The sequence below is a fragment of the Prionailurus viverrinus genome, chromosome X (assembly GCF_022837055.1).
Source record: "Prionailurus viverrinus isolate Anna chromosome X, UM_Priviv_1.0, whole genome shotgun sequence".
In the NCBI taxonomy this organism is placed as follows: Eukaryota; Metazoa; Chordata; class Mammalia; order Carnivora; family Felidae; genus Prionailurus; species Prionailurus viverrinus.
In genome coordinates, this window is record NC_062579.1 from 16,803,429 (window position 1) to 16,941,108 (window position 137,680).

At 41.4% G+C, this 137,680-nt stretch overlaps 2 protein-coding genes across 3 annotated transcripts; one reads left to right on the forward strand and one right to left on the reverse strand.

Moving 5' to 3' along the window:
- Window positions 1-15,734: 15,734 nt before the first annotated feature.
- On the reverse strand, window positions 15,735-72,970 carry APOO (apolipoprotein O). The gene is made up of 9 exons (XM_047844964.1): window positions 72,752-72,970; window positions 50,661-50,768; window positions 49,142-49,261; window positions 46,109-46,163; window positions 43,064-43,159; window positions 35,898-35,989; window positions 31,624-31,704; window positions 20,471-20,537; window positions 15,735-15,993 (listed from the first exon to the last, which is right to left on the reverse strand). Exons 1-8 carry the CDS (start codon window positions 72,758-72,760, stop codon window positions 20,502-20,504), a joined length of 597 nt encoding a protein of 198 aa, XP_047700920.1. The 5' UTR covers window positions 72,761-72,970; the 3' UTR covers window positions 15,735-15,993; window positions 20,471-20,501.
- Window positions 72,971-72,997: 27 nt separating this feature from the next.
- Window positions 72,998-98,667, forward strand: CXHXorf58 (chromosome X CXorf58 homolog). 2 transcript variants are annotated; one of them, XM_047844961.1, is made up of 9 exons: window positions 73,000-73,278; window positions 76,158-76,299; window positions 77,564-77,663; window positions 79,697-79,791; window positions 80,152-80,263; window positions 86,398-86,529; window positions 94,937-95,166; window positions 97,342-97,504; window positions 98,057-98,667. In XM_047844961.1, exons 2-9 carry the CDS (start codon window positions 76,175-76,177, stop codon window positions 98,228-98,230), a joined length of 1,131 nt encoding a protein of 376 aa, XP_047700917.1. In that variant the 5' UTR covers window positions 73,000-73,278; window positions 76,158-76,174; the 3' UTR covers window positions 98,231-98,667. The 2 variants fall into 2 exon arrangements, with proteins under 2 accessions (XP_047700919.1, XP_047700917.1); XM_047844963.1 differs by lacking the exon at window positions 77,564-77,663 and having other exon boundaries at window positions 72,998-73,278.
- The last annotated feature ends 39,013 nt before the right edge of the window (window positions 98,668-137,680 follow it).

Below are 137,680 nucleotides of genomic sequence, written 5' to 3' on the forward strand. Positions count from 1 at the left end.
GAACACATGGCCCTGTTCTCCAAGACAGCTCAGAGCTGACCCAGGATGCAGACACGAGTAGCTTTCACATAACATGCTGAATCTTATGTCAAAATAGGTGATGCAGATGAATTCTCCCTAGGAGGTGTCAGAATGACACAAAGGTTGACCATTTTTAAAAAGCGATTATATTTATTTTTGAGAGACAGAGTGTGCACAAGCAGGGGAGGGGCAGGGAACGAGGGGGACAGAGGATCTGAAGCAGGCTCCGTGCTGACAGCAGCGAGCCCGATGGGGGCTCAAACCCACAAACAGTGAGATCATGACCCAAGCTGAAGTCAGACGCTCAACTGACTGAGCCACCAGGTGCCCCCACAAAGGTTGACCTTTGACAAAGCCTTTAAAAGCAATGAAGACAGGGGTATCTGGGCTGGTGACCTCAACGGCAGGGCGAAAACTCTCACAGGTGCGGGTATTCCAGTTGTGACGGCTCCACAACGAACGATCCCAAAAGTCGGTGGCATAAAAAAAAAAAAAAAAAAAAAGCATTTATTACGCTCGTGTATTCAGTGAATCGTCACTTCCAGCATGGCACAACAGGGACAGGTCATCGTGTGACTCGGGAGACCCGAAGGCTGGCTCGGTCACGTCTGACATTTGATGCTGGCCGCTTGCCCAGGCCGCAGCTGGAACTGTCAGAGGAACACCTACTTGTGGCCTCTCCGGACAACCTGGGCTTCCTCGCAGCAGGGTGACTGGGTCCTGAGGGCCAGAGCGCAGCAGGGCAACCAGGTGGAAGGAAGCCACATCACATTTTATGACCTGACCTCACAAGTCAAGCAGCCTTGCCTCTACTGCATCCACTTCGACAGGAGGAAGTCACTGAGGGCAGCCCACATTCAAAGGGAGGAGAATTACACCCCACCTTTTGGAGGAGGGATGGAGGTTCCACAAGAACACGTGGGACCAGAAATACTGCCGTGGCCCTATTTGATCGAAGCAGGTTTGGCAGTACATGCCTGACGCCGGAGCCGCCTTGGTGCGTGGGGACTCCCTCTGGGACGATGGCTGGGTCTGGGAGTATAAACAGCTGCTATAGGAGTGTAAAGAGTGGTAACCTTGGTAACCACTCCAGCGCTTGCAATGACGAATCTCTGTAGTGATCAGGTGATAAGAACCACACAGCTATCTTTCACTCAGAACTGATCAATTCAGACCTAAAGCCCTGGGGTTCAAACACTTGGGGTTCTTGAAAACAACGATGAGGAGGGGAAGAAAGAGAGAGAGGGACAGGAGCACACAGTACTGGATTGCCTACTAATTTGGATATGTAAGTGTTTGAGCAATTAACTTGATTACAGGGAAGTGACAAAGAGGCCATACCTAATACAACTTCCATATGCTAATTTGTGGGCCTGTCTGCCCCTCCACCAGATTGGAAGCCCTCTCGAGGGCAGAACTCTTTTTTTTTTTAAATATATTTTTTTTAATGTTTATTTATTTTTGAGAGACAGACAGACAGAGGCAGCATGAGAGGGGAGGACAGACAGAGAGGAAGACAGAGAATCCGAAGCAGGCTCCAGGCTCTGAGCTGTCAGCACAGAGCCCGACGTGGGGCTCGAACCCACAAACCGCGAGATCATGACCTGAGCCGAAGTCGGACACTCAACCGACCGAGCCACCCAGGTGCCCAAGGACAGGACTCTTCTTATCTGGTCTCACCAAAAGACTCAACAAGAAGCTTGGCCTTTGGAATCGCACCTTTGATTTAAATCTCAACTCGGCCACTTCCTAGTTGTGTGGCCTAAAATGTTATTTGATTGTGCGGGACTTGAGTGTCCTCATCTCAGAATTGTTAAAAGGATTAAATAAGATTACTTTGCCCTGCACCTAGAAGGCATTCAATACACTTCCTTTCTTTTCCACTAAAAATGGTGAATGGCCAGGTACACTGGGACACCCCCCACCCCCGCCCCGCCCCGCCTGCCCGCCCTTCCCCATTCAGCTTTTTAAGTTTCCAGAAGTCCTTCCTCTCTACCCACTCCTCCGATGCCAAAGGTTCCAGGGACTTTCCCTGAGCCCTGCAGGTCTGCTTTTCCCAGGGGCCACCCCCAGGAGTTTCACTCCTTGCCTGTTCCCACCACAGTAGGAGGAGTTGGGGAGGCAGGAAGGGGTCAGAGACTTCAGGACAAAGACAGAAAGAGGAGTTGGCATGCCCTGGGGGGCAGGGAGGAGGCCCAGTTACCAGAGCAAATTAAATCCTTTTCAGTCTTTGATGAAATAAATACTGGCTGCATCTCACTAGGACCCACAACTTATGTGAGACGCTGGGGCCAGAGCAGTGAGGAGGAAGGAGGTCTCTAATCTTTGCAGACTTCAAGAATTTGTATTAGTCATTAGTATATTGCACCTGGTGGGCGGGGGGGGGGGGGGGCGGGGGGGGGAAGATGGTGCAGACAAAAGACAGACAAACAAAACATAATCTAGTGAGAATGTAACAAACAAAAGAAAACTACGCTGGCAGATCAAAACCCACCCAAGCAAAGATGGATTTCCATCGAGACCCGGGTGACAAGGAGCTAGCCTTGCAAAGGCCCAAGGTTGCTTGCCTCCAGCACTACTGGATCATTCTCTGTGTGTGGGGGGGGGGGTGGGGTGGGGGTGGGGGGGCTGTTCTGTGCTTTGGAGGAAGTTTAGCAGCATTACTGGCCTCTCCCCAGAAGATGCCTCCAGCACTCATGCTCCCAAGTTGAGACAACCAAAAATGCCTCCCGACTTCATCGCTAAGTGTTGCCTGGGGGCAGAACCGCCTGATTTGAGAACCTCTGGGCTAAGGCCTGGGCCTTCCTGGCAGAAGCAACAAGGCCCCCAGGCTGCCTGCCTTTGCCAGTTCCAGCTGTCCCTCCCCCTGGGGAGTCCGTCAACTGCAACAAGAAGCAGTAGATCTCAGAGGGGAAAGAGATAAACCAAGAAGCGAGGATGCTTTCCGGTCCAACACTTGGGCCGTTGGCTGCTCGCTTCCCCACTCACAGCCCGAACAGTCCAGACAGCCCCAGAATTCAGTTGGGTGGGCACCACTCCACTTCCCTGAAGACCACCCTGCTGTGCACCAAACTTAGAGAAGAGCCAGGCAGCCACATTCCTATCATTCAAGACCTGATTTTCAGTTGCTTTTAGTTGTTGCAGTTAATGAGAAAAAATACATGTGAACAGTTCTACCTCAAATTTTTATCCTCTAAACTCACCATCTCTAAATATCATCAGCTTCCTAGAACTAGGTTAATGAGATTAAAATCAGCCACAAAGAGGGGTACATGGGTGGCTTGGTCAGTCGAGCATCTGACTCTTGACTTTGGCTCAGGTCGTGATCTCACGGGTTCGTGGGTTCGAGCCCCGCGTCGGGCTCCACCCTGACAGTGTGAAGCCTGGTTGGGAGTCTCTCTCTGCCCTCATCTCTCTCTCTCTCTCTCTCAAAATAAACTTAAAATAAGCCACAAAGAGAAACAACTGTGCCAATATCACGTGAACTCCCTAAGTATATTTTAAAGGCATTTTGAGAAATTCCCTCATCTTTGCAGAGACCATACAGCCCTGTATGGGACAGAACAGGACGTCAGGGCAGACAGAGTTGAGGTAATGGGTGCTGCTCTGCAACACAGGACACAAAGTCTTCTTTTTCCCCAATTTTTAAATTATGACAAATAACATGTAAAATTTACCCTCTTAACCATTTCCAACTGTACAGTTCAGTAGTGTTAAATATATTTACATTGCTACGCAAGAGATCTCCAGGACTTTTTCATTTTGCAAATCTGAAACTATACCCATGAAACAAGAACTCCCTTCCCTCCAGCTCCTGCCAACCATGCTTTCTATTTCGATGAATTTGACTACTTTACATAACCTGGTATCCATGGAAGCACACAGCACTTGTCTTTTCGTGACTGGCTTATTTCCCTGAGCATAATGTCCTCAAGGGGTTCATCCACGTTGCAGCGTGTGATGGGTTTCCTAATTTTTTTTTTTTTAAGTTTTGTTTGTTTTGGGTTTCCTTCCTTTCTCGAGCTGAGTAATCCACTGTATGGAGATCTCACATTTAGTTTACCCTTTCATCTGTCAATGGACGTTTGGGTTGCTTCTACTTCCTGGCTGCTACGAAGATGGATGTTCCAGTACACATACAGTATTTATACCCTATTTGTTATACTAACATCCTCATTGAGATATAATTCACAAACCAATTCACCCATTGAAAGCATGTAATTCAATTGTTTTCCCTATATTCACAGAGCTGTGCAACCATCACAACTTTAGAACATTTTCATCAGCCCAAGGAGAAAACCATTAGCAGTCACACTCCCTCCAGGCTCGGCCCCCCGACGGCCGGTGTTATGTATCAACTTGGTTCTGCTGCGAAGATATTTCGTAGATGTGATTCAAGTCCATAATCAGCTGACTTTGATCGAAGTGGGCTCGGTCCAATTCGTTGAAAGGGGTGAGAGCAGAACTGAGGCTTCCCCTAAGAAATTCCACGTGTGGGCTGTGGCTCCAGCTCATGCCCGAGTCCCACCACCATGCCCTTCCTGATGACTCACCCTATGGATTTGGGACTTGTCTAGCTAACTCCGACAATCCCCTAAGCCAGTTCCTCGCAGGAAACTTTTTAGTATCTATCTCCTACGTGTTCTGCTTCCCTAGGTGAACCCTGATGGATACACTCCACTCCACTCCACTCCTACCCTCCAGAATGCTCAGCAACCACTAATCTACTTGCTCTATGTATTCACCTTTTCTGGACATTTCAAATGTATGGAATCATACAATTTGCGGTCTTACCATACAGTCTGTGACTGGCTTCTTCCACTTCGCATCATGTTTTCAGATGTAGCATATACTAGTACTTCATACCTTTTTATGGCTGAGTAATATTCCACTGTATGAAAATACATTTTGTTTATCCATTCATCTCTTGATAAGACGTTTAGTTGTTTCTCCTGTTGGGCAGATATAAATAATGATGCTATGAACATTTGTGTACAAGTTTTTATGTGGACCGTATTTTCATTTCTCTTGGGTATATACCGAGGAATGGAATTTCTGAGTCATAGGAGAACTTTATGTTTAACATCGTGAAGAACCGCGGGACCATTTCCTCCACATCCTCATCAACACTTGTTATTGTCTTTCCTATTATCGCCATCCCAGTAGACGTGAAGTGGTATCTCATTGTGGTTTTCGTTTGTACTGCTGTAATGCTAATGACATTGGAAATCTTTTCACGTTCTTTTATTGGCCACTTGCACATCTTCTTTGGGAATATGTCTGTTCAAATCCTTTGCCCACTTTTAATTGGGTTGGCTTTGCATTGTTGAGTTGTAAAGGTTCTTTCTATATATGTCTGGGTAGAGTCTCTTATCAGATATATGACTTGCAATTATTTCCTGCACTCAAAGGGTTGTCTCTTAATTTTCTTGATATTACTATTTATATATAGCACAAGAGTTTTTAAATTTTGAGGTAGTCTAATTGATCTGTTCTGCCCCTTTGTGCTTTTGGTGTTGTAACTAACAAACCATTGCCAAACCCAACGTCACGATTTACTCTTTTACTGAGATTTGCTGCTCTGTCGTCTTCTGAGAGTTCCAGTTTTAGTTCTTACATTTAGGTCCATGATCCCACACAGTTTCCTAAAAGTCTTACCTATTTGGTCGTGCTTTCCCAGGAAAATATTTATGGCACCGTCAAAAGACAATTACACTGTTGTGTTTAAAACCAAATGTGCAATGTGTACTCCTCAGCATTCTAATCTAGGCTGAGAACAATATTTGAGATGAGCCAGTACTCTCTCTGTAGGACAAAGAAATGCTTTCATAAGTACGTCACTTTTCAATGGAGTGCAGTTTATGACCTATTTACTTATGAACCAGCCCAAACAGCCTGCCTCCATAGCGTGAGCGAAGGAAGAAAGACTCTATTGTAAGAATCAGAAAAAATCCAATCACTAATTTGGTCTAAACAAGGGAGCTTAGAGCTTTCTGTGGCTTTCAAAAGCTACTTTCTCTTTGCTTGAAAAAGATGAATAAAAACTGTTTTTTAATGTCTTGTGACCTGGAAATATTTAATATAAATATAATAGTCCTTTTATTTATATTTTTCCTCTAAAGCTGAGGGGAAGATAGCATAACAGAGATGAAACAAATACCATCTCAACATGCTGTTTCAGGGGGTACCCAAGATTACCTTTGGAGGTAATCACTACATTTGGAGTATGTACAAATTACTACATTTGGAGGTTCACTAAAATGACTCACAGGACTCAGCATATAGTTGTGATTAGGCTTACGTTTATTACAGCAAAGAGTACACAACAAGACCAGCAAGGGAAAAAGACACAGGCAGAGGTGGAGGACATCCATGCACAGGCTTCACGGGCTCTCTCCTTCCCTGCCTGGGAGGGGATACACTGAACATGTTCCTTTTCCCAGCAGAAAAAATGCAGCCACACCTGTGTAAGTAATGCTTCTACCTAAGGAAGCCCATTAGACTCAGCACCCAACCTTTTTATTGGGGGCTGGTCATATAGACAGTCCTGGCCCAGCAACTACCAAAATTCCCAATTCCTAGAAGGATATCAGGTATTTGTCATAAATCACATCATTTGCACAAACAATATATGTGTCAGGTCTGGTGCCCAGCTTTTTACCAGACTTGGGAACTTATGAGAAACTGAGTTTCCTAAGTGCCAAGCATGTAAGCAGGCCTTTCTAAAGATGGCAGTCTTGTGCTTGCTATGTTAACTCTCTTCTTCACAGAGCCGGGGCACTCATTCAAGCTCTAATTTAAAGTTTACTTAAGGAAACATTCGAATTGGTGTCTACTAATATTCAGGATTTATTATCATTTCAGTGAGTTGAAGTTTATCCTAAACATGAATTTTATTAAAAAAATTTTTTTTAATGTTTATTTATTTTTTGAGAGAGAGAGAGAGGCAGACTGTAAGTGGGGGAGGGGCAGAGAGAGAGGGAGAGAGAGAATCGGAAGCAGGCTCCAGGCTTTAAGCTGTCAGCACAGAGTCCGACACGGGGCTCGAACTCACGAACTGTGAGATTTTGACCTGAGCCGAAGTCGGACGCTCAACTGACTGAGCCACCCAGGTGCTCCCTTTTTTTTTTTTTTTAATTTTTTTATCTTATCCATGAATTAAAAAAAAAAAAGTAAGTATATGACTATAGTAAATACTGTATAGCGGCATATTTAAGCTACTAACAGATTTTTAAAGGTCAGTAGCACACCTTATTATGCAGATAGGTATTAATTTTAAATAAAACATATCTATTCATTAAAGCAGGGCCTGAAGGATCTCATCTGGTACTACTCTAAGGCAGATGTTTAAATTCCTATTTGTACTTTAAAGTAATAGGATATTAAATCTGCAAAAACATTAAGAATGAGCTGGGGAGAGGGTGCCTGGGTGGCTCAGGCCATGATCTCACGGTTCACATACTTCTGCATGGAGCCTGCTTGGGATTCTCTCTCTCTCTCTCTCTCTCTCTCTCTCTCTCTCTCTCTCTGCTTCCTGCCCTCTGTCAAAATAAATAAACTTAAAAAAAAATAAAAGTAAAACCATCCATCCAAAACCAATGTCCCGTTTTAAGAAGCTTGTTTCCTCTGATTACTCTTCTTCCTTCTCTAAAAATGTTTGTGTACACAAAAAATGTAAAACCACTGCCTAGGTACAGTATGTTCACATTTTAGACAAATATCCTTGGGTACTTTTTTGCATAAGATCAATATACGGAATTACTATCAGATAGTTAATCTGTACTTTTTTTTTTAATTTTTTTTTAACATTTATTTATTTTTGAGACAGAGAGGGACAGAGCATGAACGGGGGAGGGTCAGAGAGAGGGAGACACAGAATCTGAAACAGGCTCCAGGCTCTGAGCTTTCAGCACAGAGCCCGACGCGGGGCTCGAACCCACGGACCGTGAGATCATGACCTGAGCCGAAGCCGGCCGCCTAACCGACTGAGCCACCCAGGTACCCCAGTTAATCTGTACTTTAAAATGAGGCTGCCCTGGGGCGCCTGGGTGGCTCAGTCGGTTGAGCGTCTGATTTTGGCTCTGGTCATGATCTCGCAGTTTGTGAGGGTTTGTGAGTTTGAGCCCCGTGTCGGGCTCTGTGCTGATAGCTCGGAGCCTGGAGCCTGCTTCGGATTCTGTGTCTCCTTCTCTCTCTGCCCCTCCTCCGCTTGTGCTGTCTCTCAAAAATGAATAATTGTAAAAAAAAAAATTTTTTTTTAATGAGGCTGCCCTATAATTATTCTGATTTGTTTAGTGTGCTTGTTTTGTCTTCGTAAACTGTATTACTTCTCCCTGCACACTATAACACAATACCTAGACCATGCACTCAATGGCTGCTTAATTTATCCAAAGGGGAAGAGTCACAGAGACTGAAGCCTTTAGAGAGTACAGAGCTCAACTTCCTCTGTTTTTAGATCTGGAAGTCAGAAACAGAGGGACACACACTCTCGGACAAATCCAGTGCTTATGGGTTCCCTCAAAGGCTTGAATAAAACCAAATCATAATGCAATTTTGAACTTTAAAGAATACACTCAGCACACATTTTGCTATGATATGTCAGTACCTTAGGTCAGCACTGTGGGAACATGAAGAAAAGATACTTGTCTTGACCTCAGGGAGAGCAGTCTACTAGAGATCTAGTAGAACTGGTGTGAACTAACAAGGGCACAACATGCATGAGGACATATGAAATCTAGAAGGCGATCTGGGAGTTCAGAGAGAAAAGGTTTTCATGTCTGGAAATTTAGTTCTTTAGAAATGTAAGAGTGACGGTGAATTCAATAGGAGTAGAAACAACTTCAAAAGGTTTTGTCAATCTCAGAGCCTGCCTAGAAAGGAGTAACAAAAACAGAAGGTGTCCCAAAGGAAACACAGCAATCACACAAAGCCATCTATTACTAGTAGGTTAAGCATCTTTAGGTCAGTGGGGTCCACAGAGAGCCAGGAACACAAAGTGAGGAGCAGACATCACATTTGCCTGATAGGATAGAAAGGGGATGTAGAACGGAGGACACATCCGTCACCACCCTCACCAACATGAGGCAAGCGGGGTACACAAAACAGGGAAGGCCCCGGGGGCACTATGACCACCTCTGGTTCGAAAGAGCAGCAGGAAGTCTCACAGTACACTAAGTAGTCTGCTTTTCTTCACGGAAACAACATGACTTTGAATCCCAGGGAACATGTCCCCAAACATTCTTGAGTAGTGTTGTAATGGAGGGTTGCATGCCTGAAGAAGGATTCAGAAAATAAATCAGAGAGATATGACCCACAAAATGCCATAGATAAAAGTGACACCATAACCTTCTAAAAATTTTGAAAATGGAGAGAAGTGTATCATACTGCGTTCATTACAGGAAGGGCCCCACTGAACACGCAGAACCAAAGTTTACAAAGTAAATATGAGATCCTAATGTTAACTTCCTTGCTTTTCTTGGAATTCTTTTTAAAATATTTTTGTTGGGGTGCCTGGATGGCTCAGTTGGTTAAGCGTCCGACTTCAGCTCAGGTCATGATCTCGCAGTTTGTGAGTTCAAGCCCCACATCGGGCTCTGTGCTGACAGCTCAGAGCCTGGAGCCTGCTTCGGAATCTGCGACTCCCTCTCTCTCTGCCCCTCTCCTGCTCATGCTCATGCTCTGTCTCTCAAAAAACATATAAACGTCAAAAAATTTTTAAAAAAATATTTGTTACTTCTATTTGGGTCAATATTATACGGGCACAGAGTTTCAGGAGTCAAACGGTTCCACTAAGCATGTTGCAAAAACCAGGAGTCCCATTGTCTCTCTCTCCCTATCCTTTCGCTGTGTGCTAATGCCAACTTATAAATCCCTCTGTTCCAGCGAATAAAAATTAAAAATAAAATAAAATCCCTCTCTTACTGTCTTTCTGGGGTCTCAGGAGAAAGTCACATGTGGATTCAGACACTCATTAACTGAGGGCCATTTTCTCCAAATTTAGAAGAGATAGGGAAAATAAACCAGACAGCTGATACTGAAAAGCTGGTATTTTCCCTGTAGCGAACAAGGTGTTTAAAATCCGAGCGTTGCATCATCTAAACATTTGAAGGACTCGCTACGACTTCCCTTTCCAGTGTGGAGAGCCATCTCTGGATCCTATCTGTTTCTCCATCTCTGCCTTTACTCTGTTGTCCACCTGTCCTCTACACTCCCAAGACAAGCCAGTGCTGAAGGGAGAGTCTTCCAACGTGTACCTGAGAAGAGAGAGCTCCCAGCTCCGCAGATGCTGAGTCTGCAGACTATTTCACAGGTTGGGGGCTGCCAGGAGAAGAGTCACTTCCTTAGCTCTTCTTTTGCTTTCCAGAGTCAGAGCTAAAGTGTAACAACAAAGCTCTAGAATTGATTAACAAGACAAAGGCCCTTAAATGTGAACTACAGGTCACTCATTCAGCGCTGCCAAAAGAACAAAACGTAAACCAGTGAAACACTTGCTCCACAGAGAAATTTCTTTAAAAAAATTTTTTTTTAACATTTATTTTTGAGAGACAGAGAAGAAGTGGGAGAGGGGCAGAGAGAGAGGGAGACGCAGAATCCAAGGCAGGTTCCAGGCTCTGGGCTGTCAGCACAGAGACCGACATGAGGCTTGAACTCAGGAACTGTGAGATCAAGACCTGAGCTGAAGTCAGCCACTTAACTGACTGAGCCACCCAGGTGCCCCCACCCAGAAATTTCTTTGGCTATCATTTGCTAAACATAAATAAGGCTGACCTTTGGTCATGTCTAGAGTCTGCCCTAACTGTACCTTTAGAACTATGTGCTTAGCCAATTGTGGACTTGAAATCTGAACCTATCAAAAGGGAAACAAAACATCAGACAGGAGGTGTCCAAGGTGAAAACCAAAACTGCAAGCAAGTTACTTTCAGCTGGTGGTGAATGAAACCATTATTTCTTTTTTTAAAAATCATTTTATATTTTTTCCATCATGATAGGTGTATTCTTTAATCTCCATCTTGTTTCACCCATCCCTCCACACCCCCTCCCCTCTGGTAACTATCAGTTTGTTCTCTAGAGTTAAGAGTCTGTTTCTTGGTTTGTCTCTTTTTTCTGGCTCGATTGTTTTGTTTCTTAAATTCCACATGTGAGTGAAATCATATGGTATTTGTCTTTCTTTCTCTGACTGACTTATTTCGCTTACCATAATACTCTTTAGCTCCATCCATGTTGTTGCAAATGGCAAGATTTCATTCTTTTTTGTGGCTGAATAATATTCCACTGAATATATATACCACATATTCTTTATTCGTTCATCTACTGATGGACACTTGGGCTGCTTCCATACTGTGGCTATTGTAAATAATGCTGCTATAAACACAGGGGTGCATGTATCCCTCTGAATTAGTGTTTTTGTATTTTTGGGATATACCCAGCAGTGTGATTACTGGATTGTAGGGTAGTTCTATTTTTATTTTTTTTGAAGACACTCCATACTGTTTTCCACAGTAGGTGCACCAGTTTGCATTCCCCCCAACAGTGCATGAGGGTTCCCCTTTCTCAACATCCTCACCAAGACTTGTTGTTTCTTGTGTTGTTGTTGGTTTTAGCCATCCTGACAGGTATGAGGTGATATCTCACTGTGGTTTTGATTTGTATTCCCCTGATGATGAACATCTTTTCAGGTGTCTGTTAGCCATCTCTATGTTTCTTTGGGAAAATGTCTGTTCATTTCTTCTGCCTATTTTTAAACTGGATTATTTCTTTTTGGGGTGTTGAGTTGTATCAGTTCTTTATATATTTTGGATACTGACCCTTTATAGGGTATGTCATTTGCAAATATCTTCTCCCATTCTGTATGTTGCCTTTTAGTTTTGTTGATTGCTTCCTTTGCTGTGCAGAAGCTTTTTATTCTTTTTTTAAAATATTTTTTAATCTTTACTTATTTTTGAGAGAGAAAGACAGAGAGAGAGCGAGCAGGGGAGGAACAGAGAGAGAGGGAGACACAGAATCCGAAGTAGGCTCCAGGCTCCGAGCTGTCAGCACAGAGCTGGACATGGGGCCCAAACTCAGGAATGGCAAGATCATGACCTAGGCCAAAGACAGACGCTTAACTGACTGAGCCACCCAGGCGCCCCTTGTTTTTCTTTTTCAAGACTGCTTTGGCCATTTGGGGTCTTTTGTGGCTCCATACAAATTTTAGGATTATTTGTTCTAACTGTGAAAAATGCTGTTGGTATTTTGGTAGAGATTGCATTAAATGTGCAGATAGCTTGGGGTAGTGTAGACATGTTAACAATGTTTGTTCTTCTAACGCATGAGCATGGAATGTCTTTCCATTTCCTTGTGTCATCTTGAGTTTCTTTGATCGGTGTTTTATAGTTTTCAGAGTATAGGTCTTTGACCTGTTTTAAGTTTATTCCTAGACATTTTATTGTTTTTGGTGCAACTGTAAATGTTTTCTTAATTTCACTTTCTGCTGCTTCATTATTAGTGTGCAGGAATGCAACAGATTTCTGTACGCTGATTTTGTACCTTGCGACTTTACCGAATTCATTTATCAGTTCTAGTAGTTTTTGGGTGGAGCCTTAAAGGTTTTCTATATATAGTATCATGTCTTCTGCAAAGAGTGAGAGTTTTACTTCTTCCTTACCAGTTTAGATTCCTCTTATTTCAAATATTTACCTTTAATTAAAATTAAGCTTTGGATGAGAATTTAGTCCCACAAATATATTGCTGGTCCCTCTGACAGAGGTTTTTGCATTAGACTGGATGGGTGCATTGGATTAAAAAGTGAAAACTTTTACACTCACATTAAATCATTCAGCTTATATAATAAGCATGAATACTGTTGGTCACAAGGAAAAGCGTTTCTCTACACATCAAACCTTTCCCAGAAAATGAGTGCAAAGTGCATTAATGTAGGACAAGGAGGAAAACATAATCTGTCTCTTTTGGGCTGAAATTAAGGATTCTGAACTTTATCTTTAAACGAATAAAAATCAGTAGTACTCACTACATGGCCTAATTTTAACTGTTGGTTTGCTATTTAACCACAAGCAAGTCACACTATTCCATCTGTATATGTGAACACAAACATTTTACCTACAGTTTGAATTTCCTTTAGGCCATATGAATATAATGTCAATGATCAATTAGGCAAGTACTTCACATTACACAGGCCCCCTCTGGGCTGGGATCTGGCAGTGCACTTAACAATGAAAGCTGTTAACCCAGTGGCCCAGGCACCTGCTACTGCACTGCCAAGGTGGGAGGTCCCTCAGCTGGCCTTGGTTCTTCCATCTACTACTGTTTTGATTTTGTCCAAAGGGGTACCACAGGTGGTAAGACCGATGAAGGCATTCTTTACCACCTCTGCTCCCTTTCCCCCCATTGAAACAATTGCTTTGCAATCTTGATTTACGACAAAGCAATCTCTGTTAGGACTCCAGCTACCACATCCTCACAGAACAGACCACACCACATTTGTCTCTTCAGGGGAACTTAAATCACTCTGTATGGGAGAGAACATTCCCTCTAAAGTCTCTAACGCTATTCAAATAGAATTGTGCCGATTAAGTTGCAGCTAAACTGGATTGAGATTCATAGTGTTTTTTAAAAAATTTGTTTATTTATTTTGAGAGAGAGAGACAGACAGCGTGAGTCAGAGAAGGGCAGAGAGAGAGGGAGACGAGAGAATACCAAGCAGGCTCCACACTGTCAGCCTGGAGCCCTATGTGGGGCTCGACCTCAAGAAAACGTGAGACCATGACCTGAGCCGAGACCGATGTAGCCACCCAGGCGCCCCTTGAGATTCATAGTTTTAGCATAAGGGGAACCAGTCATAAGAAACAGAATAAAAAGTGTAAATGCAAGTAGAAAGCATTACCTCAGGACAGAGAAAAACAGAGTATAAACGTACTGAGATCAGGAATAAGCCAAGAAGACACAAACACACACTTTGAAAAGTATAAAGAGCTAGAGAAATGCAAGATCTTACAATACACAAATTGTTTCTTCCCTACAGTTCAGGGTTCGTGGAAGGCATGAAAATATAAAAGGCAGATAACACTGGATACAAATCACCCTGGAAGGAAAAGATCATAGCATAAAGGGCAACTGAGTTACCCTGGTTGGAAAGTCATGAGCTTGCTGTCGTAAATGCAGGCTACAAACTACTCGGAGCCGGCGCTGTGACCCCCCACGTCCATCTCCCATCTTGCAAGAGTTAAGAGGTTTCAAAGCAGTGTTTCAATATCAACTGAAGTGTTCAAAATCGGAAGTAATACCTTACAGTTAGGAGGCACTCAAATACCTTTTGATTAATGATCTGTAGAGCATGCTGTGTTGTGAGCCATTTCTTCATCTTCTCTAGATCAAGCAATCCTAAGAATGAGGAAACTTGTGGAGTCTCTGCTTTCTGGGGGTGATATAAGAAGCCAAGCCAATGGGAAAAGCCTGAAATAATAATGGTATATTTATGAGTTATTAAATTTAGGCACAGCTTTAATATATTTGGATGGCTGGCACAGTAACACAAAAGTATTTCGGCAAAAAAAGGAAATAAAGATTTCTGGGTCACTACAGGGATTATTCTAGGGACAAATATGCTTCAGCTCATTAGTCCGGTAACAATGCTGGCAACATTCTTGCCATTTTGGCTCCATCAAATGTATTTAATATTAACATGAGCACGTTTTGTTTCTGTAGTGCTATCTTACCAAATGCTGTCAAATTTGGACGGTCACCAATTAGGAATTAAATTGACACTACAAGAATACAAAGACAACTTTTCATTTCCAATCTGACTGAAATTTGGAAATTGTCAATTCTCTTTCACATGCTCTTCCCCTGCTGTCCCATCAGCACTGAAAATAGAGTTCAGTGAGCTGCGCAGGCAGGGGCTCCAAAAGTGAGTACAAGGCCTATATACACAGAACCCACACACGCAACCACATACCATTCCTCCACCGACAGAGGACAGAGCCCACTTCGTCACGCCTCTTGCGCTGACATTCAAGAAGTGGAAGATCTGGATAAGCTGGGAGGCAAAGGAACACAACAAGGGGTCACGGTTACTGTTTCCTTTGTATGTGTTCTAATTACTGTCATGCCAACTATTACTTACAGGTTTTGTTCTCATACTGGCCATCGGAGCATCGTCTCTCAGCTCTAGAGCCACCCTGCTCGACTCGACAGTTGTGGGGCTTGGACCGTGAAGATTGCCAGCTGGTACTGCTCTGAGAGGAATTAATGGTTTCCTTTTTTTTTTTTTAATTAAAAAAAATTTTTTTAATGTTTATTTTTGAGAGAGAGAGAGAGAGAGAGAGAGAGAAAGAGAAAGAGAGAGAGAGAGTGAGTGTATGAGTTGGGGAGGGACTGAGAGACAGGGAGACACAGAATCTGAAGCAGGCTCCAGGCTCTGAACTGTCAGGACAGGGCCCGATGCAGGGCTTGAACTCAGGAACGGTGAGATCATGACCTAGGCCAAAGTCAGACCCTTAACTGACTGAGCCACTCAGGCACCCAAGTTAATGGTTTTCTTAAACACACACACACACACACACACACACACACACAGACCCCCATGTGCACACACACGTATACTCAGAGAGACACGACACAACATGCATATACACCAATATACACCATGCATACCACACACATGGGCACCAGATACGCTTGAACTGTCAATCAATAATATAAAAAAAAACGCAGAACAATTTTTTTAACTTGGAATTTTAATTATGTATATAAATAGCAACATGAGAGTGACGAGCTCTAAGGCTGGACATTATCTCTAGGTGAAAAGATTTCCAATTAGTCCACTTGGAGTATGGTATCACCCAAGATAACAAAGAAGTCTCGTTTAGTTTTTCCTGAAGAAGAAAGCCAATTTACTACATTCAGTACTGACTTCTCTGCCATTTTTTCTGTAGAAATACTGGTTTACCGCATGGAGTTTCCAATGTTTACCTATAACTAAAAGAAAAAGAAAACCATAAGTAAACTGCTAAAAAAAAGAGAGAGAAACTCTAAAACTTTGCTTTTTGAAAATTCATTAGATTTAAATTGAGAAACTATATCAAATATTTACATTACTCATTACCATCATATGACCGCGAGGATCATAATGAGCCAAAGAAAACTATAATTATTTCCATTTTACAGATGCATAAGCTACAAATCAGAAAGGTTTTGTGTTTCTTCCAAACTACATTCAGATTCTCCACTGGCTGTGTACCTGAGCACAATGAAACAGATGGATGGATAAATGAATAAAGATTAAATGCCTAAGTGGTACAGCACACACATCTCTCCCCTTCTGAAAAACCAAACGATTACATTTCCGCCCACGTGATGAAGGAGAGCATGATTCTATCACTGTTGGTCTGACGTATACCTTTCTTTACATCACCCCATTGTTCTCTTCTGGAGTGGAAGATACATCCTCCAAAGACACACCAAAGACCAAGCCAATTCTTCTCCAGATTGCTTCTTTTCCTAATATGTAATGAATCTACTTAGCAATTTTGGGTTTATAAATATTTTAGAGATATAAATATATCTTTTAGATATAAATATATCTTTTAATATAAAACCAAAAATTCTTAAGTTAAACATGTAACCCTCTAGCTTACCTTTTCTATCTCAGTTTATTCATGTGTTTTGGACTTGTGTAAGAATTCAATACATTTACTGCACTGTCAGAACTACAAACTGAGGTGCCTGGATGCCTCAGTCGGTTAAGCATCCGACTTCGACTCAGGTCATGATCTCAGTTTGTGAATCTGAGAGCCCTGTGTCAGGCTCGGACTCTGGAGTAGGCTTTGGATTCTGTGTCTCCCTCTCTCAGCCCCTCCCCTGCTCGTGCTCTGTCTCTCTCTGTCTCTCTGTCTCTCTGTCTGTCTCTCTCTCTCAAAATTAGATAAACATTTTAAAAAATTAAAAAAAAAAAGAACTACAAACTGGAAACAACCTATATTGATAAGGATTCAATAGGCCATGGTAGTCCATACTAGGAAATTAGTAAGCAGCTAAGAGGAATGAGAAAGAAAGATCTCTAAGTACTAAGAAAAATATGTACATAATATATTAAGTGAAACAAGGCAAGTTATCTCATTTGTTCAACACAGCTAAACACAGCACTGTCTATGAAGTATTCTTACCAAAAGTCAATGTAAATCTGATTAAGCCTTCAGATCTATCGTTTTATGGGAAATGCAGAGAAGAGCAGAACCAACAGATAAACAGAACGACACTAAATGGATGCACTCAGCCACAGCCAGGATGTGGGATTCTCTAAAGGATAAATAGGTCTGTTTCTCAAAAAATGAATGGCAAGGGGAAAATGAAGGAGAAGGAACTATTATAGTTTAAAGGGGACTTCAGGGACCTATCAGTCAAATGTAACGGGGAAATGTTGTTTGGATCCTGATTCAAACCAAACAAATGCAAAAAGATAATCGGAGAGATCTGCATACTACCTGAATATGAGATGATATTAACAAATTAGTGTTAATTTCTTTAGGTGTGATGATAAAATTGTGATGTGTTCCCTCATGGAGGTTTCAGTGTACTCGCAAAACAGTACAAGGAATATAAGCGCATTGTGTCAAAAAACCAAAAGCAGGTATGGATGTGCACACATCTACACACAGAGAAAAAAGTCTGGAACGGTATGCCAAACTATTAACAGAAATTATCTCTGGGAAAGGAACAGAGGTCAAGACAAAGTTTAAAAATATTTATCTAATATCTTTACAGCAAATCTGCACCACTTTAATAATTGAAAACACCATCTCCAATAGAGATGTAAAAAAATAAAGAATGAAATCAAGGTTGTATGTGCAGTAAGCTGAACTATGGCCCAGAATATTTGGGAAAGATGAAATTGATATTTAGGTAGTTTCCTGGTATTTCAAGTCTCATTGTCCCTGCAGAGAAACATAATTGTATTCAATGTAAAGTCTCTGGAGGGCATAGGTGGCTTCCTGGCCATTCACACTCCAGTCTCTCTTCCAACGGCAGGTCCATCCGATGCACCTTCAGGGCCGCTCCTCAGAGAGGCTGATTCTAGGGTGGGGTGGGGCCTAGGCCTCTGCCTTTTAACAAGCTCCTGCAGTCATTTGTTCGTATAACAAAATTTGAGAAGTACGGCTTGGGGTTACTATATGAAGGACTGAGATGTGAAAGAGGATCTGGGTTTGTTCTTTGTGACCCCTAAGGCAGAATCAGGACCATTGCATAAGAGTTACAAAAGGACATATTTTTGCTTAGTATAACAAACAGCTTCCTAAAAATCAGAACTGTCCAAAGATGGCTGCCCTGAGGGATGAGCTGCCTATCAGTGGAGATGAAAAGTTAGAACACGCAGGGCTACAGGGTATTTATGCTTGAGGCTGGCTGGGGGGCCAGATGACTTCTCTCAAATTCTAAGATCTTATGACTCTCTGTGTCTCCAAAACTATGCAGACAGCTTGAGAAAGACAAACCTCAGGCTGAGGGCTTTTGTGGATTGTAAATAGCAGCCATGATTTATAATCAATGTAGCAGTGATTTTTAAAAAAAAGATATAAAAGAAAATTCATATTCACTGCAGCCAGTTTTAAAATACAGAAAGTTAGGGGCACCTGGATGGCTCAGTCGGTTAAGTGCTGACTTTGGCTCAGGTCATAATCTCACGGTTTGTGGGTCCTCGCCCAGCGTTGGGCTCTGTGCTGACAGCTCAGCACAGATTCTGCTTCAGATTCTGTGTCTCCCTCTCTGCTCCTCCCCAGCTTGTGCTCTGTCTCTCCCTCTCAAAAATAAATAAAAACATTAAAAAATTTTTTAAATATAGAAAGTTATATAGAAGAAAATCTACAGGGGCGCCTGGGTGGCTCAGTCAGTTGAGAGTCCAATTCTTTTTTTTTTTTCAACGTTTATTTATTTTTGAGACAGAGAGAGACAGAGCATGAACGGGGGAGGGTCAGAGAGAGGGAGACACAGAATCTGAAACAGGCTCCAGGCTCTGAGCTGTCAACACAGAGCCCGACATGGGGCTCGAACTCACAGACCGCGAGATCATGACCTGAGCCGAAGTCGGCCGCTTAACCGACTGAGCCACCCAGGTGCCCCAAGAGTCCAATTCTTGATACTGGCTCAGGTTGTGATCACTGATCTAGCAGTTGTGACATGAAGCCCTGCCTTGGGCACCTTACTGAGCGTGGAGCCTGCTTGGGATTCTCTATTTCCCCCTCTCTCTCTGCCCCTTTCCTGCTCACACGCTCTGTCTCAAAATAAATAAACTTAAAAAAAAAAGAAGAAAAGGTATAAAAAACATCCACAATTCTACTATCCCAAGATATATACTTAATTTTTTTGTTGTATTTCCTGGTCTTTATCCTTTCTAAAAGTGTATTATGCTATTTTTTTCCATTTAACAAGTTTCCATGCAATTAAATATTACTGAAACGTAACAACATTCCTCTTTATGGATATACCAGAATGAAGTCCCTTTTGTTTTTTAAAAAAATTTTTTTAACGTTTATTTATTTTTGAGAGAGAGAGAGACAGAGCGTGAGCAGGGGAGGGGCAGAGAGAGAGAGAGACACAGAATCTAAAGCAGGCTCCAGGCTCTGAGCTGTCAGCACAGAGCCCAACACGGGGCTTGAACTCACAAACTGCGAGATCATGACCTGAGCCGAAGTCGGATGGTTAACTGACTGAGCCACCCAGGCATCCCTGAAGTCACTTTTTATAGCTGAGTATTTAGACTATCTGCAAACTCAGTATGATCTTATCAGGAGATTGCAAGTGCTATCATATAATTTTTAATACATAAAAAAGTAATATTAATATAACTAATGTTCTGTACTTAGCTGGTACTCATGAGTAAATGTTGACCAAATGAATGAAAATAAACAGCGAATTGAGTATAAGACCAGAAGAAATCACACTGATTTTTCTGGCTTCACTTGGCATCCTAATTTTCTCCAGCTTCAGGTTACTCAATCTTTAAAGAAAAAATAATTATACCTATGATTTCCCAATGGCACTTATAATATCTCTATATAATCTTGAGTTTCTCTACAACCGTCATGCATTCAACAAATGTTTATTTAATGACTATTATAATGAATACAAGGGTGCCTACCATAGTAAAGTGTTATTTGAGAAAACATAAAGCTAAGAAATAATGGCACTTTTCAACTGTTTGAAATAGTTTTGTAGTTTTGTAGCCAAATACCAACTGTCAAGTTCTAGCTTGCCCAAAAACCCAGATACTTCTCAGGAATGAACACATAAGTGAAGGCACCAAAGCCCACAATTAAAGACAGAAGAAAACAACACCCTGACCTTTATGTACCTATATGAAGTTGAAACCGCTATAATTGATTACATTAAATTATGGACAAGTCATTTCAGCTGGTGCTAACAATGCTGAAAAGAACTACAGAGTTCCCTTGTTCTTTACCTGATTAAAATGGGCAGAGCCATGGAGCAGTCTACTTATTCCCAGGTGAATTCTTCACATTTCCTGGCTTATGAAACAAAAAATAAGAATATTAATACAGTTTAAAAAGAAACAATGAAACATTTAAAACAAGAGTGGAATGTCTCAAAGTGCTCATCTTCAGTATCTGGCTGAATACAACATGAAATATTATTATAAGGCAACATGACCCATTTCTGAGTTAACTGAAGGAATTGCTAGGGCTCCCTGAGGGCCCTGCTGTAATAAATCGCTATTAATCCTCAGCACAGAGAGTCAGCCAAACGGCTGATTCTATAAAATATCAAATCAAGAGTGAAACGAGTTCTTTACTACTTCATGCCACCATCATTGTTAAAGAATAAAATAAAATAAAATAAAATAAAATAAAATAAAATAAAATAAAGAATAAAGCTATTCTTCTCTGTGTATCATCCACCATAGGGGTCAAATCACACAACATGTTTACTGAGAAAGAGGTTATAATTGGACCACACCCATTCTGCCTGGCCACCATCTGGGAACGTATAATTAGGTCACGTCAACCACCAGAAGTGATGGAGGAAAGTTTCTAGTAGGAAATGTTCATGTGCTAAATGTTTAAGGCTTTCCTTTCTTTCCTATATGTTTTCAACACTCTAACTGTGAAAACATGTTAATAAGAACTGATGTCCATCAAGGAGCAGAGCTCTCTTGAGATGGCAACCTGAAGACAGCAGGCTACAGGTGAGGAGGTGATGGGGCTGGGGTTCTGTGGTCTAGACTTGGTGCAGATTCTGATGGTAGCCTTCTTGTAGTTAGCCAGGAGAAAGGAGGAACACAGACCTAACCCCGTCATTTCAGAGCATGGCTTCTAGGCAACTCCAGGCTTACTGGAGTGGTTGAAAACTGGTCTCTAAGCACGGTGATCATACATCCTGGCTTGCCCAAGTCATACTAGTTTATACCCACTGTCCCAGCATTAATTAACGGTACCCCCTTTCACTCTCAAGTGTATGATCCTGACTTGGATGATAAATTATACAGTTACCCTATATACAAATCACATCCACTTGACAATGGAGTTGTGGGAAACAAGGCCCTATGTATTGCTTGGTGGATCATCATACAAAAACCATGTCTACTTGTTGCTCCAAACAGAGCTCTATAGGACTCAGTACTGTGTACCTTACTCTATTCCTCAAGAGGCACGCTAACACACACACACACACACACACACACACACACACACACACAGGCCTTCTTGCTGTTGCTCTCCCAATCTGCCAAGCTCTTTCCCAGGATGAGAACTTCATAAATGTATCCCTTGACCTAGACTGGTCTATCCCAATTTCTGCCTGGCTAAATGCTATTCATCCTTCAGATCAAGGCTTTCCCTTGTCACCTACCCTTCCATTTAGATGAGAACCTTTTATTCACATTCATAGCACCCATGTGCTTCCTAATTTGTACAATTCTTTCATTCATGTTTGAATCATTCACTAATATATAAGCTTCGTGGGGTCACAATATCCCTAGGACCTCCTAGCACACAGTATTCAAACATTTGTTGAATAAACAAATGAAATGCAGTAGAACCTAGCGATCTGATGAGGGTAAAAAAAAAAGTTTGGGTATGTAATTAATGAAGAACAAAAAGAGACTTAAAAAAAAGGGGCTTATGAAGCTAAGTACGATAACCATGTCCAGCAATTGGGTCTGTCATAAAAACCAAAGAGTTCTCTACCTAGTTAAATATATTTTAGGTCTGAATTACCTTAACCTAATGCTCGCCAAGTACTTGTAGTGATAGTCTTATACATTCTACTATCTATATTCACCAACATCTCAATCTCAAAAATCTAAGATGCTAAATACATAAGCTTTTTTATCTTTTGGACATTAAGAAAAGGAGCACAGGGGCGCCTGGGTGGCGCAGTCGGTTAAGCGTCCGACTTCAGCCAGGTCACGATCTCGCAGTCCGGGAGTTCAAGCCCCGCGTCAGGCTCTGGGCTGATGGCTCGGAGCCTGGAGCCTGTTTCCAATTCTGTGTCTCCCTCTCTCTCTGCCCCTCCCCTGTTCAAGCTCTGTCTCTCTCTGTCTCAAAAATAAATAAACGTTGAAAAAAAAAGAAAAGGAGCACATAAAATATTCTTCTAGTTGAGGAAAACAACTCTGTTGCTAGGAAATTTTTCTTGTTTGGTTACGTATCACTTAACAGTGTAACAAAACATGACTAAAGAAATATTGAGGCCTTCCACCCTATCACAAATCAGACCTCTCTTGGCAGTAACTGCCATGATCTCAGAAAAAAACAACATGCTGACTTCAAAAGACAGATTGTGATTTAGCACAAGCCAGAAATTAAATTTGTTTTTGCATTTTCAGACAGCTGTATTTGAAATATTTTATAACTCATTCTCCTTATGAGTTAATTTTAATACCTATCAATTTTCAATATTTTTTAAAGTAATTAATACATTTTATTTAAGACAACATATCTAAAATACTATCATTTCATCATATAATCAACACAAAAATGAGATAGTTTACGATCTTTTTATTTGTACCATGTCTTCTAAATTTGTACCATGTCTTCTATTCACAGCACATGCCTCAATTCACACCAGCTATATTTCAAGTACTCAATAGCTAGTGGCTGCCATATTGGACAATATAGGGCTAGAGGAATAAACTAAATAGCACTGTGATGGTTAGTTTTATGTGTCAACTTGGCTAGGCTACAGAAGAAAATTTTCTTACCACATCCATGAACATGGATGTTAATTTCTATTAGCAAAATCAAAACATTTATTTTAATCAAAACATGCATTGCTAATTAGTATGCACTGCCATGTGAAAAGAGATTTCCAGATAAACCTCGAGGGTACAGCAGCCCACTGAAATGTCTGAGCCCCTCGTCAGTTGATTATTTTGATCAATTACTTAACTTCCCCAAATGCAGTTTCCTCATTTGTAAAATGGGGATAATAACAGAACCTGCCTCACAGACTCTTTGTGCACAAAGAGTTTAGTACCCAGGGCCAAGCTCACAGCAAGTGCTCAATAATCATTACCTACCCTATGTAAAAGGTCACTTAGAGGAAATAAAAGGTAAGGATAAATGACCTGTTAAAGACTCCAGTGACATTCCAGTTCACTGGATATGGTACAGGCAAAATCATGCCTCCCCCAAACATATCTGCATCCTAATCCTAGAAACTATGACTGCTACTTTCCACAGCAAAGGAGAATTAACATGGCATTGGGATTCAGGCTGCTAATCAGCTGACCTTTCAACGGGGAGATTATTTTGGATTATCACATGGGTTCCTGTAGTCAAAGAAGGAGGCAGGAGACAGGGTCAGAGAAATGGAACGTGAAAAGGACTCAACTTGCAGTTGGTTGGCTTTGAAAATGGAGGAGGAGGGCTGTGAGCCACAGAAAGCTGCAGCCTCTAGAAGCTAGGAACAGCCCTCAGTTGGCAGCCAGCAAAACAGATCTTGATCCTACATCCCCAAGGAACTGAAGTGAATTCTGTCAACAATCTGAATGAAGGAGGAGATGGATTCTCCCCTGGAGCCGCCAGACTTCTGACCTATGGAGTCTAAGATAATGTAAATTTGTATTACTTTGAGCCAATTTGTGGTCATTGGTTGTGGCAGGAATAGGAAACCAAAACACTGGTGGGGGGGGGGTCTCTTGGCTAATGCACATAAGCCCAATGGTTCCATTTTCCATCAAGAGATACTATCTTCTCAAGCAGAAGCAAAAATGTGCAGTGTCACATGACATCTATCATGGCTAGCATGTGCTAGAGTTATTTGATGGGTTTCTGACATGGATAAATTCATTTAGTCCTCAAAATGGCACCATGAAATACTACTCCCATTTCCCAGAGTGCCGCAGCTATTTCCCAAGGTTCCAAGGGAACCTTGTAAGAGGAAGGGCGGGGCGGGGCGGAGCCTGGAGCGCCCACTCCAGAGTCCACTCTCTTGGCCATCAGGCTATGCTGCATTCTGCCTTGTCCACCTTTCTGATACCAAAGTGTCATGCCTTTCAATAAAAGGAAATGCTCCCCACCACCCAGTATTTCCATCTTTTTATTTTGCTAAGTAATGAAGCTTAAAAAAAAAAAAAGAAAAATCAGTGCCTGGTACTTTTGTTTCTTAGAATTTCTAATAGCAAAAGCTAAAGAAGGCACAAAATCAGAACAAATTTAGCTTTATGGAAAACCCACCATATTGCCCTTATTTTTATTTGTATTTTATTGTGTTGAGGACACTTAACATGAGATTTACTCTCCTGACAAATTTTTAAGTGTCTGATACGGTACTGTTGACTATAAGCACTATGTTGTAGAGCAGATCCCTAGAACATATTCATCGTGGGTGACTGAGACGTTATAGCCGTTGAAGAGTAACCCCCCCATTTCCCTTCCCCCCCGGCCCCTGGCAACCACCATTCTGCTCTCTGGTCCTATGAGTCTATTTTAGATATTTCATATAAGTTGAATCATGCAGTATTTCTCCATTAGTGATAGAAATATCCAAGAGGATCATTTTGAAACCACGTAACTTACTCAGAGCAAGACTTGAGTGTGCTTAGCAAGCTGAGGAATTTGGAATGGAGGAAGAGAAAGCAGGGCATATTTACTCAGGGTGGTGGCTGCTGCTTCCCTTTCATTTTCCTGCTGAGCCAGCAGGGGACTGAACACAACTATTAAAAGCCCAGCTTCAGAAGTTCTGCTCAGTTTTCACATTAGTAACAGGTTTATATTTCTTCATGTATTTTCCTGCCCTTTAACGAATTATGAAGATTTTACTTTTTAGTTATTGTTGGCCTTTAACAGTCATTCTACAATTCCTTCATAGTAACTTGTTACATCTTTTTAGAAACCTAGTGAAAACTAAACATGCCATTTGCCGAGACACACTGCTGTGTTTGACTAGTTAGAGAAGAACTCCAAAAGGGCCATCTGTGGGCCTGGGGCCTTGCACCCACGACTGGCTTCCATCTCGGACACTCAGACGTTGGGCTGATACTAATCTGAAAGGGTTTCATATTAGCAATGGACAATCAGTAAATAGTTGCAGGCTTTTATTAAGCTCCTAGATTCGAAGAGTGAAAACCACAATGGAAAAAAAGTCAATAAAACCAACTATATTGGGGCGCCTGGGTGGCGCAGTCGGTTAAGCGTCCGACTTCAGCCAGGTCACGATCTCGCGGTCCGTGAGTTCGAGCCCCACATCGGGCTCTGGGCTGATGGCTCAGAGCCTGGAGCCTGTTTCTGATTCTGTGTCTCCCTCTCTCTCTGCCCCTCCCCCGTTCATGCTCTGTCTCTCTCTGTCCCAAAAATAAATAAAAACGTTGAAAAAAAAAATTAAAAAAAAAAACAAAAAACAAAAAACAAAAAAAAAAACCAACTATATTAAGAACTTCTGATGCTCAAAAGACACCTGAACTGAAAAGACAAGCCTCAAACTAGGAGAAGACAGCTGCAAACATGTGACCAAAAACATTAGCATCTAGGAAAAAAATAAAGAACCCTTATAAATCATTAAGAAAGGAACAAATCAGTCATACAATAAATGGCCAAAAGACATGAGTAGGTGTTTCAAGAAGAAGAAACCGATAAACGTGAAAAGATGCTCAACCTCATTAGTGATCAAGGAAATGTACATTAAAACTACAATCAGAAATTCTGAGGAGTGCCTGGGTGGCTCAGTCAGCTAAGCGTCTGACTCCTGATTTCAGGTCAAGTCATGATCTCACAGTTTGGTTCATGAGTTCTAGCCTTGCGCCAGGTGCTGTGCTGACAGTGCAGCCTGTTTGGGATTCTCGGTCTCACGGTCTCTCTGCCCCTCCTGCACTCACTCTCTCTCAAAAATAAACAAACAATGGGCTAAATGGGAGATGGGTATCAAGAAGGGCACTTGTTGGGATGAGCACTGGGTGTTATATGTAAGTAATGAATCACTAAATTCTATCCCTGAAATCATTATTATGCTATACGTTAACGAACTTGGATTTAAATTTAAAAAAGGAAAAAAGAAATAAAATAAACAAACATTAAAAAAAAAGAAATTCTGAGATGATTTTGACATGCCAGATATCAAGGAAACCATCACAGACTACTTGGGGCTCATGTCATGTCAAAAGCGTTCAAAGCCAACTTACTAGCCAGAGGGACGATTTGAATTTTAATAAGGAATAAGAATTACAAAACATTCAAATCGAAAATGTATAAAGCAATAAATTTATGATGATATTAAAAAAATTAACTGGTCACTGTATGTTAGCCAACTTGACAATAAATTATATTAAAAAAAAACCCAACTAACTGGTGACCTTCTGAGGATGAGTGGGAACCAATTCATTATTTTGAAAATTGGAAACATAACAAAAAATGTTATGGAAGACAGGAAGCATTTGTCCTGTCTTTCCTATAACTGGGTAACTAAATGGCAGATGAGGGAAGTGGTTCTTTATTTAAATATTCCAGCTAATATGTGAAAAATGACATGGCAGAGGTAGAATATAGCCATTTTCTAACCCCCGGTGAATCAAAGGGTCTCGGCATTGCTAACACCAAAAGAGCAAAGCAAAAACTAGACTTATGTGCCTACGTAGACCTACAGCCTTGCCAACAGGTTCAAACACGAACCTCATCAAGCAATCATCTGGATCCAGCTACCAATCTGCAGGAAATGCAGAGAAGACAGGAACATGGTCAACTGCACCTTATGTGTGACATCAGCAAAGCTTAAACCAATGGAAACTCTCTAGGTCCAATATGCCAAGTTATTTTAAGTTTACTTATTTTAGACAGAGAGAGAGAGAGAGAGCAAGTGGGGGAGGGACACAGAGAGAGAGGGAGAGAGAATCCCAAGCAGGCTCTCAACTGTTAACGCAGCAGAGCGCGATGTGGGGCTCAAACCCATGAACCGTGAGATCAGGACCTAAGCCAAAGTCATATGCTTAACCAACTAAGCCACTCAGGCACCCCCTGCCAGGTTCTTTTAATAGATACGTTGTAAGGAAAATAAAAAGGTGGAAGGGGAACCTGTAGATTTAAAGTGATTTAAAAAGAGGGGGGGAAAAGACTTAAAAGGGTTTATATAAAGTCAGAAACACTAACAGGCAAAACTAAAGTGACAAGGTGATAAAACCACAAAGGAAGATAAGGAAGTTATTACTCTAAAAGGGTACTAGGTAATTTTGGATGGAGGGAGAGGACTGTAACTGGAGTGGGCTACATGGAGGGGGTTCTGGGGTGGTTGGTAAAGTTCTTTTTTTGTTGTTTTGTTTTTACATGATGGTCACAAGGGTGTTTGCCTTATACTAACTCACTAAGCTGTAAGAAATGAATTGAGCACCTTGAATCTGGCGCTTTAGACCACTTGGCCATCCTGACACCCTATAAGAAATGAACTGAAAAGTTGTTGCAAGAACACACATTATTGGGGCAACCAGGGAAACCTGAATATGGACTGCATAACTAGGTAGTATTTATGTAAATATTTATGTACCTTTCCTCAGTGAGATAATGATATTGTGATTATATTAGTGAATGCTCATGTTATTTGGAAATACATGCTGAATTAGGTATGAGTGGCAAGTGCAATGATACCTACAACCAACTCTCAAATAGTTCAGAAAAAGAAAATACAGGCATGTGTGAGTGCCTACACACATGCAAAGTAAGAGGCAAAGCAAATGTAGCAAAATGCTAATTGCTAAATGTAAACCAAGGGCAGAGTCATTGTATACTATTTCTGCAAGTGTTCTGTAGTTTTGAAATTTTTTTAAATAAAATTGGAGAATAAAGCAACACACACACACACACACACACACACACACACACACACACACCCACCCCAGAGTGAAGAACTATTTTAAAGCTACCACAGTGACAACCGCTTTGTAAGACTACTTGGTATCATCTAGTAAAATGGATGTGCAGACCCTATGAACCAAGAAAGCTCTGAATAAACTGTGACACATGTACAAAAATGTTCAGAGCTGTGTGTGCAACAATATACTGAAAATCACCAAACTAGTCATCAACATAGGTATTTTCCCCCAAAGGAATATTCTACAGCAGTGAAAATGAATAAACTATAGCTATATATGGCCCGTATTAAGGGGACAAAACAAGTTACAAAAGAATACATACAGTTAAGACTCCATCTAGATATACTCTTTATATTTATTTGTATGTATATTTGATATCTTTATATTTTAAAGGCAAAAAACAGACAAGTTCAACTACAGTGTCTTATGAAAAACAGGGAATGAAAAACAAAATTCTGGAGAATAGTTCCCTCTGGGGAGGCAGGGCAGGACATGGAGGGCATGGAGAACGTGGAAGACATGGGCAATTTCCTATCTTTTAAAAGGTAGATGGATGGTTGGTATATATGTGGTCATTATACTGTTGGATTTTAAACTCTGTGTGCATGTCTGTAAACAGAGTTTATTTATTTTTCCAAAGATTTTTTTTTAAGGTAATCTCTATACCCAATGTGGTGCTCGAACTCACCACCCCGAGATCAAGAGTTGCATGCTCAAATGAGCCAGCCAGGTGTCCCTGTAAAGAGAGTTTAAAATCCAACAGATACTGTCTATCTCAAAAAAAAAAAACCACAAAAAAAACCCCAAAAACAAAAAACAACACCCTAGACCACACTAGGATGATATTATTATTTCTGGACACACCCGTCGTTTCTGCACAGTTCTGACAAAGAGTTTACCACAGACTTATTTAGGGCCTTTGAAGGTAAGACAGCTCCATGGCAAATAATATAATGGAGAACTGGGCCATCCATCATTAATACCACTGAAGATTGCAGGGCCCTGTTTGAAACACAATGTCCACAAATTTCTTTGACTAGTTGAGTATCACAAGCACATCAGATTCTGTCTCTATCTCTCTCTGACACTCCCCTGCTCTCACTGTGTCTCTCTCTCTCAAAAATAAAATAAAAACATAAAAAAAAAACAAAAAGAATCACAAGCACGTACATTTGTGAGATCACTACAGGGATAACTAAGTACAACCATGCATAAGACTACATCTAATTGAGACTGCTAATTTCAAGCCTGACTTGAAAACCAATTTCCAAATAAGCTAAGGAATAAACAAACAAAAAACTCAATCATAAAGTGTGCCCCAGGTCCCTTCAAAGAGACAGTCCCTGAGCCCCAAAGGATTCCTCTTCCAGAGTAGCTTAAATCTTTGCTCTCAGCAATAAAACAAAAACGACCAAAAGCCACAAAATCCAAGAAGGAAGGTGAAGAGCAATCAATGAAAAACAATGGCATTTCACTATCAAACAGTTCCTGAAATCTAAGTATATCAAATTTTGATTAGAGCCTTCTGTTCTTCATCTATAACTGGTGTTAAATGTTGAGTCAACATCAATTTTATTACCTTCTACTGAGAACAGACAACCATCAGGAAAATTAGGCTTTCAGAGTAAACAAATGCAAGAACATTACATTCTCAAGGACTCTGGAGAGGGCAAGGGCACAGAAGACCAGAGGTAAAAAGGCAGACCAGCCATGAGCTAATTACACATCTTTACTATATCACTCCCCCAAGACTCGCATATAAATGTGAGTAGTGTTAACATCTAACGTTTTCAAATTACCATAAAATGCTGGCCTGTTTAACTTGCATTCCAGCCACAGTCCCGTTGTTTCTGCCCTGGGCTGGATTCTAGAGCAGAAAAAGCTCTTTCCAAGCTAGCGGCTCTGTGGGGATCCCCTCCTCGGCTTTCATATGCAGTGAGTCTGGGCTGCCAACGGGCACCTCAAGTGAGCACTCGGAGGCTCCTAGGAGACACGCCCCACCCCCACCCCCCGCAAATGGCTTCAGTTCACGTGTATCTGCGCTAACACCACAGTGACCATTTGGAACGGAGGATGAGTTTCATTTTCCACCTTTCTTTCTAGGGCTGTGTATAGCTTACCTGACATTCTATTTCCTTTCCCACATAAAACTCAGTGTGGACTTCAGGAATTCTTTAAACAGGAAAGCAAGCTTCCAAAAAAAATATCAGAGGAATGAAAACAAAACTAAGAGTGTTTATTCTTTAAAGGGAATTGCCAAACGGCACTTGATATTAATACAAAACTTCCTCGCCAAAGCTAGCTTGAACAGGCTCAATAGAGACTAATTCCTTTAGACACCACTAATACAAAAATAAGTCTTAATATTTCATTGGAAGATGATTTATGTAAACAACGAGGAGGGCTTATAATTTATTCTATAATGTTACATCCAAGTTCCAGTTCAAAATTCTGGATTTCAATTTGGAGATAATTCTTCATATTTTCAAAGAGTTTTTTTATTTGAGATGAGAGAAGTCAAAAAGAACATTCTTCAATCTATAATGTAGAAGGTATATTAACGTAAGAACCCTAGTTCTTCCTTTTTGCGCAATGCCTCCAAGTGCTTGGAGGAAACACCATGCCTTGTTCTATACCCGTTCTTCATTATCAGAGTAGAGTGTTCCAGCAAACATGGGCAACATTCAGTCAGCTATGTAGCTGCAAGAAGAGACGAAAGACGACACCTTACAATTACACAACCTCCTTCCTCTTCCTCTTATCCACCCATGAGTCAGCACAGAGAATTTGGTCTGTAGCTGGAGGCTGATCCCCACTACGCCACAGCTCATGCCCTGAACTGGGCCAAGAAGGCTAGGGGATGAAGGGATACAGTCCTGCTCAGGGAAAGGAGGGGGCCTATAACAAGTGAAATAGTAAGAGGAGGAGCCTTGTTTGGTTAGTTGTTTTTGCCTGGGAGCACAGTATGTTCCCTTTGAATGCAGTTTTGATAAAACTTTCAGATAATACGCTACACTTTGAGCACATTATAAATATGATAGAGTGGAAATTATGATCTAAGACTGCAGGGGAATGCATTTTATGGTCACCACTTATTCAGCCCTGCTGATAATAGCCGGATGCACGGAGATTTTTATTGCTCTCCGACAGAGGCCACCAAAAGAGAATCTGAGCTAGAAGCAAAATGAAAACAAACAGTAGAAGCAAGAGCAGGCACCAAGGTTATCAAGAATTTTACAAAACCCTAGAAAACCATGTATTTACACCAAAAGGAAGATAATGAAAAAGATCTTTCTCACCTTTTGAAAGTTCTCCTTCCACAAATCTTCTACAACTATGTATCCTCGTAAACCCCAGTCATATAATTTCTCCCCACTGACCTTGAAACAAAACATAAAAGATCCATTGCTATTCCATACATGACTGGTTAGAACCAGAATCTTCCATTTTCCTTTTTACTCTTTTCAAAACAGCTGTATTTAAGCATATGATGACCCCAGAAGTCTTTGGACATACACATTAAAACTGTGCAACATAAGCAAATAAAACGAGTAAGAATTGTAGCATAAGAAGAAAACATAGTTTGGTTGTGCAGTTATTGTTTAAAATAATTTGCCATAAATTACAGGTGTATAAGGACAAAAATGTAGGAGGTCAGCTGCTGGTATATGAAATTCCTGAAAGTGAGACACAGAAAGAAGGCTTCTGCCTATCTCATCTAGTGCATCATGGCCAACCAAGTCACATTGGCCCAGCTGAAAATCACTCATTCATTGTAGGGGCTGAGGTAAAAAATAGGTGAGCCCAATGAAGATGTTCGTAGTTCTTCCAGGTCGCCTAAAACAAAAGGCTTCAAGTTTCTATAGGGATTTTGCCTCTTGATCCAAGATCCCTTCTACAACATCCTGAGAGGTAGGTCCCAGGGTCAGAAAATACTTTGGGGCCAAGGAACTCACTACTTAATATGATATTGTAATAGCATGGCACCACACTATCAGCGTGGAGTTCGACGTGGGGTTTGAACTCATGAACTGTGAGATCATGACCTGGGCCGAAACCGAGAGTCAGACACTCAAATGACTGAGACACTCAGATGCCCCTAGTATTGAGTTTTCTTTTTTGTTTTTAAAGGTTTTTATTTATTTTTGAGAGACAGAGAGAGACAGAGCATGAGCAGGGGAGGGGCAGAGAGAGAGAGAGGGAGACACAGAATCCGAAGCAGGCTCCAGGCTCTGAGCTGTCAGCACAGAGCCCGATGCGGGGCTCAAACCCACAAACCATGAGATTATGACCTGAGCCTAAGTCAGAGGCTTAACCAACTGAGCCACCCAGGCACCCCTAGTATTGAGTTTTCTTTAAAAAATGCTTCTAGTGGGGCACCTGGCTGGCTCAGTCAGTAGAAGGTATGAAATTTCTTCAAATTTCTGAAAGCAGTTATTATTCTCTAATTGTTATAATCATTGATCTACATATAGCATTTTAGTTTACAAGGTACTTTCACATGAATTATCTCTATTCTTTTTTTTTTTTTTCAACGTTTATTTATTTTTGGGACAGAGAGAGACAGAGCATGAACGGGGGAGGGGCAGAGAGAGAGGGAGACACAGAGTCGGAAACAGGCTCCAGGCTCTGAGCCATCAGCCCAGAGCCCGACGCAGGGCTCGAACTCACAGACGGCGAGATCGTGACCTGGCTGAAGTCGGACGCTCAACCGACTGCGCCACCCAGGCGCCCCAAATTATCTCTATTCTAAATAATAACCCTGTGCAGTAAATAGGCAAAGATTTTAAGGAAATATTCAGAGGTCAAGTGACTTGTCTAACTAAGGTCACAGTGTTAGTAAATCCAGTGGTTTTACTAGCTGGTTTCTTATAACTTAGAGTCTTCTAGTTCTTCTAATTGTTCTTAAAATATATGACAATCTCAGACCCATCGAGCATTTACCATGTATATAACACAATTCTTGGTGTTTTAAATTTCTGAGAGGAAAACAAGATTTGCCATTTAAAAAGGGTTTTATTACAGTACTTCTACCCAAATGCTACTGAACAAAAAACATGAGCAATTAAGTGGCTGGTCCAAGGTCAGGGTATTCATACACAAACTTTAAACTGTGAAAGCGGAATTAAATGACATTAAAACAGTTACAGAAGATCTCTTTCAATCACTGGTGTCTCTTTTTGTTTTATTATAGCCAAATATAAGTACAATTTACCATTTTAACCATTAAAAACCATCACCATTATCCATTTCCAGAACTTTCTCATCACCTCAAACAGATCACTAATGTTTTATATCTAGTGAAAATAAAGTCAATGGTTTTGTTCTGGCTTACTCTAAGCACAAAATAAAAGACAAAACTCCTTCCCACTGACTTTAAAAATAAATTAGAATACAACTCATATTTTCATTCCACTATCTTGGCTGTGAATACAAAAGATCTTTTGCAACATATGCTGTGGCACCTAAGATAAAAAAGGCCTCTACTCAGGGGGAAGCCACATATGCTTCTCAACCAGCAGCCAAGCCTACTGTCCAGACCCTATCCATTTACTGTTGAAACCACAAGAGACTAAGATGATGTATGATTGTTTTTGTGACACAGGGCAGGCAGACATAATTCACTGTTCCTGAGCTGGAGCTGAAGCAGGCAGAGGGATGTTAACTGTCTGCCTCCAGGACTGCTATAAACAATGTCAAGCCCATGCTGTAACGATCTTACTGGGGGCACTTGGGTGGCGCAGGTCATGATCTCACAGTTCATGAGTTCAAGCCCTACATCGAGCTTGTTGCTGTCAGCACAGAGCCTGCTTTGGATCCTCTGTACCCCTCTCTCTGCCCCTCCCCGGCATGCACTCTCTCAAAAATAAAAACATTAAAAAAAAGAGAGATCTTATTGGCATCTGCTCCTAAAGCCACCAATTTCTCATAGCCGGAGGCACTGGCCTCCCACCTACAACTGCAGCACAATCCAGAAATCCAGACTCAGTCCTGTCATGAAGACTACTCCAGGACCTCAACGTCAGATCAGTCTGGCTCAGAGCCCCAAGAGCCCAAATGTAATGACCGTACTGCTGCTCCTCCTGGGACTAAGTCTCCACGTGATAGGGCACCTCTAGCAACTGGGTTCCCGTCTCCATATGCTGTCGAGGAGTTGAAAACCTACAGCCTGTCTTGTTCTTTCCAGTTTTCCAAGAGACTCTATGTCTAGAGTTCCACTAAGTCCAGACACTACCACCCTGAGGAAGTCCAGTCTACATCGGTGGTTCTCAAACATCTCGGACATTCAAATCCCCTGGAGGGCTTGCTAAGACACAGGTTTCTGGCCCTAACACTCAGAGTGTCTGAGTCAGTCTGTCAGGGTTGGGGCCAAGAATGTACATTTCTTTTTTTTTAAGTTTATTTTGGAGAGAGAGAGAGAGCAAGTGTGGAAGGTGCAGAGAGAGAGGGAGACTGAGGATCCGAAGCAGGCACCATGCTGATAGCACAGAGCCTGATGCAGGGCCTGAACTCACAAACCATGAGATCATGACCTGACCCAAAGATGGACATTTAACCGACTGGGCCACCCAGGTGCCCTGGGAATGTGTATTTCTAACGAGCCAGGTGATCCTGATGCTGATGGTCTAGGAATCACACTTTGCGAGTGGCTAGTCTAGCTGTTATAGACTGAACTGTGTCCCTGAAAATTCATGCTGAAGTCCTAACCCACAATGTGACTGTATGTGGAGACAGGGCCTGTAATTAAGGTTAAATGAGGTAATAAGAGTAGGGCTCTAATCCAATATGGATGGTGTTATTATAAGATACATTATAAGACACACTGTGAAATGGTGGCCATCTGCAAGCCAAGGAGAGAGGATCTAGGAGAAGCCAATCCTACCAACACCTTGATCTTGGACTTCCAGCCTCCAGAACAGTGAGAAAATAAATTTCTGTTGTTCAAGCCCCTCAGTCTATGGTATGTTGTTACGGGACCTTGAGAAGACTAAAACGTAGCTTTACCCATCTCGCCTGCCACTCTGTTCTCCTACTTGACAGGATGCCACCAAGCTGAGGCCTGAAGGGAAAGAAAGAAGCAGCCAACTGAGAGCCCCGGGAAGGGCACTCCCAGCAGAAGGGACTGCCTTGCTTGAAGCCTCCAGCAAGGCAAGGGAGGCTGGCACCAGGACCAGGAAGAGGGTGCGGGGGGCCAGAGCACAGGCTTATGCCTGCAGCTCCAAGGAGGATAGGCTGTGACCAGACACATCCAAATGGAGAATGACCCATAACTATCAGCTTTGGAGTCTGAGTCTTTAGACTTCCATGTAACTATGCCAAGAAAAGTTATCCTCATTTTCTTTAACTAATATTCAAATGAGAGTGCATTCTCTGAACACTGACGTGATTGGAAGGAGGGCCAGAACTGAGGCATGTAGTGGAGAAAAACATTTAAATTGGTGGTAGTTCATCTATGTGTGCAAAGAAATTTTAGCCTACTGCTATAAAAGCTGCAAAATAAGAAAATTAAGCAATAAACCCAAACAGACATAAGCAAGAATAAAGCACACCCCAGCTTACTGGGCCTACTTACCTGGACAAACACGATGGCTTGTTGTGGATAATAAAGAGAGGCAGCTAATCCCATGAACCCAGGGGGATACACCAACTTCTTTATTTTTGAACCTATTAAATAAAAAGTTGTAGATACCATCAGATGAGTCATTATCCTTACCATCACAATTTGTCCTGGATATCTAACACTGAATATGACTTCTTTTCTTTGGTCCTACATTAACAGAGAATGTGCCCCAAAATGTCATATGCACTGGAGAGAACCACACATTTTCATAGCTCTACTGAGACATAATTCACACAACTCACCCATTTAAAGTGTATATTCAATGGCTTCTGATGTATTCACAGAGGTGTGCAGCCCATCACTACAATCAATTCTAGAATATTTTCATCACCCCCAAAATAAACCCCATATCCATTAGCAGTCACTCTCCACATTCCCCCATTATCCCCATCCCTAGGGAAGCACTAATGTACTTTCTGTCTCTACATGTTTGCTTACTCTGGACGTTTCACATAAATGCAGCTATAATATGTGGTCCTCTGTGAATGGCTTCCTTCATCTGCACAATGTTTTCAAGAAAACCACCGCTTCTAAGGAAGCAGAAACAAAGACTGATCTGAAAAGCAGCACACAGCACTTTGGTTTCTAAGGTTTATGTTCTTTTACAGTAAACTGGCTTCCTATTAAGTACCGAACACAAGTACTGCCTTCCTCTTCTTTCTAATGCTCCATGAAAATAACAGTAAAAGAATAAAATACAGATAATAAATCCACAACAAAAAGGAAATGTGTGGAGGGGCCACTGGGAGATAAGAAGTGTCATCTAATTTTCCAGAAATGGTGGGCGAACAGAAGCAAGAGGACACACGGCTGTGAAGTCCTGAGGAGGCGCTGCAGTGAAGGGAGCAGAGTGTCCCCTGCAGCCCAGACATGGCAGGTCCTGTGAAGGATGGAGAAGGCAGCCAAGCATCAAGATGCGGGGGTGGGGGGTCGGGAGAGATGGGGCAGGGAGATGGGGGGATTTCGGACGGACACAAAGGCGAGTCCTGTGCACAGCCTAGGTGACTCTCTCCTTCCTCCGTGCCATCTTAGTGCAAAAGTGCCTGTGGCCAGTCTAACCAGGCAGACTTTCACAAAGGTGGAGAAGTATCTCTAAAGGAATGCCACGAGTTTCCTGCTGAGAACCAAGATAGCTCGTGTGCGTGCACACGACAGTTTGTGCCCAAGAGTAGAGCCCTCCTCATTTGGGCCCTGGGTGGAGGCACCCTCCATAGAGAGGCAATTCCCTTCCAGCTCACGCTGAGGTAGAACTTGCTGGCCAGCAAGCCTCATCTATACACTAAAAGTTCTTGTTTTTATTTTTTACATTTTTAAAAATTTATTTTTGAGAGAGAGAGCGAGCAAGTGAGCACAAGTTGGAGAGGGGCAGAGAGAGAGGAAGACACAGAATCCAAAGCAGGCTCCAGGCTCCGAGCTGTCAGCACAGAGCCCGATGTGGGGCTTGTACTCACAAACCGCGAGATCATGACTTGAGCTGAAGTTGGACACTTAACCAACTGAGCCACCCAGGTACCCCTACACTAAAAGTTCTTAATAGCATTTCAATCACCTTGCTCTTAAACATGACTGTACAACCAAGGACCACCAGTCATTTGAGGAAAGCCTGCAACATAAAAGAGGAGATCAAGACAAGCAATAAGGGGGAAAAAATGACCTGGTAGGAAACAAAAGAACTTAAAAACCAAGTTAAACGTGTTATTAAGTATCACTGAATGAATTTGATAAATTCAACAAGCTACTCCATTAAAAGAAAAAAGAGTTCTATGAAAAAGGAACATTCAGAGAACAAGAAAGAGGTACTTGGAAATGACAAAAGTAAAAAAAAAAAAATCAAAAGTTGTAAAATAAAATAATAAGATAATAAAAGAGATATTTAGGGTTGTTTAAACAGCTCCACTGCTAATTAATGAGTTCAGGGAGGAAAAAGAATAAGAGTAAAGAGAAACTAATTTTCAGACTTGCAAGGATTTGGAAAGTTTCCCTCCAACAAGGGCTTTTTTGAAAGTGACTTGACCATGTAGTTCAACAACATGGCAAAGAAAACCAAGGAGAAGATGACATGGAACCCAAAAAAAGGGGGTCAAATCCAAGAAAGCAGGAAGCCACGTCCCAAGACCACAGCTGTGTTGAGCTTCAGTCCAGACTGCAAGAGGATGTATGAGAGAGGTCTTCAACTACCTCCATTTTGACCTCAGTCTGCACTTGCCGTTTTTTTTAAGATTTTGCTTTAAAGTTATCTCTACACCCAACTTGGGGCTTGAACTACAACCCTGAGATTAAGAGTCACATGCTCTACCAATGGAGCCAGCCAGGTGACCCTCAGCCTGCACTTTCTAATTGATTAAATTCCTCTTTCCAGCTTATCTCTTAATTCAGGCAAAAGACTCTGAGCAAAGCATCCTCTGATGGGAATATGGAAGCTACCCCCTTAAGCAATACGGACCCCCCTGAGCCAGCAAGACCCCATGTGACTGACCGCAAGACACCACCTTGACCCTTACTGACTACCTGCACTTATCCACCGACCTTTGCTCCACATTTCCCTTACGTAAACCTGGAAGCATTTTCAGCATTTTGGAGACAGTCTCTGAGACACTAGTCTGCTATCTTTCCGGTGTCAGCCTCACTTAAATAAATTCCTTTGTTTCACCACCGCTCATCTCTCTGCCTATGGATTTTGTCAGTGGAGAGTAACTGAACCTGGTGTGTTTATGACCCCTGAAGACAGGCACTCTTGCACCCTTGCGTCCTGGCTACGCATAGAGCCCTGGGAAAAGGGGAACGGGAAGAATAGAAGCAGCATGCAGAACCAGGAGAAACCTGAGAATGAGGTTAAGAAAACTAGTGGAGAGTGAAACAGGAGAATTCTCTAGAAATGAACTTGGACCTAGAAAGTCTCTGCTGAGAGGCACAGGGTTTTTGACATGGGCCACGGATAGATGCAAGCACAATGTATGTTACTGACACTTATGCAGTAAGAATAACCTAAGTGTTGCTTATTGGTTTGAAACTTTAATTTTTTTTTACGTTTATTTATTACTGAGAGAGAGACACAGAGCATGAGCAGGGGAGGGACAGAGAGAGGGGGGAGACACAGAATCCAAAGCAGGCTCCAGGCTCTGAGCTGTCAGCACAGAGCCCCCAACGCGGGGCTCGAACTCACAAACTGCCAGATCGTAACCTGAGCAGGTTACGCAACCTGAGCAGTTGCCCAACCAACTAAGCCACCCAGGCGCCCCTATTGGTTTGAAACTTTAAAAAGACATGTCTCCAAAGATGGAACTAGGGTCACAGGAGACAAATGTTATTAATATAGACTCTTCTTGGATTGAAAGGACATAGTAACTCTAGAAGAGAAAATGCTGTTATATCCCTGGTGTCCCACCTGTAAGCTCGAAACTTTAAGTTCCTGAGCAGCTCACACAAATGGGGACCAGGTGAAGGGCAGCAAACCCGACATCCAGCCATTTTTCGGTCATCTAGGGAAAACTGGCACGTGGCAGCTCTTGAACCTCTAGCTCCTGATGGGAACCCACAATGAGCTGAGGGCCCCAGAAGTTCATGAAGGAAGCACGATCCCCTGCCTCCACCCTCGTCTCCGTGCCCAGAGCTCCCAGGAGGCCAGTGGTGTGGGCTGTAACTATCAGCGCTGCCAGGGGAAAATCAATGGCTGCCAAAGCTGAGGGTGCAGGGAGGAGCCACAGAAGGCAATGACAGTGGGCAATGACTGCCTGCCACCTGTGAGTGACCAGGCCAAGTCCACTTCCTCTGAATGATCAACCACTCACCTCTCTTCCGAGAGAGGTGCCTCTTGTCGCCGCCAGCCACGGCCATCCTCATCAGCTGAGGAGGACTACCTTAGCAGTTATGCTCAAGAAACCCTATGATATGACCCAGCAGTCCCTCTTCTGGGTATACACCTGAAGGAAATGAAATCAGGAGCCCAAAGAGGTATCTGGGCTCCCATGTTCACTGCAGCATTAGTCACAACAGCCAAGATGTGGAAACAATGTGTCAATGGAGGAGTAGGTAAAGAAACTGTGGTAACCATACGAATGGAATATTATTCAGCTTTAAAAAAAGAGACTCTGTCATTTGCAACAACATGGATGAACCTGGATGACATTATACTATGTGAAATAAACCAAAAAGAGAAAGAACAAAAACTGCATGATTTCACTGATATATGGAATCTTAAAATGTCAAATGCAGGGGCACCTGGGTGGCTCAGTTGGTTGAGAGTCCGACATCAGCTCAGGTCATGATCTCACAGTTTGTGAGCTCGAGCCCCACATGGGGCTTGCCGCTGTCAGCAAAAAGCCTGCTTCAGATCCTACGTTCCCCTCTCTCCTTGTCCCTCCCCGGTTCACACCCTTACTCTCAAAAATACATAAAATATTAAAAAAAATTTTTTTAAGTCAAATGCATCGAAGCAGACAGCAGAAGGGCGGTTACTAGGAGCAGAAAGGTGGAGGAAATGGGGAGATGTTGGTCACAGGGTACAAAGTTGCAGTTACGTAGAAAGAATAAGTCTAAAGAGTAATGTACAGCATAATGACTATAGTTAATAATATTGAACCTTGGAAATTAACTAACAGAGATTACAGGTGCTTTCATCTCAAGAAAAGGTAATTATGACAGAAGATATATTAATTAGCCTGAATGGAGTAATCATTTCACCATGTAAATTTATCAAAATGTCATGTTGTACACCTTGAACGTATATAATTTTTACTAAAAAATAAAATTTTTAAAGAGACAAAAAAAGAAAAGAAAAGAAAAGAAATCCCACCAGGAGGGCTCTTCTGGGCCCACCCTGCTGCTGCCAGAATAGGGGACCATCTACCCGAGGGGCCCCAAACCACCGACCATCCACTAAACATACCTACCATCCCGCTCATCTTACTGAGTGACCACCTGATGCTGCTCACGTCAGGCCCTTCTACCCCAGCACCCTGAGGAAAAGGCCCATTGTTGAGTACATGTGTGGGAATGTATACATGCACATGTACTTTTCTGAAAAAGAATTAGGGTGTTACATTATGTTAAACCTATTGAGCCCTCCCAGGAGAAGGAAAAGGAGAGAAGAACAAATAAACCAGCAAGCAAAAACAAAGGAATAGAACCCGCAGCAGTGGGTGCCCTTATGCTGCTGTTGTGACCAGGAGAGTGTAGTCCGCAGTTCTCCTCGGGATGGTCATCCCAGTGGATGTGCAGGGGGATAAACGCTAGGGAGCACAGCAACACGACCGGCGGAGGAGGCTTTATTTAGGGCCATGCTCTAACCATGTGGGGGGCGGGGGGCTAATCTCACTTGATTCCACATTCCTGACTCCCTAACAGTAGCCAAGATTCCAGAACCCTGGCCTTGGGATCTTCATAATTTCCAAACACTGTCTAAATAAGACAGGAATGCTTTTTTGGACAGCTTTACAAAAAGGAGGGGAAAGAAGTTTGGGGGAAAAAAATTGGTTCAACTCTTTTTCAAGTCGATTAGTAAAAATGAACTCTAACTTTAGTTCTTACATATTCTGCACAAGATGGGAGGAAGGCATGGAAACTACAACAGGACTTCATTCCACAGGTTGTCTCTAGATTCTAAAATAACAGTCAAGGCATGTACAGAAAAACTTTTTAAATGGTTCTTTTTTCTTTAAGTGAGCTCCATGTCCAGCGCAGACCCAACATGGGGCTTGAACTCAGGACCGTGAGATCAAGACCTGAGCTGAGATCAAGATTTGGACACTTAACCGACTGAGCCGCCCAGACACCCCCAGAAAATCTTTTTAAAATAGGAGGAATGGGTACCAAAGCAGTCACTGTAGTTAATCTTTTATGAGGGTCTGATCATAGGGTTCATAAACTCCCTATTTTGGAAATTCTGTAAAGTCTGAATTTTATAGTCAGTGAAACTTCAGTAGTTTATAACACATTCATCTCATTATAGTGAAGTACCTTATCATCCTTTATTTCCTATAAATGTTTTGCAATCCAGCAGTATGGTGTAGTGATATATTTCAGTTGACATTTGTTAGCTTTTAAATGTTTTTAAAGTTTTAAAACTTTTTAATTTTTTTTTTCAGTGTTTATTTTTATTTTTGGGACAGAGAGAGACAGAGCATGAACGGGGGAGGGGCAGAGAGAGAGGGAGACACAGAATCGGAAACAGGCTCCAGGCTCTGAGCCATCAGCCCAGAGCCTGATGCGGGGCTCGAACTCATGGACCGCGAGATCGTGACCTGGCTGAAGTCGGACGCTTAACCGACTGCGCCACCCAGGCGCCCCTTTTTTTAAATTTTTTAAATTTTAAAAATTTTTTTTTAAAGTTTTAAAACTTTTAATAGCATCACTGATAACCAAAACTATGATACATCAAGAAATTAACAAAATCACTGTTATATTTATACTGTGATTAATACCCATACCCAATAGTGAAATAAACAGAAACAGTTTCTCAGGTGTGACAGACTTCGGTTAACAAAAATTCACTCTTTGTGTAGCAAAGAAAGTAATCTGATCAAGAAAATGTGCCTATAGGGGCGCCTGGGCGGCTCAGTCAGTTGAGCAGCTGACTTTGGCTCAGGTCATAATCTCACAGTTCGTGGGTTCCAGCCCCGGGTTGGGCTCTGTGCTGACAGCTCAGAACCTGGAGCCTGCTTCAGATTCTGTGTCTCCCTCTCTCTCTGCCCCTCTCCTGCTCACATTCTCTCTCTCTCTCTCTCGCTCTCTCTCTCTCTCAAAATTAAACATTAAAAAAAATAAAAAGAATAAAAAGAAAATGTGCCTATAAAGGATAATGATATTCTTTTTTTAACCAAGAGTATATAATTTCTTCCATTTCATATTTTTATAATTTCCATATATGCTTAAAATCAAATATACTGGAGAAAATAACCATATCAATTTTATATATATATATATTCAGGAACCAACTGAATTTTAAATTTACATATATATATATATATATATATATATATATATACATATATATATATATACACACATTTCAGGAACCAACTCATTACTCTGACAACTGGCAAATGAAAAGAAAGAACCAAATACCTCTTATCTATCCCTTATGAGCTGTTTAAAAAACACACACACAAAATTGCACCTACCTCTAGCCAAAAGAAGTCCAAGAATGCCAGCAAAACCAATAACACCAAGTCTTGGAAAAAATCCAGGAGGTGCATTTTGGAGATATTCATAGCTGTCTACAATAGAATCAGACCAGGAAACAGTTCCATAAATTGCCCATTAAAAAACAAAAAAATCTTACATATAACTAGTATATATAGTATCAAATGCTTCTCAAATAATGTGTTCTTTGCTTAATTTTAATATGCTTTTTTTTCAACACATTCTTTTTATGTGATATATAAACGTGATTTACTATTCACATGGCAAGTATTCAATTTTCAAACACTTCTGGTCTGATGACCTACTGACAATAAAGAAATGTCCAATTACCTTCATATCCCTGGATGTAACAGATTTGAATCAACTATTCACAAGGGAAGAAATACTAATACAGGGATTCCTTGTTGTCCAAACACAGAAACAGAATAGACTTGGACAGATCTGTCGCTATCTTGAAACTTTGCTTCAAGTTCTCTAAAAGTCAGGAACCAAACACATGAGACTCTCAGGGACTAATGTCTCCTTTGCTATGTGAATTCATTATCTGAACTCAAGTATAGAATACATTTGGACAATAAAGGAAACTTGTAGTGCAAGTATACGTGGGAAATAGTCAATGGTGATAGAAGAAACGAACACAAATAAATGCAATATGTGAGCCTGTGTGTCAGGCCTCAACACGCCTTATGGCTTCATTTGAAATGATGCTTCCTCTCCTGTCCATTGAGCCAGTCTCACCAAATAAGAGCCATCTGTATTCCTAACCTCCTCAGAAAAGCCTTTCCTATTATACTTATCAGACCACGCCTCTCTCTCTCCTCTGATATCCCATCATAGTTTTTCTCTGTACCATCATCATTTGGTACATAATCCTACGGCACCTTGTGTTTAATTATTCAGGGGTGTGTTTTAGGTCTCCTCAAGGAGAACGTATGCTCCTGAATGGTGGATCACTTAGACTTCTATGTTATATTCCCTCAGTGCTAATAGTGGATGTTCATCCCAGAGATATTTACTAAAAGCACTGCTAGGTGTTGATGGATACTGAATGAATTAGCAAATGGGTTTCAGAGAGGCTGTAACTTAAAAAGCCTTCATGTCTCTCTCTCAACCCCATCTAGAGCATTCCCTATCTGCTTCCAGTTTCCGGGACATGGAACACTGAGTCACTCCTCCAAGCCTTGATCATGCTGTGCCCTCTGTGCGGAATGCTACCCAAGTTCCACCCGCACATCTTGGTGTGGCTAACTCTATTCCAAGATTCATCTCAGAAATTCTTCCCTGACTCTTCCCATCCCTCCAGTCTCTACCAAACTAGTCTCCTTCCTCTGCCCCTTCAACAGTGATCTGTGATTGTCTCTGTATTTGTGCCAGTGGTGAGTAATTGATGATATGTGCCTCAGTGGCTGTGACCACTGTCTTAATTGGCCGTGATCTTCAATGCCTGCTGTGATGGTGACTTAGTAAATGTACATGGAACTGAACTAACCAGAATACTTGGTAATTTTCTCCCCCGAAAAAGAGCAGATACATGCCAGTTTTCCATTTCCTAGGTTATTTGGGAAATGCAGTGATCATTTTAAATACTACTCTACGGCTTGTGCTATTTGTATAGATTCCTGTCTGGCCTTTTATTTATTTTGCCTTTAACCTAGTTTTCACTTTCCATCTTTTTGTCTGGGTCATCTAAAGCAATGTTCTACTCCCCCTCCCTTTTTTTTTTTTTTTTGCCTACCAGCACGGAGTTTTCAATTTGAGATGTGCACACGGAGCAGTTGATAGAAGGGCACCCAAATGGCCTTGGTGAGCTGAGGTGAAGTGGGTAAATCACAAAGAAATGGAAAAGGAGATAAGCTAAGAGACTGCAGTGAAGCCACAGCCCAGCTTCTGGTAACATGTCTTGGCTGCGACTGCCGGGAAATGGACAGATCGCCTTGGCAGACGACAACACAACTCATAATGGAATGTTTCTTCTGAAGAGCTTTTGTAGTAACCAGTCCAAGAGAAGGAAAACAAGACTTACACTGCCAATAATGCCTACTGCTATGAGTCACTGGGAAGTGACAGGTAACAATGGAAAGATCTCCTCAAGCACAGGAGTTCTTTAGTTTCTTCAGATTAAAAATGAAGATAAGAAAAGCACACAACTGTTAGGGTTATGAGGATTATACATTAATATTTTAAAGCACTTAGACTAGTTCCTGGCAATGTAATAAAAACTAAATAAGTGTTTATAAAATTAACAAAATTAAGATGTCACTCATACATGATATTATTCATGGATGTTAGTAATCACGTATCAGCACATCAACACTCTACAATGATCCTCTCAAGGAAATAAACCATATTCGTGCTTGTTTTATTCAGTCATACAAACAAACACTTGTAAAAACATGAGTTTTTCTTTGCTGAGATGCCCAGTAAGGAGAATGAAATAAGATCAATGTCTATTAATTCACTGGTTTCTGATGGACACTAGTCAGAATATAGACTATAAACCTAGTTTATAAGTGTATGGCATAAGCTGATGTGAAAAACAATCAAGGACAATAAAAACCCAATGAAAAAATATAAGAACACTACTTATGCAATAAGGCCTTCCCTAGGCACACCAGTCTAGTTCCTTCTTGCCTCTAAAGTTCTGTAACATGTATTGACAGCCATACACATGAGCTAACCTGATTCTGAAAACCTACTGATGAGTCAGTGTGGGTTAGTGTGAGTTAGGGCATTGCACTTGGAAACAGATGTAAAGAAAAAGTAAAATCCAGTGTATCTGAACTTGTTAGCCCAACAATCCTTGAAGAGATCCTGAAGAGACTTCCCAAATGTTTACGGGACACTAGTTCTCTGAAATCTGATGAAAACAATAGATCTTCTTTCCAGAAAAATCCACATATCTCTAATATTCTGCATACAACTTTAAGGAATTCCAGATCTCTTGGAGCCCATCCATGGGATCCCAGTTAAAAAGTCCAATGTTAATGAAGAAACTGATTACGCCTAATTAAAAATCAACTTACCTAACCCCCACTGAACCAAGCTCTGCATCTTGGGTTTAGTTTGTGAGTACATTTCCTAAAGAGGTGAAAAGAAAATGAGTGAGAAGGATATGCTGATTACAGAGAAGCAACAAATATAATCATCTTTACTGAATAAATTCTCATGTTAATAACACTTTTTTTTTAAAGAGAAGCTTTCTTTTTTTAAAAAAAAAAAGTTATTTATTTATTTTGAGAGAGAAAGAGAGAGAGTGAGCACAAGTAGGGGAAGAACAGAGAAAGAGGGTGAGAAAGAGAATCCCAAGCAGACTCTGCACTGTCAACATAGAGCCTGATGTGGGGCTTGAACCTACAAACTGCAAGATCATGACCTGAGCTGAAATCAAGAGTCAGACACTTATCTGACTGAGCCACCCTGCTGCCCCAATAACACTTTTTGAACAAAGGGATATAGTGTCCATCTGGGTATTTTTATGTTCTTTTTTTCTTTTGTAATTTCCCCTTCACCACAAATTGTTCAGAACAGTTTATTATTACCACAGGAAGGAGATTTCACGTAGAGTGATTTCAACAAACCCAGCCTTTTTATTCTTCTATTACATTCTGAGAGAACAGGCAAAAATCAATCCCCTTGATAATTGAAGTGGCAATTTTTTCCTGTGAGATTAAATTTGTCTTTCATAGTAAGTCCATTTCCTGATACACTATGATTTTAGAGTCTGTATGTGAAAACTGCCCATCTGGAGCAGGAATGACCAGTTTGAACGGGACAAGGGAGTCTGTATCCATGTTTTGAGAGACACCCCAATCCTGGAGTAAATGAAGTATTAACATTCTCTTAATAACAATGACAACAGCAACAACAACAACAACAACAACAACATGGCTTTGTACATGAACATCATATATCCTAAAGAAAACAAGGGACTAGCTAGAAGGTACCCCACCTTTAAGAAGTCTACAATAAAGACAGGAAAAGAGACACAGGGGTATCAGAAGGTATCAGAACCAGCTGCCACCTGGAAAAGGATTTGGTTTATTTAATTTGGTCCAAGTCAGAACAAGTTAACCTAATACTATTAAATGCCCTTAAACAGTAAGTGATGAACCACTGAATTCTACTCCTGAAACCAATATTGCACTGTATATTAACTAGCTGGAATTTAAATAAAAATTTGAAGAAAAATAAATAAAATAGACTTACAGATTAGTAGGAAAATTAACAAAAAACAATAAATACTGAATTCAGAGGAAGACATAAAGAACATGAAAAAGTTGAATACTGCTTCACTAAAATCAATTATTGGTATTTTATGCCCATAAAAAGAAAGAACAGCTATAGATACATATCCAGAGTGATGAACTATTTCTTTTGTTGACATAATCTTTTCACCATTAAGGAAAATTAAATTCGTTCTTAAATAAAGGGACTAGAAATTGTTGGGCTGAAAAAGGAACCGGGAATTAGAAATATATTTATTGAATAAGGCTTCATTCTGTATAAAAATAAAGCTACTGTAATCACAAAACAGTCTTTTTATATAGAAGTCATGCAAACAAACATGTTGATAACTATTCTATCATCTAGAGAGGTATTTTGCTGCACTGAGCATCATGCACAGGTGAAAAAGTAAAAAACAAAAGGCAATCTTAAGTTGAAAGGTTAAGAGACAAAGTACTTTTATAACCAAAAAAAAAAAAAAAAAGAGCATGAAATAAGAGTAGTCCTGTGGGGCGCCTGGGTGGCTCAGTCAGTTGAGCGTCCAACCTCGGCTCAGGTCATGATCTCACAGTGTGAGTTCGAGCCCCGCATCGGGCTCTGTGCTGACAGCTCAGAGCCTGGAGCCTGCTTCGGATTCTGTGTCTCCCTCTTTCCCTGCCTCTCCCCTGTTCACGTTCTGTCTCTTCCTCTCTCTCTCTCTCTCTCTCTCTCTCTGTCAAAAATAAACATTTAAAAAAAAGCTTTAAAAAAAGAGTAGTCATGTCTACATGATACAAAAATATTTGCACAAATTTGCTGACCTTATCTTAACCAGATGGTTTAAAAATCTTCTAGAACAAGAGAATAAAGTCTAAGCTTTTTACAACATGTTATGTAAAAGTCTTCAGATATTCATAACTCAATAATATGGTTATGATACTTAAGTATACTGGCTTAATTTATATTGGTGATAGAGTCTATGCTTACTATTTTCTTCTAAATTGGTGAAAAGAATTCAGCACTGGCACAGACAGTGGAATTACAAATTTTAAAACATGTTCTAGATGAAACTTCAGTTTGTAAATCTCAAGCAAAGTAAACCTAGACCATGTCACACACATCTAACACACTTTTTACTAATCTATTATCATTTTGAAATCCAGATCACGTATGACAAGTACTTTAAGTATCAAAGCCCACAAAAGTGTTCTGTAGAGTGTAAACTTCCATTTCAGATGTTAAAAACTTCAAAAGTGCTTCCACAAACATAATAACAAGGGCCTGATCTAAAACCTGAGCAGTGACGGAAGCCAATCTGCATATGTAGCTCTTCGGTGGCTGGGGCAAACAGTTCAGTACTCAAATATGTAATCCCACACATTTTTGGTTACCTACCCTCTGATTATAGCATTCAAGATGCTGTGTAACCATTCCTGTTAAAATGGTACTCATTTGTAGAATCTCGAGGGGGAGAAAAACTTTCTAATTCTGATATAAATGTTGACACTATATCCTTTTCCTTCTACTCGAGTTCCAGCCCCCAATCTCCCTCTGGGAGACAATGATGTTTTCATAGCTGCGACCAAGAAGATAGTTACCAGCCCACTCTCTAGCCAAGGTGCTACACCCTGCCCGGTAGGAGGGAAATCCTCTCTGCAGCTATGGCAACAGCTGCCACCAGGAAGCTAGGGCTCTCTGTCCCCCTCAGAGATGGCACTGGTGAACGCTGTCAGTGAGGCATCCTAAGTTAGAGTCCTCTATTGTGCCTTTTTCCGAAAACACGCAGACAATATAGAGATTTCACTACTGACTCTAAACAATAAAGCGTCACTCCACTTTCAGAACAGCTGTACCTGACACCAACTTGTGTATGGCTCGCAATAGTGTCGGATATGTGAGATGCTTTCTTCAAGTTGGGTCCTTGGCTCATCCACATATTTAGATGGACTCTCGGGAACGGAGTAGAGTGAAAGCTGCATATATTAAAAAACAAAACAAATAGAAACAAAAAGGTATATATAGCCATGAGAGAATGTAATCAGTTGGCAAATCGGTAACCATCATATTCCTTTTTTTCTTTTTAAAAAAATTTTTTCTTAAGTTTATTTATTTTGAGAGAGAGAGAGAGAGAGAGAGAGAGAGAGAGAGAGAGAATGAGCACAAGTGGGGTAGAAGCAGAGGAGAGACAGAGAATCTCAAGCAGACTCTTCACTGTCAGCACAGAACCCAATGTGGGGCTTGAACCCACAAACCTTGAGATCATGACCTGAGCTGAAATCAAGAGTCAGACACTTAACCAAATGAGCCACCCAGGTGCCCTAGTAAACATCATGTTTCTAATAATTCACAGACTGCAGTGGCTCTAAGGGTTACATGCGCCCTGAAACTTCCTTCAGAGGATCTTCGCACTTATGCGTAAGGACAAGGCCAAGAAGACAGGACTATGAGGTATCCCTACCTTCCTCCCATTCTAGCGGTAGCAGACAAAGCAACCCCCTTCATCCATTTTACATACTGGCATTTGGGATTTCACCTTAGGTTCAGTTTGGAAAAACAATTCTATTACTCTAACGTGGCGGGGGGGGGGCGCTTAAAAATTGAGTTCAAGTGATCAGTCTGGTGCTAATCTAAGCAGGACAGTAAGTTTCTTCCCCACCCAGGAAAGAAACTGTACACAGTCACTAATGGTTGCCTTCTTCACCCTCAAAAAATGCCAATGTTGCCAATGTCCCAAGGTCTGAGAAGAAGAGTGTAAAGGGCAAAAGATAAACTAATTAGCTTTAGGTAAATACCATTCAAGTAACCTGGCCCATGATTAAAGGTATATCTTTATGTGACTATACACTAAGTCAACAGAAACCAAATACCCAAAATAATCAGTGGGAAGTAAAGACAAAAAAGAATATAAACAATGGAGAGAAGATTTCTTGTTTTATTTATCCAATATTTATTAAGCATTTATTTATGAGCCACTAATCTGGCCAAGAAGAAGAATGAACGCAGGTCTTTAATTTGTTAAAAGGGAAAAATGCAAATGTTTTCTTGGCTTGCAAAGCAGTCTAGGATGAGGCAGATCACTTAGAGCCGAGTTGTGCTTACAATCTACTGGGACATAGCAGATTCCCCATACACACACAAAAAAATTAGGCAATATTCTTTAATTATGCCCTTAGCTAAGTACCATGAATTAAAGTTTATTTTTTGAAAAAGCTATACTTTAGTAGCTTCCCATGAAGAAAAGCTGTAAGGAAATATATTTCCTCCTTTTACATGTCCTCTGAACTGTCATATCTCCTGACAGACCATTTGCATACTTCCTGTGGTAACTAAAGCAGATGTTCAAAATATATCACAACACGAATGGCATGTTACCTCATTAACCTTCACGGAAGTTTTGTGAGGTGAATCCTTTTTAGGTGATGCATAGACTTTGAAGGTGAGCAGACTCAGGCTGGCTGGCCCCACAGACCTCTGAATTACCTGAAACACAGAAGCAGTCTTAAGCCTTCTATCAATGCAACAAACTGAATGTGCATAACATGAGCATTTTTGTAAACTCAGCAACTTCTGCCCCTGGAAGGCTTATTGAGCTTTATGAGAAATAGACATATTCCTGAAGTTTGATGGAAGTCAGAAACTAAAAATGCGCACTCAAGGACTTCAAATTTTAGCTCACCTTTACCTTAATTTCCAAGACAGTAGTTCCTAAGTTTTTCTACTTAGCCTGTCAAGTAAAATAAAAGACACACACACACACACACACACACACACACACACACACACGTGTGCACTTTAAAAAATAACAGAGAGGGGCGCCTGGGTAGCTTAGCCAATTAAGTGTCCGACTTTAGCTCAGGTCATGGCTCACGGTTTGTGGGTTCAAGCCCCACATCAGGCTCTGTGCTGACAGCTTGGAGCCTGGAGCCTGCTTTGGATTCTGTGTCCCCCTCTCTCTCTGCCCCTCCCCCCCCAAAAAAAGAAACATAAAACATAAAAAAAATAACAGAGAAATGCTATGGAATGAATTTAAAATTATAAAATAGTCTCTCTCTCTCTATTTCTCTCACATACACGTACCCTCCACCAACAACAATGGAAGAGGTTTCTAGATTTCTTTATTTGAGAGACAGAGAGAGAGAGAGAGAGAGAGAGAGAGAGAGAGAGAGAGAGAGAGAAGAGAGCGAGCTGGGGGAGAGGGGCAGAGGGAGAGAGACAGAATCCCAAGCAGGTTCCATGCTCTGCATACAGCCAGACGTGGGGCTCCATCCCATGACCCTAGGGTCATGGCCTGAACTGAAATCAAGAGTTGGACACTCAACTGAGTGAGACACCCAGGCGTCTCAACAATGGAAGAGGTTTCTAATGATCTTACCTAGTGATTCATTGAGCACAGCAAAGATTATTTCTGTAATTCTAATAAGTAAACTTGACAAGCTTTCCCTTTCCATTCCCATTCAGATTCTCCCCTGATCTCAGGTCCCCAACTCAGTATCTTTTTGCACCTTGCTCTCCCTCACTGGGTCACTCACACCCGGGGCTTCAACGTGAAGCCACTGACTCCCAGATTTGCAGTCCCAGCCCAGAGCTCCTTCCTGAGCTCCCAACCAGTTTATCCGATTATTACTGGACGTTTCTACTTTTTCACAAGCAGGTCCAAAATGGACTCGTCAGGATCTTGTCTGTGTCTCCAACTCCACACTTGGCCTGACGGGTGTCTGCTGTGGAATGAAGTCAGAAGGCTTTTTTCCCCCAGTAATAAACCCCTACATTTACACAGCACTTGACTAGCTAGCATCTTTACCCCAGACTTCCCCCTTCTTCCCCTACTTCCTCTCAGGCATGGTGTCACCACCTAACCCGACCACCCGATTGGAAACTATGAGGTCATCTTCACTACCACCAGCCCATCCAATTGGTCATTAAGTCCTGTTCATTCTGACTATTAAATGATCTCAATTCACTCTCTCCACTTTATCCCCTCCGGTACAATCTTCCCTTGGGCCCTCATTTTTTTTCTTGGATGGTTTTAGCTGCATTCTAACTACTCACCTGGCCCTCTGACGACTCAAACCACTACAATACACAAGGATGATCTTTGTAAACTACAAACTGATTATCTTCTACTCTTATTTGAGATCCTTTGTTATTTATTATCTAGGACTTCTATGGGGCCAAACCAGGCCCATTATGATCCGATCCTAACGACCTTCTGTCACTTCATCTCTCTGCCACTCTGCCTTCTCCCGCAGCATACAAACTCCCTAGATTTCTCCCATGCTGTTGCCCAGCTTCCTGGGTTTAAACACGCTGGTTGCTCTACCTGGAATGTCTTATATTTGCTTTGTCTTTCTGCACAACTGCCTAACAGCAGGGAGATACATTGCTTTTTTTCTTTCTTTTCCCCTTATTTATCCATCTATTTATGTCTACCAAGTTCTCCCTACTAGATTAGAAGCCCTTTCACTGTGGTGCTGTGTCTTACTCTGTCTCCCTAGTGCCCGTGACTGTGCCTAGGACATAAGAAATGCTCAGTAACTGTTTACTGCCTGCTTGAAAAGATGGAAGAGAGGTGGGAAAAAAAAGAGTGATTGACTTGTTCTCACTACATAGGCATGATTTAGCCACATGGAAATCATATTACTGAGATTTGCAGTGCCTGCAATGTGAAAGACTAGGCTATTCCATAATATTCACAAAACATATGATGCTAAAAAAATAACAAAAATGTCTGTTGAAATGTATGCCTGCAGTTATACACAAAAAGGGAAATTCTCATATTTCAGAAGCAAATAAAGAGCTAAGCGCTATTGAAAAGAGTGACTATGGGGCTACTGAGTGGCTCAGTTGGTCGAGCACCCTACTCTTGATTTCGGCTGAGGTCATGACCCCAGGGTGGTGGGATCAAGCCCTGTGTCCGTGCTGAGTGTGGGGCCTGCTTGAGATTCATTCTCTGTCTCTCTCTCTCCCCCTCTGCCCCCTCCCCTGCTCACACTCTCACTCTCTCCAAAATGAAATTTTAAAAAAATAATAAAAAAAGAATGGTTATGACTTTAACTGGTTTAAAAATAGTTAACATACCCTGAAGTAGTTAAGTATTCACCTTGAAAGGGCTTGATTTCAAGGCAATATTGCCACAAATTTCTTTTGCTTCCAGGGTAAAAGTCAGTGTGGTTGCTCCTGGCACCCCAGGAGAGTGCCTATTAGGCTGCTGATATCTGGAGGTGCCAACTCAGTGCTCTCTGCCCCCTGGGTCTGGCAATGCTACTTTGAACTGGGGACTTTCCACTGAGCCAGCCAGCCCCACCCCGGACTTTGATTCCCTTCCTATCGGCAAGAGCTGGTGCCTCGCCCTTTCCCACTGCCCATCCAGCACTGGGGCCTCCAAGCATTTGGGGTTCATACTGTCCTCTACCTTCATCTTTGTTTGATGTAATGCCTCACGTTGACCTTTTTAATTCTAAATTCCAGCTTTCAGTCCTTAATCCTATCTACCTCTCACATATTTCATTTTTCACCCCATGGCCTTCTGTTGTTTTAATTCAGGTCTCTACCTTTACGTTCTTAGTGATTATTATCACTCCCTTTCATCTTTTCAATCTCATCATGTTTACTTTTTAACATTTTATTGGACTCTTGATTACTCTGACTTTATTTTTCTCTCTCATCCACTTTTCTAGTTTTAATATTAAGCAAAGACTGGCTCTTTATTGCTCAAGTTGCTTTCTTCCCCTTCTCCCATCAGTCTTCCGCCCCCTCCATAACCACCTTCACTCCCACCCATCCCACAGCAAGAACTGTGGACACAAGGGTGGAGCAACCAAACAAGACCCCTCCAGCAGCTGCTCTTTCAGTTTCCCCGAGGGTCTCAACAAATAAAACAACAAAAAAAACCACAAACCTCACCCCAGGAGACTTGGGAGATCTACAGATTAACACTCCCTAGGGCCACAATTCTCTTAGCAGAGAGCACATAATTTACTTCAGGGTTTCTCAATCTCAGCATTATTAACACTGGGGGCTAAATCATTCTTTGATGTGAGGGCTGTCCTGTGCACTATGGACTTCTCAACATCCCTGGCCTTTACCTACTGGATGCCAATAGCACCCCTCCCAGTCATGACTCAAAAATGTCTCCAGACACTGCGAGAGACACCTGGGGGGCATCCCACCTCGCACCCCCCACCACCACATTGAGAAGCACTGATTTGCTGGAACAAATATTATTTTCTGACATCTCTAACCATCCAGACTTCAAGAAAATCCGTGTGTTAAAAATCCAGGGCCTTGGGGGCACCTGGGTGACTCAGTCAGTTAAGCGTCTGACTTTGACTCAGGTCATGATCTCATGGTTTGTGGGTTCAAGCCTCCGTCGGGCTCTGTGCTCTCAGCTCAGAGCCTGTAGCCTGCTTCGGATTTCTGTGTCTCCCTCTCTCTGCCCCTCCCCCACTCACACTCTCTCAAAAATAAATAAACATTAAAAAAACATTTTTTAAAGCAAGGCCTCAGATATAATACACAGTGATAGATATCAGAATAGTCTTGCCTGGGAGACGAAGCATGGGGAGGGGATGGACTTACTGCAAAGGGGTACAAAGGAACATTCTGGGATGACAGAAATGATCCATACCTTGACTGGGGTTTGGGTCACAAAAGGTATATATACATTTGTTAAAACTCAAATTACTGTAAGATCCGTACAACTTAACATCTGTGCATCTCACTATATGTAAACTATATCTCAAAAAACCCACGTGCACCCAAACCGCACCACGTTTGTGCCAAAATGAGTGGGAACTGTGGGCCAAGAGCGATTCCTAAGGAAATCTGACCATGTTAAGGAACCAGGTGCTAGTGACCTTTGTGACACAAACCCACCTAGGGAGCCTTGATAACAGGTGCAGAGGCAGACAAGCCTGATGCTCCTGTTAGTGAGAGACTACCCCATCTTGCCTTGTCCAGACCAGATGTTATCACAAATGGGGATTCTGGAGGGGGGGCTGCCAGGTGGCTATCATAACTTGTTAGAGCTCATATTGAGTATTCAGGCCAACCCATTTGATGTAAGAATTTGAGAAGGGAAAGGCTGTTTCAGTGGGCAGAGATCACTCCAGGAAAGTATAAGAGTGAAAGAGGAGTCACAGAAGAATCTTCTGTTCCCCAAGGGAGAAAAAGAACACTAATCTGGAAGTTAGGTGTCTTGAAGAAAGGTGCAATCAACTTCCAAGGTCTGGGTCATAATCACTAAAGCTCTGACTTTATCACCTTTTCTCCCACAGACACTACTGTTGGGTTGCCTCGTGTGAGACAGGAACACAAACGTATTCTCTCTCCATGACGGGTCTGGACCCATTATGGTACAACCAGACTGAAAATACCTCCTGAGAAGTGAGATCTTCCATGGATCTTTTCTGACGAGGAGCTGGAACCTCTAGGCTGTGCCTACACCTGGCCTAAGCACCACTGTCCCAAGTGAGAGTCCTCGAGAATTTTGTTTGCAAGGTTCACTCTCTACTCAGGGCAGATAGCTTAGCTCAGAAAGTGGGTACATATGCCCCTTCCAAGAGATCAGACATGCTCTAATTCAGATTAGATGACTTTGGCTTGATAGACTGAAGTCAAGCCCACTCTGTTAAGAGCTGCTTCTTCAATGAGTACTAAGTAGAGCTACAGACTCACTAGATGCAATAGCTTCACTGCTTTAGATCCAACTTATCCTGTTAGATGGGGGTCTCAAAGTAAGGACTGCAATGTGTTGGCTTGTCTGAGGTTCTGAATACAGCTGTAAGAGACCCTCAGTCTTAGAGAAAACTAAAATTTGACTCAGATAAAGGTGAGCTAGTGACCCCCTAGCTTTGCAAACCTCAGGGGGGTTTGGAGTTCCCCGGCTCGTGCGGCTAAACCTTCTTTCTTTCTGATTCTATTCCCCAGCAAGATATCTTTTTAAATTTTATTTATTTATTTATTTATTTATTTATTTTTAAAGTTTATTTATTTATTTTGAGAGAGGGAGAGCACATGAGGTAGGGAAAGGGAGAGGGGGTAGGGAGAGAATCCCAAGCAGGCTCCGCACTGTCAGCACAAAGCCCCGATGGAGGACTCAAACCCACAAACTGCCGACTGTCAAGAGTCGGACACTGAGCCACCCAGGTGCCCCTCCCCAGGAAGAGACCTTAAACTCTCCCTCATTAAGGTATATTCTCCAACTTAGACATTTGCGTTGTCTTTCAACATTTGGTTTTCCATAGCCCAGAGAGGGTTACTCATCAATGTAAACTGACCACTAGGATTGGCAGTTGGTTGGATGGGGCCCTAACAAAGAAGTGTTGTAAATGGGGTAAGGCCACCATTGCCTTACAGCCTCTCTGCTTCTTACTCTTTCCACTGAAGGTCATCAAAAACAGAGGAGAGCAAAACAAACCTGGTTGTGGAAGCAGGGGTACATGAGCTCTAACGATTAGAGGAGCTCAACGACGATCTTATTTCAAAAACAAGTATTTATTGCATACCTACTCCATGTAGGCACAGTGCTAAATATGCCACAACACTTAAGCAGTCACGGTCCTTGCCTTACGGAGTTTCCGGGAAGGTAATGAGTTTACTCAAAAAGACTAGGGTCACAATTTTAAAAATAAATTACAAAACAAAAAAAAAACCCCTCAGGCCTAAGATTGAGTTTATCCTTCAGCTACAGCAGCAAAGGAGATTCTTGGACACAGTCAACCAAAATATGAAACTGGTGAGGTCATAAACACTCAGCTCATAATGGGTACCCAGAAAGCTAAACTGTCCTTGTTTTGCAAATAAAGGTGGACTACCCTGGACTCTGTAGCTCCAGGACCACTTTCTGATTGTGTCCCAGTAAAACTACCTTAAATTATTTTTTAACATTTTTAAATTTATTATTATTTTTTTTTTAATTTTTTTTTTTTCAACGTTTATTTATTTTTGGGACAGAGAGAGACAGAGCATGAACGGGGGAGGGGCAGAGAGAGAGGGAGACACAGAATCGGAAACAGGCTCCAGGCTCTGAGCCATCAGCCCAGAGCCTGACGCGGGGCTCGAACTCCCGGACCGCGAGATCGTGACCTGGCTGAAGTCGGACGCTTAGCCGACTGCGCCACCCAGGCGCCCCTAAATTTATTATTTTTGAGAAACAGAGAGAGACAGAGTGTGAGCGGGGAAGGGGAGAGAGAGAGGGAGACACAGAACCTGAAGTAGGCTCCAGGCTCTGAGCTGTCAGCACAGAGTCTGACGCGGGACTTGAACCCACAAACTGTGAGATCATGACCTGAGCCGAAGTCAGACACTTAACCGACCGAGCCACCCAGACGCCCCTAAAACTGCTTTAAAGACAAATAAAAACCTCAAGCTAAATAAGCCACTTTGAGAATTACTCAAGCATGCTCATGAATGGTAGGGCTCACACCCTGACAACTTACTTTCTTTTTAAACTTTATGGAGAATCCAGTATATAGTCTCTCCCATTTTTGAGAAGTGTGATCCTTTATTCTTCCCAAATTACAGATCTATCATTTTATTAGGCTCTTCATTTACAATATATACCAGTTTCCTTTTTTGATAAAATGTAAGCCTCGCTTTGCAGGCCTGTGTACACAAGAGACTTCAGAATCACTTGGGGAGTCTTTTTTTAGGAGTATAGATTCCAACACATTCCCTCCCTGCCCTGCCCCCCACCCAGTGTCTGATTCAGTAAACCTCTGGGGGGCTGAAGAATCTATTCCCACAATCAGCCAAGTTTAGGAAATCAGTATTTCACAAGCAGATGCTTGGGGAACAGTTATTAAACTTAAGTTTGTATAAACACTCAAACATACTTACCTTTAAAAACATTTGAAAGAATTAAATGAAAACTGTCCTAAACATAAAAAGAAACAGTGACTGGCCACCTACTGGAGAAGTTATGGAATTTATTTACATTGAAGAAAATGTTTCCCATCTTAAACACCACACAACCAATACCCTCCACCCCTAATTCTCATTCTACCACCCATCCTTCTCTTTCTTCATTGACAAATTTACTTTAAAAACAGTCTATGGTTAGGAAGCAAAATAGTGGATACCACTGGGGTGCCTGGTTGGCCCAGTCAGAAGGGCATGCGACTCGATCTCAGGGTCATGAGTTCGAGCCCCATGTTGGATACAGAGATTACTTAAATAAATAACTATTTTCAAAAAAAGAACAGTGGATACCCATAGCAAGATGGGGAGTGACCAGAAGGGCCACGAGGGCTTCTAGAGTACTAGGTATGCTAGTATGGTCAATTTGTAGAAATTCACTTGTGATCTGTGCACTTTTCTGTATGTAAGATTTCATTACAAAGTTAGAAAAACAGACTCTTACTTGCTTCCTCTACTCCATTCCCTCCTCCCTTTACTAGTCAAGGTACCTGAAATTGTCCTTCCCAAGCCCACCAGTGGCCTCCCAGTTATGAAACTCCAATGGACATCTGGCATCCTGGATGCACCCCGAAACTGGTGACCCCTCCATCATCTTCATACTCTGTTCCTTCAGTTGCCAGGATTCGAATGTAGCTCCATTGTACATGCTTTGTAGGGCACTCCTTCCCTCTCCTTTTGGACCTTCTCTTCCTCTGCCCATTTCAAGGTTGGTCAGTCAGAGTAAAACCTTAACCCTCTCTCCTTCTCGCTCTAGAGCAATTTCATTTAAATCTAAGTATTTAACTTCCACCCTACAGCTACTGATGCCCAAATCTGTATTCCCAATCCCAGCCCCTCACTAAGCCTCAGGCATGTGTGGGACTCCCCAAGAACATCTTCAGCAAGTGTTTCATTGCTACCTCATAATGAACTTCTTTTCTCCAAAACCCTGTTTTTCTCCGAGTTTCCCCACCTCATTTAATGGTCCTACAAGCCACACGAAGGATAACATCAAAGTAACTCTTTAATGAAACAATGAAAACAGACTTCAAAGACGGTAAGATGTGGTTGCTGCCTCCACAATCTAAAACAGTGGACAAATAATTATACCACTTGTGATGAGCATACTAACCGACAAAGGACAGGAGGAACACAGAGAAAAGAATAATGTACCACAACTGGAAATTCTGGAAAACCACTGCAGAGAGAAGGCAGCCTAAATAATCAGAAAGTTTACACATTTCTTTCCTTCAGCAGCCACCCAACAGACTTAAGAGTTACTGTGATTAGGACCAGCCTCTGTAAAAAGTAGTAACAAAAGAAATCAAAAGTTTGGAATCTGCGGATGATTTGACACACCACTATCTTTCCAGCTATACACATGAGTAGATATGATCTCTAAACAGAGCAAATACAGAACCATAAACCATGGCTGCTGCTTTAATAATATAAAAAATGTTCTATATCAAGAAGTTCCCTTTTAATATCAAAGTCAGATGTGGTTTTGATAACATACTCAAAATAATTTGGCATCAAAAACTGCATAAATAGGGGTGACTGGAGTTCAGTCAGGTAAGCATCTGACTCTTGGTTTCGGCTCAGGTCATGATCTCACGGTTTGGGAGTTGGAGCCCCATGTCGGGCTCTGCGCTGGTGGCACAGAGCCTGCTTGGGATTCTCTCTCCTTCCCTCTCTGCCCCTCCCCTGCTCATGCTCTTTCTCTCTCTCAAAAATAAGTAGACTTTTAAAAACTGCATAAATAAACCCAGTGTTTTAATTATTACATTTTAGCTATTATATAACTCAGGGGTCATCTAACCTGTACACCAAAATGTGCAGCTGCTTTCAAAGTTATTACACAAGACCATTTTTATACCAGTCACTGTGGAAAATAAGTGCACGTGGGGACATTTTTACAGTAAATGTCATTTAAAATTAGATATTCTCCTATTTATAGGAAATGAGGCATAATTATGTATTTTTCCTCCAAATGTTACACCAGCTCTTTGATCTTCGATCAACCTTTTCTGCAAGAATTTCCATCTGAAAACATTTTTCATTAAAAACAAAATGCTTTTAATCTGATTCTTTTCAGTTGTTTCAGAGATAAAAATCTGAAGTGGATTTTTTAAAAAAGGCCTATGAAAACTAACAATACTTTTGAGGAAATTCTTGTTTCAAAAAAAAAAGAACATAAAATGAAAAATAAACTATGTGAAAGAATTTAGGGTAAAACAAAATGATGAAAACAATCAACAATTTTGCCCAAATCAGGCTACATTGCTGCCCTTAATGTGTTGTAAACTGAATTACAAATAAAGAGAAATTAAATGAGTCTTTATTCGTGAAATAAAAAAAAAAAATGCCTTCTTGCCGTAATGAGCATTCTATAGTACCTGCTTTTATATAGCAATCCTTTCTCATCTGAAAGGCCACACACAAACTGATAATAGAGGCTTTCTTTCTCTGAGAAGGGGGTTAGAAGAATACAGACAATGGGATCCTGAAATTTATCTTTACTGTTTTGACTTGAAAAGGAACAGTTGGGGCGCCTGGATGGCTCAGTCCAGTTGAGTGTCCGACTCTCAATTTCAGCTCAGGTCATGATCTCACGGGTTTGTGGTATGGATCCCTGTTTGCGCTCTGCACTGACAGCACGGAGCCTGCTTGGGATTCTCACTATTCCTCTCTTTCTGCCCCTCCTCTGCTCATGCTCTCTCTCTCTCAAAAATAAATAAATAAACTTTAGAAAACTGTATAAATAAACCTGATGTTTTAATTATTACATTTTTAGCTATTATAAGTTAGCAGTCATATAACCTATCCATTAAAATGTGCAACTGCTTCCAAAGTTATTACACAAGACCATTTTTATACCTGTCACCGTGGAAAATAAATGCATGTGGGGACATTTCCCATGCTGTCTCTCAAAATAAATAAACATCTTATTTAAAAAAAATTTTTATTTTGAGAAACAGAGCGTGCACACACAGGGTAGGCACAGAGAGAGAGAGACAGAGACAGAGAGAGACTTCCAAGCAGGCTCCTCACTGACACAGTGCAGAGCCAGATGTGGTGCTCGAACTCACGAACAGTGAGATCATGACCTGAGCCAAAATCAAGCGTCAGATGCTTAAACAACTGAGGCACCCAGGCACTCCTAAATAAACATTTAAAAAAATAAATAAAAGGAACAGTTATTCAGTATTAACTTATACACTATTTTTAAAAAATAGGTATTTTCTCACCCCCTATCCCTTAGGATGGCCACTATCAAAAAACAAGAAAGCAGCAAATGTTGGCAAGGATATAGAGTCAATGGATCCCTTGTGCACTCTGGGCGTGACTGTAAAATGGTACAACCACTCAGGAAAACAGTGTGGAGGTTCCTCACAAAAATTAAAAATAGAGTTACCATATGATCCAGCAATTCCATGTCTGGATATTTAACCCAAAAAAGTGAAAGCAGGGTCTCGAGGGTATATTTGCACACTCGGCGTTCACAGCAGCATTATTCACAATAGCCAAAAAGTAGAAGCAACCCAACTGTCAAGGACATTATGCTAGATAAAATAAACCTGTCACCAAAGACAAATATTGTATGATTTCATTTATAGAGGTATCTAAAGTAGTCAAATTCACAGAAACAAAAAGTAAAATGATGGTTACCAGGGGCTCGGGGAAGAGGAAATGGGGAATGGTTTAATGGATATAGACTTTCAGTTTCCTAAGATAAAAAAGTTCCGGAGATTATTATGTATCCATGTGAATATATTTAGCACTGCTGAACTGTACAGTTAAAAATGGTTAGGATGGTAGGGTTTTTGTTATGTGTGGGGTTTCTTTTTTACCACAATACCAAAAAATGAAAATAAAAAAACTGGTTAAGATGGTAAAAAAAAGAAATAAATAAAAATATAAATAAATAAATAAATAAATACATACATACATACATACATACATACATAAATAAATCAGAAGCGCCTGGGTGGCTCAGTTTGGTTAAGGGTCCAACTTCGGCTCAGGTCATGACCTCACAGTTTGTAAGTTCGAGCCCTGCGTCAGGCTCTGTGCTGACAGTTCAGAGCCTGGAGCCTGCTTCAGATTCTGTGCCTCCCTCTCTCACTACCCCTCCCCCATTCTCTCTCTCTCTCTCTCTCTCTCTCTTTCAAAAATAAATACACATTAAATTTTTTTTTAATTACAGAAAATCAACGCAGCCAGAAAGAAAAATAAACAGTATGCCTCCTCAAAAATGTTTTCTCTTCAAAGTAGTAACTCTGACAGGTCAAATAGTGAGTGAGAATTTAGTGCAACTATTTATATAAGAAATTAATAAAGGGAATTTACTTTTGATATATGATCATACGGCTTATACTTCTAAATGCTTTCAGATCAAAATTTGAGCCTGAAGGAAAAGCAGCCTCTGTATATTTGAAATAAAAGCAAGAGAAGGAGATTAGAAAATGGCACTGTTTAAAGGGGAAGAGGGATTTGTCAGTTTTTTGAAAATATGAAACTGAGGGAATGTGTAAGTATGCCCAGAAACAGATCTGAAAAGATGTGAATAGTGGTTAGCTGTACAAGTGGTGGGATTAAGGGTGATTCTTCAGTATTTTCTGTATTTCCTATAGTTTTCACAACATACATTGATTTATTTGGTATTATGCAAAGAACAAAAGTGGCTGTTCCTGAGTATATTCTAAAGAATTTGCCACAAAGGATGAAGGTAACTCCAAATGAAGAGGGACAAAAATATTTTGATCCTTGAAGACATTTTTTTAATAAACCTATCGATCAGTGATGCCACGTTTTGGAAGAAATATATTGACAGGATAAATGAATCTGTCCTTCCAAAACGGCCACGTGGATGGGCCTTTATTTGCATGTATAAATTTGGGAGCGTTTACACTTTCCCAACAACAGAAACCGCAATCATTTCAGTATGTTTCATAGTAAACAGGTTAGGAAGCTAGTATTTTAAGAGTTCAGACTTGAACCTACAAAGAGAAAAACGGTTTTCCAACCATGACAAACACAGAACTATTTTATGAGAAACTCATTTCTGTAATTCTGTAGTAGAGTAACTGGTATCTCCCAGTTCTTCCTCATCCACTATAAACAAACTGTGATCTGAGGAGATAAGGCTGTCGTCTTCAAGATTAACATTATCTTGGCCTAACATAAAACCAACTTCTATTTTATCTCTGGAGGGTAGAATTCACCACAAAATTAGGTCAGCAAAGCAACTATGTTTCATTGGCAACTGTTTCATATTCTACTCTTTAAAAATAGTTATCGGTTTTTGTTAAATTCATGCAAAAATAATAAACTTGTCTGATAAATAGGAAGGAAACCTCAAGGCCAATGAGTGAGATCACTGTTCCTTCAGGCAGGTTTTGAGTCATCTGGTTGGGCTGTACTGGTTTCACAGACTTAGAACACACATGACATGTAATCTACCACGTTTCAAATTTATCTTGAACTTCCTCATTCAGACAGAAATGTACCACTGCTTACCTAAACCCCCATAGATATTTTCTCCCTCTCCCTCTCTCTCTCTCTCTCTCTCTCTCTCTCTCTCGGAAGGCACCCCAAGATGAATCTTTTCAATCCCGAGTTAAAGGGATACAGGTAAGAAAAAAATCAGAGGGAACAATTTATTTCAAGAATTGTCTTTCAAACGCTTCTATGTTTTAAAGTAACTAAAAAAAAAAAATCTACACTTTCTAAGAGGAAGGGCTATTCTGTCAAAGCAAAGTCTATCTAAACCCAGGTTTCATTTCCTCAGAAACCACTGTGCGCACGGGGGACACCGGAACCCACTGACGACAACTGCTTTCAACCTCATCTCATTTATTCACGGCATTTTTCGTCCTTAAGGGAAAAACTGCAAAACTGTTTTATGGGGAAAAAAAAAAAAAGCTGCTGTGTTAGGCTCTATTCAGCTGATGACAATCCGGATTCATAATGAAAATCTCTGCAAAAACACGGAACAAAAACAAGAAAAGTCAATATTTGGACTATACACAGCAACTTCTAACAGTGCTCCCCAACGAGGCAAGTCCACAAACAGACTCAGGGTCAATATTTGCCAAGTGAGGTAAGCCATCAACAGAGGATTCAGGAAGCTTGTTGGAGTCCTCGTATCATTTGGTGCTTACTTACTTGCCAGTTTAACCCGTGTCATAATACAACACGTGAATCAGCACCTCTAAGGGGAGAGAAGATTCATTTCAGCAAGCACAAAGAAAAACATTCTGTTATTTCACAAGGACTGACGTCTGTGGGATGGGGGAGAAAAGAAAAAGAAACCTTTACTATTTTCATTTATCCTATTTAAAAAGACTGCTAAATGAATGAACAGACATATCTGAAAAAAGAAACCGATGGATATCCCTTCCCAACCAGAGCTATTAATACACACTTGTGAATCTATCTCTGGCTCCTCATTGTCACCCAACCAAACAAAGACATCCTTAAGTCGGAGCCAGTGTGGGCTTTGAATAAAACACACGGAGTTGCTTCAAAGAGTCAGAAAGAAGTAGGAAGACAAAGGGTGACTATTTAAAGTGCCTGTAAAACAATATTCAAAATACAACTGTATTATAATGCTATTATCATAAAAACTCAGCTTAATATTCAAAGTTAGAGTCTCTTAGCATGTCAAAAACTCTCCAACCCTTGCTCTAAATTCTTGCTTCTACAACTATTTTAGTATACAACGAACACAAGTTTTAAAACCCGCTACGTTAATAAGTTGGCACTGTTTTCTAATAGAACTGGCATGAAGCCACGCACAAATTAGGAAAAACTCAAAGTAAAAAAACAAGTAACTTCCAAATTCTAAGACTGAACTTCAGACTGAAATGTCTTTCCCCGAAAATATCTACATAAACCTTCATGTTGCATGCACAAACCATAAAATTCCACTTAAGCATTATTGGGGAAAATCAACTCTTTAATTCTTTCATTTCAAAAATCTTTTGGCACTTTCCTGTCATATTATAAGTCAAGTGCCAAGTTTTGGAAACAGATACGTTTCTTTGCTATAGAGATGTCTTATGCATCTAATTACTCGCAGTAATTTTAAACGTACCATATAAACAAATATCAAAGTTCATTTCTTAGCTTCTAAAAAGTTCCAGTGTAGCCTAGAAAAGACATAGGTCTTGAGCAGGTATACATAGAGATCCTCGAATCATAAATGTCTACAAATATGCATAGGCCTCACGGGGTAATAAATTCATTTACCATAAATGTCTAGTCCATTATCTACTGTTCTCTCTCTGCTCCCCATTCTTTTAAGGTACAATTCATCTACTTCTTCCTTCTCCTCTTCCAGTGTTAGCTGCACACAGGGGGCCATTAGCATTTTAGAAGGAAGAGTGTTATAGTGTCCTGAGCAGAATTCAGTTCTAAATGAGAAGTGAATTTATCCAAGTTTCATCTACTTGTGACAGTCCTAAGTTCAGGATGCTAATCTGAAACTCTAGATCACTTCAGTAGACAGATGTGATACAGGAGGGGCTGAAAACAGCTTATGTTCATACAGCGCTTCATTTACCATTCTTGTCACATGTGATCTTATTTGAACCCCCAACAATCATGTGCAAAATGGAGGGGCATATTACTGTCCCTACAGTACCATGATAAGGGGACTCAGAAACTAAGAAACCTCATTCAAGTTGATTAGCCAGAAACCAGAAACAACGATAAATTAGAACCTGGGCCCGTGCTTTCTGACTGCATCAAGGGCTGGGTAGTTTTTCTTCTTTGTGATCTACCATGCGACATCTTTGAAGGGTAACAAATGGGAAAGAATCCAATTAATCTTGCACATAAATATGTATTTACGTGAGTAAATATGTATGCATTATATATATATATATGTACACAGTAAATATATATGTGTGTATGTATAAATATATGTATTCACTATAATTTCTCAAGAAGACCTTTAGAGATGTTTAAATTGTAGGAGGGAATCTTTATTATCTTTCAAAATATGTGCCATTTAAAATAATATTCAAGTAAAATAAAGTTGCAGCATTTCTTTTATAATCTACAGGTGATTTTCCTTTTCCATTTAGTAGTAGTATTCTCCCCTCAGTTTTTTTTTAATTTATTTATTTTTGAGAGAGTGGGGAGAGGGGCAGTGAGAGAAAGAGGGAAAGAATCCCAAGCAGACTCCGCACTGTGAGTGCAAAGCCCACTGTGTGGGCTGGGGCTCGATCTCACAAAACATGAGATCCTGACCTGAGTGGAAATCAAGTCAGACGCTTAACCGAATGAACCACCCAGGTGCCCACTCCCCTCATTTTGTACTACTGATATACTATTCATGATAAGAAAACTAATTTCAGAAAATAAGATGGGCAATAGAGGCATTACATCAAGACCAAACAGCCACAAAGAGTATGTGAGGTAATAATGCCCTACAACTAAGGACACAGTCACCTCAGGCTGTTCTAAGCAGGGAGCTCTGAGGGCAGGTCACATTTTTGCCCTTCGGGAAGAAACTGCCACAGTTTTCAGGAGGTCAAATTCTCTCCCTCAAGGCGTTCCATCTCCAACCCTCGTCTCTCAACCAATGTCCATACCCTTGGATTCCATGTCAACTGGTCACTGCATAATAATGTCCACAGACACTTCAACGAGTCCAATCTCTTCAAAATCAAATGATCATCTCTCTCCCCCAAATCCACATCAGCCTTCTTCTACGTTCCCATCTCCCTGAATAGTTCTAACAGCCACTCAATTTTCCAAGCTAAAAGCCTGGGCAGCACCCTCAGATTCTCCTTTTCCCTCCTGTGCCACATCTAATCAACAACCAAAATTTGAAATTAAAAAATACTTTTGGAAAGCCCCAAGACTGTGCACCACCATAACACTACTGCAGCAGCCTCCTACAAGAAGCCAACTAAAAGTAACAGCTCACATTTATCAAGCCCTTACTTTAGGCCAAGCACTGTGCTTGGGTCTGAGTTAACTTAATCCACACAAAAATGTGAGGCTGGTGCTAGTCTTAGCCTTGTTTTTTACAGATGAGGAGACAGCTACAGAGAACTTGAGTATCTTTCTTGCCCATAGTTAACACGGGGAAACCTGTCTTAACACAATGCGGAACTTTTACTTCTGTGTCCTTGGTTTTCTGCTCTGCTGGGAAGGCCCTTCCAGTTGCGTCCCTCTGCCCAGCTCCAGAGGTCAGAACAAGCATGTACTCCTCTACAAAGTCTCCTGATGCCCCCTGCTGGTGCTCATTCCTCTAAGTTAGTAGCTGTCAAGGTTGGCTACTCACCCTACAAAGTAGGTGACGACATCCCAGTCCTAGAGATCCTGATGGCATTAGTCTGGCTGCAGCCCAGGCAGCAGGACTTGCCCTCTAGATGATTCTAATGTGTAGCCAAAGTTGTGATCTACTGCTGTATATCTCCCCCAACCCTTTTACATCAGAGCACTTACTACACGACATCAGAATGGGCAGTTTCTGAGCCACTAACCTTAGTTTCACTCACCTGGTGGGGTTGGGGTGGGGATGGAGCTTTTTCAATCAGAGGTTCCAGGACCTCACTTAAAAAGTAAATCAGACCTTTGGCGCGCCTGGGTGGCTCAGTCAGTTAAGTGTCCGACTTCGGCTCAGGTCATGATCTCCCAGTTCTTGGGTTCAAGCGCTGCATCAGGGTCTGTGCTGACAGCTCAGATCCTGGAGCCTGCTTCTGATTCTGTGTCTCCCCTTTTCTCTGCCCCTCTCCCGCTCGCATGCTCTCTCTCAAAAGTAAATAAACATTAAAAATTTTTTTTAAAAAAAGGTAAATCAGACCCATGGACACAGGGCCCTGTAAAATGTCTCTCAAATAATTCTTGTGTGCAGCCAAATCTGCAAATTGTCTCCTAGGTAAGAACTGGGAGTTTTCATTTGTACCCACCAGGGTGTAGCACGGTGCTCACCATAGCTGGACTATGATAAACATTTGGGTAATGAATGAAATCTAGTAACACAAATCTGGGGATGGGGTGTATATATTCAATTCCAGCAGCAGCACCCAGAAAAACTGCTTCCTCGAATAGAACTGGGCAGCTTTTCAAATGTGTTTTTTAATCCACCAGTGCCCCCTACTGACCTGAAGATGGATAACTAAATCAAAACAATGGTTACAGTTCAAATATTTTAATTGTATGTGCGCATAACTAGTCTCTCACAAACACACGCGCACGCGCGCACGCACACACACACACACACACACACACACACACACACACACACAGTACTTTTTCCACCAACACCTATACTATCAATCCCTATTCCCTTCAGTCCTGGCTGACCCAAGCTGATAACTCTCAAACCCAGATCAATCCTGCCAGTTGCTAGTCTCCACTTCCAGGAAGCAATCATGATAGAGCTCACGAAAGCAGCTCTCAGCAGAGCAATCAAAGCCTCTTACTGATCTTTTTTGTTCCTTGGTCACTGCCTCTTCCAAATCCCACCATATTCATAAAACCACTCACCTTTGGAAAACACAAGAAACCATTCATCTACCAATCTGCCTCACTTTATGCTATTCAAAGTATGATGGGGGAGCAGCAGCATCTATACCATCCAGAAGTGTGTTAAAAAAGGGAGACTCTGAGGCCCCACTCCAGATCTACCAAATCAGAGTTGCACGTACAAATTTTGAGAGGCACTGGTTCTCACCTTCCTCAACTACTAAACCTGACATCGCCATTTTATGACAACTATTTTTCTAAGTGACTGCTTTGCTATCTTGAAATAAAATTCATCACCCACTACACGCATAAGTCGAAAAAAAGAGAGGCCAGTATCCTGATTTGATGGTAACATAATGGAGAACAAAAGGAAAAGATTTATAATAGGAATTATATTTCAGTATATAAATGCTCAACACAACTAAATTAAACATGTGCAGCACAATCCGAGTTCCCAAAATGTATCCCAATTGGGTGGTACTGTCCAGCTGAGAACCACTGGTCCACCATCACTCCCACCCTTTTCCTTCTACCTCATAGGAAGAAGGCAACATCTTTCCTCCTTTTTGAAGCTGAGGGATTCTCTCTTAGAAAAGCCTCCTCCCTGGGGCACCTGGGTGGCTCAGTCAGTTAAGCAGTTAAGCGTCCAACTTCGGCTCAGGTCATGATCTTGCAGTTCGTGAATTCAAGCCCCCGTGTCAGGCTCTGTGCTGACAGCTCAGAGTCTGGAGCCCACTTCAGATTTTGTGTCTCCCTCTCTCTCTGTCCTTCCCCCGCTCATGCTCTCTCTCTCTCTCTCTCTCTCAAAAATAAACACTAAAAAATTTTTTTTAGTTTCTATATATATATATATAAAAAAAGAAGAGGCTCCTCCCTACATTCCTCCCTAAGGGCATAAACACTGTCAAATCTTGAATAGTGGAACAACCACAAAAACAACTCTATAATCTTGACCTAACAGGCCTCTCCAGTTACCTACCATATTCCTCTCTCCTTCCCTTAAAGGAGAAAATCAAACTTATCAACCCCACCACCAATGTGTCCATTTACTCATGTCTCAGTAACCAGCCCACGTTAATATAGCTTTCACTTCTATCAGTAAACCCACATGTATAAAGGTCATGGAAGCTTTCCAAATTGTCCAAATTAATGAGCACTTCTCCAAATTCATCTAACTTATCTCTCTGTAATGGACATTGTTGACTGCACATCTGAATTCCATTCCCCGCTGTGTTCATAAATTCATTTTTCTCCCCGGTGATTGAGATAAATTGACCCCATCCCCAGTTGATTTTGTTAGTCTCGGCCAATCAGAGCATGGCATTGCCCTGGCAATGGTTATCAGCTGAGGGGCAGACATGTGACTGAAGTTGGTCCAATCAGAATGAAGGAAGAGGGTAATCCATGCGTGGGAGTTCTGTCCTCTCCCTTGCTCTAGTGAATGAGAAAACGTGTTACTACTGCCTGTTATGCTGCAACCATAAGGGAAATCAATCTTACTATGAAAAGCCAAGAAAAGGACCAGGTCCTTGATGACATTGTTGACCCACTGGAGTCCACCCATCCTCTAGACTTTGTGAGAGAATTCTCCTTACTATTTAAGCAAGTGGGTTTTCCCAACTGAAAGCATCCTAACATAGTCTGTCCATGAAACTTTTTTCCCTTGATTTTCTAAACGTCACCCTTTTGTACACCTACTTACCAGATTTCTAGCCTCCCCTCTTCCTCTGCCTATTCCTTACACTTAGGTGTCTGCCAAGGTTTGTTGTGACCTTTTCTACTCAAACTACATGTTTGACTAATTTAACCTGAGATATACTAGTACTTCCTACTTGGCTTTCAAACCTAAATGTAAATGTCTCTTCTGTGAAGCTTCCCCTGAAGTCCCCAGGGGTTCTATGCCCTTTTGTTGTGCCATACATCTCCTTGGCAGTCTGGTGAGCCCTATGGACCCCTACTCAAAATAATGCTTCTAACTGTATAAAATGCCAACTATACTTCAATAGTTAGAAAAACATTTTTAAAACTCAAAATCAGATATAGGAATATAGGCTTATTAGCTCATTAAATAAAAAGACTTAACAGTGAGTCTTATAACTACTGTAATATTGAAGTCGTGATGATCACAAATGATTGATACCTTGATATCTGCAATAACTGTGCTACGAAAATGTCTATGATATGTATTGGTCCTATGACTTCCACTGATGATGAGTATTGCTAATACTAGTGTGCTTTATTGCTGTACTAGCTTATTAAATTAATCACTCCTAATGAACCACATCTCCTCATAGCCAGAATCTTGAGTAATGTCCCCATATTGACTCTGGGCTTGGCCATGTGACTTGTTTTGACATCAGCACATGTGATGCAAGCAGGTAAGTGTTTGCACAATCAGACTTGCCCTCTTAGGACCTAGTGACCATGTGAGGAAGCCCAAGGTAGGCACAATGGAGGCACCAAGCCCTCACACATGACAATAAGGCCACCTTACAGTCTAGCCACCAGCCGAATTCAGCCAATGGGGGATGCCAGCAGAACTGCCCAGGCAGACCCACTGACTGTGAGACATAACAAATCATTATACTTTTAAGGCACTGGTTTGCATTGGCTTGTTACCTAACAAAAGCTAACTGATACAGTTAGGTACACTTGTAACTGAAGGAAATGCTACATTTCAGTTGGCAATTGGTGAAAATGAAGTTTTTTCACATCAGGGTTTAAGGACTTCCCTGAATTCTATCTACAGACCCTCGAAGGGGCTGAAGACCACAGGTTAAGAACACTTGGTGCAGAGGGGAACCCCCGAGGCAAAGGAGATCCTGCTCTCCTTTCTACTACCGCAGTACATTGTTGATACCCATATAAACGGATCACAGCACATCTTTTGTTGTTACAACACTAAAACTGAGCTGAACTCCTTGCACACAATAGGTGTTCAACACAAATTTATCAAATGAATGTAAACTGCTTATGGGATCTGTCCCTTAACTAAACTGTGAGCTGCCTGAAAACAAACTAAAAGCAAACACTTAGATGGCACTTCTATATGCCAAAGGCTCTTCCAAGTGCTTTAAACATACTTATTTACTCCTTATAACAACCCTATGAAGTATATGCTATTCCCCCAACTTTACAGACAGGAAAACAGGCACAGAAAGGTTAAGGGATGTGCCCAAGGTCACCCAGCTGGAAAGTGGCAATGCCAAGACTGGAAGGCTGAATCCATGTTCTGATTTTATAGCGTGTCCTAATGTGCCCTAAGCACATTGCAGGAGCACAATAAAACTTCTAAATGAGTAGTACAATTTTGAGATTTCATTAGCACTATTTTACAGGTGCTGTGCTTCTTGAAGACTCAATGTTGTACACTAACTTCTGGGAGCTTATGATTTGTTTTCACGATAGAAAACATTTATTTTTTTTAAAATAGAATGATGGCTTCAAGTTTAAAACGCAGATTTTTGAAACAAAGTCTTCACTCTGAAAGGCGATCTCTTTCAAAGGAAATGAACTCGTAAAATGTAAAACAATGGGGTCGACTTGTCTGTACCAAATAATGTTCACTTGAGAGGGCAACAAAGTTGCAGCTTACCACCCTTCCAGCCATTCCCACATTGCCATACCAACTTCCCCAAATCCTGCAGCAGCTTCTCCGAAGGTGACCCTCCCCCATTCACACCTCAGGTTCTGAAACCTGATCCTGCCAGGCAACCAAAGCCGAACCCTGCAGTGCCCTGAGCTGGCCTCTCCTTACACACGAACCCGAGGGCACCATCGGGGGTGTGTGTGATTATTTTGGGGGGGACTTTAACTTTTCAAAGTGTTTTATTCACGAGAGCAAGACCCACAGGGCCCACCCACCCATCCCGGGATCTCACGCCTCCGCCCAGCAACCTTTCGCTCCTAGGTGACCGGTGAAAGAACAGCTGGGTCGGGACGCAGCTGGCCCAGAGGCGAGAAAAGCCTCAGGGCGAGCCGGGCCTGACCCCCGGAGAGGCCCACGAGAGCGCGGGCAGGGCTCCACAAGGCCGGGAGGGGGCGGTGACAGTTGTGACCCGGCTCCACGCTCTCACCTTGAACATGTTGCTGGCAGAGGTGGCTCCCGCGGGGTCACCCCGGCCTCGGCCCCGCCCACTATAGAGAGGTTGCTACGGCGGCCGGGTAGGGCCCTGATTCCTCTGACCGCAAGCGGGCCGCTGTTCGGGTGACTGCCGTACAGCCAATTCGATCCCGCGAAGGCTTAGTTCGGAAGCCTGGTCTGGTAGCGGCGTCGCCGAGCTGCAGCGCGTCGCTCCTCAGACTGCCTGGGAACGCAAGCCCCGCCTCCAGGAGGCTCCGCCCCTGCGCCAGCCGTTGCTAGGCGGCAGGAAAGCGCCAGCTCCGTGTGGGCGACACGCGGGGGCGCGAGGAGGGAGGTGCCGGGCACCGCGCCGCGCTGGGAATCGGCCTTCGCTGCCGCGATTGGGCGCCCAGCGACTTGGGCTGGGAATCCTCTGCTCCGAGGACGCCGGGCGGGGGCGCTCGACGGGTATCGAGCTGCTTCGAAAGTCTCATGGCCGGAAGTCGCCGACCTCTGGGGCCTGGATTTATCTCACAAAAGGTTTTCAGATTTTTTTTTTTTTTACCGTGGGGTGGAAGTTCCTAAGGTTTTAAATTTAATATAATTTGCCATGTCCTTTACTCTCGAAAGGCCCTGACTTTTTTCCCTTTAAAATACTTAAGCGTATACCCGTCCCTGGGAATCATATGTCCCTTCATACTACTAGAAATAGGTAATAATGAGAATACTTATCTTATTAACAAGAATAGCAGAAACTACCGTAGTGTTTACTATGTGCTCAGCTCTAATCTAAGCTCCTTACACATATTCATCTAATCTTTCCAACAACCCAGGTAGATGAGTATGATTATTAGTTTCAGTTTAGTAGATTAGGAAACCGAGGCACAGAGAAGTAATTTGTACAAGGCCACACTGAAAAAGCGGGAACCCGGGATCCAAACCTAGGTAGTCTGCCTTTAAAACCTGTGATCTCGCCTAAATAATTGTTATAGTGTCTCATAATGAGGGTTTGATATTTCAATCTGTATTATGCTTCCTCACCCCATAGAAAGTGTAAATTCATCCAGGCAGGCATCTGGAAGATTTTTGTGGTTTGTGTGGTGGCATGTCGCTGCCTTCCAACCCAAGACCAAAGACAAGTGTTCAACCACTTGTAGTTGTACAAGTTGAGTATATCTCTGATTGCTGCGAGGAAAACTCACAACTTGGCACAACGGGGCATCTCACTAAGGGGGTGCTAGAAAGATGTATAATAAGATTTGGGCTTTGGTTGAGTCATGTGGGAGCGAATTGAAGGAAGCCCGGCTTTGCTCTGGTTTGGGTGTTGTTAGGAAGCCAGGGTAACACCAAAGCCCAGCTGTGAGTGTCAGTCCAACTCCCAGATGTTATGGGCTGATTTTCTCTTGATCCAGACATTTGTATATTCCAAGCCATACCCATCCATATGCCCAAGGACAAATATTGAAAACACTCTGAAGGCTCTGTGTCAGTAATGGAATGTCACGTGTATATAAAAGTGTGAAGTATAGTGATAAATTAGGGTAAGAGTTCTTAATTCAGAGGGTGTATGAACTTAGATGGGGAAAAAATTACAACTTTATTTTCACTCATGTGTAGCTGAACTTTAGCATTTCTTTCAATTATAGTGTAGGCAGTAAAGCACAGTAGTATCAGCAGTATTGGCGACTTTCTCCCCAGTAGAAAGCACAGATATTTTCATATAATGGTACAGTCGTAGCAGACATCTTGACATAGCATTTCTGCTCATTATCTCTTGACGAGTACAGTAGTTTTGAGAACTCTCATTTAATGCATAAAGAGGACAAATTCCTATAGTTTTGATTTTGAAAATGTTTTCACAGTGATTTCAATATAATTGTGGAGTCCTTTGTGATCGTACGTGTTTTATGTTATGAATTTATAAAACATAATTCTTAGGGGTGCCTGGGTGGCTTAGTCAGTTAAGCAACTCACTCTTGATTTCAGCTCAGGTCATAATTTCATGGCTCGTGAGTTCGAACCCCATGCATGGAGACTGCTAGGGATTCTCTCTCTCTCTCTCTCTCTCTCTCTCTGCTCCTCCACGTGTGCACACACACTCTCTCTCTCAAAACAAATAAACTTAAAAAAAAATAACATAATTCTTAGAAGGAGTCTGTCCAGGGGCGACTGGTTGGCCCAGTCAGTTAAGCATCTGACTCTTGATTTTGACTCAGGTCATGATGTCAGAGTCATGGGATGGAGCCTGCTTGAAATTCTCTCTCTCTCCCTCTGCCCCTCTCCCCAACTCATGCTCTGTCTCTCTCTCTACAAAAAAAAAAAAAAAAAAAAAAAAAAAAGAGTCTGTCCATACAGGTCCATGGCACCAGAAGAAAGGATAAAGAGTCCCTGCTTTGGTAGAAGAGACTAAGCAGTGACTTCGAATTTCGGAACTGCATTCAGATTGGAGTAATGTGTCAAAGGATGGAAAACCAAAGGTGGAATCATTTAGTATACACCCTCTCACTTTACCATGGAGGGAGCTCAGCTACAGAGAGGTTAAAGAACTTGCCCAAAGTCTCACTGCTATTTCATGATAAAACCAGGACAGAAAGTTCTCAGGCAAGCATGTAAAAACCCTGCACTCTCGCTAGGCACGGAAGATTCCATAGTTAGCAAGATGCCTCCGGCCCTCAACAAGCTTATTGGGGTGACCGCCAAGAAAACAAATTATGATGCAATATGAGAAGTACTGTAAAAGAAAAACGTGTATGGTATTATGGGACCTTGGAGACAGGGTGAGCAGTTGTATGAAAAAGAGAGGGTGGAAAACTTCAGAGAAGAGGCATCAATTAGCTGGCGTCTTGGAGCCTGAGTTGATGTTTGCTGGTGGTGGAGACGTCACTGCAGGGAGAGGAAATGGCATGATCAGTGGTAAAGGTGTGTAAAACATTGACTAATTTTGGGGACAAGTTCTTGTTCTCACAGTCTAGAGAGGAATGCTGATGAAAGTTGGTATTTTGATGTTTGAGAGATTGGACACTAGACAGAAAAGTCTGGAACACCATTCTAAGGAGTGTGGACTTCAGTGTGGAGGAAATGAAGTGTCCCTGAAAGATTTTAAGTTAGGGAGTGAGAAGGCTAGATTATTGCTCTACGAGATTAACTCAGCTGCAGTGTGGAGGAACCCAGAAGGACACACAGACTGGAGACTGAAGGCCAGTTAGAAGGCTATGGATAGATCCACTTGTCTTTTCCATATACCTCAGAATATTTTTAGTACATAAAGCATGCAAACTGTAAGCAACATTAAGATCCATGTTGCCTTCCTTTGTAAAGGGTTCTGTTATTAGCCCAACAACCATATGGCAGTTCAGTTTTGTCCAAACAGTGCAATAATATAGATTATGACCTCAAATGCCGAATCTGTGTACTTTCAGAGTACTTCGTCAGGAAAATGAAGCACTGGAAGTGCTTCTCAAAGGCATCAGTTACTGATGTTCTGAAACCAGATAAGCCATGCTCAGGAAAAGACCACAAAGTGCATTTGTCAAATACTGTGAAGGGAACGGCAGTACAACAGTAAGTAGCTGTCTTTCGCTCTTTATCATTTTCCACCACGGGTCAGTTTCCATACGGTATTTACCCAGCTAACATCAAACACTTCTTGTTTTATAAATTAGAGGGGTTTTTTTGTCTGTTTTAAAATTACTTTTGAATTGAATAGTAATTATAATAATTATGGTATTTCATAATTTGCAAAGCATGCTAACACACATTTCTTTGATCCTGACAACTGTGAAGCAGTCTTATTATTACATTTTATAAGTGAGGAAGCAGCCACGGGGAGAAGGTAAGTGATTTGCATAAAGTTAACTAGCTAATGAATGGCATCAGCTAGGATTTAAAGCTTTGTTTCCATACTCCAGGCCTTTTCAACTCTGCGTCTTGTAGTCTGCATTCGCCAGCTAATGGTGACTTTATATAAGAGTACTTACTTGGGGCGCCTGGGTGGCTCAGTCGGTTAAGCGGCTGACTTCGGCTCGGGTCATGATCTCGCGGTTCGTGAGTTCAAGCCCCACGTCGGGCTCTGTGCTGACAGCTCAGAGCCTGGAGCCTGTTTCAGATTCTGTGTCTCCCTCTCTCTGACCCTCCCCGTTCATGCTCTGTCTCTGTCTCAAAAATAAATAAACGTTAAAAAAAAAAAAGAGTACTTACTTCTCTTTACATGAAGCCTTGTGAGGGGTAATGATGGGATGGGGGGGTGGATGTTGGGAAAGGGTGGTCCCTACAATTCGCTAGTGCTGACACATGATCAAAAGTAAAATAATTCTTTTACCTGACCTGACGGGGTGAGCCTGGTTCAAGCAAAGATCAAAGAAGGTAGTTTCTCTTTTTGGTGCATGGTTGTCTGTTCCCAGAAGAAAATTGGACCTACCATAACTTTGAGTATTCTGCATGCTATTTTCATTGACTTGGACTAGTCGGACAGTGTTTTAAAGAACTAACTGTAATGGAATCATTTTAGGTCACGGATGTTTCAAGAAATCAGATTTGTCCCTTCACACGTTTTTATTTATAATATATATACTTTTGCTGATACAGTTTTAGCTGGGACTTTTTTTTGATCTCAAGGGAAATATTCTCAAATATTTTATATCCTCATTCTGACTAGATTCTGCAAATGACCAGTTCCAATTACCACATCGAAATGTTCCTCATAGGTCAGTCTTAGGATGGGGGATGGGATGGTACAGGGGAAAGAAGCAGAAATTGAGAGTTCCCCAAGATTTTAGGAAAATGGAAACTACTTCACTCATCTTAACCTCTTTTTGTTCCCTCTCAGAACTAATAAAGATATTTCAGCCCAAAGGATACAGAGAGCTTGGTTATCTCATATGGACAAAACAATATTTCAACTCCTAAAGCACACGATTCGTGCAGCAGTATGTATTTAGCTTTTTGTTTTCTCTGGAAGATTTAATTACTTACAAGCTAAAAGGTGTGTGAAGTAAAGATAGAACATGTAACCTTTTTTTTTTTTCAACGTTTATTTATTTTTGGGACAGAGAGAGACAGAGCATGAACGGGGGAGGGGCAGAGAGAGAGGGAGACACAGAATCGGAAACAGGCTCCAGGCTCTGAGCCATCAGCCCAGAGCCCGACGCGGGGCTCGAACTCACGGACCGCGAGATCGTGATCTGGCTGAAGTCAGACGCTTAACCGACTGCGCCACCCAGGCACCCCACATGTAACCTTTTTTTGATGTCCTATTTGAACCTAATAATAACGCATGCGGTTCTAGGATTGCCCTAAATGAATATTTCTGGATTTATTTGTAAATGACGTGCCTATTATTTCCTTTTCTGAAACCAAAATAAGATCTTTTAAAAATTTTGATTTTTTATTTGAAGATGTGGGCCAGTGATCATCAACAAGAAAAATCTCTGAATTAAAAGTGTCCTTACCTTCCAGCCAGCAATCTCACTTCTAGGAATGCTTTCTACAATACATGTACAGTTTCATCGCAGTATTGTTTGTAACAGCAAAGAAAGTAAACCATAGAGTGTTCACCTATGGGATGCTAGTTAAATAAGCCTTGGTGCTTTCGTAGTGTTAAACCTCGCAGCCTCGCATGTGATTCTGCAATACAAACAAAGGCAGCTAAGATAGCTCATTAGTGAAAAAAGGCAAGTGCAGGGCAGTGTGAGTAATATGGTCCTATTTAAGTACAAAACAGAAACAAAAGCAAAAACAAAAACACCCCAAAGGTGGGCATGCCCCACCTCCACTCTCCAAAAGAACAACTCTGGCAATGCCAGCGGAGTATTAAGCTTTCCTTCATACAGTACCAAGTATTCTAAGCATATCACCCCTGATTACAGTAGTCTGTAATTAGTGATAGTCACATTAAGGGAGTTTTAGCAGCTCTGAGCAGCTTGTACACTTCTTCACCATCTGAGCCACAGACCCATTTCTGATGCCAGTAAGCAGAATACCTCAGGGAAAACCCACTCAGGTAAGTGGGTGCCGGTTCAGGTCCATTACCCGTTCATTGTCTTCATGTATGGCACTGGCATTTAATTATCATAATACTGGTTTTGGTATAACTTTAGATGCTTAGGGTAACAGAAAAAAGGAAATTAATTAATTCTTTTTTTAAAAAATCTGTTGTCCTGACACTTCAAGATCCTACCTTACATTAATAATGATTTGTCATTATAAAAGGCCTTTGGTGTACTTTTTTATGTGATTGTCATAGGCATAAAGGTTGGCCAGGTCATATGGGGGCAGGGGGTGGGGGCTTTAGAGTCAAAGAGATCTATGTTTGCATCCTGGCTTGTCCATTTATTACCCGCGTGCCTTTGAATAAATTACAGACACCCCCAGAGTTTCAGCCTGCTCATTGGAAAGCTGAGAACAATAATGTTTGAATAATATTGCTGAGGTGTAAAGATTAAATGAGGTTATGTATATAAGGCGTTAACAGAGCATGTGGTATATAAAAGGTGCTTAAAAGCTAGTGACATTACAGTTATTTTCCTCATTTTACAGTGATTCATTCAATATCAAATATTTGTTAACCACCTGCTGTATTCCAAGGACTGTATTAAATGCTAAGAACACATGATAGAGTAAAAAGACAGTATCCCATACCTTCACACCCCTTAGAGTCTAGTGGAAGACACAGATTAGTTTATAGTTAATTAGAGTACATTGTGAAAAGTGTTGTCAGAGGGAAAGAACAGTGCCTGGGATCTCAAGGAGGGACACCTACTCAAACTTGGAGGCTAAAAGGATGAAGTAACTGACTCAAGGCTACACGGGTAATAAACGGAGGAGCCAAGACTAGAACCTGGGTCTTTAGAACATCAAGTCTGATGTACTGTTCACTTCACCATGCCACCTCTGTTATTTTCAGTAAATTACGTCTGGGCAGGGTACCATTTTCCATTGATAGCATCATCATCTATTTCAGGAACTTCGTGTGACACATCAAATACTGAAGGAAGTGAGCCCCTTAGAGGCTGAGCTTGTGAAAGATCCTAGCATGAAGTGTAAAGTTAGATTCAGGTAATATTTCTATAGTGATTTATTTCAAGAAGCACTTAGTTAAAATGAAGAAAACTTAGAAATTTATTTTCTTAAGTCCTCATAAGTTCTCAGGGTATAATTACAGAGTAAATGTGTTCTTCTTATTTTCATTTATTATGTGGAGAAAGAGAAACATGACTCTTGGGCCACAAGTTGCCTTGAGAGTGGCTCCTTTTCCATGATGTGTCCAATCTGACACACGAATGAGAATAGTTGTGAGCCCACACACCAAAGTGTGACTCTTTCACCTCTGTAATCCATTTTGTTACCTGTTACGGAGGAGAAGTAACTCAGCCCCAAGCCTGATGCCAGATGACTAATTTTGGGTCTTTATTTCAGATTTAGTGGTGAAACATTTCCACCTGTCATCGTATTTAAAATTTTTCTTCATACCGAAGGACATGGTTACAACTATTTCAGTGGAAAAAAGTTCTTAAAGCCATCGAGTGAGGTGATGTTTCTTTCACAATGTCCATTTTATGTTGCTTTAGCTTCTTTTTTTTTTTTTTCAACGTTTATTTATGTTTGGGACAGAGAGAGACAGAGCATGAACGGGGGAGGGGCAGAGAGAGAGGGAGACACAGAATCGGAAACAGGCTCCAGGCTCTGAGCCATCAGCCCAGAGCCCGACGCGGGGCTCGAACTCCCGGACCGCGAGATCGTGACCTGGCTGAAGTCGGACGCTTAACCGACTGCGCCACCCAGGCGCCCCAATAGCTTCTTAACATCTACGTAGTATCTAAATTGCACTTGAAATGTACAGACTAAGTTATTTCACCATTAAACAGCCCAGCAGGCGGGTAATATTTTTTTAAGCATTGTTTCAAGAGTGTCTCTGTTTATCAGCTAAAAATATTTGGAATGAATTCCTTATATAAGGCTCTAAAAATACTCATCACTTTTCTTTGTATTAAAATTTTGGGGGCGCCTACGTGGCTCAGTCACTTAAGCGTCTGAGTTCAGCTCAGGTCATGATCTCACGGTTCATGGGTTCGAGCCCTGCAATGCCCTGAGTTCTGGGTATATATACCAGTATATACACAGTAATTCTATCTACAGCATAGGAATCATCTGAGAATCTTGTTAAAATGTAGTTTCTGAGGTGCCTGGGTGGCTCAGTTGGTTAAGCGTCTGACTTCAGCTCAGGTCATGATCTCGCAGTTTGTGAGTTTGAGCCCCGCATCAGGCTCTCTGCTGTCAGCACAGAGCCTGCTTTGAGTCCCCTGTCCCCCTCGTTCTCCACCTCTCCCCCACTTCTTCTCTTCCCCCCCAAATAAATAAACTTAAAAAATGTAATTTCTGATTCATTAGCTCTGGGACAGGATGTGTGATTCTGCATTTCTAACCAGTTCCTAGGTGCTGCCACTACTGCTGGCCCACGGATCCTACTTTTAATAACAAGGATCTGCAGTGTAGGTTTTGCTCCTTTGGCCTTTATACACGACAAGGATTGAGGAAAACATGTGCATTCTTATACTTAGCCTTTTATAAACCGTACATCAAAGGTTATTTTCCTGTAGCCTTCTGGAAATAGTTTACATGAAAAGTAAGGTCCATCTGAAATCATCAATAATGGAATGTGTTCAGGATAGAAGACCATACAGCCTGGGAGTTTTCTTTTTTTTTTTTAAATATATTTATGCATTTATTTTGAGGAAGGGGGGGCAGAGAGGGAGAGAGAGAATCCCAAGCAGGCTCTGCACTGTCAACATAGAGCCGTATGCGGGCCTCAAACCCACAAACTGTGAGATCATGACCTGAGCCGAAATCAAGAGTCAGACGCTCAACCAACTGAGCCACCCAGGTGCCCCTGGGAGTTTTTGATCAGATTCAGGATGTACGGCATTTATTCTCTGAAGAATATTAGAAAATAAAAAGAGACTGCTTTTCTCTGTGTTCTCAGGCAATATCAGAGAAAATTTAATTCAGTTTCAGAATGTATCAAATGGACTGTGTGTTTTCATATGGAATATGGTGTTCCGGAAACAATATTTGTTCATTTATATAGAATAACTTCAAATGCAAAAGTTGATATTTATCCTACATCTTGAGGAATAAAGTCGTGTTACATTTATGTACAGAATGAGCTTGTTGTTGTTCCTATAAAATATCATCAATTCTTGGTTTTTAGAGGTTACATAATGAGACTTTTCCAGGAACTGAAATTCTCTTGGATCTGCCCTTGGTGGCTCCTACTGTCCACAAGCTGGAGCAAATGAAAAACGTAGAGGTCGTGACTGGAAAGCACTGTGTGTATATTAAAACTCATTAAAATGCTGTATAATAAATTCAGTTTTTTAAAATTACAAAGTAACTGTTGGGGAAAAAAGGAAATAGCACAGAGATTTTTTTAAAAAGAAAACCACCTCATGCCTTTTCTCTCTGTGTTGTGACTTTCGCTTTCCTGGGGTGATCACTGTTAATAGTTTACTGTGTCTCCTTCTTTTGTTCCATAAAAAATACTCACACAAATATATTTAAAAAAATTTTTGATCTTATTATAAAAATGTGATAGCACTATTTAGTTTGAGTTTTTCACTAAATATTCTAAGGGGATTTAAATGATCAGAACACAAGAGAACAGTTTAGAATTCCTTTTTCCCTTTAGTTCAACTTTGTAACAAACTCTGCTAACACTTGGATACATGGTTGATAGAAAACCTGTAGAAGTAGAATTTTTCTCACTATAAGTCTACTCAGGTCCTTTGAATGTAGAAATTGTGTGTTTAGCAAACTGATCCAACTTTTCTAAGTTCACTTTCTCTTGTTTTAAAGATTTTATTTTATTATTATTATTTTTTAAATGTTTATTTATTTTTGAGAGAAAGGGAGAGAGCGGGGGAGGGGCAGAGAGAGAGGGAGACACAGAATCCAAAGCAGGCTCTGGGCTCTGAGCTCTCAGCACAGAGCCTGATGCAGGGCTCGAACTCACTCACCGTGAGATCATGACCTGAGCCCAAGTCAGATACTCAAATGACTGAGCCACCCAGGTGCCCCTTAAGATTTTATTTTGGAGTAATCTCTATACCCAACATGGGGTTCGAACCCACGACCCCAAGATCAAGAGTCACATGCTCTACCAACTCAGCCAGCCAGGTGCCCCCACTTACTTCTTAATATGAAATAAACAAGTCAGTTTTAGTTCAGACGTGTAATCTAAGTTCACTTATGAAGAAGGGGAGTTTCACAGAGTTTTGTTATTGTTCTGTCTTTTCCTTAGTTGTTATTTCCATTTCTAGTTTCATTTCCTTACCATTTCCCGATGGTATTTCTCACGTATTCACACACACACACACACACACACACACACACACACACACACGTAAAAACAAGTGAAAGGATGTAGAATAGCCTAAACCACTTTAGAGAAGGACAAAGATTTACATTAGCTGATTTCAAGATTTAAAAAGCTAAAATGATCCTGACAGTGTCGTGATGGCATAAAGAGACACATAGATCAATGAGATAGGATAGAGAATTCAGAAATACACCCGCTCATAGATGATCAATTGATTTTCATCAAAGGTGCCAAGTCAGTTCAAATGGTGCTAGAACAATCAGATAGCCACGTGTACCAAAAAGAGATCTCATTTCAGTTACCTACTTCGATGATCTATTTTCAGAGCAATGCTTATTTTCAGAGGGTTGTCACTATAGTTCATCCTCCCAACTATATTTAGAATATTCTAAAGCCTTGCTACTCAGAGTGTGATCTACAGACCCGCAGCACTGGCATCCCCTGGAACTTATTAGCAATGCAGAATGTCAGCCCCCACCCCAGACCCACTGAATCAACACCTGGATTTTAACAAGACCCCTCCCCCCCAGATGACCCTACGTACAATGGAGTTTGACAAGCACTAAAGTTGCCCGCTGCACACACCATGGCCTGGAATGCCTCTGAGTAATTGCCTGTTCTCACACATTAATATCCAGCAACCATTAGTTTCAACTGAAGATCCCTGTTCTTTTTGAGGATTGGGCATTTAGGTAAAAAGGAAAAACATTATTATTAATATTAGCTGCCCTTATTGAGCACTATCAAGTACTATGTTAAACATTTCGTGTGCATTATCATTGCATTCTCATAAACTCTAGAATGTACAGCCTGTTGTCATCCTCAGTTTTAAAAGACTAAGTAACTTGCCAAAGGTCCCACATCTAGAAAGCGAAGGAACCGTTATCAAGACCCAGTAATCCTGACTCCAGAGCCTGCGTTCTTAACCAATCTTGAGTCAGGAGGCCTGCTAAATGTGTTCTCTTCCACGGCCCCCTGATAACTCTGGTGAGGTGCATGTTACTCCCATTCTGACTGCAAGGAAGCTGGAACTTGGAGGGGCTTGTCAGGGGCAGAGCTGAGGCTTGCATACTCTCAGTCTGTCCGCTGCTCTGTGCGCACTTTGAGGTTGAAACAACACCAGCGGTTGTGGTGGTTTTATTAATTCTGAGCCTGTATATCACTGTACTGCTCCAAACCAGAAACACGGTTCCTGTGCAGGGATGCCAGCTTTTGCTAGTTTCGAGAGTGTCAATTTCCAGGCGGGCGGGGAAGTGACTTCAGATAGCAGAGTAACTTGACAAGCGCAGGTGTGGATCTGGGCCAGCGGCAGGGCTGTGGGGGCTTCTGAGCCACAGTGATGCCAGGTACCAGGGGAGGTGTCACATTTAGAGATGCCCCTCTTGGGCCTTTTGAGTCACCCACTAAGAATGGAACCTGCCTCTTGAATTCTAGTCTGATTGGCTGCTGTCCTGGGCTTCTTGCCCAGTTTCTGCCCTTCCCCTTCACCTGGGTCTGGGCTCTTCTCTCCCATCCCTTCCTACCCAGAAGTACTTTCCCGAATCTGGCCTTACGCGGCAGATGCCTGAGAAAGAACATCCTGGCCGTCGGAGGACAAACTTTTTTCAAACCCCTGTTGCAAGTGGGCAGCGAGCCTGCCCTGCGCTGCCAGGCATAGGGTTTTTTTGGCTGGATACTGGGCTGGGCCCGACACAGCTGAGCCACACAGCTGAGGCGCTGTGCAAATAAGGAAACCAGGGCTGGGAGGGATTGTGGGTGGTGGCTGAGTGGAGTAGAGTGGGGAAGAACTGACAAGAAATACCCTTACCAAGTAACTTGAGCTAAAGTAAAATATAGTTATATCTAAAGAAATCCTCAGAGCAGAAATTATATGGCTTTCAGACTTGTTCACTGTACAATTTATTTGCTTTTACCTCTAGTATCGTTGTGAGGATGGTTAATGAGAACCCACAGGAAATTAATTGCAAGAAAGCATAATGGAGATACGTGCCAATACTGCCTTCTCTTTAGAGGCATAGTGTATAAAGAAACTAATGAAATGGAAAACAAAGATGATCTGCCTAAAGGAAGGTTCCATCACATAAGCTGTTTCTGTCCCTTGCAGGTAGCGCATTAGGAATAAAACTACAACCATTTGAATATTCTTTCCTTTTCCATACGTGTCTGTGTTTTAAGCTTTGGAATTAGACAAACTTAAAAAGCAATATTCTTAATAACAAAAGTGAAAATTGAAATGGGAAATACATTCAGGCTCATTGTTACATTGTATGTTAAGTAAAAAAGAACAGAGATTCCAAATTTCGATCTCGTCTCAGCCAGCCTCCTATCAGCCTTATAACATGGAGTTCCCATGCTTTCACAAATACACATTCTGAGATACAAAGGAAAAGAGAGACTAATCTGGAATCTAAAGATATTTGGATTTTCATCTACACCAGTCTCCCTTCTCATAAGCATATGCTTTGTGGCCAGAAGCACAGATATGTAATATAAATATGTGTTAGAAGAGTCAGCACATACTTATGGGGGGTGGGAACAAGGGTGGGGAGTACTTAAGTCTCTACTCACAGTCTATGTATAGCGCTTAGCAAAGGATGGGTGTATGTGGAAGGGTACGGTGCAAATAGGGCCGGATGGGATCTGGTCCTCCGCACTTACTGTCATTCCTGTACCTCTGCCCTCTCAGGTGCTTTCCTTGAGTATAAAATGCTGACACTTCGGACCGAAAAAAAACTGCTTTGCTACTCTCTGGCCCCTGAGAATGAAGTGTGAAACAGAGGGAAGTCTAAGCAATCTGAAACGTCCCTGTTTCCATTTGGGGGTGAGGGATTAGCTAACACATGAAAGAGAGGCACCCGGTGACACCTTTCAGAGCAGTTCCCAGGGCGACCTATGTAACAACCAAGGACGTTTTCTTTGCCCTGACAGCCTGAGTGACGTTAGAGATTTGGTTTGGTTTGGTTTTTTAAGGGAAAAGAATGGGGTTTTTTTGAGGGGGGAAAACAGATTAAAAAAAAAAACATGTTTCTCTGAGAATTGTAAACTCATTACTGCTCCACCTACATTTTAAAACTATGTAGACATGGTTATGGAAACAAATTTTAAGTGGTTTAAAAATTCCTATACAGTCTTTTCTTTGTAAATACAGTATTTTTATTGACCAGCAAGCTGCCAGAAGGAAGGAACAACATTTGATGTGTTTGTCAGAAACAACATGTGAATCGTGCACTGGTAATTACTGCTATTATACTACTGTTTTAAAAGTCTATTTTCTATTCTCTTTATAGGCAGTGGCCGATGCTTGCAAAATAATGGGGAAAAGGAGATTTTGTCATCAAGTTATGGAAGAGGAACGTTTTTTCCAGAAGTTCAAAATAACTGATGAAATTGATATTGTCACCCTGCAAGATTACATGCAAGTAAGGAATTGAGATTTAGATATTAGAAACAACAATTAAAAAAAGCCTCTGGCCTTGTACTCCAAGAAGAAAGGATCATACATGTTTTTCACTGTAACAAGATACATACAATGTAAAATTTACCATTTTATCATTTTATTGTTGATTTATTTTCAAAGAGAGAGCGAGCACGTGTGAGCGAGCGAGGGTGGTTGGGGCAGGGAGAGAGGGAGAGAGAGAGAATTGCAAGCAGGTTCCACACTGTCATTGCAGAGCCCGACGTGGGGCTTGAACTCACAAACTGTGAGATCATGACCTGAGCCAAAATCAAGAGTTGAATGTTTAACCAACTGAGCCACCCAGGCACCCCCAAAATTTACCATTTTAAATGGTACAATTCACTGGCATTAAGTGCATTCATGATGTTGTGCAAACACCACCCTCATCTAGTTCCAGAACCTTTTTGTCACCCCAAAGGGAAAGTTCGTATCTATTAAGCTGTCACTCCCCATTCTTCCATCATTCCAGCCCTTATCAACCACGGATCTGCTTTTTGTCTCCCTGTCTCTGCTTTACCTATTCTGGGTAGTTTCTGTTAATGGAATCGTATAATATTTGGCTTTTTACATTTGGGGAGTGATAGCTACTGAATGTGGCCTTTCTTTTGGGGGTGATGGAAATGTTTTGTGGTTAGATAGTAGTGATACAATGTTTATTTAGACTGAATTGTATACTTTAAAATGGTTAAAATGGTGAATTTTAGATTACGTGAATTTTATCTCAGTAAAAAAGTCAAAAACTCAAATACATGGTACTAAAATAGTGCAAGATGGAGATTTGGCCTGGTAATGAAGGGTCCGATTATTGTTTGGATGCTGTGTGCTTCTAGTAACAGAATGTTCCCAGCCACAAGAGGCTTAGACAACAAAGGACGTTTATTGTCCCATGTCCAAAGTGCACAGGTAGGTGGGTCCTGGGCTAGCTAATGCAGCAGCCCCAGGACGTCAGGGCTCTGGGTCAGCTCATTCCAGTGCTCTTCTCTTCCTTCACATGGTAACAAGATGCCTATCACGTTCTCAACCTCCTTCAAAGGCAGGAACAAGGGGACTCCTAAGCGTAATTCTCCTTTTTATCTCAAGAAGAAAAATCTTTGCCAGAAGCCCCCAGCAGACTTCCCCTCGGGTTCCTTTGGTCAGAACTGGATCACATGCTCCCCCTAAACTAATCACTGATAAAGGGACGTGGGACCGTTTTCCATGATTGACTTAGAACAATCATGGTTCATATGCTGGGGCCCTCCTTCCTGGAACATATTACTGTTCCATACTTGGAAAAAAAAAAAAAAACAGGGCTCTGGAGGCAAGGGAGAAGTGGGAAATGCTTGACGGGCAGGCAATCAACAATGTGTCACAGCCTCAGTCTGGGGCTGAGCAGGTGCTGCGCCCCAGGCAGAGACTCTGTGGCAGGAAGAAACGCAGGGCCTGAAAGCAGGTCTGTGGGGCTGGAGAAGAGAGAGCAGAGGGTTTGGCATGTCGGTGGCCCGGAGGGCTGGTAAGAAAGCTTCAGGCAGGCCTTTGGACCATAGTGAGGTGTTTTTCTTTTCTTTCATCCTGTGTCCCACTAGAAGCTGGTACAGTGTGTTAAGAAATGAGGTAATCTAATCTAGTAAGTGAAGAGACCCATGTGGCTGCAGTGTAGAGGATGGATTTGAGGACAGACAGCAAGAGCTTTCTCCTAGTTTGGATGCTTCTGCTGTACTTCAGGAGAGATGGTGGTCTCTTGGTTGAGGGCCATGAGGCTAGAGACACAAGAGATAGTTAGAGAATAAAATGAGTGGAGCCTTGGTGACAGGGAGTCAAGCTAAGGGAAGGTGTCCGGCACAGCTCCTCGGTTTCTGGTTTGCATAACAGGTTGGACAGCAGTGCTAAATCAGTGAACGTAAACTAGATACCTAAATAATAATAATAGCAAACGCTACTGTAATACCAACTCCTTTTGTTCTCATAACAATCCTAAGAGGTAGGTACTATTATTACCGCCATTTTACAAGTCCTAAAGAAACAAGGGATCCCAAAATTCTGGCTCATAATAATAACTATTCACTCACTTGTGTCAGTGTGACACATGAAATTACTGCCGTGCCTTAGAGACTCCCAGTTGTGTTTTCTTTCCTTTAGAGCCTTAACCTGGAAAATGAGAGAATTGAACCGGGAAATAAGTAGCGCTTGGGGATGCTGACTGTCTTTGCTAAGGACATGGGTCACGTACTTGCAGACTGTGGCTAAGCCAAGGATTGGTGTCATAGAAAGAAGTCCCCAGATAGACATATTGGGAGAGAGAGACATGATGATTGCTGACATTTATTGAGCCCTTTATGGACACAGCACTGTTTTTAGCTCTTCATTTGCCTATTATCTCCTTCAATCTTCAAATTTGTGAATTATGTGACCCTTTAACAGATGAGAAACATGGAGTTTAACAAGATTTTTAAAAACCTGCCCAAGGTCACATAGCTAAGTTTAGAGCAGGTCATTGATGGTTCTGAGGTGTCTACCCATTTTACTGCTCTACTCTCAGCAAGTAAAACAGTGCTCACTTCACACGGTAGTGCGGGGCCCTAAAAATGACCATGCACGGGTGCCTTGCTGGTTGGTTGGTGGAGCATGCAACTCTTAATCTCGGGGTTGTATGTTCGAGCCCCACATCGGGTGTAGAAATTTCTTAATAATAAAATCTTTAAAAAAAAAAAAGATCGTGCAAGCTGAAACTGTGCAAAGCAAATTTAATAATCAATGGGAAAAATCATGATTGTGCCATGCCTTTAAAAAAAATCTTGTGAATGGGCCACCCGGGTGGCTCCGTTGGTTAAGCGTCTGACTTCGGCTCAGGTCATGATCTCACAGTATGTGGGTTTGAGCCCCTCGTCGGGCTCTGTTGACAGCTCAGAGCCTGGAGCCTGCTTCAGATTCTGTGTCTCCCTCTCTCTCTGCCCCTCCCCTGCTGTTGCTCTCTCTCTCTCTCTCTCAAAAATAAACATTAAAAAAAATTTTTTTTAAATCTTATCAAAACATTAAAAACTCTCTTGCTATCTGTTATATAGGAAAATGGAAAAAAAAGCAAAACATTTATCACCCTATAATTTTAAACATTAGGAACATTGAGGATCAAGAGTGTTTCATTTCTTTGTAAAAAACATATAAACTGTAAATATACTAAATACCATTGCATTATATACTTTAAATAGGTGAATTGTATGGGATGTGAATCCCAATAAAGCTTTAAAAAACAGTTTATCAGGAGTGGTTTCAACTGCACTTGCCTCTTCTTCTCGTGTAACTTACAATACGTAGTGAGCATCTTTTCTATGCCTTGGTGAATTGTCCTACTCCTTCCTAAGTTTAGATTACCTACCAACATTTTATCCTTTGCACTTTATTTTTAAAAATTTTTATGTTTGTTTCTTTATTTTGAGAAAGAGAGAGAGCAGGGTAGGGGTAGAGAGAGAGAATCCCAAGCAGGCTCCACACTGTTAGCGCAGAACCTGGTGTGGGGCTCGATCACGACCTGAGCTGCAATCAAGAGTCAGACGCTCAACCGACTGAGCCACCCAGGTGCCCCTGTCCTTTGCACGTTAAAAAAATTTTTTTAATATTTATTCATTTTTGAGAGACACAGAGAGACAGAGCGTGAATGGGGGAAGGGCAGAGAGAGAGGGAGACACAGAATCTGAAGCAGGCTCCAGGCTCTGAGCTGTCAGCACAGAGCCCAGCGTGGGGCACGAACCCATGAACCATGAGATCATGACCTGAGATGAAGTCGGACGCCTAACCGACTGAGCCACCCGGGCACCCCTACGCTTTAAATGTTGTGAAATCTCAGAGTTCTTGTAATGTGAAGTATCTTTTTTGTCAGCGTCACTTCCTCTGGGCCAGCTTCATCCTTGTTGTCACAACCACTTTCCTCATTTATGCTGGTAAATTCACCTTCACCAAGTTCCTCTAGCTGCCCAGCCACAAGCTCTTGAATGACAGCAATGTCAGTATCCCCTTGGTCACCTATTTCTTGTAGAACTCCATTTACATTTCCAACATTATCACTTTGTGTTTCTCTGTTGGCCTGTTCTTTTGATTATCTTTTATTTTTGTTTTTATTATATATATATTTTTTGGTAAATGTCACATGGGTTTATCACCGGGAGACAAAGAGGCGATACAACTACATACTTTGCTGTCTCTGTGTGAACTGAACAAAACAGATCCTCGGTGACCAATCAGTGACACATTTTGGAAGAAGCGACCTGATTTGTCACTAATCACTACACACATCTGTTATTTATGTAGTGACCTATGGACTGAAGAGCTCTCAGCAAAGTTTGCATTTTATACAATTACTAACTTACACTATGGAAACTGAAATTGAAAGTGTTGTTGGAGGACTGGGATTATTCAATCAAATGGTAGTAATTAAAATTTGTACCTGCCTAAATAATCAAAAGAAAGACTGCTTGTGTGTGTGTGTGTGTGTGTGTGTGTGTGTGTGTGTGTGTGAGAGAGAGAGAGAGAGAGAGAGAGAGAGAGATACCCTAAATGCCTAGCTGATATTCTATTTCCCAGCATTGTAGATCCTCTGGCCCTATTCCATTTATTTACTTATTTATTTTTTGTTTAAAGTTTTTTTTTAAGTTTTAAATTTATTTTTGAGAAGAGTGTGGGTACACAAGTTGGGGAGGGACAGAGAGAGAGGGGGACAGAGGATCTGAAGCAGGCTCCACTGACAGCAGAGAGTCTGATGCGGGGCTCGAACCCATGAACCACGAGATCATGACTTTTGCCAAAGTTGGACACCTAACCGACTGAGCCACCTGGGCTCCCCTGGCCTTATTTTCCTTTCTTTCTTTCTTTCTTTTTCTTTCTTTCTTTCTTTCTTTCTTTCTTTCTTTGACAGAAAAGTACCCTTTTATTGAGAGGTAAGACTAGTGTATTTACAATATTCCATTGTTAGATCATATAAAATGACGCTGAGACTTTTTAAAGCACCAGTATTCCAGGAATTACAATTTATAAGGGGAAAAGAAAAACATTGCAAGAATGTTTGTGTTACAGAAAATACATTTGAATAGTGCCAGGTACACTTAAGGCTAGGTAGTATTAGACCTTTTCATCCATCTGTATAGCAATAATCAAAGTACATTTTTGTCACAAAGAAGGCTCATTTTGGAAAGGAAGAAACAATACAATGTACAGTGATTTCTGTCAGAAGACTAATATGTTTAAAAATAGAGACTCATCAGTGGTTCTGAATAAGAAATAGCACTGCCAAGCAGTCCCAAACTCAAATTTGAGATTAACTGTTGGCTCTTTGAAAACTGAAAACTGCTCCAGCCCCTCAATCTTACTAAGGACTGGGAAATTATCAAATCCTTTACACAACTTCTTTTTTTTTTTTCTTTACACAACTTCTAATAATGCTTATGAAATAAGATTTTGAAAAAGTTATCTGTTACGGTGCAAAGAACATTTTGGTAGAAATTCATGTCTACAAAGGAGCTAAATAATACAAATGTTCATTACATTTACAGATACTGTTCTTGTTCTAAAAAGGTAGAATTATCTAGCCACTGAAAATAATATGGATCAGTCAAAAATATGTAGAAGAGTCCTACAGGGCAACTTGTATAAGTCGATCCCCAAAATATGTATATATCTGACACTCTCCAAATGAGGATATTACTTTTTTGAAGAACATTAGACACAACACTAGGTCTTTTATTATTCCATGAACTATTGAGGTAGGAGTCTCATTTTGTCAATATCATCTAGTTTCACTGATTATGTCATAAGTCAAATGCCAGTACCAAAAGACAGTAATCAACAAGACTGAACTATTAAACTGTGGACCAAGTCTTTCCTTCTTTTGACAAGCAAAAATGGGAGTTCTTTGTGCATTGTGCATACAAAAATAATGCAATCTATGATATATTTTGTAGACATGTTTGTAAATAAAAATCACATATTTAAATTATAATTTTGCGCATTAAAAAGCTTTGCAACTGTTAAAAAAAAAGGTAAATAGTGCAGTCATTAGTGGTAAAACAAATAGTACTATGGCTGTTGAAATGTGTTCTTACATCTACCAGAAAAGTTGTCAGCTTGGAAAACTACTAAGAAACAACTACTGTTTCTTACTGCCAGTCAAGCATCAATAGTAGAAAAAACAACACATTTTTTTAGTGTCATGTTTTTAAGAAACTATAGCCCATTTAATTACTGTAAACTAACTTTAGCATGTGAATTCAGATATTTTCTCCATGAACTCAAGACAAAGCATCTTATGAAGCATTCATCATGTGTATTGATTTTTATGTTATGAAAAGGCTAAAAATAAAGGAAAACTCAGCCTTACATGAAAAGCCCTTAACAAATACCTATAAGTTTAACCTTTTAACATATTACATCTTAAAGTAAACATTACCAATAGTTATTTGATTTATGAAAAGCAAAATAGTAAAACCACTGCTAAGAAAGAAAGAAAGAAAGAAAGAAAGAAAGAAAGAAAGAAAAACACCATGACATGGAAAAATCCATTAGGTTTGCATCATTTAGTATCTTAAATAAAAGACTATTCAATGTAACAGACTACTTCATAGTCAAGAACTCTTTTTGTTAGATGCTTACATATAATGTAGGATACAGATAATCAGGTCAGACTCTCAAGACACATGAGTAGTTCTGAGTGTTTGTTTATGAAGAATAAATGACCTTTGTGTATTCCAACAGTGAATATCTAGTTCAGATTTTCATCTGGTTTTAAAATATTAGGAATCAGAAGAACCACCAATGTTTTATTTTAGCCATACGTTTATATATTAAAAAAAGGTGATTCATCCATCAAAACTAGGTTTTTCTTGGGTTTAATACATTAAAATGACATAATCCAAGCTAACTCATGCATCACTTTCAGAGACACAGTGCAACTAGAAATATTTTTGCCATTCCAGTGGGTATTTCTAAAAAGCAAATGCCTATGCGTGTTCCTGCACCCTCAAAATAAAAAGGAAAGAAACAGGCACTGCAGTTCTCCAAGGACGGCTGTGTTTCACACATTGTGCATAAACAATAAAAATCGCCTTCAAGAGTTTCAATAAGTATTGTAACATAGATTTCATCTCCTTTAGTTTGCTTGCTGACTTCTCAGATCACTTGATTAGAAGCCTGTTCTCAGTTCTTCTTTGTTAACTGCTATTGGTACTTTGTAGACTGTACGTTTTAAACTTCTGTAAAGAACATTACAAGCTATTTCATGTCATTTCATTTTGTGCTGAATATTCCTCAAAGGATTTATAAATAATACAATATTTTAAATGAGTCTTCAGTTCACTTGTTGTTATACCATATTGTTGCTACCAACTTTATCTACAAATGATCTAATTCCAGGTAAATTCAAAAGGGATCCAAGGACTGGCACTCTTCTAATAAAGCCAGTGACCACAGGAAAGAAGCCCATTTCCAATAGCCAGTAGTGCTTTGTCAAAAAAGAGAATCATGGGGCGCCTGGGTGGCTCAGTCGGTTGGGCGTCTGACTTCGGCTCAGGTCATGATCTCAAGGTCTATGAGTTCAAGCCCTGCGTCAGGCTCCGTGCTGACAGCTCAGAGCCTGGAGCCTGCTTCTGCTTCTGTGTCTCCCTCTCTCTCTGCCCCTAACCCACTCGCATTCTGTCTCTGTCTCTCTCAAAAATAAATAAAGATTAAAAAAAAAAAAAGGATCATTCCAAAGAACAGGAAAAACACTCCAAATCTTGTTAATCCCATTCCAACGTTCTGGGTGTCCGTTAGGGAGATCGTGGCTGCCGTGGTAAGGGCAGTGGCTAGAGCATCTCCCCTATTTTTATTTCTTAAATGAACATTTTATAAGGTTGAATTGATTATATATATTTGAATTTTAACCTTCCTAATTTGATATTTTAAATTCAAAAAATAAATAGCAGTGGGATTTCTACGAATACTATAAATGAAAATAGTGAAATTCGCCCCTTAGTACCAGAGATGAACTCATTATTTCTGAAAAGGCTTATGCAAATGTCCTCTCAACCTAAGCATGTTAGGAACAAGTACCACCAGGTATGCAGATCATATATTTGCCATTAAAATGTTTATGCATTAAATAAAGATTTAGTGAGTGTGGTACTGTGTACATGATACTGCGTGACAAGGACCCTGCGCACTTCCGGTGGGGAGCTAAGTACACAGATAACTAAAACATCAAGTAGTCGGTAAGAAGCCATAGAAGAACGTTGCTGATAAAGTTCAGAGATGGGATCAGGGAATGCTTTTTGATGAAGTGACATTGGACACGTGAACCTTGAGAAATGTGTCTAAAAACATTCTAGAGTACCCACAACCAATCATTCTTACCTGTTGTTTCCATATAGTACTCCAGTCTTCTGGATGAGACTCCTGCATCCTATGGTGGCAGAAATAACTACTGGCGAAAATTAAACCTCAAAAACATCCCCAGGACGATGATAATATATGACATAGTTCATTATGCAGAGTCTGGAATAATCTCACACCGTCTACAAAAAGAAATGAAGTATCTGTTACAGAAGCCACAAACGGAAGAGATGCGTAAGCACCAGCTACGGATTGTTTCTGAAGTTAGGTAAAAGTGACATTTTACCTGGGTTGTGATACTAGGGGCATTTCTGAAAATGTTCACTTTCTGCCAAATAGCTCATGAAAGATAATAATAGGGCATATGAGAAAAACAGGGTTGGGGCAGATTGCTCTAAACTTCTGCATCTTTGTAAACAGAACACTAACAAAAAGGACAATTGGAACCTGGGGAGATAACTTGCACCAGCAGACAGGCAGCTCAGGATGGCTGGAGGCCAGCACAGAAAATATAAAACATGTAGAACGATCGAGTGGAAATTCTGGCATCTCTTTAATGAGAGCAGGTAGTGGGCACGGTGCTAGCGCAGATGGAAGTGTGGCCCTGGGCTAGTGTGGCTGCCTTGTAAGCGGACACGAGAGGCCGGGCAACCTGCCAATAATCGAAACCCCCTCAAGGTGGGGAGTATGGTGGAGCGCCGTAAGGGTGGGTCGTGGGCTGAGGGGTGCCACTCTGGGGAGAGAGCCCTAGATGCAGGTGCTAATTCTCGTTTTCATAAATACAGCCAAAAGGGCTCCCGTTGCCTGTGGCACACAGGGCTGAGGACCTTCTTTCCTTTTCTGCCGAAGGTTATAATTCTCGTCTTGCTATCCCGGCTCTCCTTGCTGAGGACAAATTGCATATAAATTACAGTGACATTATTCCCTTCTTTAGCAATAACATGTGAGCCAATTCACATTATAGAAACTCATGTTGTAGCAAAATAGACTGTATTATGATCTGAAAGAGTATGGACAGAATACGACTGCTCTCATTATATTCCTTTTTTCTTTCCATTACAAGTTTCACCTAGCCCATCTTATTTACAAATGAAGAGCTTTCTTTCTTGAGAAAAAGAAAGAGGTAATCAGATTGAAGAGGATGTATTGGTAGTCAATTTCCACAGAGTCATACTTGAAAGGAAAAAAATACTCGTGGAAAGGAAAAGAAGACACTGGTGACCCAGCATCAGGCAAATGCGCTGGATTTTTTCAGGGCTAGAGATGAGTGGTGCTGCCCCAATAATATAATTTAGCCCATATATTTTATGATCAAGGGTATACATTTGCCAGACAGATGGCCTGGTGTAGGGGGCAGTCTGTCATCATGGAATAGACTTTCTCTAACTCATCCATATAAGCACTGAATATAGAACTTAACCCTATTACCACCAAGGCCAAATAAATGATGTAATTTTCTCTGCCACCATGTATAACCGTGGGCTCCTTGCTATTTGAACCCTTGCCATTGATTGTCTAAGATGAGTCACTGGAAGAGCCAAATTAAGTAGCCAAATTCTAAGTCAATTAAAGAGGTAAAAGTATTTTCTTACAGGTTTCTATGAATGCAGTATTAGTTTGGGATCTCCTGGGAGATCAAAGATTTGAGTATGAGTAGTTTATCTGGGAGGTGATCCCCAGAACCATCCATGGAAGGGAAACAGGGAGGGGCAGGCTGCCGAAACAGTGTGTGTCAGCAAACAGGTTATCTCTGCGGGTAAGTGGAGTTTAATCCCTCCCGGGAATGTCCAAGCCATTGTAGAACACGTGACTCAACTTATCCTGTGGGGGCAAGGGAGCTGGGATATGTATACGCCAATGTGCAGCAGTCATTGGCTAAGGGCTGCTTAGGAGGTGAGGTAGTAATTCTCGGGCACTTTCTCCACACATGGGCTCCTGTTTTCGCAAGCAAGCCCTCGGGCTGAGTGAGGCCCATGCTGTCAGTTGGAAGCTGGGCCTATGTGCTTTGCAGTGGTAAGGCGTAGGGCGTGGCACCACCTGTATCTGATCCCAGCACTGATAAAAACAGCTTGTTTTCGGCCATTATGAAATTTACCCGTTTTTTGGTGTTAGTATATGGTATGTTAAAAAAGATTCAAGTGGCTACTACATGGTATTTTCCAGGAAAACGGATTTTAGATTGATACCATGTTTTATCATTTTCACCGTCATTGTGGTCCATGTCCTCATATATACACCTTCATAGGTGACAGATAAGGAACTGTGCTGTGGAATTTAAGCAGAAATGATAACTTTGGCCTAAAAAATTACATGCAGTACTGCTCCAAAAACTGAGGTCTATGATACATTTGCTGGAAGATGCTTTAAAAAAATAGGGAACTTGCTTTACATTTAAATGTTATTTTGTGCATTTTTTTCTGTCTATAATACAAATCTTTTCTAGATGTCCTTCATCCTTTCCAACTATCCAACCTTCGTATGGGCCCTACCAACAGCAGAGTCAAATTCAACATCTGGGTCGTCGATCTAGGCAAGCTCAAATGAAAGTTGAAAAAATGAAAAAAGCTTACAAGATGGCTAAAGAAAAAAATGCTTCTGTGGGGACTGTAAGTTGAACTTGTACTGAATTCATTGTTTTGTACACTATTCAAACTGTAAGTAATTCTACTTCTATAAGTAGAATTTTCCTTATCTCCAAGGTGAAGGTTGAAATGCCTTTGGTATCTACTTAGATAGTCTAAAGCTATGTTCCTCTTGGTGCCCCATGTTTTAAAAATTCTTCCACAATAGAGCTAACCTGATAAATATTGGCTGTTTGGGCTCCGCATCAGTATGAGGTGGTGAACGACAACAGCAGCAATGAAAAACTGTCGTCTCTGTATGTTGACGCTGTCAATTCAGCACGATGCTAATGGTGGTTTTGTCAAAACAAAATCCATTTCTATCTAAACTTACAAAAGCGGTAGGTGTAAAGTCGCCCTCAGTATATTCCTACATTGTAGGAATATTGACAACCAGCACGTATTGATGTGTTACTTTGTAATTCTTAAAGAATCTGCTCTAAGTTTTTTACGAGGAGGCTAAGTATAAACAGTCACTATAAAAACAAAGTAGTAAAAACCAGTTTTTTTCCGTCTTTTATTTATAATTCTACCTAGGAACCACAGACAGATACATCACGTACAAAGCAAAAAAAGACAGTCATCTTCTCCTCCCCATCTTCTGACATCATGAAAGTTGAACCCATGTCAGATGAGGAATTGAAAAAAGAAGAAAAGGAATTATTTGCCTGGTGTCAAGGCTTGTGTATTAATAGTTCTCCATCATATTAATGCACAGCTAACTGATAGAAACCCAAATCATTTAACAATGTGCTTGTCTTGCTAATATGAGTATTAAAGGACAATGAAATGTCCACAAGCCCTCAGGATGCTCTCTTAACCAAATAAATGTGTGACCGATTCTTAAGCCCTTTTTGTATTACTAGAAGTACAAATATTTTTTACTGACAAAATTTTAATCTGAATAAATTATTTCTAGTAGATGCCCTCGAACTATCTGTATACAGTTTGAGTCAAGAAATGATGTACAAATTAGTCCCTGGAATTTTTATTCAATTTTGATTTTCCTTCATTTTTGAAAGAAAAGCATCTGAACAGGTCATGCTTAGCATAAATATCAGAATTCACAGAATAAAAGGTTGCTCTTGAGTCAGCTTCCAGTTCCTTTTTTTTTTTTAAACTGGCATGTTGTCTTCACAGAGCACCTTGTGATAGACCTATTCTAAATTAAAATAAAAATAATAATGAATTTTTTGCTACAGTAGGCATGACATAGCATACCTAATCATTATCCAGGATCCTAAGGACCTGGGGCAGAATGTTGTGCATGCTTTCAACTTGTATGTGAATATTTTTCAAATATTAAAATTGTTTTGAGGAATATTCATCAATTTCCTTTTGAATTGATAATTTTATTCCTGATATAGTATAAATTATTGATACTTCTTGTGATCTAGGCTATTGGATTATATCAAACCTTACCAGCAGCTATGATAATTAAACAAAGTGTATTCTTTATTGAACTATAAAAATACAATTTTTTATTTGGTTTACAATTTAAAATGTGAAGATCGACTGCTGATTTAACTCAGGCAAAGCAGCCTATAAATGGATCTCATTTGCTTTTAAAACATCCTCTCTTTTTAAAAAAATTTTTAAATGTTTATTCTTGAGACAGAGACAGAGACAGAGCATGAGCGTGGGAGGGACAGAGAGAGAGGGAGACGCAGAGTCCAAAGCAGGCTCCAGGCTCCAAGCTGTCAGCACAGAGCCCGACGGGGAGCTCGAACTCACAAACTGCGAGATCATGACCTGAGCCGAAGTCAGATGCTTAACGGAATGAACCACCCAGGTGCCCCATAAACATTCTCTCTCTCTTTTTTTAAATGTTCATTTATTTATTTTGAGAGAGCGAGCACGAGATGAGGATCGGCAGAGAGAGAGAATACCAAGCAGGCTCCGTGCTGTCGGCACAAAGCCTGATGTGGGGCTCGAAGTCACAAACTGTAAGATCATGATCTGAGCCAAAATCGAGAGTCGGACGCCTAACGGACTAAGCCATCCAGGTACCCCTGTTAAAACGTTCTCTTAAATGATAAGGAATATTGGAGTAAATGCATATGATTCCCACTAGAATATATTTAATATAAACATGTACTCTTCACTATAATATATTATCATTTGATATCCAAAATTAGGATGGACAATCCCCTTGTTTTCAGACCTTGTACTGGACACTGGTTGAATAGAAAACACGTATTGTCCTCATGAGTCATATGTACTGTCATTCATTAAATTGGGAGGCAATCCCTCATTCAATCAAATGTATATCCGGTTCAGTCTATCCATAGTATGTGTAACAACAAAACTAAGGAAGATTTGAGATAACAAGATGAAAGAAGAAGACAAAGGAAGGACAGAGTCTTTACATTTCAGGGCACCCACTTCTCATATTTCATTGGCTCTGACTTTGTCCCACTGCAATGCCTCGCTACAAGGGACACTGGGAAATGTACACTTGTTTGGGGCAGATATGTACCCAACTAAAATTCTATTGTTATGAAAGAAAAGGATAATGGTTATTAAGGCATAAGTAGCATCAGCTGCCAGACAGAGATCATGTCTTCTATTGATTATCTTAACTCACATTAAACAGTGTAACCACATCACAGAAAATCTTTTTAAAGGTAGAATTACACATGATCTCATCACTATAACAACTGTTTTCATTTGCTTTTATTTTTCTAATCTAAATACACACATATTTGGGGGCACCTGGGTGGCTCAGTAGATTAAGTGTGTGACTCTTGGTTTCAGCTCAGGTCATGATCTCACAGTTTGTGGGTTTGAGCTACACATAGGGCTCTGTGCTGGTGGTGAGGAGCCTGCTTGGGACTCTCTCTCTCACTCTCTCTCTCTTTCTCAAAATAAATGAATAACTTAAAAAATAAATACACACATATGTTCACATGGTGGTAATCATAAGTAACTTACAGATTTAAAATTTTTACTTAATATTATATCTAAACATAGTGCATTTAAAAAATAATTTTTAATGGCCACATGGTAGCCCATTGGGTTGATGTGGCATAATGTACTTAACCATACCCATATCATTGGATATTTCAGTGATTCTAATTTTTCACTGTTGTTGGTGATTAACACTAGAGTGAACATGTTCATACAATCTTTTTACTTTTGGTTATCTTTCTGTTACTTATTTTTAACCTAATTGCCCTGTAATCAGAGCACATAATTTGATACCAATTCTGGGAAACTTACTGACTTTATAGCCAAGTACATGGTCAGTTTTCATTCATGTTTCTTGCACTCTTAAGAAAAAAGTGCAGGGGCTCCTGGCTGGCTCCATCGGTTGAGCATCTGACTTCGGCTCAGGTCATGATCTCACGGTTTGTGAGTCTGAGCCCCGCGTCGGGCTCTGTGCTGACAGCTCAGAGCTGGAGCCTGCTTCAGATTCTGTGTCTCCCCGTCTCTCGGCCCCTCCCCTGCTCATGCTCTGTCTCTCTGTGTCTGTCAATAATAAATATATGTTAAAAAATTTTTTTAAAAAGTTCACATTTTCTGTAGTTGGATACAAGTTTCTATTTGTGTCCTTTTGGTTGAGCTTGTTAATTGTATTATTTACATTTTCTATATACTACTAATTTTTGGTCTGCATGACAACAATTAGTGAGCAAGGTATATATAGTGTTTTCTCCTCATAATTCTGTCAATTTCTGCTTTATGTTACTTAAAGATATCATCGGATACATTTATAATTTCAGAATGAGTGTCTCTTCCTGGCAAGTTGAACATTATGTTTATGTAGTTACTATCTTTATTCCTAATAACACATTTGCTTTGAGGACAATTTTGCCCAATATGGACAGTCACCCTAGCTTTCTTCTGCTTAGTGTCTACCTGGAATATCATTTTCCATCTTTTTGTATTTTCAACCTTTTTATGTGTCAGGGCCTGGCTAGACGCTCACCAATTCCATTTCTTCTTCCTGGGAAAACACAGGACCACATTGCCCAGCTCTCTGCAGTTATGTTGGGACCACTGAGGCATGTGGGCAGAAGAGATCTATGCCACTTCTAGGCTTGGCCCCTAAAATGTCATGCATAGACTTATATGTGCTCTCTCATATAAGGCAAGGCAAAGGCAAAGAACTCCAAGATGGCAGAACTAGGATCAACAGATCCCAATTCCTATGTCACTGATTGAAGGAATGACAGCCAGAGCAGCAGCCTGGCCTAATGAACTATGATGTGAGCAAAAATGAAACCTTGTTGTGTTAAGCCCCAGTGATCTTAGGGGTTGTTTATTCCAGCAGGTAATATTAATTAAAAAAATGTTTTTAGGGGCCCCTGGGTGGCTTAGTTGGTTAAGCGTCCGACTTCACCTCCGGTCGTGATTTCACAGTTCGTGGGTTCGAGCCTGGCGTTGGGCGCTGTGCTGACAGCTCAGAGCCTGGAGCCTGCTTCAGATTCTGCGTCTCCCTCTCTCTCTGCCCCTCCCCTGCTCATGCTCTCTCTCTCTTTCTCTCTCTCAAAAAAAATAAAGACACATTAAAAACATTTTAATTTTTTAAGAGTTTATTTATGTATTTTGAGAGTGACAGAGACAACGTGAGCTGGGGAGTGGCAGAGAAAAAAATCCCAAGCAGGCTCTGCACTGCCGGTGCAGAGCCCGATGCCGGGCTTGATCTCACAATCTGTGAGGTCATGACCTGAGCCGAAACCAAGAGTCGGACACTTACCCGACTGGGCCACCCAGGTGCCCCATTAATTATTTCTGATATACCAATGTCTTTGTATTTTAAGTTCTCTAGGATATAGCAAATATCTGGATTGTTTTGTTTTGTTTCATTTTAGTCCAATCTGAGGATATCTTTCTTTTCAGTGGTGAGTTTAGATCATTTACACTTTTTTTGTGGTTTTAATTAATTGTCGGTATGTGGAATTCTGTTTGCCAATTTACTTTGTAATCTCTATCCTGCTTTTTCTATATCTTCCCCCCCTTCTTATTTTCTCTTAGATTATTCTTTTGATTCCACATTTCCCCTCTATTGTTTTGGAAGTTAGACACTCTTTTTCTCTTGTTAGTGATTATTGTTAAATTTCAGTATGTGTACTGAAAATCTAAGTCAACAGCTCCGCCCTCCGTCCCAAACTATCCAGGGGCCTTAGGATGGCTAATCACCATCCTTTTGTCTTAAAAGTTATTGTTACTCAATATTTTAGCACCATCTTATTAACTTCCAAATAAGACATTATCGTTGTTGTACAAATCTCAGACTTTCCTCCTGGGATCGTGTTTTTCTTTATCCTAATGTATACTTTTAAAAGTTCCCTTAATGAGCCTCTTTTGGTGATAACTCTCAGGTTTGGGTTTTCTGAAAAATGCCTTCATTTCACCCTATTCTTAAATACATAATTTAAGTAGGTATCAAATTCTACCTAGACAATGGTTTTCTCTCAGCAAACCAGTCTAGTTGTTGCTGCCAGACTAGTTATTGTTCCTTTTAGATGATCTCTCCTTTCTCTCTGACAAGCTTAAAAATTTTCTGTTTGTACCTTGTGCTCTTCAGTTATGCTGCAGACTGATTCTTCTGCATTCTCTCTCTTCTACCTCCATTTTGTCTTACTTTACTGTCCTTTGAGACAGAGGTCCTTTATGCAGAAGTCTCCATTCCAATTCACTACCTTCCCCGAGTCCAGCATCTTGTCTCCCACACACATGAGGTCATTAAAACCCAAGACTTTAGGTTCCTGAGAGTGGCGAATGTGTTTGTAGTCATCAGTCATGACCACAGTTAGTTTGGAGCTCCCTCTGTTTTTTTCACTCCTGAGGATTTTCCTTCTTACAAGCCCAACAATACATGTTAAAAGATGTTTTTTCTGGGGGCGCCTGGGTAGCTCAGTCGGTTAAGCATCTGACTTTGGCTCAAGTCCTCATCTCACAGTTCAGGAGTTCGAGCCCCGTGTCGGGCTCTGTGCTGGCAGCTTGGAGCCTGGAGACTGCTTTGGATTCTGTGTCTCCGTCTCTCTCTACCCCTCCTCTGCTCGTGCTCTGTCTCTCAAAAATAAATAAACGTTAAAAAAGAAAAGTTGACCTTTAAACAAAATATATGGGGTTTTTTTTTCTGTATTTTTTTTTTTACTTTCTATGGTTTTTGCGGTGGAATGGTTCAGAATATTTAGTCCACCATTTTCTCATTAGTGAAAGTCCACATCGTCGCTTCATTCTGTTGAATTCTATCCTCAGGATAAAATCTTGAGAGTGGCACTACTTACCGCATCAGAGATTTTAAACATTCTTATAGCTGTTCATATGCATTGTCGGATGGCTTTCCAGCCATTCTCTTTGTGAGTGGTGACCACTATATTTGTTTGTTTATCCACTTCACGGAGGCAGAGTGGTATCAAAGAAGATGGGCTTTAAATCAACCAAATTTGGCTATCCCTCTCCTCATCCCATCTTTATCTATCCATCCACTAGTCACACGTATAGAGATTAGAGAAATTCTTTCCTTAAAAGTTTTGTTGTGGTTTGAGATGCGAGAGAATTACGAAAGAAGGCATCATTTGAGAAGGAGAGAATGAAGATGCACGTAGAAGAACTTCTGGTTAATAATGCTGGCTTTGCTATCTATCTCAGTTTCAGCTCCACCCTCAAACCCCAATAAAATAACAGTAAAGAGATTTTTTAAGGCGTAAACCTTCAATAATAATAGAGAGAAGAGCGACAAAATTTTGTCGGTTGGAAAACTTACAAGTGGTAGTTGACATAGCAGGCCTGAGAAACTATATCTTAAACTGACCTTGAGGAAAGCTAAGAAACAAAGCACTTTATACCATGGGACCCCCCACAAGACTCAGGAATTGGCAGTAACAAACTAGTTACCTTTGGAAGTGAAGGGTGAAGGAAAAGGATTTGGCTGAAAATCTGTGTAAGCAATTAGAACTCCAAGCCCCTGTTATGGGTTGAAATGTGTCCTGTCCTCTCCCCCAGAAAAGATATTTTGAAGTCCTAACCCTCATTACCTGAGAATGTGACCTTACATGGAAAGAGAGGTGTGGCAGATGTCATTAGTGAAGATGAGGTCATACTATGGTAGGGTGGGCCCCTCATCCATTAGGACTGGTATCTTCAACAGAATCAGTTAAAGTAGGAATTGAAATGGTTGCCTCTAAGGATCAGGAAATGGTGGAAAGAGAGGCAAAGTCTAGTAGATTTTACAATTATCATTGTAGAGCTGTTTGACATTTAAAACTCTCTGCAAGTATGCATTTGATTTTAAAAACAAAAAAAAAATTTAACACAAGAAAGCAGAATTGTTGGGACGAAGACATGAGTGTGCCAGAGTAGGTCATGCTTAGCTGGCTCAAGCTGGTTGTGAAACTTCTGGAAATTTCATAAGCCACTTGTTAAATACAGCCATTATTAAAAATGACATTGTATAAACTTACAATGAAGTAAACTATCGTATTAAAGGCACAGTTAGTTATTCAAAACTCATCACTTCCTAATTATTTTACTACATTTTACTATGACCCTCTAATCTCAATGTCGTTTGTAGAAATGCCAAAACAGCGTGCTATTGGACATCTCTTCTCCCTTCTGTGTTGTGCTCTCATGTTGGCTGCTGATTTCTTCAACTTTTTAGTTAAGTATAACACATTTGTAGGAAACTGTATAAAACAAATACACAGTTTAATGAATGACTGTAAGGCAACAGAACTTTGTAAGTGCCATCCATGTCGGCAAAAGCACCATGGCTGACCACCCCAGCAGCTCCCTACTTGCTCCCCATCTCCTGCGAGTAGTCACAATTCTGACTTTGATGGTAATCATGTCATTGCTTTATAGTTTCGTCACGTAAACATGCATCCACAAATGACAAACACTACGCTTTTGTTTCGCCTATTATTTTTATATGGCTTTTACCTCTTTTTAATCTGTGGGTCCCCCATCCACCTCTTTTCCCCCCTTACAGTTTATTGACAAACTGGATTGTTTATCTGTAGCATCTCCCATGATCTGAATTTTGCTGATTGAATTCTTCTGGGATAGCTTAACATGTTCTTCTGCCCTCTGTGTTTCCGGTGACTTGGTAGGTGTATCTAGACACTTGCTCTTTATTATTAACAACAATGACAACCAAAATACTAATTCAGCAACTATGTACTGAACATTTATTAAATGTCTGAATGGGGCACTGTGAAAATATTTTTATTTTTTAAGTAATTTTTTAAAGACTTTCATTATTTCAGGCAACTGACAGAATCTTCTTGAGGGACAAATTGTTACAGTTCGCGCTGCAACGTTAGCTTGGTTGCCAAATCAGAAGGCATCTCCAAAAGCGGTAGGCCTTATGTGCAAAACATATATTAGCTAACAAAGGGAATCTTGGTAATAGTATAGAATTCGCGCAGCAATGCCTTCCCAAAGAAATTATTAACTGTTGAACCGCTTGTACAGAAACCTCTGTCTGTTTTCAAGGCTGATTTTAGCGCTAGTACATTTACCAGGCACTGCTGCCGATGATTGCAAATTTCATAGGAACTATTTGTAGGGACTCAGCAATAAAGGATTTTTAAAAAGAAAAGGAGGAGGGGCACCTGGGTGGCTCAGTTGGTTGAGTGTCCGACTTCGGCTCAGATCATGATGTCACAGTTCGTGGTTTCAAGCCCCGCGTCGGGCTCTGTGCTGACAGCCTGGAGCCTGCTTCAGATTCTGTGTCTCCTTCTCCCTCTGTTCCTCCCCCGCTCACACTCTGTCTCTCTCTCAAAAATAAATAAAGATTTTTTTTAATTACAAAAAAAGAAAAGGAGGAAATTTCATTACATATTTCTAAATAATCAGAATCTTAAGTTTAAAAAAGGACACCGAGTAATAAGATTTTTTTTTTAATTTTTTTTCAACGTTTATTTATTTTTGGGAGAGAGAGAGACAGAGCATGAACGGGGGAGGGGCAGAGAGAGAGGGAGACACAGAATCGGAAACAGGCTCCAGGCTCTGAGCCATCAGCCCAGAGCCCGACGCGGGGCTCGAACTCACGGACCGCGAGATCGTGACCTGGCTGAAGTCGGACGCTTAACCGACTGCGCCACCCAGGCGCCCCAAGATTTTATAACTTGCTGCTCTCTACAACTTTTTCCTATGATAAAGCAATAGTAGTCTCTTTAACTAATGCTAATTACTTCTAGAATAATACAACTTGAAGAAATGTTGATTTGCTTAAAATCAAACATCAAGGCTTCCTGCTTATGAACAGTACTTGAGTAAAGTATTTTAACTGCAGTTTAATTTAAAATAGATTTCTGGCTTATTTTCGTAGTTTCCTAGTGAGTATCTTATATATACATATACATATACGTATACATATACATATATAATGTTTATAAAATTAATGAGGGTTTAGGAACACAAGCTTATTTCACTTGTACTATTAAATCTTTGCTTGCAAGTAAGGTAAGATGTTCAGATTTGTGGACCAAGAAGATAGGAAAGAGTGAAGATTGTCCAAAACCTCAAATTTTTCAACCCTACTCTATCATTTTACAGTATTATCTTCAGCTATGATTCATAGAAATGACATTAAGTTTAAAATATTCATGTGTATCATTTTTTAAAGTTCTCCAAGAGGAAGTCATTTCCTTCTGTATTTTTGGAAAAGTGAATATTCATTTCTGCCTCATAATATTAAATTATGACAATCCTTGGCATGCAAATTAACCTGTCAAATTATATTCTCCAAAATTCTCTAACACGTGCAGAGATATGCAAACTTCTGAAAGTGAAAATATTGAGATATGATAGTTATGGACCAGACTGAAAAAATAAATGGCACAAATTACACCATTCCATCATGGAATATTAAGAAAGAATCAAACACAACCTGAGCTTATTTGGGATCAATAATTATTACGGGTTTCTATAAATAAAAGGCCTCCAGAGTTCAAAGATGTTGGATCAGCATTTCCGGAAGTCCATGACTAGTGCCATGATACTATCTGTCCTGGTGAGGTTTATTATGACATCATCTCTGGAGAAACTTTAAATATTAATCCTTAGGTTATTCTCAGCATGCAATCCATTACTTTTTTTTTCTCATTGAGAATGCTTTCTCATTTAGCACAAGTAAGTTAATGTAATTCTTGTAACATACTAAAGACAGTAGGATCAGAGCATAATAATCAGGTTATATCAGTTTCAAGTAAGAAAAAATGCTCTATGCAGAGACCATGCATCGCCAGTCTCTTTTTGCCTTGCCCAATTATTTCTGAAAGCATGGCATCAAATGAATATTATTTTTGACAAAAATGTTAGGGTGTCACTCCTAGGAATATATCTCTACAGCTTCAACAGTTTCGGAATAAATGAAATCATGGTGCTCATATTTTCCTCCTAAAAAAATACAGCTCTTCCCCTGGAAGGTAATTTTTCTGTCTCCAAAATGCAATTCCCCTACCCAGCTGGGGCAGGTGCTGTAGACATGCTGCCCATGTCCCTCTGCCTTTACTACTTTGGTACACACAGCCTAACTGCCAGCTTACCAGCCCCTGGCTGCCTTTCTTTTCTTATTCATAAAATTCTGTATACATATTTAATGGCCTCGCTCTTAAGTTTAAACCTGGGAAATTGTGATTTTGTAAATTGTCAGCATAGACAGCCACAAAAAGTAGACAAGAGTGGATTGAAAGACAAATGCAAAACCTGGAAAAGAAATAAATATTGGGAGCAACGGTAAAACTGGTGTGGTTGGTGGTAAGCAGACCAACATTTGTTCAGGGAATTTTCCCACTGGAGCCCACTGCTTCTGGGTTTTACGCAGCAAGCCACAAAGTGCCAATTTATACCCCTCCGGAGGGGCTCTCCCTCAGTGCTTGAAATGAGTCGGTGTGTAAATATCCCAGCTCTTTCTGTCTTCGGTGGAGAACTGAGGTGTGTGTGTGTGTGTGTGTGTGTGTGTGTGTGTGTGATACTGGTTCTCAGAACCTCCCCAGCACATTAAATTCTAGTCACCCTTAGTGGTAACAAACTTAACGCATACTATTGTCTGTCTTGTCTTCCTTGTCTTACTTCTCTAGTAACTTCCTCATTCTCCTACTGAGATTTTCGTTTGTGTGTTTTTGTACTACTTGCACTGGAATCCTTAGAGTCAGCTTCTGGGGAAAACAGACCTAAGGCTCACCAGCCATTACTGCTTTGGCTCATTCTCTCCTCAGTATTTGAATTCAGTTGTCATTTCCTGAGTTTATAAGGCAGTGAGGAGAGCAAATGTCAACTTAGGAAATGACTCTTCAGCTCCTTCTGACCATCCTATCTTATTTTTTCTCTGTGTCAAAAATAGTCACTTTAATTCCTTTGCTAATCCTCCAAGGTATAGATATCTACAATTGAATTTGGCTACCTAGAGAGAAAAAAAATGGAGTCTCTGGTGTCTCTATAGTCATATCAAGGTCGCAATCAGCACTTGGTGGTTTCACAATTTTCCTCCAGATTTAAAATTCTATGAGTCTTAGCACCAATTCTATAGCAACCATTCTTGAAAATTGAAAAGGAGGGAATACTTCCCAACTCATTTCGAGGACGATAGAGTACCCAAACCAGACAAAAGCAGTACAAAAAAGAAAACTACAGAACAGTATCACTCATGAACTTAGACACAAAAATCTTCAAAAAAAATTAGCAAATCAAATCCAGCCATGTATAAAAAGAAGAATACACCATGACCAAGTAGAGTTTATGTAAAGGTTCAGTGTTCACAAATCAATTAGTGTAATCTATCATATCAACATGCTAAAGTAGAATAATTACATGATGATATAATTGATGCAGAGAAAGCATTTAACAAAATTAAACACTCATTCATAATAAACACTCTGAGCAGATTAGGAAATAGGGGAACTTCCTCAATTTCATAAAGAGCATTCTAAAAAAACCCAATTCTATAGCTAACCTCATACTTAATGGTAAAAGACTTTCCTCTTAAGATCAGGAATACGGCAAGAATGTCTACTTTCACCATTTTTTAAAAATGTTTATTCACTTTGGAGAGACGGGGGAGTGGAGGGGCAGCGAGAGAGGGGGAGACACAGTATCCAAAGCAGGCTCCAGGCTCTGAGCTGTCAGCACAGAGCCTGATGCGGAGCTGGAACTCATGAACAATGAGATCGTGACCTGAGCTGAAGTCAGACGCTCAACCGACTGAGTCAGCCAGGTGCCCCTAACCACTGTTTTTTTTTAAAAAGTTTTTATTTATATTCCGGTTAGTTAACATACAGTGTAATGTTAGTTTCAGGTGTACAATACAGTGATTCAACATTTCCAGACATTCAAGTGCCCTCCTTAATGCCCGTCAGCCATTTATCCCATCCCCTGACCTGTCTTCCCTTGGTAACCATCAGTTTGTTCTCTATAGTTAAGAGCCTGTTTCTTGGTTTGCTTCTCTCTCTGTTTTTTTCCCATTTGCTCATTTGTTTCTTTTTTTAAGTTTATTTATTTATTTTGAGAGAGAGAGAACAAGAGCAGGGGAAGGGCAGAGAGAGAGGGAGAGACAGAGAATCCCAAGCAGGCTCCACACTGTCAGCACAGAGCCCGATGCGAGACTGAAACACATGGACTGTGAGATCGTGACCTGAGCCAAAGTCAGGTGCTTAAGTGACTGAGCCACCCTGGTGCCTCCGTTTGTTTTGTTTCTTAAATTCCACATATGAGTGAAATCATATGATATTCATCTTTCTCTGAATGACTTATTTCACTTAGCAATATACTCTGTAGCTCCATCCATGTCATTGCAAATGGCAAGATTTCATTCTTTTCTATGGCTGAATAATATTTCATTGTGTGTGTATGTGTGTGCATATATATATATATATATATATATATGTATATATGCCACATCTTCCTTATCCACTTATCAGTTAATGGACACTTAAGTTGCTTCCATATCTTGGCTCTTGTAAATAAAGCTGCTATAAACATAGGGGTGCATGTGTCCCTTTAAATTAGTGTTTTTGTATTCTTTGGGTTAATACCCGGCATTGCAATTGCTGGATCATAGGATAGTTCTATTTTTAACTTTTTAGGAGCCTCCATACTGTTTTCCACAGTGGCTGCACCAGTTTGCATTTACTCAAGCGTTCCTTTTTCTCCACATCTTTGCCATCACCTGGTGTTTCTTGTGTTATTGATTTTAGCCATTCTGGCAGGTGTAAGTGATTCTCATTGTGGTTTTGATATGCACTTCCCTGATGGTAAGTGAGGTTGAGCATCTTTTCATGCGTCTGTTAGCCATCTGTGTGTCTTTTTGGGAAAAACGCCTATTCATGTCTTCTGCCCATTTTTAAAATTGGATTATTTGTTTTTTGGGTGTCGAGTTGTATAAGTTCTCTATACGTTTGGGATACTAACCACTCATCAGACACATCATTTGCAAATAATCTTCTCCGATTCCATAGATGCCTTTAGGTTTGTTGATTGTTTCCTTTGCTGTGCAGAAGCTTTTTACTTTGATGTAGTCCCAATGGTTTATTTTTGCTTTTGTTTCCCTTGCCTCAGGAGACATATCTAGAAAAATGTTGCTACAGCTGATGTCAGAGAAGTTGCTGCCTGTGTTCTCCTCCAGGATTTTTGTAGTTTCAGGTCTCACATTTAGGTCTTTCATCTATTTTGAATCTATTTTTGTGAATGGTGTAAAAAAGTGGTCCAGTTTCTTTCTTTTGCATGTTGCTGTTCAGTTTTCCCAACACCATTTGTTGAATAGACTCTCCTTTTTCCATTGGATACTCTTTCTTCCTTTGTCAAAGATTAATTGACTATATAATTGTGGGCTTTCCATTCTGTCCTTTTGATCTATGTGTCTATTTTTGTGCCAGTACCATGCTGGTTTATTTTATTTTATTTTATTTTATTTTATTTTTGAGAGAGGGAGAGAGAATGGGGGAGGGACAGAGAGAGAGAGAGAGAGAGAGAGAGAGAGAGAGAGAATCCCAAGCAGGCTCCACGCTGTCAGCATGGAGCACATGTGGGGCTTGATCCCATGGACCATGAGATCACGACTTGAGCTGAAATCAAGAGTCAGACGTTTCACTGACTGGGCCCCCCAGGCCCCCCAGTACCATACTGTTTTGATAATTACAGCTTTGTAATATGACTTGAAGTACAGAATTGTGACGCCTCTAGCTTTGCTTTTCTTTTGCAAGATTGTTATGTCTGTTTGGAGTCTTTTGGTTCCATACACATTTTAGAATTATTTGTTCTACTTCTGTGAAAAATGCTGTTGTTATTTTGATAGAGATTGCATTAAATGCGTCAATTGCTTTGGGTAGTATAGACATTTTAACAATATTTGTTCTTCCAACCCATGAACATGAAATATGTTACCATTTCTTTGTGTCCTCTTCAATTTCTTTCATCAGTGTTTTATGGTTTTCAGAGTCCAGGTCTCTCATCCCTTTGGTTAGACTTATTCCCAGGTATCTTAGTATTGTTGGTGAAATTGTACATGGGATTGTTTTTCTTAATTTCTCTTGCCGCTGCTTCATTATTGATGTACAGAAATGCAACAGATTTCGGTACAGTGATTTTATATCCTGCGACTTGACTGAACTTATCAGTTCTAGCAGTTGTTTTTATGCACTCTTTAGGGTTTTCTATATATAGTATCATGTCATCTACAAATAGCGAAAGTTTTACTTCTTCCTTACTGATTTGGATGCCTTTTGTTTCTTTTTGTTGTCTGATTGCTGTGGCTGGGACTTCCAGCACTATGTTGAATAGAAGTAGTGAGAGTAGACATCCTTGTCTTATTCCTGACCTTAGGGGAAAAGCTCTCAGTTTTTCCCCATTAAGGATGGGTTCACTGTAGGTTTTCATGGATGGCCTTTATTATGTTGAGGTATGTTCCCTCTAAACCTACTTTGCTGAGGGTTTTTATCATGAATGGATCACTTTCACTATTCTTATTAAGCATAGTACTGGGAGTCCCAGCCAGTGCTTTACTGAAAAAAAAGAAAAGGAAAGAAATAAGATCAAAAAGAAAGATTGAAACTGGGCTGTTTTGAGATGGCATTATTGTCTACATATACAATCCGAAGGACTCTTACACAACACTTGTGCTAATGAGTTCAGCGAGGCTGCAGAGTACAAGACAGACAAAAATCCATCTATTCTTTTTTTAAAAAAATCCATCTATTCCTGTAAACTAGCAATAAACATGTGCAAACTGAGAATTAAAACAGGGGCACCTGAGTGGCTCAGTCAGTTGGGTGTCTGACTCTTGATTTCGGCTTGGATCGTGATCTCAAGGTTCATGGGTTCGATGGCACAAAAACAGACACATAGACCAATGGAATAGAATAGAAACCCCAGAACTAGACCCACAAATGTGTGGCCAACTAATCTTTGACAAAGCAGGAAAGAACATCCAATGGAAAAAAGACAGTCTCTTTAACAAATGGTGCTGGGAGAACTGGACAGCAACATGCAGAAGGTTGAAACTAGACCACTTTCTGACACCATTCACAAAAATAAACTCAAAATGGATAAAGGACCTGAATGTGAGACAGGAAACCATCAAAACCCTAGAGGAGAAAGCAGGAAAAGACCTCTCTGACCTCAGCCGTAGCAATCTCTTACTCGACACATCCCCAAAGGCAAGGGAATTAAAAGCAAAAATGAATTACTGGGACCTTATGAAGATAAAAAGCTTCTGCACAGCAAAGGAAACAACCAACAAAACTAAAAGGCAACCAACGGAATGGGAAAAGATATTTGCAAATGACATACCGGACAAAGGGCTAGTATCCAAAATCTATAAAGAGCTCACCAAACTCCACACCCGAAAAACAAATAACCCAGTGAAGAAATGGGCAGAAAACATGAATAGACACTTCTCTAAAGAAGACATCCGGATGGCCAACAGGCACATGAAAAGATGCTCAACGTCGCTCCTCATCAGGGAAATACAAATCAAAACCACACTCAGATATCACCTCACGCCAGTCAGAGTGGCCAAAATGAACACATCAGGAGACTATAGATGCTGGCGAGGATGTGGAGAAACGGGAACCCTCTTGCACTGTTGGTGGGAATGCAAACTGGTGCAGCCACTCTGGAAAGCAGTGTGGAGGTTCCTCAGAAAATTAAAAATAGACCTACCCTATGACCCAGCAATAGCACTGCTAGGAATTTATCCAAGGGATACAGGAGTACTGATGCATAGGGGCACCTGTACCCCAATGTTTCTAGCAGCACTCTCAACAATAGCCAAATGATGGAAAGAGCCTAAATGTCCATCAACTGATGAATGGATAAAGAAATTGTGGTTTATATACACAATGGAGTACTACGTGGCAATGAGAAAGAACAAAATATGGCCCTTTGTAGCAACGTGGATGGAACTGGAGGGTGTGATGCTAAGTGAAATAAGCCATACAGAGAAAGACAGATACCATATGTTTTCACTCTTATCTGGATCCTGAGAAACTTAACAGAAACCCATGGAGGAGGGGAAGGAAAAAAAAATAGGTTAGAGTGGGAGAGAGCCAAAGCATAAGAGACTCTTAAAAACTGAGAACAAACTGAGGGTTGATGGGGGGTGGGAGGGAGGAGAGGGTGGGTGATGGGTATTGAGGAGGGCACCTTTTTGGATGAGCACTGGGTGTTGTATGGAAACCAATTTGACAATAAATTTCATATATTGAAAAAAAAAAAAAGTTCATGGGTTCGAGCCCCGCATCAGGTCCCTTGCTGATGGTGCAGAGCCTGCTTGGGATTTTCTCTCTCTCCTTCTCTCTGTCCCTTCCCCACTCGTTTTCTCTCTTTCTCTCAAAATAAATATATATTGTTTAAAATCATGACCCCCTCAAAAAAAAAAAAAAAAAAACACCCAAACTAGGTAGGAATCTAAAAAAGAAAAAAAAACATGTAAAGGATCTGTATGCTGAAAGGTTTTAAATGTTGCTGAAACCAAAGATTTAAATAAATGGAGCGACATACCGTATTCATGAATTGGCAGACAATATAGTAAGATGTCGGTTCTCTCCCAACTGATACACAGGTCTAACACAATTCCTATCAAAATCCCAGCAAGACTTTTTAATAGATATAGACCAGCTCACTCTAAAAGTTATGCGGAAAGGCAAAGGAACTTGAATAGCTAAAACAATTTTGAAAAAGAGAAATAAAGTGGGAGCAATCGCTCTATCAGATGTTGATACGCTCTATAGCCACAGTACTCACGACAGTGTGATGTTGGTGGAGGAGAGACACATAAATCCATGGAACAGAACAGAACCCAGAAATAGACCGAAAAAATCTACCAAATTGGTTTTTGACAAACAGGAATAAGCAATTCAATGGAGGAAGAATAGTCTTTTCAACAAATGGTGCTTAAACAACTGGACATCCATAACGGGGGTGGGGAAGAACATTAACTTGGACCTCACACCAGTGTTTCTCTTATTTGGAGCTTGTCTCATTCTCGTTAATTTTTCATATGCTATTAATAGTGCTTCCAGTAATCTTTTAAGAAGGGACATGACTCCTTAAATGTCCAAAAATGTTTGCCTTTGCCCATGAAGAAGAGCTGGAACAGGGGCTGACTTACAGAGTCACATTACTTTTTTGACAAAACTCCATGTTTTCTCTCCTTTGGTTTCAGACTTGAAGATCCATCCTGGTGAAATTAATAATACTTAATAGTGTTTTTGTCAGACTGAGATGAGAGATCAACGATGATAACGGACAAAGCAGTATTGAAAGGACTTTTTAAATTTAAGTTTTATGTTTTCTCACCTTTTATTTATTTCCTCCCTGACTTTACTAAAACGGTTCACATTTTAGCCAAATGTTGAAGGGCAGTGACTGAAGAAATTTAATTCTGTGAGTAAAAGGTGAATAGTTTTCAAAGAGGAGAAACATAACAGCCTTTTAATCCCTATTTTTCTGCTTCTGATAACTAATAAATGGTGGGTGCCTAGTCAAGCATGACTGTGATTACAATCTTCACATAGAAAATTGGGCCAGGGAAAAATATTCTCAATACATAATACACAATATACAAATTTTAATTTAAAAAATTCAACTGCTTTGTTGAAGTGTAATGGATATACAATAAATTGCATGTAGTGAAAGGACACAATTCGGTAAGTTTCAACATACGTGCATAGCCATAAAACGATCACCACAATCAAAATAGTGAACATATCCTCCAACATCCACGTAAGTGTCCTTGTGCTCCTTTAGTCCCTCCCTTCTGCCTTTCCCAGCCCCCATCACCAAGCAGCCTCTCATGTGCTTTCTGTCAGTATAAATGAGTTTGCATTTTCTAGAGTTCTGTATAAATGGAATCAAATAGTAAGTGCTCTTTTTTGGTCTGGCTTCTTTCACTCAACAGAACTTTGAGATTCATCTTGTCGTTGCACGTATCAATGGTTCATCTGAGTAGTATTCCATTGTTTGGATAGACCACATTTTATTTATCTGTTCATCAGCTGATGGACATTTGGATAGTTTTTACTTTTTGACTCTAAGGAGTAATGCTGCTATGAATATTTGTGTCCAACCTTAACTCCCTACCTCTGGAAACCACTGATCTCTCTTGTCTTTATAGTTTTGCCTTTTTCCAGAATGCCATGTAAATAGAATCACACAGTCTGCAGCTTTCTGAGCCTTGCTTCTTTCACTTACCATAACATATTTGACGTTCTTCCACATTGTTGCATGCTTCAGTAACTCATTCCTTTTTAATGATGAATATTATTCCATCTTACTGATGTACCACAGTGTGTGTACCCACTCACTCGTTGAAGGATATCTGGGTTGTATCCAGTTTTTTACTATTCTGAATAAAGCTCCCATACACATTAGCGTGCGGCCTTTTGTCTAAACACGTTTTCATTTCTCTTGGATAAATAGGAGTGGGATTGCTGAGTGGTGTGGCAAGTTGTATTAGTTTCCTATTGCTGCTACAACAAATTACCACAAACTTAGTGGCTTCGAGCAACACAAATTTATTCTCTTACAGTTCTGGAGGTCAGAAGTCCAGCATGGAATCTTAAGTGGCTAAAATCAAGGTGTCATTAGGGCTGATTCCTTCAGGGCTCTGCACGAAGACTCCTTTCCCTTGCCTTTTTCAGCTTCTAGTGGCCACTTGCATTTCTTTTTTAGGTGGAATACAGGAGGATGAATGGAGACCCTTCTATCTTCACAGCTTATCACTCCAATCTCTGCTTCCATCATCACGTCACTTCCTCTTACTCTGACTCCTTGTATCCATCCCTCTTATAAGAACCATTGTGATTACATCAGTCCCACCAGATGATCCAAGATAATCTCCTCGGTTCAGTATCCTTAACTGAATCACACCCGCAGCTTGTTCTTTTTACCATATAAAGGGACTTTAACAAATGCCAGGGATTAGATGTGGGTATATCTGGGGGGCTATGATTTAGCCTATGTGTGTTTAACTTTGTAAGAAATTGCCTAGCTGGTTTCCAAAGGGGCTGTAACATTTTGCATTTCCCATCAGCAACATATGAAAGTTCTAGTTGCCCTACATCCTTGCTTTGCCCTTGATATTATCAGTTTTTTAATCTTAGCCATTATAGAGGGAATGGGGTGGTGTTTCATTATAGTTTTAATTTCCGTTTCCCTAATGACTAATGATGTCAAGCAACTTTCCTGGTATTTTTTGTCATCCATACATCTTATTTAGTGAAGTTATCTCTTACGACTTTTTAAATGTTTATTTATTTATTTTGAGAGAGAGGGAGAGAGCTTGTGTGCATACGGAAGAGCGCAAGTGGGGGAGGGGAACAGAGAAAGGAAGAGAGAGAATCCCAAGGAGGCTCTGCACTGACAGTGAAGAGCCCCACTCAGGGCTCGATCCCACAAACCTGTGAGATCATGAGCTGAGCCAAAATCCAGAGTCCGATGCTTAACTGACTGAGCCACCCAGGCGCCCCTGTTACAATTTGTTTTTTTTACTGTTTTTCAGTTGGGTTGTTTGGGTTCATATTATTGAGTTTTGAGAGTTCATCATGTATTCTGCTTACAATATTTTTATCAGATATGTGTTTTGCAAAGATTTTTCTCAGGCTGTGATTTGCCTTTTACCTTTTCTTATTTTTTCCTTTTCCTTTTCTTAATAACTGTTTTTGCAAGAGCAAAATTTTGATGAAGCCCTATTTATCAGTTTTTCATGGACTGTCCTTATAGTGTCAGAGATGACATCTTTGTCCAACCCAAGTCACAAAGATTTTCTTCTGTGTTTTCTTGTAAAAGTTTTATTGTCTTACATATCACATAAAGGGTTAGTATCCAAAATTTGTAAAGAACTTACCACACTCAACACCCAAAAAACATATCATCCAGTGAAGAAATGGGCAAAAGACATGAACAGACACTTCTCCAAAGAAGACATCCAGATGGCCAAAAGACACATGAAAAAATGCTCAACATCACTCACTATCAGAGAAATACAAATTAAAACCACAATGAGAATACCACCTCCCACCTGTCAGAATGGCTAACATGAACAACTCAGGCAACAACAGATGTTGGTGAGGATGCGGAGAAAGAGGATCTCTTTTGCATTGTTGGTGGCAATGAAAGCTGGTGCAGCCACTCTGGAAAACAGTACGGAGGTTCCTCAAAAAATTAAAAATAGAACTACCCTACGACCAATTGCTCTACTACGTATTTGTCCAAAGGATACAGGAGTGCTGTTTTGAAGGGGCACATGCACCTTGATGTTTATAGCAGCCCTATCAACAATAGCCAAAGTATGGAAAGAGCCCAAATGTCCATCAGTGGATGAATGGATAAAGAAGATGTGACATATATATACAGTGGACTATTACTCAGCAATCAAAAAAAAATGAAATCTTGCCATTTGCAATGACATGGATGGAATTAGAGGGTATTAAGCTAAGCGAAATTAGAGAAAGACAAATATCATATGACTTCACTCATATGAGGACTTTAAGATACAAAACAGATGAACATAAGGGAAGAGAAGCAAGAATAATGTAAAAACAGGGAGGGGGACAAAACAGAAGAGACTCTTAAATACAGAAAACTAACAGGGTTGCTGGAGGGGTTGTGGGAGGGGGGTGGGCTAAATGGGTAAGGGACATTAAGGAACCTACTCCTGAAATCATTGTTGCACCATATGCTAACCAACTTGGATGTAAATAAATAAATAAATAATAAGTACAATAAGTAAATAAGTAAGTAAATAAATAAATAAATAAGTACGTAAATAAAAGTTTTATCATCTTGGGTTTTACACGTAGGTCTGTGATCTATACTTAGTTCATCTGTGCACCTGATGTGAGGTGCCAAGTGAAGTTCTCGTTTGTTTGTTTTGCATATGAAAGTCCAGTGGTTCCAACAACATCTGTTGAAGACATTATCTTTCTAGAAATTGCACCTTCACATTGGTCAAAAATCAGTTTGGCCATATATGTGTGTGTTTATTTCTGGACTCTCTGTTTTATTCCACATCCCCATGGGTCTACCTTTACCACACTGTCTTGATTACTCCCGCTTTATATCACAGCTTGAAATCAGGCCCTGTGAGTCTTCCAACTTTGTTCTTTTCCAAAACTGTTCTCACTCTTCTAGTTCCTTTGCTTTACCATATAAAGCTTAGAGGCAGCTTCACAATTTCTACAAAAAGTCTTTCTGGGATGGAATCTACCTATCAATTTGGGGAGAATTGACAGTGTGTTATCTGTTATTGCATAACAAATGAGCCCCAAAGTAAGCAGTCTCCAACAGAAAATGTTTATGATCTCACAGATTCTGTGGGTCAGGAATCTGGAAGCAGCTTAGCTGGGTGCCTCTGCCTTAAGGCCTTTCACAGCGTTGTGATCAAGTTGTCAGCCAGGGCGGAGGTGAAGGCTCAACTAGGGGAAGTTCTGCTTCCAAACTCACATGGTTGTTGGGAAGATTCAGTTCCTTGAAGGTTATTGACTGGAATCCTACCTCAGTTCCTTGACCTGTGGGCCTCTCTGTAGAGCAGAGCAGCTGACGACATGGCACCTAACCTTCTTCAGAGCAAGAGAGTGAGAGAGTGCTCAAGACCAAAGCCATAGACCCTTTACAATCTCATTTAGGAAATAACATCATTTTTGCCAACTTTTTTTTTAGTAGAAGTGCATGATTAGATATAGCTTACCTTCCAGGGAAGGGAGTTGTGCAAGCGCATGAATGCCAGAAGGTAGGGACCTTTACAGGCCATCTTTTAAAAAGAATTTTTTTAATGTTTATTTATTTTTGAGAGTGAGAGAGAGAGCGCACCAGCGGGGGGGGGGGGGGGGGGGGGACGGTGGTGGGTACAGAGAGAGAGGGAGACACAGAATCCAAGCAGGCTCCAGGCTCTGAGCTGTCAGCACAGAGCCCAACGTGGGGCTCAAACCCATGAACCGTGAGATCATGACCTGAGCCAAAGTCAGACGCTGAACCGACCGAGCCACCCAGGCACCCCCCATTATGGGCCATCTCAAAGGCTGCCTACCACAGACATTCTAACAATGAGTCTTACAATGTATGAAGACATTATTTGTCTAGGTCTTCTTTGATTTTTTTCATTGATGTTTTGAAATTTCAGCATACATATCTTGCACGTATTTTGTAAGAATGTGACCTGAGGGGGCGCCTGGGTAGCTGTGTCGGTTAAGCGTCCAGCTCTTGATTTCTGCTCAGGTCATGATCTCACAGTTTGTGTGATTGAGCCCCGGATTGGGCTCTATGCTGACAGCGTGGAGCCTGGTTGGGATTCTCTCCCTCCCTCTCTCTGTCCCTCCCCCGCTCATGTGCTCGGACATGCTGTCTCTCTTTTTCTCTCAAAATAAATAAACATTAAAAAAGAATCATACCTAAGGATTTCATGTTTCTGGTACTTTTGTAACTAGCACTATTTAAAATTTTTATGTTGTGTTATGTTATGTTATGTTATTTTTGAGAGAGAGAGAGAGAGAGAGAGAGAGTGCTCGAGTGGGGAGGGGCAGAGAGATAGGGGGACTGAGGATTTAAAATGGGCTCTATGCAGACAGCAGAGAGCCTGACGCAGGGCTTGAACTCATGAACCCTGAGATCAGGGCCCAAGCCAAAAGCAGACACTTAACTGACTGAGCCACCCAGGTGCCCCACACTATTTAAAATTTTGAATTTCAAAGAATTTCAAATTGTTAATTGCTAGCATACAGAAATGCAGTTGATTTTTGTATACAAAAATGACCTCATGTCCTATGGCCTTGGTAAAGCCACTTTTTAGTTCTAGTAGTTTTTTGGTAAACTCCTTGGATTTTTCTACATAGGCAAGTTGTTTGTCCATAGAAAGTTTCATTTCTTTTCTGATATGTGTGCCTTTTCTTTTTCTTGCCTTTTTTTAGTAGCTAGGACTCCCGGTCCAATGTCGAATATTGTTCACTGTTCCTTCTTATGTCTCAGGTGTTCTTCCCAGAATCATTTTTATCCTTCTGGAAGATGGGGCGCCTGGGTGGCTCAGTTGCTTGAGCGTCTGACTCTTAGTTTTGGCTCAGGTCATGCTCTCACAGTCGTGGAATCGAGCCCTGCGACGGGCTCTGAGCTGGGGTTGGAGCCTGCTTAAGATTCTCTCTCTCGCTCTCTCTGTCCCCCATCCCGGTACGTGCTCTTTCTAAAATAAAAAGTTCTTTTAACGACATCTTTTTGTGTCTGAAAATACCTTTAGTTCACCCTCACTCATAAGAATTTATTTGCTGGGTTTAGCATTCTAGCTTGATACTCCTCTCGCCACTTCGAAGATACCATTCCTTTGTCTCCCGGCTACTGTTACTGGAAAGTCTTCTGCTTGTCTTTGTTATCCTGCAGGCTTATTAGGATGTACTTAAATATGGGTTTATTTTAATTACCCCCCTTGGAATTCTTGGGTTTCTACATCTGACGATTGGTGTCTTTCATAATTTTTGAAACCTTATCTCTTTGTATGTTGCCTTTTCCTCGATTATTGTTTTTCTCTCCTTCTAGAACTCTACTTGGAACATACATTGAACCTTATCTATACTCTATTTCTCTTCACTCCTAATACTGTTTTCTATCATTCTGACTTTTCGCCCTGTATTGGTAATTTATTTAGATCGATCTTCTAATTCTTTAATTTTCCTTTTAGTCCTGTTTGCTGCTTATAGCATCCTTTGAGTTTCTACCTTAAATTATTACTTTTTATCGTATAAACTCCTATTAGATGTTCTTTCAAATCTGTCCAGTGTTCATACTCCCTGCATCTTTTTTCTAGCAACCCTATCTTTAATCCCTTATACACAATTAACGTCGTTGTTTTATACTCTGTATTTGAATATCCCACTGTCTATGGTTTGGTGTTTGTGTCTGCGTGCCTGATTCTGTTTGATGTTTGATGCTGATGTTTGATGTTTATGCGGACCCTTGGGGGTTTAGTGATTTTTTTTTTTAATTCTGAGTTTGTAACTTTATGGTAATTCTTTGAAGTCTGTAAATGTATTCCTCCAAAGAAAAATTTCTGTTTTCTTCTGGCAGTTTTCTATGGGTACTACCAAGGTCCACTTTGAACTCTGCTTTTGGCACAGGGTTCATTTTGGGTCACAGAGATTCCGGTTTGGACCTGGCCCACACCTGTGTCAACTTGCTTGTATTTGGATGTTCCCATAGACTTTGCTTCTTACGGCTCTGTCTGCAGGGTGGGCTTTTTCCAGCTGAACTTCTTGAGGCTGGTGCTCTTGGGCTCTCCTGCCTTTATGAGAGGGTCTCCAAGCTGACCTCTCACACTGCTTGGGCTCTGTGATTTGTCGACTATCCCCCACAGTGATAGCTTGTCAGAACCTGGCTCTAGACTACCATGAATCAGCAGATGCTTCCAGAGAAAATATGATCTGTAGGTCTTGTGGACTTGTGCTTTCCTATCATTTCTGCCCCACCCCCCTCCCAGGAATTCCTTTACTTTCCCACCACTACTCTACAGACTGAAATATTAAAACTCCTTTCTTTGGCATTTACTGTTTTCTGAACTAGAAGGAAGTTTCTCAAAACATCTAGCCAGCATATTGTTGCAAACACAAGTCCTACTGTTAAAATATTAGTGTTTTCCTTTGCAGAAAATTTTCCTATGCAGATGTATGATTTGTATAATAAGAAAACACCATGCATAGTGCTTTCTAACCTGTTGTCATTTAGCAACATATTTTTTTTTAATTTTTTTTCAACGTTTATTTATTTTGGGGACAGAGAGAGACAGAGCATGAACGGGGGAGGGGCAGAGAGAGAGGGAGACACAGAATCGGAAACAGGCTCCAGGCTCTGAGCCATCAGCCCAGAGCCCGACGCGGGGCTCGAACTCACGGACCGCGAGATCGTGACCTGGCTGAAGTCGGACGCTTAACCGACTGCGCCACCCAGGCGCCCCTAGCAACATATTTTGAACAACTGTTTATGTAAATAAATTGTCACTGATGCTCTGGGTGCAGGAAACAGACTCTGAGACAGAGACTTGAGTGCAGGAAGTTTATTAAGGAGTATTTTTAAGATCAACGCCACCAGGGAAGGAGTTAAGTCGGTTCGGGGGGACGTTAGGCAATGATGCAGTTATCAGTCCCAAGGCTTCAGCTCTGAATCTGGAAGGGGCCCTGCAGCCTTATCCCAAACTGAAGAAAGAAGGCTGGGCCTTCTTACTCCTGTGGAGTTTGATGTGGGCTGTCCCTGGAAAGGCAAGGCAGCCAACTTCTACTGCATGCAATTCCTAGAGACACCAGACAGATGACGATTGTCAGCCTGCAGCACTCTCAGAATCTGGAAGTCCCCAAGGGGGATCTGGGGAAGAACATCATAATGTCCACCCCAGCGAGGGACACTTGGGGCTCCAAATAACAGAAAATCCAACCAACTCTTGCTTAACAAATAGCTACTTAATCTCACTTAATATAAAGTCTGCAGTAGATGATTTTTGGCATCAACATCATCTTTCTCTTTCATTAGGAAAGCAAAAAAAACTTTCTCAAAGCCCGTAGTAGTCTTCTCCTTACATTTCATTGACCAGACACGTATCACATGGTCACTGCCAGGTAAGAGGGAAGCTGGGAAGGTGGGGACTGAATTTTCATGATTTTGTGCCTGGAGCAGTGAACATTGCTCCCGTGAATAGTATCTGGGTTCTGTTAGTATAGAAAAGATACAAAGGAATTTACACATGCATCTAACATAGCCTGCCACAAATAGACCTCTACAAAATTATTTTGAATGATATATGGATATAACTTACTGAAGCAGGCCCATTTTTCTGGAGGTTTTGATCGTTGCCAATATTCTGCTATTATCCACTGCGCTGTGATAAACATCCAAGTGTACCCATATCCTCAATTATTTGCTCAGGATGAAATGCCAAATATGTGACTTCTGGGTCAAGAGAATGTACCTTTTTAAGATACAGATTTCCATGACATACCAGGGAAAGTTCTACTAATGTATGTTTCCAGGAGCAGTGATTGAAGAGGCCTAGTTCCCCTAGATCCTTGCTGACCCTTGATATCAACATTCTTATGAATTTCCATCAGACTTGTATTCTTTGAAAAGTACCTGGTTTTAATCAGCATTTTGATTACTTTGTATTCATCACATTTATTCATTTTTTGAATTATGGCCCAAAAATAGGGTTTGTATGGTTTCAGCATGTTGCAAATTATTGAGATACATTTAGTGTTTTGCTACTGTGCTGTAAAGGTTAATCACAGCAGTTCTGTAATTAACCTGAGCTGTTTGCTTAAATTAAAGCTCCTGCTTGACACGACTCCTGGTCAAAGCACGAAACAATGATGTAGACTGTCTCTGTAACCATGAGTCCAAAGAGTTTCAGAGCAGCCTGACACAGCTCGTCGGCATTGTTTATTAATAACAATGAGATTGAAGACTTGCACCTGGTCTTGGAGTGATCCTCCCCAGCCCCTACCCCAGGGCTCTGCTCGTTCTGCAGCCAGAATGTGCCTTGGTGACCAGCATAGAATACACAACGTCAGCAGATAGATACTTCATTTTAGTCTGCCTGGGTCTGAAGGGTTCTGTGCACACGTCAGTGGTTCCCAATCCAGGAGACATCTGGCCTGGCCCTTACAGAAAGGGGACGTTAGGAACCTGCACCTGGCTGCGGCAGACCCCTACTGTGAGCCATAGGCTGTGATGTATATTCTGACGTTCAGGCTTTTGCCATAGCATGTCTTTTCCCTGTAATAAACTGTACCTTTGTAGGCTTTGTCATTTTGGGACCTGCGCGTATTCTTCAGCAGTTGAACCCCGGTTAAGTGCCACTGTTAGTGCACATATATATTCAAGTTTTGTAAGTGTCCCATGGGCACTAGGAAAAAAGTCATATTGTCTAGTACATATACATGTCTTTTTTCCAGGAAGCTTTTAAATAAGACATTGATTTTTATCAGTAAGTGAGTGAATCTCTGTCCTTCATATTTTGATTGTATACATTTCATGCCATTTTGCTTAGTTTTTTGTCTCAAATTCTACTAATTTAAGTATTTTGATCCTTTGTTTTCCTTTATTTGTGTCTGCTTCTTGTATTTTTCCCATTCTCTTACACTGATCTTTTTTGTGCAGTTGTGTGATTTTTTAAATTAACATAGAACTGATTTTTAAAAATCCAGTGTGGGAAATTTTATTTTTAAATATAAAAGTAGGTTCCATTGATATTTATCATTATAATGAATATATTTAGTATATTACGTTTCATCTTCTTCTATGCTGTTTTTAAATGCTTCTTTGCCATTTCCTTTGTTTTATGATTTGTTTCTCTCTCATGAGTATTTTCTTTGTTTTTATCTACTTCATTGCTTTGGAAGGCACATACACTCCTTTTAGGACTGGTAGGTATGGGCTTTAAGCATTCTGTGGGTCTGGGGAAGAACACATACAAGATGTTTTGATGGCAATAAATCTATCAGAGACACGAAGACATGGCAAAAGGACTCAAAGTACCCCCTGCCCAGTTGGGATAATTAGAGCATCAGTAAACATAATTGCAGTGGTTTGAAACACATGACATAAGGGTAAATCTATGAGTCCATATTACCAAAAAAAAAAAAAAAAACCCTTACCATCTACCCTTAAAAAAAGACAAAAACTTTATTGTTTTCCTTTAGAGGAGTTTATGGCACCAGCTGTATTTGGAAAACTGCTAAATAAAATATTGACATGGGACAACAGTTTGAAAAAGCATTCTGTGGCCTGTATTTCTTAAATTATCCGTATTTTTTAAGCGAAATGGCAGTGTGTGCTCGGGGGATGAGTAGAGGGGGAGGGAGAGGGAAAGAGAATCTTAAGCAGGCTCCGCACCCAGCACAGAGGTCCACCTCACCCCCGTGACATCACGACCTGAACCGAAATGACGACTTGGACATTTAACTGACTGAGCCCCCCAGGTGCCCCCAAATGGTCATCTTTTCATTCCTCCTGATTTGGCCAAGTTGAGCTCACTCTTACTCTCCTCCCTCTTTTTTTTATTTATTTATTTATTTATTTTTCAACTTTTTTTAATTTTATTTTTGGGACAGAGAGAGACAGAGCATGAACGGGGGAGGGGCAGAGAGAGAGAGAGACACAGAATTGGAAACAGCTCCAGGCTCCGAGCCATCAGCCCAGAGCCTGACGCAGGGCTCGAACTCACGGACCGCAAGATCGTGACCTGGCTGAAGTCGGACGCTTAACCGACTGCGCCACCCAGGCGCCCCTCCTCCCTCTTGTTTTTGTTACTAAAATGTTAGATTTTGATACAGAGTAATCATTTAGACTTTTAAAAACTGTCATTTTCACACAATTTTCTCAGTTTTGAACTATTTTTTAATCTCTTGTTATTATGGTGTGTATTAAATTTTTTCAGGAAGTGGGTGTTGATGATACACATTTGAACCCTGGCAGTAGGGAAGAGCAGTTCATAGCAGGGGCGCAGACGCCCCGACTGCCTGGGCCCCATCCTGGCTCTTAGATAAGTTACCTAAACTCTCAGCTCTCTCCTCTGTAAAATGACGGGGGTTGGTGGAGTGAATTGAGTCAATATATACAAAGCACTTAGAAGAGTGCCTGCCAGTGTGTGCTTAGTATTTGCCAGCCATTACTGCGCAAGACCATTTGGCCGCGCGTAGGAATCCTCCGGTATAACCCTGTTCTCTAAAAACCCTAGCTGTTGGTCCATTTTCTTCCGCAGACTGATGTTGCAGAGAAGCCTGACATCAAACTGACTTTGTTGCCTTCTAGCCTAGCGGTGGAGAGCTCTGGATGTGTGACTCTGGGCAAGTTACTTGACCTCTGCAGTCCTTGCCCCCATCGTGTGTAAAGCGGGGCAAGTCCTAGGCCTCCCCGCCTTGGGCCCTTTGCACTTGCTGGCCAAGCCATCCTTCCTCCCTTCCATCGGCTCGTTTTCCCTCACTCCGACCTTTTCGTTCTGCCAGGGCTTCTAACCGTAGCGGCCTCAGCCTCTGGCCAGTCATCTCACTCCGGCCTCTCGGCCTCCGCCACCGACCCGAGGGCACGCACGCGGCAGAGAGACAACCGACCGAGCGGTTCCGCGGCGAGACCGGAAGACACACTCTCGTCCAGGGTGACTGGGCCGCGGGGAGCCCAGAGGCGCCCGTCTGCTCCGGCAAGGGCTGGAGGACAGCGGAGGCGGCTGGAGCGCACAGGGCTCCCGCCAGACTCGCTCAGGGTTCCCGAGGTCAGTCGACGTCAAGGCGGGCACCGCGCGCGGCTTGGTTGGAAGCCGTGAGGTTTAGGGGAGAGAATTCAGTAGAGCCGCGAGTAGCGTGCAGAACACGGGCTGAGCCCTCAGCGAACGACGGTTTCCTCCCGCCTCAGTGGTTGTGGGGCTTTTTGTAGTTACAAGTTGTGGTTACAGATTGTTGCCAACTGTGTCTGTGCGTGGGTAGGTGATTTTCCCCGAAGTGCGGGGAGCTCTTTCAGTCTGCACAGAGAGAGAGAGAGAGAGAGAGAGAGAGAGATCTTCCCCAAGCTTAGGAAAACCTGGGTTCCCCGACGAGCTTTCGTTACTGCGAACTTTCGTTACTGCGTCTCTTGGCTAGGAGCGGCGAGCACCTGTCTGTGGGCGATGGTCTGTGTTCCCCGTCTCTACCATCTCTCCCCACCTCCGAACGTTGAGTTCCCGGGGGCGGGGACGTGGGTGCCGGTATTGATCTCCGGAGGGCTTCCTCCCAGCCTCCTGGGCCCTGAGGCCCTGGAAGGGCCTACAAGGGACCGGCCGCCCCCGGCCCGGCCGCTTAGGGAATGAGTTTCTGCCCCTCACCCGGCCCACTGTCCTTCTGGCAGCGGCACACGACTTCTCACCGACACACTTGAGCGGTCAGTGCGAGGAGCCACCGACCGCGCGGGCGATCCCAGGAACCCCCGCTGCTCAGCCCAGAGGCCCGGCCTAGGGGCTTGCTGGAAATGCAGAGCCTCCGGGAGGTCCTGGCCCCGCTGCGGCGGAACAGCACGTTCACGACGCCCCCGGCGGTGGGGGCTGGGGGGGGGGGTGCGGGGTGGGGGTTGTGTGCGCCTTAAAGTTGCAGAAGCTGTGCTCCAGAGCACGGGACTCGGTAACCCTTTTATTCATAATCCGTTTGTTTTCTGGCTACTCACGGGTCTTTCTTTACGGGGAAAACCTTCCCAACTCCTCACCGGACCAGATCATGTCAGGCTCTGACTACTTCTTACTGCATTTTCATGTGAAGTTTCATGACCATAAACTGGGGACTCCGTTGCCCATCGCCTGAGTCTTACGTGCACAATTCACACTTCATTGGAACCTTAATTTTACTCCGTCACATTCCTGCCGTGTCCTCGGCTCCCTTCACCTCTCAGAGAACCCCAAACTTGCCAGAGTTGTGTCCGCAGCTTCTGTTTTGTTCGTTCTTCTCTCCGTAAGAGCTCCCTGATCTCAATACTCTCCCCTGAGCTTCCACTCACGAACTTTGATGCACTTTGGATCAATATTGCCCACTCAACAATAACAATATTAATGGGGTTTTTTTTACAATATTAATGTTTAACATTGGTTACCACACACCGTTGACATCATTCATCTCTTTTATTGTCACCAGAACTCCCTGAGGTGGGCTGAAATATTCTCATTTTTCAGAGGAGGAAGCTCAGGCTGGAGCAGTCGGTGGGAATTGGAATCTTTCTCATTCTCTTGAGGACACTTAGCATTCTCATGGCAAAATATTATTTGTACTATGATGGGTAAAGATTCAGCGTACTATTTTGCCTACCTCTTTGAATATTTCCATAAGGAAAAGGGACACGGAGTCAAAACGATTAAGTACTATCTGTCATGGCAGATGGTTGGCCGATATATCTCTCCAGTCCTGGAGAGTCCTGAAACTTCCTTCTCTGTTTCATCTAGATTGGCATATCTGGTGACATTTTTGACTTCTTCACTCTTGAACACCTCACAGACTTCTGAGCCCTGATGGGCCGGGACCTGCACTCCTGCTACCCCTTCCCCAACCGCTCTCCTGTCTTTCCCACCAGAGCTAAGAGCATCATCACACGCCCTGTGTTCAAGAGGGACCCAGGAGTCGTTTGGGCGCCATCTCTTCTCCGTTACCTCGTATGACCAATTCACTGCCAGGTTCTGCCAGCTGTAATCTCCAGAGCCTGTCCGAATGCCATTCTCTTCTCTGCCTGCGGTGTCAGCCACCACCGTCGTCCAAGTTGCCATCACCCTTTACACGGCCCTGCCTGCTTCGGTGAGCTTTCCGATTTTATGCTGCCCCCTTTCTAGGGACCAGAGGACCTCTGAAAACATAAATCACATCCGCCACCTACTTAGAGCCCTTCGATGATTTCCCTTTTCCCTTGGAGTAAAATACAGACTTCTCACCCAGCCTCAGTGGCCTTGTGTGATGTGGCCCTCGTATTTGTCCGCCACACCTTGCACCACATTCCCCGCCTTCCTCTCCTCAGCCAGGTGCCCCGGTGCCCTTTCAGTCTCTCTGCTGCCCCACATGCTTTTCTGCTGCAAGGCTACAGACCCCTGCCCATTTTCTATTGTTTCGTCCTCTCTTACTCATCCTTTGTATCTCCAGCTATCTACTCCTTCTTTTTTTTTAATCTACTCCTTCTTTAGAGAGACACTCCCTAACCCCCCAATCAGAACTAGCTTCTCCCAGGCAATCTTCATAGTGCCAGTTTTTAGTTGTGGCAACCACCATAATTTGCAGTTATATGTTAATTTGTGTTCAAATGCTGCCTCTCCCACTCTGATGACAAAGAACGTGAGGGTCTTTGGGTCCAGTACCTGGATGTAACTGGCACCTAGTAGGTGCTCACGAAGCGTGTGGTGAAGAACGGAACGTCTCTGTCATTTTCACCTGCATTCTGGGAAAGTATCTCAAGGATGTTTTTCACGTCAGCCTTTCTATTCCTTACTGACTGTATATGGCTTTTAATTTTGTTGATGCCTTACGAATTTTCTTACAGTCTTCTTTGAGTCAACTACCTTGTCAACTTTTGCTCTTCGTCTACCTATGACCTTTTGCTTCTCACGCACAGAAGTTATGGTTATTTGCGATCTTTTGAAGAGGCCAAATAGTTTGATTTTTTTCTTCTGTCTCTGAAAGCCAATAATTTTCCACAAGTATTTCCTTTCTTTGAGTCTTCCAACTGTTTCTTTTATCCCATTGTCTTTGGTTGTAGATCTAAGACCCTTCCAGACTTAGTGGGTCAATAGAATGTGCGGGTTGCCTTTAGTCCCCGCTTGTATGCGTTTGGGTAGAGTTTCCAACCCCTTGATATCTGCAGCTGCAAAGTGGGTTAGTTGATGGGCATGGCCTCCTGTCCACGTTCCAGCTTCTAACAGGCCTTCCCTTTTTGTACCTCCTTGTTCTCCTGTGGTTATCACCTTCCTCTTATTGTCTCCATCTGTGGTACTGGAACCCAATGACAATAAGCAAAACTGTTCTTCCTATGTCTGTGGTCACCTACAGTGAGTGAGTAATGGGGGAGGATACGTTTTATGCCACGGCCAGTCTGCCCTTACTTCCTACCTAGTTGATTAACCAGGTTGTTCTCTTTCGGGGTGCCTGGCTCAGTCGGTGGGGCGTCCAACTTTGGCTCAGGTCATGATCTCGAGGTTCCTGAGTTCAAGCCCCACGTTGAGCTCTGTGCTGACAGCTCGGAGCCCAGAACCTGCTTCAGATTCTGTGTGTGTGTGTGTGTGTGTGTGTGTGTGTCTTCCCCTCCCCCGCTCACACTCTGACTCTTTCAAAAACAGATGAACGTTAAAAAAATAAATAACAAAAAAATTCCCCAAGGTTGTTCTGTTTCAATGTAAAAATGTAAAAATGCAGTGGGTAGACTGGAGGTTGTGGGGGACTGGGGGACAAGAGGGGACAGAGAGGATGGGGACTCGAGGTGGGCAGAGGACACAGAGGGGTTTCCAGACAAGGGGCAAAACTCAGGAACAAGACTTCCTGCCTGACAGTATAGTTCCTTGGGATCAAGAGCTATGAATGCGCAGTCTTCTGGCGAGTAAAGGCCCCAATTTCTGCGTCAGGACACAATAGGTGTAGCAAGGACAATGTACCTTTTTGTTTGTTTTCATCTATCCCCAGTTGCTCTCTTTCATGAAAGGAATCCCGAGTGCTCCATTCGGTGAAGTATGTGTCCCTTTTTCTCAAACTCTGTTTGCCTTACAATTATTTTCAAGGCCGTTCACAATTTTATATTATGTTGTCTGTCAAACTCTCATTATTTTAGTGGATTTTTATTATTTTTCTATGAGGACATGGGATGTTTTAATGGAAAGCTGTGAGGAGTTTACTGGTGGACTGTAGATCCAATTTTTCTCTTCTCCTCCTTCAACAAAGAAATCTGCAGATCTACAGAATATTCATGAATATAATTTTTTTTTTTTGCTTCACATCTGCTCCCATAGCTCTGTCAGTAAGGAATTCATCATTCCCAAAGCATTCCATATGCTTTTCCACTCTGCATTTACCCGTGCAATTTCCCCTGGCACAAATCCTCTTCAGTTTTTGGCCTCTAGCAACTCAAGAACAGGATGTTTCGATCCTCCGCTTGTTTTGAGCCCGAGGACACCGTGACTCCATGTTTGTTAGTACAAACATTCTAATCAGAATCGCGCCAACATTGAAGAAATTTTATGAAGAACATCTTTTCCCAAGCAATCTCAAATCACTTTAATTCCTTAATATCAATTTTCTACCTAATGCAGATAAAACATTTCTAGTGTTTTTTATTTGCTTTTATGTTAATGAAATTATTTTCATCTGGAAATTTCTTATTCGTAAAAATGTCACTGTGATTTGTTTGAAAACTAGTCTAAATCAAAATTTTTACATTTTAACCTCTTTCAAGTGAGTTTACTTCTGTGGCAATTAGGTCTGCCAGTTTCCCATGTTGTGAATTTTGTGGGCCTAAATTTTGTCAAGAAAATGTGAGTTTTGGGGCGCCTGGGTGGCTCAGTCGGTTGAGCGTCCCACTTCGGCTCAGGTCATGATCTCACGGTTTGTGGGTTCGAGGCTCACGTCGGGCTCTGTGCTGACAGCTCGGAACCTGGAGCCTGCTTCGGAGTCTGTGTCTCCCTCTCTCTCTGCCCCTCCTCCACTCGCTCTCTCTCTCTCTCTCTATCCCTCTCAAAAATAAACATTAAAAAAATTTTTTTAAGAAAATGTGAGTTTTTTAAGTTTCTGTATTTATTTTGAGAGAGAGAGAGAGAGAGAGAGAGAGGGAGAACGGGTGCAAGCTGGGGAAGGACAGAAAGGGAGAGAGAGAATCCCAAGCAGGCTGTGAGTGTGGAGACCTAAGAGGGGCTCCCAACTCTCCTACCGGAGATCATGACCTGAGCCAAAGTCAAGAGTCGGGATGCTTCACCCACTGAGCCACCCGGGCGCCCCAAGAAAATGTGGTTCTTCCAAGTGTTTTGAATCGCTCACAAATGTAGCAGTTAGTAGTGACCCCCCCCCAGGCCCCCTTGGCACCCACCCTTCAGTACACAGGAACAGTGGTTGGCTTCTGAGTGCAAACACCTGCGACCCCCCACCAGCGGGCATTCTTGGAGCCCGACACCCCAGCCAGGCCAGAAGTGCTGGGGAGCTGATGTGCCCCGGGGACAATCCTCAGCCAATGACAGAGGTAAGTTGGAGGGTAAACACCCCAGCTTCCATGTCCTCTGGGGGGATGACTCTTAGCTATGTTCTACATGGTTTTTCCTAGTTCCCTGGGGTGTTGGGGGGGGGCGGGGGGCGGTATAGAAGCCAGTTACCTCTGGTCGAAAGCTGCTTGATGATGTGCCCTTTACTGGCTCATCCTCATCTGTCTTAATTCCCCCACCCTACTGATGCTTTCTGAAATGACCTCTTAATTACTTATACTCTGATTCTCCTCTAGAAGTCAGCTTCCAGGGACCCCAACTTAAGGCTACAAATGTAATTGTATAAAGTTTTGCTATTGACAGTTTTATTGTGTTATTTTTATGGGGTCTAAATCTTCCATGGTCGGTGTTGTAAAAAAAACGTTTTTAACATGTATTTATTTTCAAGAGACAGAGTGCGAGCGGGGGAGGGGCCGAGAGAGAGAGAGACACGGCATCGGCATCGGCATCGGCATCGGAAGCAGGCTCTAGGCTCCAGGCTCTGAGCTGTCGGCGCAGGGCTTGAACCCACTAACTGTGAGAGCATGACCTAAGGTGAAGTCACACGCTTAACCCACTGAGCCAGCCAGGCACCCAGTCCGGGTTTTTTAAATTCTCAGAGTCAAACATTTTGTTACTGAGTTAAAATGAGTCTTCAGCCATTTTTTTGTTCATTCACAGCAACTATTGTAGGCGCTGTTTTATGTTTATTCCTACCAGTACGAGAATCCACTTGAAGACTGATAGATTTGATTTGGGTGCATGCCTGGGTCAGAACCTCCTGCCTCATGTGACCTCCTGTACTTTTTTTTGCACATCCTTTCTTGAGAACCTTTTTTTATATTCCCACCTAGAGAAATCTTAATCTCCATAATGAAGTAGAAATGCCAGTTCCTCCATAAACCTTTTCCTGATTCTCATCAATAGTAATTGTAATTTTGAGCTCCGATAGCAGCCTGCTTTTCCCTCTATTTAGCACCTTTTCTTGCCTTAAGTGATTTTTAATTATTTCCCCATCAGACTGAGAGCAGAGCGGATCTTGTTTTCACTCCCACCTAACTCCACTCCTACCAGCACACACTGCAGGTATTCAGTAAAAGTCTGAATGTATGTTTCCATGACAGAGAAACCTCTCATACTCCAGATCTAAGAATGCTATTTGTTAACTTTTGAATGGGTTTTTAAAAATCTGTAATGTACACCATGCCTCTCACTAACTTTATCAGCTGCTATCTCTGATACATTCGATTCTTAATCATTTTGCTCCATCAGTACAATTCCCATCTCTTTTCTCTAAATTCTGTTTTGCTTTTCACATTTAATGAAATTTGATTGTACAGTTTTTTAAATTGCCCCAGTAATTAAAGATACCTAGTCATCATTTGGAATAATATGCTCAAGTGTGGCAAGGCATAGTTGATGAGGAATTCTTCCAAATCCATAATAAAATCTCAAAATGCCAGTGAAAAAAATGACATTGAAAAAGGTCATAGGACATACATAGCAAATAGATGTGAAAAATTACTCAACAATCACAATAATCAAAGAAGCTGAAATTAAACTACAGTGTTCACCTATTACATTGCTTATTCCTCTTTATTAAAGTACAAGGTGTCAAGGTGTAATAAAGAAACTCATATTCACTGCTGATGTGGGTATAATATTGTACAACTTTCCTGGAGCTTATTCTAGTAATATTTGCCAGGGACTTTATTTTTTTATTTATTTATTTTTTAATTATTTTTTTCAACGTTTATTTATTTTTGGGACAGAGAGAGACAGAGCATGAACGGGGGAGGGGCAGAGAGAGAGGGAGACACAGAATCGGAAACAGGCTCCAGGCTCTGAGCCATCAGCCCAGAGCCTGATGCGGGGCTCGAACTCCCGGACCGCGAGATCGTGACCTGGCTGAAGTCGGACGCTCAACCGACTGCGCCACCCAGGCGCCCCTTGCCAGGGACTTTAAATGGTTCATTTTAAAACTTCATCTTTAGGAAATTATATTAAGGAAATAATCCTAAATTTGGACAGTGTGTGCGTGTGTGTGTGTGTGTGTGTGTAAAGAAGTTTAAAAATGTAGTTACGTCTCACAACAGAGGCATGTTTAGTTCAATTATGGTATAACTATATTATGGAACACTAAACAATCACTAAAAATATTAATTTCAAAGAAATTTCAATGACTGGTAAAATTATTTCTAATACAATTTTACGTGAAATACGGGATACAAAACTGTAATTATACTGATTTCCATTAACACTCTGATCCCTTGGGGATAGTTTTCTATCGGCTCCTTATCTTCCTGGGTCACACTTTCCTGTTTCTTTGCATGTCCCATAATTTTTTGTTGGAAACTTGACATTTTAGATAATGTATCGTAGCAACTCTGGATTGTGTGTGGTGTTTTTGCTATTTTTTGGTTTGTAGTGTGTTTTGTGATTTGCCTCGACGAATTCTGTGGTCTTTTCCCCACCCTTTCCCCTCCCCTACGGTGTATGGCCATTGATTGATGTGTGCTCAGTTTGGGTTTTTAAATTTTTTATTTTTAAGCCTGGATTCCCAGGCACCGCCCAAGTTTGCATAGTTTAGTGGTCAGCCAGCGGTTAAGCAGAAGCTACACACTTCAACACCTTGAGCCAGTAAGGCTCCCATCTTTTGCTAATGAATTTGTGTGTGGCCTGGGGAATGCACTCAAACTCTGAGTAGTTTCCAACCCTATTCCAGCTTTTGTTTGGGGTTTGCAAGGTTTCACATCCATTCGGGGACCAGTAGCTCGCTAGGGCCCTCTTCAGTCTCCCGTTAGGTGCACACAGCCTTGTCCGTGAACACAGCCTTCTCTGGACCACCAGGGATAAAGTAGGCTGTCTCATTCCCAAGGTCTGTTAAATTTCTGGCTGGTCTCTCTGCCAATCTTCAAAACCAATCCCTACTGAGACCCCAGGCTAGCTGCAGAGTTGGCAACAATGACATGGGATTGTCCATACCAAATAAAGGCAGGCCCCTCTGAGGGCCTGGTAGAACCTCTGTGCCACATGGCTGGGGGAAGGGGAGCTGAGATGGGAACAGCCCCTGGCTGAAACATCCCAGACTCCCACTGTTCTTAGAGGTTCAGCACATCTTGAATAAATGCTTCTCTGATTTGTTGTATGCCTTTGGTCAATTTCCAGAGTCTACATTTTTTGGACAAGTTTGCTTAACTTTACCATTGCTTTTAAGGGAGAGGATCGGCTGAGCTCCTTAACTGGCTACTCTGGAAGTCCTGCTCTGTAAACCACACAAGTTGTACAAATTATACAAATTCATCCTTCTCCTTGAGGGAGAAAGTGGGACCCTCCTTGGGACATGAAATCCCCAGGGTAATGTCACCTTGGCAAAGTGTCTTCAGCATGGAAACTAACGGGATCTGCAGGAGAAAGTCCAACTGTGCAGACCAGAGCACCTGGATTAGTGGTCCTCCGTACTTGTTTTCTTCCACTTATTCCTTAGCATTCAAGGATCATCTACATTCCAAGAAAAAAAAAAAGCTCTATGGTCAACATTTGATTTACATTAAGCTAAACAAAATCAAAAGGAGTCAACATCAGGACTTCTCCAGAGCCTTTTAATATGCTGTTTGTTGAGATTCTCTAGGAAAGAAAATAGGTAGTGTTTTCTCAACACTGTGACCAATGAACTTTTTCCCCCCACACTTCAAGGGATTGCCAATCTTCAAAATACCCTTCGGTGTGTTTTACTTGAAATTTTCTGCCTGGATAAGAAATACGGAGATGTTAGGGGAAGAAGTATGTTCACAACTATGACAGCTGGATGCATCAACCTTCTAGACATGGGAATGGTGGTAGTGGAAATGAATGGAGGGAAATCCCTCAGTGAGGTCAATTTCTGTGGACAATCAAGCTAATACAGCTGCCCGTCCTCACCGGGAGCATTTCATGGTAACCTTCCAAGTTTCTGGGTTCTGTGTTTCTTTAAGGAGGACTTCCCATGTGCCTGGCTTAAGTAAGGCTCTTGGTAAATAAAGACACAGTATTTGCCCTCAAGGAGTACAGTTAAGGGCACGTCGGAGAAGAGTTATAACCGAGCGTCAGAGGTGGCAGCATGCAGGCATCCGCAAGGTGCTGTGGTAAGACCAACGGCACAGTTAACCCGGCCCAAGGTGTCAAAGAAGACTTGACAAAGGCCATGATGTCCAGGCTGGTTCTTGAAGGCCAAGGAAGGCTTAGCCGGGCAAGGAAGAGGGGAGGAGCATGTGCAAAGGCCAAGAGGCTGGAGAAAACATGGTATATTCAGGGAGCTCCAAGTAGTTTGCCTAGCTAGAGTATGGGGTATAAAAGACGGAACAGGTACAAAGGTAGCAAAAGATGAAGGGCTCTGTGTGGCAGGCTAGCTAGGGAGTTTGGCTCTTACTCTCAGAGTGAAGGGAGATTATGAAAGGCTGTTGAACCTGAGGATGATTTACCTTCTGAAAGATCCCTCTGGCAGCAGTGTAGAAAACGGACTGCGGAGGTAGATCAGAAAGCAAGCTCCAGGAGGCCAGCGAGAATAATGAGGATCTGAACAAGGGCAGTACAGACGGAGAGGGGCAGCTGAGAGGTGAAATTGTGAGGGCTAGATGAACCAAGATGCTGGGGGTGGGGGGGGGCAGGGGAGAGAGGCAGTGGTAGACCACTCCCAGGTTTCCAACTTCAACAATGGTCCAGCCACATAACAGAGGGAACTCAGGATGAGGGGCAGGTATTTGGGAAGGAGAGAATATATTCAGGCTTGCACTTGTTCGGTTTGAAATTCCGATAAAACACGTGTGAGACGTTAAGGAGACGGTTGGAACTCTGGGTTGAGACGTACACAGATTTGACAGGCGTCAGAACTCAGAATAAAAGCTGTGGGAGCCACAGGTGTGGTGCAATCGGGCAGGGAATGTGTAGACTGAGAAGCAGACAAAACCGTGGGGAACTCTATCTTCCTCTTCTGAACGCCTATAGCATCTGCCTGTAACTTACGGAATGTGTTACGTGCTGCAACATCTAGCTCAGTG

Coding starts and splice junctions, on each gene's coding strand:
- APOO (XM_047844964.1), bottom strand. Junction 49,262..50,660: donor CTTCCGTGAAGGTTAATGAG/GTAACATGCCAT, acceptor TAATATATGCAG/CTTTCACTCTACTCCGTTCC. Junction 46,164..49,141: donor CATACACAAGTTGGTGTCAG/GTACAGCTGTTC, acceptor TCACCTCTTTAG/GAAATGTACTCACAAACTAA.
- CXHXorf58 (XM_047844961.1), top strand. CDS start 76,175: ATGAAGCACTGGAAGTGCTTCTCAAAGGCATCAGTTACTGATGTTCTG. Junction 77,664..79,696: donor AGCACACGATTCGTGCAGCA/GTATGTATTTAG, acceptor CATCTATTTCAG/GAACTTCGTGTGACACATCA. Junction 86,530..94,936: donor CCCTGCAAGATTACATGCAA/GTAAGGAATTGA, acceptor GTTTCCATATAG/TACTCCAGTCTTCTGGATGA.